Raw genomic sequence first — 142,749 nt, forward strand, 5'->3', positions numbered from 1 at the left:
GTAACTCGAAATTTCGACTTACTAACTCGAAATTTCGAGTTACTTATCTCGAAATTTCGACTTAGTAACTCGAAATTTCGAGTTATTAACATTACAAGAATGGCCAAAGTTATTAGTTAGATGGTATAAGATATAGTAGGCAGTGCCTTTGAACGATGGAGATGGAGAAACGGGTGCCTGGACAAAAACTATTGAAATTTAACTTAAACTTAGTAATGGCATGTACACACCCGACCTAAAAAAAACAAGGCTTCCTTTAATTTGTACGTTCAGGCGTTCTTCAGACGTTGTATTGTATCTCATCTGTTCGAACATATCTTTTCACTAATCATATTCTTCTCATCCCTGTAAAAAAACCGATCCTATACTTCACGTGTGGGACATCTGAGGAAAGTATCGCGGCGTGGCCAAAATAGGGCGTGCTGAGGCCTTTGTCAAAATTGTTGGACTGACTATATTTCTTGTAGAATCGGATGCTTTTAAATTTAAATTATTCCCAACATATATATAACAACAAGTATCACTTTTATAAACTTTTATCAACACAATATCAAAGTATTAGTAAATAATGAATAATGTTACAAAAACATTATTAGTATAAAGAAACGTGACAGACTAACTGGCGTATACACGCCAATTAAAACTTATTTAACACATGATATTGCACAGTTTACAATAGGGTGGGTTTTGGACTTGTTGTTTCTCCACATGATGGTTGTATGTGTGCTTAAGAAAAAGAAACACCCGGTTAACACAGAAATGTGGAAAGTGTGATTTTACAAAGCCCCCCCCCCCCCCCCCCACAAAAAAGCGAAGGATATGTTCAGTATGTGTGGACAATTTGACCCTATAAAATTGTTCTGTTAAATAAATGTTAAAGGTGCTCTGTCAATGTGCAACAGCTACACACGAAAGAAAGTATCTTGAATTCAATCCTTGCTTTCACCGGCAACCAATGAAAGTCGTGCAATGTAAGTCGAAATTTCGAGTTAGTAAGTCGAAATTTCGAGTTAGTAAGTCGAAATTTCGCGTTAGTAACTCGAAATTTCGAGATAAGTAAGTCGAAATTTCGAGTTAGTAACTCGAAATTTCGAGTTAATAAGTTGAAATTTCGAGTTAGTAAGTCGAAATTTCGAGTAAGTAAGTCGAAATTTCGAGTTAGTAACTCGAAATTTCGAGATAAGTAACTCGAAATTTCGAGTTAGTAACTCGAAATTTCGAGTTAGTAAGTCGAAATTTCGAGTTAGTAACTCGAAATTTCGAGATAAGTAACTCGAAATTTCGAGTTAGTAAGTCGAAATTTCGAGTTAGTAACTCGAAATTTCGAGTTAATAAAAAACATACACCTGGCACTAATGCTCTTCCGTAGATATTTCCACCTGTAACGACAACCGGTGTATGGTTCTTTTTTTCTTGCATATTGCGTATATATGTATATAAATAATGTTTTGGAAATGAAAATAGACTTAAAGTATCCACTAGCCCATACCACAACCACCAAAACCTCACTTTCAGGGTCAAATAACTTAGAAAAGTGGCAAGTTAAAATCAAGTTTTTTATCAATTTGATTCATTTAATCATAAAATTTCAAGTTAACAAAAATTCTCTTCGCTAGTTTTATTTTTTTTAAATCTTTGCCTTTGTAAATAATATGTACTCCTCCCGAAAGTTTACGTCTTAAAATGGAGATTTCTGTATTCTGAAAACGACTAAATGACCAACACTATCTCCAGACTTGGAGCTTTGGCGGAGTTGTGAATGTAGCTTCCGCTCAACCCAGGAGACGTTGGTTCGAGCTCTTTTCGGGTCACGTGTTTCCTCATGTGACCCAACTACTGGTTAGTTCCAAGAAGCGAAATCAAAAGTGATACAAGATATAAGTTTCAAGGACATGTATCACAACTTGACTTAGGTATAGGCCTACATGTATATACCAATATAAGTATCAGTATAACAAGAGTCAATAGCCAACTAAGAAAAACAATTTAAAAAATCAAATTCTAAAAATATCAATGCCAACACAATGCCATTTATCACGTTTATAAATACATTAAATGTTATTTTATTGGTGGATAACCATTTTTGTTATTCTCGAACTCATTATAGCGATAAGATGTTCGGAAATGTCTTGTTTTGGGAACTTAAGTTAACCACTCAGTCATATTTACTCTATATGTAGTTCCGCAGCGAATTGTGATTCACGAAGATGTCTATTATCGCAAACTGTTTTATAATTATAAATCTAAAAATACAACATTATCTTCTGACGGTGCAATTTTATTTCTGTTGAAGGTTTTGGGGGCCGGATTGACCTTTGTTGGCGTAGTTGTCAAATTTTACACTGAATTGATAGATGGCTACCTTACACCTATTATCAAATTGTTGTCGGCAGGGGGCGGCACCGGTGCTGATGTTTGGAAGTTGTACAGCATGACCGCAATCGCCTTAATAACCTTTGGAATAGCTGTTGTTATATCAGGTAGTTTTTTCAACCCTTAGCCTGCTGGAGTCAACAATTATTTGAGCCGTGTCACGACAAAACCAACATAGTGGGTTTGCGACCAGCATGGATCCAGACCAGTCTGCGCATCCGCACAGTCTTATCAGGATCCATGCTGTTCGCTTACAAACCCTATTACAAGTACAGAAACTGATAGCGAACAGCATGGATCCTGATCACACAGTGCAGATGCGCAGGCTGGTCTGGATCCATGCTGGTCGCAAACCCACTATGTTGGTTTTGTCGTGACACGGCTCATATGCCTTTTGTCACCAGTATAGAGCCAGGCGAGTGTGCACAGCCTGCACGTCTGACCAGAACCTAATCTGTTGGCCGCTTAAATTTTTGTATTTTGTTATCTCAAATTCGATTGAATATTTTGAACGGATTGTTCCAAATGGACAAAGCCATTAGTACTCGTGGAGTGCTCGAACGAATTAACAATTTAATTTAATGTAACACTTTACAACAATCAATAAATTTCAATTTCATTGAGTGCAAATCAAACAACACTACTGCACATATAACCTTCCGACTAAAACAAAATAGTCCTAGATTTATTCTGTTAAAACAAAGGCAATATTAGAAAATAAGTATTTTCTATATCGAATCAAGCATTACAGTATATTTCATTTTAGTATTTTGTTTGAAAAAAAAATATCAAAATTGCATTTAAACAAGCCTCGTCTGCACTCTTCTTATTGTTTGTGAAATAAGTCTCATGAAGCCAATTTTCATTTGTCATGTCATCGTATAAGCGTGTCTGTTTGACTGAAAACATTAACGTATAGATTTAGACTATGCTTAAACTTTTTAGACTAAAAGAATGGCAGCGGGATATGTGTTTCACACTATATCATAAAGCCATCCGACGGTTCTTTCTGTTTTTGCGGATATTCATTTTGCTAAAATTATTGTCAGTTATTTGAACTACGAACAATATCTTAAAATGCGAATTTCACTGATTTTCTACGGAAGCGTTCACAGACCTCCTGCAATATGGGCGCGTTGTTACACCGCATTTGACTTCCTCCGGGGAGTTTCATTCGTCGGAACCAGACTACAATTGAGTATTGCTCCGAACAAAGGGATGCTTAGTTCGTCAAGATGGTCCATTTTTACATTTCATCAAAACCATGGCTGAGTAGAGCACACAACAGATAAAGTATGATTCAGCGTCGTCTTTTGGCGCCATTTTTGGTATCGTCTGACTACTCGTACCCAGTCCATGATGTGGAGCTGTAGTCTATTAAAATTTTGTTGAAGCGACGTATCATACTTTCAAAATCGATGCATGTTGTTTGTGAATAATTATCTGTTCGATAACGAAATCATACAGCTTTCAAAAAGCTAAACATGTGATAAAGTTCCTCGAGAACTACTTTCGTTGTAACAGCTCGAGCTGTAATCCAAGCAATAACGTGCGGATTTGTTTGGAAAAAATAGCGTTAATAGCCGAACTCTCTTCTCATCTAAATTGTCATCTTTGATTGATTATAGCTCTGTTTATGATTTTTAAAAAATGTTCCTATTTTGTGTTTGACTTTTTATAGGTTTTATCGGATGCTATGTGGCAGCCTCGCCTAAAAGAAAAGTTGTAATAGCGGTTAGTACAAAAACAAAATAATAATCCTTTATTTTTTCATTACTTTTATTCTTTTAGGATTTTGTTTTTTTTCTATATATTAGTAAATTTCATCGTTCAATCTGTTATGAACATGTAGCGGTCTGTTGCATTCATTTTCAGGAATGCCATAAATACTAGTACAGCATTTGAATATTTTAATCTCTTTTATGCTCTAGATTGATTTTTATTGCTAATTATGTTTTAAAAAATAGATGATAGAATAAACATATTCATTAAAATAAATGATAGAATAAATATATCCATTAACAAAAGAAGGAAAGGTTGGTGTGTTTCAAATGAGCATTTGGTATAACCAGACGAGTCTGCTTACATAAGCAAAGTCATTTTTTACTTTAACCATACTACATGTATTTTTTCCCACACTGTAGTCTGATATCGTTACCATGCACGTTACCAATGACGTTGTTGTTTTAATTTTTCAGTACATGATTTTCACGACTGTCATGATAGTTATGCAGTTGACGTCTGCCGCCTTGATCTTCACAATGAAAGTAAGTACATGTATATCAAACTTTATGAAAGCTTCAATGTATAAATGTTCCATCTCCGTCAAAGTAAGGACCTAAACCGACAAAACAGTTTTCATTGCAGTATGGTGGCTGATTTGGCGCTAGCGACAACACAATAAAGCGCCAAACGGCGCGTAGTCGCGTTGTCGTCCTGTCTCTAGCGCGGCACGCCAAACGGCGCATTGTCTTGCGGCGTGTTGTCGCGATGTCACATTGTCGCTCGGTTCAAACTGAAGGTTTGGTTTATAAGCCAAGCGACATCGCGACAGCACGCCGCACGACACCGCGCCGTTTGGCGTGCCGCGTTAAAGAAAGGACAACAGCGTGACAAAGCGCCGTTTGGCTGTTTGTCGTGTTGTCGCTAGCGACAAGACGAAAGTCCGACAACGCGCCGTTTGGTGGCTAGCGCCAACTAGAGGCACAAAAGCGTACCAAATCAGCCACCATAGCAAAGCCTCTTTCACATACTTAAATAGCCTACTTGCCATGTGTTTCCGTATAGGTTCGGCATTCTTGGTCATTTTACGTGTTTTCACAGGTCAAATAAACGTCTATATACATAATACATGTTGTGTACTATTAAAATGTCGGCATAATTCGTCATTATCCGTGTGTTCGAAGATCAAATGAGAGTGTACAAGACCAGGATCAACCACCAATCTCGACTGCTCAAATGAACATAAAATGACAAGGTTTTGCGACCTCAAATGATTTGTTGGTGCATGGTATAAGATTTTATAGGCATGCTTTCGAAATGTTAACGTAGAACACATACTGATTGTTTCTTAATGTCCTAACGGTATAAAGGATAAAATATTTCTATTTTGTTAAAATGTCAGGTTTACTTTATTATAAAAACGTTACAACACAGCGGTAATGTTCCGAAAAGTCGTATGCGCGATACTTAGTTGGCCTGGAAGTTTATTTACGAAGAGGTACGTATATGAGATCATGCCAAATGTACAGGAGCGAAATGTGATTATTTTGCATTTAACTAAAAGTAACAAAATTTCTATTATATATAACATAATATTTTTAAACTGTCTATTGCTTCCCAGCTCATGTGCAAGTTCTGATGTATTTTTTAGCAAGTAACTGTCATCTTCTCTCACTCTCACTGTAAATGAAGAGAGAAAGAATATAAAAAATATTGCTTCTTGAACACAACTTAATTATCTTGTGCGCACTACATAGTAACTTGTGGCCACAACATAGTATCTCGTACCCACGACTTAACTATGTCGTGTTCACGACTTAGTAACTCGTGGTCACGACATAGTATCTCGTGCGCACTACTTACTTATCTCGTGCGAACTACATAGTAACTCTTGGCCACGACATAGTTTCTCGTTCGCCCGAGATAAATAAAAACACTCACACATGTCACCTCAGTGCCACTGTAGTTCTGTATCTTTGAGTTAATTTTAAATATTCGGACCTTACCAACTCGTACTATTATATTGTAGGTTGAGGACGATATCAAAGATACATTGAAGATTAATCTCGTGACGAGTTATTTTGGGGACGAAGCGAAGGACGAATATTCTGCCGCATGGAATTACGCTATGGTAGAGGTACGTCATCATCCTCATCCTCATCATCATCATCGTCGTCATCATCATTATTATTATCATCATCATCGTCGTCGTCATTGTCATTATCATCATCATCATCATCATCATTCATATCTTCATAATCATTTTGCCAAAAACTGTTCTCGAACCTGTAGAATGAATTTGTAGATAAGTACGATTAATATTTGATTTAGGAAATTATCAGCTAACTTCTTGACAAAGACGGGTTTAATCCCTCGAAACGTTGGAGATTGATAAACTTTGTGCAATAGCTAGTTATTTATATTAATTGCTTCAAAGTATGCTGTCGAACCGAAAGCAATAAGCCAAAGCCAGCAGTACAGAGTATTGCCAGTATACATATCCGGGTCATAGCTTTCACAGAAACGGTGGATCCATCGCAGCGGCGGTGGAATATTCGTCGCAGAAGCGGTGGTTAAAAAATGACCGTTTACTGTTGTAGGTAAGTTTAAATACTCCAACGCCGCTGCGATGGACCCACCGCTTCTGCGAAAGCTATGGCCAGTGTGATTCACATCCGGGCAGTCTGGCCACCTCTATACTGTTTATAACAAAATCTTAACAAGAAAAGATCGAGCCTTGTGCTACAGTCGTGATGTCGAATAAAACCCTACATAAAATAGCAAAATAACATTTGGGAACATTTTATTCTGTTTACGTACAATATTCATATGTGTTAAATAACAAAGATATTTTATGCTACAATTCTTTCGTGAATATGGAAACAAGATAATTATATTGTTGTTGTTTTAAAAATATTTCACAAGATATAGTTTATATACCTTTTATATTTCTTGGCACAAGTGCTTGATTCCTAAAATGTCATGGAAAAGTGCCAGTTTTACAGAATCAGCTTCCATAAACAAATTGATTTTACCAGCGACCACTTACGCTGGACACAGAATAAAGTTTACATAGGACACCCATATGGTTAACCAAACAAAAGTAATAAGTAGGGATTTCGAGACTGTATACTTTTATTGACATTTACTTTGATTTGACAAAATGACTTTTTCATTTCAAAATGACAAAGCTTATTTCATTGTTACATATAAAACAAACGTATTTATGTATGTAAAGTGATGTGGTATCTTTTTGTATCCATTTAAGTGACTTGAGGAAATAAAAATGACATTTTGATAACATCAGTATAAGTGAAATGTAACATAGTGATTATCGTTAAAGGACCATTAAACCTCAAAAAGTGTTTACATGTACCTTTATTTCTCAAAAGCACTTATTTTAAAGAGGCTCCACTGAGGTCAAAAAAAAACATAAGATTTGAAATTCTTACATAGAAAAAGTGAAGCACTTAAAAAGTAAACATCTGCAAATAATAATGAAACATATGCTTAGAATTAAATTGAAAATTGATGTCCTGTTCTGTTCTTAGTCCGATTCGAGCAAAAAAGCGTTGGAACAATTATCATTTTTAAATCATTTTACATAAACAAAAATGAGCCATGTCATGCCAAAACCAACATAGTGCGTTTGCGACCAGCATGGATCCAGACCAGCCTGCGCATCCGCGCAGTCTGATCAGGATCCATGCTGTTCGCTATCAGTTTCTCTACTACATCATGGATCCTGATCAGACTGCGCGGATGCGCAGGCTGGTCTGGATCCATGCTGGTCGCAAACGCACTATGTTGGTTTTGTCGTGACGCGGCTCAAATACTGATTCTGGAAAGACGTGAGGAAGGAATGATCTGAAAATTTGAACACAATTTATTAGACCAGACCTACAGCAAATTGTATACAAATGTCGGAAAAGTATTTCAAGTCCAATTATGTAAAAAAAAAAAAATCAAAGTGGAGTCCCTTTAAGTGTACAGTTACAATTCCATCGGCCATACAGCTGTATAATCTTTTGTTTCTTGTATGTTTTGGCAATAAGTACTGTTAAAGTGCTTTATTATTTTGAATAGGAGTCAAAATACCTTGTTCTTTACATTTTGCTTCCATTATTATAAATTATTCCACAATCCGCGCGCTATTTTCTTTTCAGTTGATAAGCTTTTAACATGTTCGAAATCTATTATTACAAGGCAAACAAAATGAAATATATTTATTTCTATGGTTTTTAAAGCAAAATCGGGATGGTTTTTGTTTTCATTTGTAAACACGATGTACAGAGCCTTGTTTTTTTCTAGTTTAGTTGCTGTGGCGCAGAGGCCGCTGGGGATTTCAAATTAACGCTCAACTGGGACCGGGAAAAAACGGGCGATAACGGAACTTACATAGTCACAGTTCCGGTCACATGTTGTAAACTCCCCGGGAAATACCCGGATTTTGGAAAACCTTATGATGAGAATTGCACAGTGAAACCGTCCTCTGGAAATTCTTATTATCAGCAAGTAAGTACATGTATACAAAAGTAAGAATATACATAAGTTTAATATAGAATAAGATATTGCGTATCATAAGAAAAAACAACTCTTTTCATTATTTCGTTTCAGTTAACATTTTATGTTAAAATGCAAGAAAATGATATGATTAATCATGATATGTGCGCATTCAAATATTTGTACAATGGAAAGTATGTCGATCCTATTATTCCCTGCGGTCTGGAGACCGCAGGGTATTGGTACGCGTTTAACTTTTGAGGCATGGAGGAGCACGTGACCTGTTTTCGGTACATGGAGTAGCATGTGATCTGTAAACCGTACATGATTGGTTAATTGACCTTTTCTTAAACCTGGCTAAATACCGTTTGCCGGTACGTTACGGATTTACCTCGAGTGACACCTAATTAAGAACGTGATATTTCTAATTTTCTATAATTATTTTACCGTTTTAGGTGGAAAAAACTTGAATGATGTGTTTGAATATTATCAATGTTTCTTTAATATCTATCTCAAATTTTACAAAAAATATATTGTTTATACTGAAAATCTACAAAATTAAAATATTCGTAGTGGCATCTGCCAGAATAAATATAGATATTTTCTGCGTAAACTTGTGTGTTTACTTTTTTTACTCGGAATTATTCATAAAATGGTAGGCCTATTTAATCATTTTCATAAAAAGAAATAATTGTTTTATGTTCGACCTTCTCCGGTCATCAACCGTCACCAGTTTCCAAAGACCTTCTTCTTTATTGATCGATTATTGTCAACTATATTCCTGATAATTATTCCCCCTCAAACAATGTTGAAAATAATTAAATGGAATATCTTTATATCATTAAAAATGTTCCCCGCAGGAAACCATTTTACTGGTACTAAAGTTACACGCTTAACAGCTCGCAAACCTTATTCTTTGTCGCAATCGCAACTACTCGGCCCTTTCCGTCAGTCTTCGTTTTATATTATCACATCTTAAACCACGTGGTAGAACTACTTTCAATCCGTATTGTTTCCGAGGTTATTATAGATAATAGCCGAGGCAGTTCCGAATGTCTTTGTCGGTGATAAGGGTGTAAAATGTCAAGTGTCCAACTTACAATGTACTTCAAGCGAGCAAAACACTTTTAAAATGTTGCTATTTCTTGACATTTTAGACAGTGTTTAAGTACACATAAAGACAGATGTGTTGAGAGAATATTGTTCATGTTTATAAAACGCAACACTTTAATTGCAAGTTTGTACAACAAACCACTTTGGTTGCATTTAAACGTAAACTTCGACCTATATTGCCAAATTTCACCTTGTACTTTATGAAACATTTATTTACCATTTTTAATCACAGCGGAACAATCTCGCTGAAGTTGAATGAATTGCTAAAATGTTTTGCACCGAAGTTCACAAGAAAATAGGGTTTACGTGCATTCTGTTCAGTTTTTTTTCTTTTTGAATCAGAATTTTACCTTTTCATGTTAATTGTATTCTACTGAAGTCGGTGCTAGGGATCATGTGGCCATGGTAGCTTGCTGTCTCTCCAGTAGCCTACCGCTCAATCATACCAAGTCTTCGCTATTTTAATTGTGTCGTTTTGAACGTGTTTCTGCCCCCCCCCCAATCTTGCTGGAAAAAAAGTTATTTTTATATCAGGTAATCTGTACTGTAGGCAAGACACCGGCTGAGAATTCTATTTCGGGCTTGCAAACAATAAACTTTTGCTTGCAACTGATTTTAAATATAAACAGTTAGTAGTGCATGTGTACAGTAAATGCGTTTATATGGATTTTAAATTAAAGTTATGATCAATAGTAAATTAAATTGCCACTTATGGAAAACTCTCTAGGTTGACTTTCGACGTGGCGACATTTACGTCAGCACTGTTTAATTAAATATTCGAGAAATTATTAACATATTGATAAATATAAATGCCAAATATTAAATTGCCACAATCCGTTGAGCAGTCATGATAATGAAATTGCTATTTGAACTGTATAAATGTAGACATTGTAGGGTTTATTACACAGCATATTAAATGCCAAAGGACAGAATTGAAAACATTCTTCATTTTCACAATCATAAAAAAACTTTCGGCGGGTCTCCTTACTTTTGTTAACATCTGTTTTACTCAAAAACAAATTTCTGGCATTCATTTGATTATGAAAAAATAGCGAGATAAAGAATCATTAAGTACGTCAAAAATGGCAAAATTGAAAATTTGATTGACCTAATTCATGGACGGTACTATAAAGTGCAAGCCGCCGTCCATGCCCCCCCCCCCCGAGCACCGGTTTTAGAAGAATTTAACTTTAAACATGAAATAGTAAAACTTGGAGTAAAAAGAAAAATCCGAGTATGTGTTCATACGGAGGTTATCATGGAACCCAAACTCCTCGCACTGATTACCTCCCTTGGCAGAATTGTAATAACTGCCTTCACAGACGTCACATGATGATGAAAGTCACATGACGTAACGTCGAAATTCAAATGTAAATATCGACCGTTACATAGAAAATTTAACGTCATTTTTCTCTTTCTGTTTTATTTTTAACTTTGTTTACCTACGTCCGTTATATTTTATCAAAAATTTATCAAACGTATATAAAATAATGAAAAATAAATTAAAAAGCTAAAAATATAAATAACCAAATATTGATATTTCAATGTTTGTGATGGCAGAGATCTCTGTTCTGATAAGGGGAGATCACTGCGTAGGAGATTGCATGGAACCTTCAATGTGACACGTTCGTGACATTGTATGAAAAGCGGCGTATGATCCCCAAGTAAAAGAATGTGCGCGTGTGTGATTTGTTTGTTTGTTTGTTTTTAGAATTGTTACGAGAAATTTGAGGAATATCTACAGTACTATGAGATTTTAATGAGTTGTTCCAGTCTAGCAACTGTGGTGTTTCAGGTAAATGTTTTCGTTTAAAACTAATTGTTCTATTAGATAAGAATATTGTTCGTATTTAATTAATATAAATTGACATTTTAAAGATATTGGAGGTTCCTATAGTTTTTTCTACAATTTTATACTTTATAGATTTTTAAGTAATCACTCCGTCCGTGCTTTGCCTTGTGCCCTGTCCTACTTTTTTTGTGTTCTGCTGGGCTCCTTGCCTGGTCCTGTGTTCCTTGGTCGTGTTGAGGTTGCGTTCATTGAACGCTGCCCTTCCTTGATGATCTTGTTTTTCATATTTTATAATCATATTTATATATTTTATTTGAATTATAGTATAGGAAAAAATTCCAGTGTTTAACGTTTTTATCTTTGTTTGTAATGATTTAAGAATTATTATTTGCATTGGCATTGTTTTTCATATGCCATTTTTGTGTCGACATATGGGGATCACTTCTCCGTCGTCTGTCTGTCCGTCCGTCTGTCTGTCCGTCACAAAACTTGTCCGGACTACTCCTCATAAACTACTGGTGCAATTTCATCCAAACTTTACAGGAATGACCAGTACCAAGTCTAGTTGTGCATATTGTCAGCATTTTCCGGTTCAATGATTTTTGTCAGAGTTATGGCCCTTTAATAATTTTTAATTTTAAAGTTTGTCCGGGCTACTTCTCTTATACCACTTATGAAATTTCAATGAAACTTTACAGGATTGATCTGTAGCTCAAGTCCTTGCGCATATTGCACGGATTTTCCGGTTGAATGATTTTATAATTATGATATTAGGCACAATTTGCTTCTTAATACATGTTTATCATATAATAATTTAGTTTTCATTGCTTTATTTTGTAATACCATCCTCATTTCAGACATTTTAATTAAACCAAAATGAATTATTTTTACTTGCAGTGTTTGACTCTGACAATACTGGTCGTAATTTCCGTGGAAATGAAGCGAAAGAGAAATAAGATTAAACAGGCTCTCGAAGAGGAGGTTGTGCCGATGGAATAAAAACTCTTTATCAGCATAAAATAATACTAACACAGAAATTAAAATGATATTGTACATTGTACATGGAAATATATATTATTTTTAAAATGAGAAACGTATGATGTATAGCTATAAATCATCTTGTTTTTTTTCAAATGAAAATCAAAAAATGAAATAATTGCATAATAAAATGTAAACACATTGTTTAAAGTAAGAATTGACATGTACTTTGAATCAGAAATGTTTAAGAAGACAAAAATGTGTTGCACTTATCGGTAGAAACGTGTTCTTTAGGTTTTAATAGTTGTTCATAGTGGAATAATTAATCTGGATAGCTGGTCTATATAAATAAGTCAAATTTAGTCGTTTCCTGCCTTAAAAACATTTTTGATTGTTTCTCTTGATCAAATAAACGCTTATTAGACATTTATTTAGCGCGGTAAGTGATAAACTGTGACGAATTTTCGCGAGTTTTGAGTGATTCATTAACTAGAATATCATTTGATTGTAGAGCACATATTGCATAGCTTATATATATTTTTAAAGTTCATTCAAGCCATACGGTTTATTCAAATGTTTCCTCAATTCAGTATCTCTAAAAACTTTACTTAATTTCATGTAAGCATTGGCGTTTGTTTCTTTGTATTTTTTATCAACTGACTCTTATAGACAAATCTTGATTGTATTAAAAAAAAACTTCAGATAGTTTACTCTTTTTCAAAGCATAAGAGATAAAGCGTTGTTATTCTAAAAATAACTTAATGGTATTGTCAAAATTATTTACGAATGGCATTTTGTACAGACTCAATCAAACCGAGTCTGCAATTCTTATGTAATTTTGTTGCGATTAATGCTTCCGAGGGATCACTTTGTTTCCAGATTTTTATACTTCACAACAGCGGTGTCAAGTGCTGTGTGGCAGCTGTAAAAAGTTGCCCCGTACACCACTTTAGTGTTGTTATATTTTTCTGGTCCTTAGGGTCCGGGATCATTTATGCCAGCACTATTAAGTGTTAAGGATTGAGTACCGCTAAATTTTGTTGTGATTAATGCTTCCGAAGGATCACTTTGTGTCTAGATTTTTATAATGTTTGCATCATGCAGTATGGTTCTAAGACTAAAATTGAAAAATATTAAACTAAAAATATAGGACGAAAGCCAACGTGTTAACAAATCTTCAAAAGCTCATGCAGGATTAGCACTTACAGTGATTAACAAAAAATGTTAACATACATTATCCGTATGTATTACATATAGATCTGTTTCAACAATGAATTATTCAAATCGCTTAATAAAAGAATGATTTTTGCTATGGGAAGCTCGATTTATATTTAATTTTGCCACAGCCAATACTAATAGAACAAGAGCCATGTCAACATGGCCATCCCTCGCCGAAAGTGTTTGCTCATTGGAAGGATGTATATGTGGTACAGCAGAATAATTCAATTTTAAGAGGTATTTTAGTAATGAAAACTGATAGCTGAAGTGAAACCTAAGTAAATCTTTTCGTAATGAAAACTGATAGCTGAAGTGAAACCTAAGTAAATAACAAAGGGCAATAACTGAAAAATTATGCAGGATAGAGTTATCATTCTTTTCTGCTGCACTCCTCCTCAATGAGATCTATCCACCTATGAAGTTTCATGTTTATATCTCAAACGTTTTTTTAGAAATGCTCTGGACAAAAATTAAGCACGAAAAATAACAAAGGGCAATAACTGAAAAATTATGCAGGATAGAGTAATCATTTGTGTGTGATGGACTCCTCCTCAATGAGATCAATCAACCTATGAAGTTTCATGTTGATATCTCAAAGCTTTTATAGTAATGCTCTGGACAAAAATTAAGCATTAAAAATAACAAAGGGCAATAACTGTAAAATTATGCAGGATAGAGTTATCATTCTTGTGTGCTGCACTCCTCCTAAATGAGATCTATCCACCTATGAAGTTTCATGTTGATATCTGAAAGGCTTTTTAGTAATACTCTGGACAAAAATTAAGCATGAAAAATAACAAAGGGCAATAACTCAAAAATTGTGCAGGGTAGAGCAAAAACTCAAAAATTGTGCAGGGTAGAGTTATCATTCTTGTGTGCTGCACTCCTTCTCAATGAGATATAACCACCTATGAAGTTTCAAGTTGATACCTCTAACACTTGTTGAGATAAAGTCCGGACAAAAAATATGAAAAATAACAAAGGGCAATAACTCAAAAATTATAATTGGTAAACTTATCATTCTTGTGCACAGCATTCCTCTTCAATAAGATCTATCCATGAAGTTTCATGTTGACATCTCAAAGACTTTTTGAGTTATGCTCCATTCAGGTGAAAAAAATAAGTATGAAAAATAACAAAGGGCAATAACTAAAAAATTATGAAGGGTAGAGTTATCATTCTTGTGCACTGCATACCCCCTGAGTGAGATCTATCCACCTATGAAGTTTCATTGATATCTCATAAACTCTGGACAAAATTAAGTTTGAAAAATAACAAAGGGCAATAACTGAAAAATTATGCAGGGTAGAGTTATCAGTCTTGTGCACTGCACACCTCCTCAATGTGATCTATCTTCCTATGAAGTTTCAAGCTGATACCTCAAATACTTTTGAGATATGCTGCGGACAAAAATGTCGGACGGACGGAGACTATTTCTTTATCCCCCGCCGCTTTTCGGCGAGGGATAATTAACACAGTCTTACTTGTTTTGTGAAATATTTAAGTATTAATGGCAGCTTTAAGTAGGATGTAGATCTAAGATTTATTTTATAAGTAAATAATTTAAGATCAGTGAAAGTTTGTTTGGTGTTTTTTAATCTAAAATGAGACTCCATTAATGGTTATTATAATATTAGTATTAAAATATCATGCAATTTAAATATCCGATCCTAAACAAGTCAAAAACATAAAGGACAAAATCAAGACAAGAGGGTTATGATGGCCCTGAGTCGCTCACCAGAAACAACTGCTTTTCAGTGTTGGAAATTATCCATTTTCAATATTTTTTTATATTTAATTTGAGCCAATCAAATTAATATGAGCAAACTTTATAAAAGACTACCTAATAATGCTACAAAGTTTGGGGATCATCTATCAATTTGTTCTGTAGATATAGATGTTTATAGGTATTTCTATTTTTAGCTTTAGCGGTCCCTAAAAGGGACCAATCAAATTAATATGAGCAAACTTGATAAAAGACTACCCAAGAATGATAGAGACAAAGTTTGGTGATCATCCATCCATTAGTTCTGTAGAAGAAGATGTTTAAATGTGTTTCTATTTTTAGCTCTGATGACCCCTTAAAGGGGCCAGTTGAAATGACATGAGCAAATTCAAGTGTGACTGTCACAAGGATGCTAGAGACTAAATTTGAAGTAAATCTGCCCAGCAGTTTCAGAAAAGAAGACGATTGTTGACGAATGACGACGAACACCGGACGCCGGAGTATCCCCCTTTGATACTATATAATAGCTCACCCTGAGCCTTCGGCTCTGGTGTGCTAAAAAGTCTGGAAGGCGAAGATCTACCGAGAGCAACGAAAACAAAAAGAAATAAATGGAAATCGTAGCCTCGGTTTATATCGAGTATATTCAAGACAGGTCATGGAAAGTTAAAAATCTCTCACCTCCTATTGAATAAATTCAAATTACCATACAAAACCACTTACCTGGATAAAATAAGTGCGTGCGTTATACATTTTTATGACTCGGTAGCCATTTTGTCAAATTTGCGACCATTTCGCTCGCTTGAACCAAGTGTGCTACCACATCACGTCCTGTCCCTTTAACAATATAATATCTGTGCCAGAAACGAAATCCAGAGCATTCATTTCTATCTGTTTCGTTCTGTAGTATTTAAGAACTTATTAAAATTTTAATGAGAGTTGTTGACAATTTATAAGATTTCATGCATGTAGTTTACCTCAAAAGCTGTATGTCTAAGTGGTTGAATCTTAGACATCACATCGTGCGTTTGTAAAATAACCAGAAAATATCGAAAAGACTGATGTTGTCTTGTCTCTTTCATGACAAGAGAAAACGCGGATGTTTGTTTCTCTAAACTTGAATCTCAAGAATTCATGCTTTCTCGGGAACAAGTGTCATTGATGCAGTGTTATCTGAGGTCCACTTGCTTTTGTCAATCTATTAACCTGAATTAAAAATCGTATTTGTGAAACTTTCTCTAAACTGAATTTCAAGAATTCATTCTTTCTCGGGAACAAGTGTCATCTGAGGATCACTTTCTTTTGTCAATCTGTAAACCTGAATGAAAAATCGTACTTGTGAAACCCATGATGAAGTTAAAATCAATCTTTATTATGAAAGAAGATATGCTGTGGAAATCATTCAAGTAGAAAGCATTTGGAGAGAACTTACAATTGAAAATGATAAGGGTGTCCTCATCTGTCTTTTTTATCACATTCCAAACATTAATGTAAAATTGAAGATTCTTTTGTTCTAGCAGTTGGTACTTATATTAATAACAGCTAATGTTTATTATACAGTTCCCTTTGTGGCAGAGGGGTTGCCTTTGAAGCATTAAGGCATGAGAATTGCAGCCACCGTTTAACCGTGCGTTATCGTAATAGACGACTAAATGGGTTCGAGTTTATGGATTGGATCTCTCAGTTCAATCAGGTGTGGTGGTTTTTACCCCTGGTGTTGCTTTAAGTTTGTAATACCAAAGGTTAACCAAACATATTTTTCCTGTTTGGGCGCCATGTGATCTAAATTGTCGTGATGCGCCGTCAAACCAACCAACCAACCAAACATACACTTGATTTTCATTATGATGCTGAACACTAGCGTGATCTAGCTGTCACCAATTTAACATGAAATAGACTATTTAAGAACCCAAGCACGTAACAGAATCTTCCTTATTATTTGGCTTAGGTCAATTGACAACGTCGACTTTATGCAAGACCAGTTTTAGCCTTTCAGTCGAATGATGCATACCTTTCGTGTACACATAAAATGAAACGTCACTATCACATTATCATAAACAAATAGTGCTTCTGCTTACTAATGTTTAGTTTTGCATTTTAGTTTCACATGGTCACGTAAACATTACTTCAAAACCCTCCATTCTATCTATATAACATGTTCATGTCTCTCTGTCGAATCTTCAAAATACACAAGTGGTTAAAAACTTGACACAGTAGATCAATTTATTCAAAGGAGAAAATCTTTTATATAAGATTGTGTCTTCCGTAATAACCATTTTCTTTAAATATATGAGTTGTAGTATATTTAAACAATGAACTTGCAATGTACGTATATATTCGGAAATACATAATTATGTTTAAGATAATTTCCTTAGACAGGAACATATGGCTGTTCAATGATAATACATTTTCCTGTTCAATGATAATACATTTTAAAGTAGGCCTAGTGAAATTTGTTGCGAAAAGTGTTTACGTTTTAAGTATAAACGGATGCTTGTAGGAACGTATCATAGCCATACGAGCTCTATAACTTGACAAACGGGATTAAATAATTCGTTGTATAATGCTGGTTTATGGAGACATTACATAATGACTAATATAGTTTTATTGTTCGGAATAATATCTGCGTCACTTTGGCATGGTAATAAAATACGGTTTGAAATAAAATAAAAAAATAGATGTGTAATTAATCTTTTTGTATGTCATTTACGGGGAGTTATGTAATGTATAGGTTAGTGTTAATTAGTAAGCATTTACAAAATTTAATTGGTCAAGAACGGCGTCGCCAATTCAGTGTTTGAAATCATTTTATTTTTATGAAACTGTCGATTATTATAAGACTGATTAAATTTAGCCGCTTTACTAACGTATATGTATTATGATTCATTTGAAATACTGTATTCTATTGGACAAAAATAATTTCAAACACTCAATAATTAATATACAATATATAGTCACAAAATTGTCTATGATTTCAACTGATTAAACAGAGACAGGAATTTCAACGCCAGACATATCAAAGAAATAAAAAAAAGTGCTACTGTAATGTGTAACAACCATAATAAAGAAAAGGCGTTAATAAACATCAGAGACGGGCAGTTATTCATTCTGAGGACCGAATTTAACCTTCCGGTCCTACTCTGCTGTGTATTAACATCTTACTTATAACGGGGCTCAAATTCGTCTGATATTGTCTTGTAATTTTGTAGCAAATGATGATGTAAAATCCAACATTAATGGATCAAAAGTCTCATTTTGTTATGAGCATCACTCATTGCAAACTTGCATAGTCAGATGGAACTCAATTTCTCATATCTACAATTTAATAAACTTTGCTCTGTGTTGTTTTTATTTATATTTAATTGGAAAATATACATGTTTGTATTTCTAGTAAACAACTGTGCGTTCTATATCACAGAGGAGAAAAACACATGGAGAAGTCAATTTAATGATTGCATCCCGGCTACTCCAAAAGTAAAAGTTGGTACTGACATGAATTATTATGTTGATGAAAGTCTTGATGTAGATTTGCCGTTCAATGACACAGTGTGGGTCGGTTATTACCAGGTAGTCAGAGTATTCGAATACATAGGTAAATAAATAAATTATCTATTTACGATGTTGAGGTCAATAAAGTGAATAAAGCTTTATTATATATCTGGTGCAAAAATTATTGTTTGATTTTTTAAAAGAATACTTCGAAATGTTTCTTTTCAAAATATGTGTTAGTATATAGTTTCAAAAGCGAATTGGCGCCAATCTGACTAAAGTTCAGATCTTTTTATTTTTTACATGTAGATCAGATTGTCGTCTTCATTGTGATCAGGGTTTCCCAAGAAAGCTATTTTAGCCATGCAATCAAACCGTCTTTTACAGAAAAGCATAAGACGAGGTATCAAATATCGTTGTCCGTGGAAGTCAAACAAATTGTTGATTTTTGAAGTAATTTAGAAAAAATAATCTGGAATTAATAGACTTAATTTTAATGGGCATGATTATTTTGCCAGTTTACCTGCCATCTATATGTAGAACATCATGTTTGTTAATGAAATCATAAAAATTACTTACTAAGTATTGGTTTTCCAGCGGTTAAAATAAGAAACTGCACCGCTTTCAGAATTGTGAAAGCTGGTCAATGATTGCTGTTTGAAAGTCCACGAGAAGGTGACAACCTATTGGTGGTCGTCAGATCCTAAAGCGTTACTTAGTACCAAATTTTAATCTGATTTGAATGGCACATGTACAGAATCATTGCTAGACTGTTAAAATTCTGTTGCAAATATAATTTAAAAAAATACTAAGTTTAAGTATTTCCAAAAAAGCTAGAAATTGCCTTCCGGCAAGCTATTCGAATTGCTTTCGTGAAATAGACCCTTTTCGTGAAAGATATAGCGTTTATTATTTTCATTTTATCAATATTCCAAAATGGTCATATCCTGTTTCCTGTTAATTGTATAATTCGGTGTCTGATTGAAAGACAGTTTTTTTAATGGAAAATTGCGATGTTTGAAAATGTATGGTTTACGCAAAACGTCAAAAGTTAATGAAATCTGATACTCAACAATTGAAAGGAAGTACTCTTGAAATATAAATCGAATGACATGCATCTTGGCTAGAAGATCCTGAAGGAGAACATTAAGAAAACAGTGTACGTAACAGCTGTATAAGATACAGAAAAGAAAACAAATTCTGTTATAGAGTCACCTGGTAAGGAACGTGACTTTCTGCCTCTAGCTAAAGTAGTTTGGAAACAATCAGTTACCGCAATCAATTTCATGAAGATGAAGCTTATAACATGAAAAGGGACTAAAATATAATTAAAACATCTATATTTGGTTTTGTGCTTGGTAATATATCAATGAGTTATTATAAGAACAAAGGTTTTTTTATGTAACATAATACGTCTTTTTTAACATATATACAAAAGCAAAGACATGAGACCTTGATAAGCATGATCCTTAACTTCACTGTGTCCGATCCCAGTAAAAATTACAATCCCTGACAGAATAATTAAATCATCCAGTAATTGATAAATACCAAAATAACTTAAATGGAAATGATATACCACCACAACTCTTAATATGTATTTTAAGTTCTAAGATAAAATATTTCTAAATTGTCACTTGGTAGAGATATATTGGTATATATAGTATACCTCACATCTTGATTTGATACAGGTACTATCACTAATATTTGGGGTTTCCGGTGTTCAAAAGACGAGTATTGCATGATAGTCAAAGAATCATGATAGGCTGTGTAACTAACTGGATCTCTATTGAAACTTCAACATTACTTTTATGAGAAAAAAAAATACAATTTTGATAAAATTCATTTGTAACAAGAAGTATATTTATTCTTGCAAAAATATATAAATGAAAATATGGTTAAACAGAACTTAAATATCTTAGTAATTCAACTTGAAAGTTAAAGAACTATCCTGTACAATTTATTTTAGAATTATCCTTTACATTTTATTTTGTAATGGCAAAATCTATACTTTACATTTTATTTTAGAATGGCCAATGAGATTTTAAAATGATCAATGAAAACTCTTCTTATATTCAGTTCTTGCCTGTTAATTTTACAGGAAGTCAAACTGATTTTAGACCATTTTTTTCCGTTTAACAAACAGTTATCATTTAACTTCACAAAATATATAACCGTATCAAGAAATTCTTTTCCATGTTGAGTGTGGTCAACATTTCAATTAATATAATGAATAGCTTGTTTATTATTTCAAAACTAGCTAATAAATTGCTGAATCCTTCTAAATGAATCTCGATTGGGATAGTGAAAATATAGTCTGTTGGAAATGACGAACTTAAATATTTAAAATCCAAATTTTATTGCTTTTCCAAACAATAAAAGAACAACAAAAAAACCCACAAATATCGACACTTCTTAAAATAGGATGATGATTGTGGATTTTGTAGTTTACCCCCCCCCCTCCCCCGACAGTAAGCCACTTTAAAATCACCAAAGTACATATTATTTATGGGATCGCTCCTGTGCATGTTGCCAAGCAGTTATCCAGTAATTGTTGTCATCACTTTTGCAAGGAACTGATAACTTCTGCACATTCCAGTGCAAAGGTACAGCGACAATGACCATAGAAAAGATTCAAGATCAATAACAATGAAGCTGGCCTGTATCCTGAACCGAGCCCGCAATATATAAATTACTTTCTTCGTTCACTTTACAATATTTTACTTTTAAATATTTTCAAAAATTCATAAAAGAAAAGTCAATGTAGTATAGTAAATATTAATAGTGAGGGCAGGCACGGAAAATAAAATGCAATATTTTTAAGATGCTGTATCTGTCTTATTGATTTACAACACGACACTATTTTACAACTCGACACTATTTAGCTGACTGCACTTTACAATTACAATGTCATGAATGGCTTTGCTTTTGTGGTAAATAATACTCGCACTTAAATGGATACATAATCAAAGATAATTGATATATTCTTGATTGGATTTGCTGCTATCATAAATATTTACCTTCATATAATTATGCCGTATCTCAGAGTATACCGTTTGTCCACTACTCAGTCAGACCTTTTTTCTCAGGAAAAAATTGAAACAGTCCATTGCATGCACTATTCTTGTTTAAATATTTTTCGTAGAAATAAGATATATTAATGAATAAATGGATAATGTAATATGGCTCGGCTGACCATTCATGATCCAGACTAAAGTTCCCATTATAAGTTATGGATCATGCAATATCATATTAATTGTAAAAAAATGTTTGGAAATATATACATTGATTGGTACAGGAAAGACATTGTTAAATCCTGAGATATCTTTTTTAAAATCTGTATAAAAATATTTCAGTTAAATTATACCAAAACAACACATTTTTCTTTAATTAATCTTTACTAGTTTCGACTGTTGTCTTCATCAGAATAACGTACAAAGTATATGACGTCACGTCCGTTAGGACGCCAACGTCAACGTGACAAATTTGCGCAAAACCGTAAATGTAAAGTAAATATTTCAATCTTAAAAAGAAGATAATGCGAAAAATATATATGAAGAAAAGACTTGTTTACAAACAGATGTTTATTTACAATGAAATTTATTTTGCTTCTCAAACCCCAAACTCTGTTACTTGCATGCCAATGGGCTTGTTTATTTAAGCTTTTTATTTTTTTAAGGTCAATTAATTTCGTAAATCAATCTGCTGCTTTAATTGTTAGTCACCTTACTTACAAATATGCATGTGCATTTCTGTGCATAGAGTTACATTATTTGTTACATTTAATTTCTTTATAAGTTAATCCATGACAATATCTTTAAATAAAGCAATTGTTCATTACATTGATGTTCAAGCAGAACATAAATTGTTTCTTCAAGAAATACCGGTTAAACATACAATTATGATGCGTTGCGGTTTTAGATGTACTTTTATCGTATCACTTTACAATAAATGTTCTATATATTAACGATATGCTATATATTTTAGGATGTGTTACGATAAAAAGTATTGTCAACAACGAACAACATCCCATTGTTGAAATATACGGTGATCCTGGACATTGTTTTCCAGGATGTGGTGATCACACTATAGTTGGCGTTACAAAATTAAAGGTAAATTTTGATACAATTAATGTTACTGTCAAACAATTTCATATGTCTAAACATGTACATATCTTTTATAACTTTAGTATCTATAATTATTTGCATGGTTGTGGAAGCATATTGTAAAATAGGGTTTTCTTATGTGTGTTAGAGTGAATACAGTGCAACAAAAGTAACCATGTAAAGCATTGAAGACTAAGTTTGATCGAGTCTGTTCATGACAGTTAATGAAAAGTTCAGCATCCCTCATGCCCATTGACAATCAATAGGTAAAGAAGCATTCAAGCCTTAAATCTAAAAGAGCTGGAATAATGATTTATTATTCATTTAACAGGAAAATATAATTACAATATATCAAAAATATAATTACTTAGAAGAAGTACGAGCGACCATTAAAATAGAAAGAAAAGGATTCTTAAAAAGAATGCCATAAACGCCAAAATTGAATATGTTGCAGGCTCGGTTTGATTGCGTCAGTTCATGGACAATTCTGGAGGTACATGCTAGCGTTCACGCCCCTTAGCACTAACTTAAGCGTGCATTTCTATGAAAAGCGAGGCATGGTCACAAAGTAAAACTTGACGAGAAAATAATTTGCTTGAACTGAATGCATTGTAATTGTTTAAATATCAAATACATTCACGTATATTGCTTTTTACACTGTACTGTACTGTATACAGTATACAACAATATACAACAATATCATATAAAAGAAAATTATGTTCTGAAGTAAATGGTCAATCTTTGGCTACTTTATGACCACCTGTTATAAAATTGCTTTACAAGAGAAAAGCTCGGGGAAAAATTCCTAGCAACATTAGTACCATGTATGTCTAAGGTAATAATGTATTTATTTTACCTTAATGAAAATGTTTCACTTTTATAATTTTTATCTGTAAAACCAACAATAAAATTAACAACAAAAAATGTTTAAATTCTGACTGATATTAGTCACATCTTTACAATGGCTTTGTATTTCAGTGTTACTGCCTGGGATCAGACATTATGCTAACAAATCCTACACAGACCAGTTGTTATCAAACATGTAACCACCCTATTGTTTCGTGTGGTTATGATGATCGGAATAACGCTTATCTATCAATTTACAAAATGAACTCAAATGGTAAGTTCCTTTGATATATCAAAAGTATAACAAATATTTTTCAATGTCACCGAGATGTATCATAGTAATGGTTAGTTATATAATTTACATATTAGTATGTCCAGTTAAGCTGAACCATTTAAAACCTATGCATTCCACAATATTCAGTGGTTAACAGGTCGTCTTTGGTCGCAATATAAGAATCGCTCTATATTTGTACTTGTTCATTACGCATATCCACATTCAACTTCGAAATGAAGTTAATATTTGACATGACTTTATTTAAGTACGTTTACGTTGAAACCCATTGACAAGAAATAATCTTTCTATTATTATGTCAAAAAGTAATAATAATTTTCTCAAACTGTCTCATAACACAGTATGCGGATGAGTTATTAGTCACGTTTGTTTGTTTTTGTTTGTTTTGATTGGGTTATACGTCCACCGACACAGTTTTGGTCATATAGCAACATTCCGGCTTTTCTGGTGCAGGAAAAATCTCAGGTGCCCTTTTGTGCATTATTTTAGGCATGCACGGGCACCTGAGTAGAACCACCGACGTTCCGTACGCTAGCTAGAGATATTAGTCACGTGCCCCAGCTTTTCTTGATTATATTACTGCTAATCTACGACTCCAAGCCTGAACAGTAACATACGATGAGACACTTAGAATTAAAAATTATGTTGGAATATTGGTTTATTTCAGTGACAGCTAGTACAAAACACAATGCACAGGTGGAGGGATATAACTGTCTCGCGTTGAATCCTGTCAACCCAAAAAGCTTTTATTGGGAGAATTGTACCGTTCCCTTAGTACCAATGTGTGCACATGTTAAGTATATATTTAATTATTTTATCAATTAATCATTGTTTATATTACTTTTATACTGATTCTTGTGTTAATACTGCAAGTTTGCAGCGTCGGTTTTCACTGTAGTAACCAGACGGTCGTATGTTTTATTTACGAAGCAACACACATTCACTCACACACGCACACGCACGCGCAGGCACACCAACACATACGAACTAAAGACGGTGACAGGTAGACCAACGTTTATTTCGTTTACATTAATCTATATATAGCCGGTGTAATGACCGAGCAGCTGGGCAGATATGCCTATGACTTTTGTCGCGGTCTTGGAAACACTTTAAATATTTGAAATTCCTGTGTTTTAAAATAACATAAATGCATTTTGTTACATACAGCCAGCAGGAATAGACGTACAGTTGGTATAAATCTAGCGGCGAAGTGGCGGACGTTGCTATTTTTTAATTAAAGTACCACTATGGTTTTAATTAAATATGGACAAACTATCAATGTTATTAACGCATTCGGCCGAATTTTGCACTAGTATACACATATAAACAAACATACTCACTGATAAACATGAAGTTACTTTAAAAAGATACTCGGCCGAACTAAAAATATCGTATCTTAGGAAACATAGAAATAGACTCATAAGGATTATGGTCTATTGTTTAAAGTTTTGAAATATTGAAATCATATGCATATGTTGGCAGTTAGAATCACATACGAAATATTTTAAATAAAAACAAAATCACAGTGTATATTTATTAAGGCCTGAATGTGAAAATAACGCACGATTCGTGCAAAAAGTAAAGCAGAATTGTGCAATAAATGTCGGATACCTGACAGGATTTCCAACGCGTTGAGTAAACTGATCAATATATTTTTATTTAACCAAACTGAAAACGGCTGCAAAGACATAATTCTTAATCCCTCATCAAGATTATTTCCACACAATTGCTTACTTTTCAGAATCTTTTGTGAAAATGATGGTTTGACCAACACTTTGAGCGTGATTTTGGCTTTTGTCGAATCTTATAAGTACAACAATGCATAATGTACTGTATATTATCAATTTTGGTAGGAAAGTGACATTTATTAAATTTCTGGTGACATAAATAATTGAAAATAAGCTGATAAAATAAGATTCAAGCCGTTTTTATGAGGTAACGCCGATGTACGTGAAAAGTGCTTCGCGGTAACGCCGGGAAATGTGATTCTTTTCATATATGGTACTGAATAATTACACAGATCTTTAATAATATAGTTTTATGAAATATAATCAAGTTTTTTTTGCGACCTAGTCAATGTATTTTCTTCGTAGCTTATTTAGAAATACATGTATATGATAATAACATATTTACAAACTTTCAACATTTTGAATGCAAATTGTAACTTTGTACTTAGAAATTAAAATTTAAAGCCCAAACACTTGTTAATATTTTAAATATAACATAAACTTATTGTCTTCTGCTAAAGTTAAAAAGATAATAAATAGATTAACCCCACCCTTTGTGTTTCTTATTCAATGTTAATTTGGTTAACTTGTATGGGAAAACAAATATGAATCTAAGAGCTTATTTAAAAACTATTGTGCTAGGCATTACTATAGACGTTTACAAAACTAACAGGACTAATTACCCTTAAAGAGGCCACCAGTACAGAGCCAGGTCATACTTATACAGACTGACCATTTGCTCACTGGTAGCTCATTTGTACAAATACATTAAATATCTAATGGCAATCCCTGGGACTTTGAATGAACTGTTCAAAATTCACAGCTGAGCAAAACCATTTCAGTTAGCAGCTTATGGGTGAAATAGACTAAAGACAGGTTGAATATATTTTGGTTATACTTACTCAATGTACATATAGAGCTTCTAGGGATGTGTTTGTGGAAGATTTCATGAAGTTCTAAAGATAGACTTATTCATGTTTACTATGTCAAATAATGAATAAAGAGTGAGAACAGTTAAAATTTCTATAATTTAAGAAAGGACATTTTCATAACTACCATCTCAATAGATATTGAAGTCATTTTGATGATATTATATAGTGGGCATGCAATGTTGGGTGTATTATGATGTTATGTAATATGTAAGTCATTTTGATGATATTGTATAGTTGTGTAATTTGTTTGACAAGCTTTTTGTGTTGCATATTGATTAACAGTTAGATAATACTGGAATATCAAATAATATTTTATTAACAAAATAGTTGTATAATATCTATAATTATGTATGAAATATTAATGATTTTGATATGTTAAGTGAACTGATACGGAAATCTCATTTTGACGATGTTAAGGGAGAAAAAAGTTGACATCTTTGACATCTTGAGATAGTTAAATACCTTGATGATATCAAATGATATAAAGACATTGATGATGATGATGATAATGATATTAATGCGCACTGAGACATCTGGTGAGAAATGATATATTTTATCCGTATATTAGTCTTCATACTTTCGGTTTCGATAAAGGCCTAAAAGTTGCGGATTTTTTTTTATTTATTTTTTTTTTAATTATTTTTCAATATTTTTATTTTTTTAATTTTTTTTTTTTAATTTTGATGCGCTACCGGAACAACGATATTGTACTGTTACTGACAACTTCATTTTCAAAGTCTTTTTCTTTCATGAAGTAACTGTGTTTATGTAATTTAAATAAAACTTTAATCTCATATGATGCTCATAATTTAATTAGGTTGCTTGTTTCAGTTGTTTTTGTAAAAACGCTTCTGTGAATATTTCAAGTGAACATGTACTGATAAAGTCTCGGCATGTAAAAGAAACAATATGCATATGGATTATCTAATGTGTGCTTGTGTACGTAAACGTGTGTGCGTGTGTGTGTGAGTAGCTTAGTTTCAATGAATATTTACTGTTTCAATATTTTAACTTATTAATAATAAGTAATATGTTTGTGTGTGCGTGTGCGTTATATGTGTGTGTGTTGGTATGTGTATACGTTTGCATGAGTGTGTGTGTGCGCGCTGTACGCATGTACGTGTATAGGGGTTTGTCAATACGATCTAGTACAATAGTATGTTATATGCATATTGATAATATTTGTATACCACAACTTGTGATATATTTCACCAAATTGAAAGTTTGTTTTACTACTTTTTTGTACTCTAGAATAGTCCTACTGCATCACAAGAATGAATCCTTGTTGTTTAAGTCACATTTTATCTATCATTTTCATTTTCTTTCTTTTGCTTTCCTCTCTATTTTCTTTTCAAACCAACGGCACAATATTTATAATATTATTCAGTATGACTGTCGTGTATTCGGAGTATATGTCCGACTTTTACCCTTTGAAAATGGTTAGCTCTCAGTATTCTTTTGGCTTTACTCCGAAAAGCGATAATTATTTAAATCAAGGTACCATGTATACTTATAGATCTCCATCACACATCCCACTGTCGTTTCACTTCCTCATTACCATGTTAGTATTCTGCAACCTGCTTCTCTTATTTTCGTTACATTATGAAATATTATCCAAAACTCAAGATAGACATAATGTCATACAGCAACCAAGAAAGTTATATCCGAACCTGTCTCGTCTTAACTCAAACCTATTGTTTACTTACGGTTGTATTCGGATACTTTTTGTCAGTGTTTTAGTATTATGGGTACATACATTTATTACAAATTGTGGCGATGTACATAAGAACCCTGGACCCAGTACAGCTAGATCGTCTTTGTCCTCAGTATCGTCTTCTCTTAACGATTCTTCTATTTTTCACAACCACCTATCTTTTGTACATTATAATGTTCAAAGTATTCAAAACAAGATAGATTTATTGTCTGTTGAGTTGTTGGACTTCGATATTCTAGCTTTCACAGAAACTTGGTTAAGCGATTCTGTCTCCGATGAAAATCTGAAAATTCCTTTATTTCATTTGCCTCTCCGCAAAGACAGACACGGAGACAGTCATGGAGGTGTTATTATATATGTTAAAAACAATCTTCACTTCAAGCATAGAGCTGATCTTGAACCAAATAACCTAGAATGCTTATGGGTCGAGGTTACATTGCATAACAACAAAAAGATACTTTTTGGCAACTTTTACAGGCCACCTAACGCTGATTCAATTTATAATAGCTTAATAGAAGACTCTTTTTCACTGGCTGTCGATACTTGGTTTTCCGATATATTCATCACGCGAGATTTTAATTTCAATACTCAAAATCGTAATGCATCTTAAAATAAAGCTTCACTCTGTCGGGAGAACGATCTTGTGCAACTTATTAATGAACCGACACATTTTACCGAAAACTCAAACTCAACTCTAGATTTTATATTTGTATCTAAAGCTGAAAATGTTTTATTTTCTGGTGTCGGTGACCATTTTCTTGACCAAAATGTTCGGTTTCACTGTCCAAAATTGCTTTCCTATTCAAGACATATATGGATGTATGACCGTTGTGACTTTAACATTCTGAAACAAGCACTAGGTGAGTTCGACTGGCACTCTTGTTACCATGAGAACATCAATATTCATACAACCAATGTAACAGAAAATATTTTAGAAATCAGCAGCAAATGTATCCCTAATAAAATTGTCAGAATACGCCCTAACGATGTACCATGGATGAATACATCAGTCCGTAAAGCTATTAGAAAACGTAAATGTGCATACAGGAAGGCCAAACGAACTAACAGCGAATCCTCTTGGGCAAAATTTAGGAGACTTCGTAATGACACCGTCACATTAATACGACGCTCTAAACTTGATTATTATGAACAAATGGCAAACAAACTTAAATCCGAACCTCTCTCACCTAAGTCTTGGTGGTCTACTCTTAAGTATTTTATTTCACCAAATACAGACAAAACTTTACCTCCTTTAAAAAGTCCATATACTGACTATCTTATACACGATTCCTTCGAAAAAGCTGAACTGCTGAATAACTATTTTTGTAGCCAAACTTTACTGAATGATAGTGGTAAGCAAGTCCCGCAAGCAACTCCTCCAACTGACACTAATCTCCTAACATCTCTGGTTCTTAGTCCACAAGAAATAGAAGACGCATTAAATAATCTCTCTACAGGAAAAGCATCGGGCCCAGATGGAATAAACAACCGTATTCTCAAAGAATCATCAGCTGAATTATCAATCCCTCTATGTTCCCTTTTTAATCACTCTCTTCGTTCATGTATAGTCCCTGAAACTTGGAAAGACGCAAATGTCTGTGCTATTTACAAAAAGGGTGACACTTGTCTCCCTGTCAACTATAGACCTATTTCATTACTCAGTTGCATTGAAAAGGTTTTCGAAAGAGTTATCTTCAAACACATCTATAATCATTTAAATGCTATCCGCTTTTTGTCCCCTTTTCAGTCTGGATTTAGACCAGGTGACTCCACAGTTAATCAGTTAACACTTTTATATGATACATTTTGTAAAGCGCTCGATAATGGTCTAGAAGTGAGAACGGTTTTCTTTGACATAAGTAAGGCATTCGATAAGGTGTGGCACAAAGGCCTGTTGGTCAAACTAGAAAATGCTGGTATTTCGGGTAAATTATTAGACTGGTTTTCTAATTATCTCTCCGGAAGACGACAACGCGTTGTGCTACCTGGTACTCAATCTACATGGGATGCAGTAAATGCTGGAGTTCCCCAGGGCTCAATTTTAGGACCCCTATTGTTTCTTATTTTTATAAATGATATTGTCGTTGACATTGGAAGTCATATTCGTCTTTTTGCTGACGATACCAGTTTATATATTGTTGTTGAAAACCCAATTGCTGCTGCAGAACTCCTCCAATCTGATATCCTAAAAATAACAGAATGGGCCAATACGTGGTTAGTTAACTTTAATCCTGCAAAGTCCGAATGCCTATTGCTAAGTAGAAAAATGGATCAGCAAAACCACCCATCTCTAAACATGCATGGCCAAATTATACCGGAAGTAGAACACCACAAACATCTGGGTATCATTCTTTCAAATGACTGCTCTTGGCATGAACACATTAACTATATAGTAAATAAAGCATGGAAACGGGTTCACATTATGCGTAGACTGAAATTTACTCTTGATAGGAAATCTCTTGAAGTAATATACCCCTCTTTCATCCGACCAATTCTAGAATATGCATATGTTATATGGAATAATTTCTCTATGGCTGAAAAGGATATGCTTGACAAGATCCAAAACGAATGTGCTCGTATTGTATCGGGAGCAACCAAACTGGTTTCTCTCGATAAACTTCAACAGGAAGTGAATTGGTCATCCCTAGAAGGGAGACGACGCGTTCACAGGCTTATAATGTTCTATAAGATGATAAATGGTCTTGCACCAGAATATCTAACAAATCTCGTTCCCCCAAATATTGGATCAACGTCTTCGTACAACCTTCGAAACCCAGATCAGTTGAGACCTGTACATTCCCGAACTAACCAATATTACAATTCTTTCTTACCCGTGACAGTTCGCGACTGGAATAACCTATCAACAGATGTAAGAAATTCACCCACTTTAAAAGTTTTTAAAAGTAAAGTTATGCCAGTCCGTGATAGTACGCCCGCTTATTTTTACAGCGGATCACGAATGGCACAGGTCTTACATGCTAGGCTTCGCATGAATTGTAGCAAACTAAATCATCACCTTTTCACTCGTAATATAGTCCAATCTCCCCTTTGCCATTGTGGACAACCTGAAAACAACTATCACTTTCTTCTCGAATGCCACTTTTATAGTTGCCACCGTACATGCCTTCTTACAAAAGTGCGTGAAATCACTCAAAATGTCTCTCTTCATACTCTTCTGTTTGGGGATGTTTCTCTTTCTCAATCAGACAATACGGAGTTATTTTTGGCCGTCCAAAAATACATAATGGATAGTGGGAGGTTTGCATGACGAGTAAATGTTGCAAAGTACTGTCTACGACTTAACAATTACACTGTTAAACACTCAAAAAATAATCATAGTCTTTATACTGTCCGTATGCTAAAAATCATTTGTCTCTTCATCTCTAAACGTTGGTTTTCATCTAAATATTCCTTCTTCTTTTTCTCTTTCTTTATTTTTTTTCTATTAATATATTATATTAAACTATCTATCAATTACAAATAATGTAAGAGCCTTATCACATAACCTAGTTTTGTGTATTTTTTTTCAAAAATATTTTTGTATACAATCAATAGAAGGGGTTGGGGTACACATTTTTATATGCTATTTACTTGCTCAAAGATCTACCAGCCATGTATTAGTTTTAATAATGGAGATTGACTTTAATAAGCACCTAGTGCTTCCGTCAAAATCCTTTGCGTGTATTATGTTAGTATGGTTATGAAACTGAATGTATGTATAATGTATGATTAAAATATATGCAATAAATATGTTTAAACCAATAGATATTGAGAAATTGCTATTTATGATAAACGGTTCAAACGCCGTTGTTTCCTTGTGTAAGAAAAAGTGTTCATGCAGACTTATATTATGAAGCTTAAAGCTCTGTCTCAGGGAATGATTCGAGACAGTGTCTATATTTTCTACGCAATCAAACTAAAATAAATTCTGTATAAAATGAATTAAAGTTTCCCTACAAAAATATATTTGAAAAGTGGTTATACGCACCTATTAATGTCGTTAAACCTGTCAGCACCATATACCGCATTGTTATTATTGTGAATGTCGTTTTAGCTAAAAAACATTTAAGTAATAGAAGTTTTAATAGAAAGTTTATAAATAACAACGTTTTGTCGATACGCAACACCTTTGGAAATATCGAAAGAAACCTAAAATCCGAAAAAAGAAGAACCGAAAGTAAGCTTTCTAAATTAAAAAAAAACGTTGACAAACATTTAAAATAAACAAACCATTCAATCGTTAGCGGTTATATAAATACTTCATGTATACGTACAATACATGAAAATTATAAACTTTGTATCCATTTTACATAGATAACTGATAATACCGATTAAGATTTCATAATTTGTTTTTCTTAAGTGTTTTTCTCAGTTTAATGCGCATGAGTAAACGGGATCGTGAATGTAATTGTAAATGTTGCTTTCGTCAATTTTTGACAAAATTTATAACTCATTAAAGCAGCGTAAAATAACCTGTAGAAAGATAATATAGACTTAACTTGATAGTGAAGTGATAGTGAAAGAACTTGTGAATGAAGAGTTTGTTTTCAGACCTCCTTTAGATTGATTAAAAATTAGACGCGTATACCATTTCAGAAAAATCCTTTATGTTATCTTATATATATTACAATGGCCAATCATATTCCGAGATTTCAAATTGTAATTTTAAAATGACCAATGGAGTTTTTACATATATTCAGTTCTTCCCTGAAAGATTTAACAGAAGTTCAACCGAAAATAGACGGCCTCCGGTCAAAAAAAGGAATGGATATGGAGGCAATACACAGTTTTCAAGGATTCTCGGCTAACATCCCACGCCACCAACACTAAAACCAGACCCACAAGTAGCTTATCACAAACCTGGAACAAATGAATTTCATATTTAACATATTTACATGTATTTTACTACAAACAATTAATAAAACATGTCCAGCTTATCCACTTCCTGATTACCACCTTAGTTAAATTTTCGACATTAATGGTCATTGGTACGAAATTTTCATAACAGTTTTCTCAGTAACTACTCATCACAGCCTCTTGATATTTGGCATACAGCATTGACACGGGGTCCCATACCGTGGGATTCGATTTCAGGTCTGTCGCTTATCCACTTTCTGTTTATCGACTTAGTTAAATTTTCAACATAAATGGTCGATGGTACGATATTTTCGTAACAGTTTTCTCAGCAACTACTTATCACAGACTCTTGATATTTGGCATACAGCATTGACACGTGTCCAATACCGTGGGATTCGATTTCAGGTCTGTTGCTTATCTACTTCCTGATTACCACATTAGTTAAATTTTCGACATTAATGGGCATTGGTAGGAAATTTCCATAACAGCTTTCTCATCAACTACTTATCATAGCCTTTTGATATTTGGCATACAGTATTAACACGTGGTCCCATACCTTAAGGTTCTATTTCAGGTCTCTTGCACATCCACATCCTGTTAGCCGACTTAGTTAAATTTCGACATAAATGGTCAGTTTTTTTTTCGTAACATAATACCATCTTGATATTTTGTAAACAAATGCAACCCGGCCTTTTCTGTCTTAGACCCATTTTTGTATTTCATACTTATATCTTGTTAATCGAAAATGAATTGAATACTTCAAATATCTTTCGCTTAATTTTCTTTTTTATCTCTTAAGTAGGATCTCGTGTCCATATGTTTGAACGTGAAAACAAACTCTTCATGAACTGGATTCTTGGAGCGATTATTTGTTTTCAAAAAAGAATGTTTCCAACAGATTATTCAAATGCAAAGGACGTACAACAACACAGCGAATCTTCACTGTGGACTGGGGTGTTTAAAACAAACATAGTTTACAAATATGATTCATACATTCCAGGTAATAAAACTAATTCATTTCAACTTCGATAAAAACCTTTTTGGATTTTTTCCAAAATAATATTCAATAGAAAAAACTAAAATAACGTATTATAAGCGTTTAGTTTCATATATGAAATTATACATGGGAAACAAAGACACAATTTAAAATATATTGAATGTCATTAAAGTTTATCTTTTATAAATACGTTTTATGCCCAGTCAGCAATTGTTAACAACAATAATGGTGAAATAAACAATCTATATTTGTTTGCACTTGTAAACAAACTATTTCTGTTAATTATTTGATAAATATACTTCAATGAAATTGCTGCACTATTCATATTTCAGCTGAACGACGTCAGGATGAAAAAATTTATGGCTACTTAACTAGAAATGTTGAAGACGGAGTGAAATTGAAATTTACAAAAATGAATTCAGACCATAAAAGACTCTGCGATGACGGTACAATTTAAATTAACGTATCTTATTTAAGTGTAATTAATAATATAAAATTATAAATAATACTTCACTTAACTATGTTTTTCTTCAGCTGTTTTGAATAAACAGCGCTCGTTGTTAGCTTCTGATTTCCAGTTGAACATCGCTCTTGTGGGCGGCGTCCGTTGTCAATTGTGATTGCCATTTGTGCTAAAATCCAATATTCATCCTTTTTATATAAACAAGAGAGCTTGATAATAGGGGCCGTGTATGTACCTTCAATACAATTTTCTTTGTATAATGATGATAGATTATTTCAATTTTGAAAATTCTGTTTCTGATAAATGTTATTTGTATCATTATTATAATCAAAGGGCTGCAAGCTCTGTGGTATTTTCTGATCTTTGCAATCTAAATCGTACTGTATATCTGTATTTGTTTTCCTGTATAAGTTTATTTTTGGCGTCCTCGGCGCGGCGCCTCTTATGGAATGAAACCGCAGGGTATTGGAACGCGTTTAACTTTTGAGGCATGGAGGAGCACGTGACCTGTTTTCGGTACATGGAGGAGCATGTTATCTGTAAACCGTACATGATTGGTTAATTGACCTTTTCGGAAACCTGGATAAATACCGTTTGCCGGTACGTTACGGATAATCCTAATTAAGAGCAAAAAACTATTACGTGATATTTTTAATTTTCTATAATTATGTTACCGTTTAAGGTGGAAAAACTTGAATGATGTGTCTGAAAATTATCAATGTTTCTTTAATATGTATCTCAAAATGTTACAAACAATAAATTGTTTATACTAAAAATCTACAAAATTAAAATATTCGTAGTGGCATCTGCCATAATAAATACTTGTGTGTTTACTTTATTTTTTTTTTTTTGCTCGGAATTATTCATAAAATGGTAGGCCTATTTAATCATTTTCTTAAAAAAGAAATAATTGTTTTATGTTCGACCTTCTCAGGTCATCAACGGTCACCAGTTTTCAAAGACCTTCTTCTATATTAATCGATTACTGTCAACTATATTTCTGATACAAACGTTTATTTATCCTTGCCCCCCCCCATTGAAAATAGTTAAATGAAATATATTTATATCATTAAAAACGTTCCCCGCAGGAAACCATTTTACTTGTTATTAATTAAAAATGAAATGTCGCGATATATACAATGAATAGCGAACTGGAGAATTTCGCAATGCAAATATTTTCAAATGAAATAACCTTTTCCGTCAATAAATCGCACTCTTCGGGGTATTTTTATTTATCATTTTTTTATTTATCATTTTGTAGTACACTGACCTATACTGTGTCGATGTGACGTAAAACCCAAAACAAACAAACAAACAAACAAAGTACACAGTGGGTTATTATGGTACATGTATCCGAAAGCTGAATAGAATGATGAGTTGGTGACCTATATATTCCGAAAATCTATTTATAGAGAGATGTATTCCTATCGGTAATTCCCGGTCTCTCCTGGTCTATTTTGACCGGAATTTACTAGTGACCGGCGAATAGTACCACACGTTTATTGTCCGGTCTCTCCCGGTTTTGGAGTAGATGTTTGATATCGTTACAGAACAGAACAAATATTTACAGTTATATAAGTTTTTTTTCAAAATGAATGTTTGTCACTTAGTTTGGTTACAATAATTAATAAACACAGATCAACTCTCAAATTTATTGATTATTATTATACATAAACATACAATTCGAAAAAAAAAACCAACAACAACAATAACATGTTTTATTTTATCTATATGAGATAAAAACAATAAATATGTACAATAATTGAGAAAAAAGGTACATTTTTATGGTATTAATATGACACTATCAACTTTGAAACATTTTATTTAATTTGTTATTCGTGTTTAGTAAAGATGCCGAGGAATTATTCAAAGTTACAAATTAGATTTTATGAATTATTCAATTGATTGATAATTTAAAAAATGATAAAGAAAAATACAAATGTACATGTATATGTTTTAAGAATAAACAATATTATATATTAAAAGTTTAACCATAATTTACTGACTTTTTCCAGTTAAGTTTTTACTTATAATCGTCGGTCAATATGACAATTTAATTCTTAAAATAGTAGTAAACGTAAAAACTCAGTATTAAAATAGCACATAAAACACAAAAAAGAATAGAAAACAATATTCATAAAATCTGTATTTTTTTTTATTTAAATAGATATTACAATTATTGTATAATAAACAATTGTATCATAGTTTGGGGACCTTTCTGTTGAAAAAGTGTCAGAGTTAAATCGTATACATATACATGCACAGTGCGGTAACTGGAGTGCAGGTATCAGTTACCCGCACTCCAGATAATGCCCGTGGATTGGTTCATTTTTGCCGGGGTTTACATATTGTGACGGCAGAGAAAGGGAAAGGGGCAGAACTATCATATTCAAATGCTCGTTCATTGGTTAATTTTTTCTGGGGTTTCATATTATGACAACAGGGAACGTGCTGTCATGTTTGACTATGATACAAAATAGAAAGAACACCAAAACACTCGGCAATCTGATTTATACTCGGGGGCTACGCCCCCTCGTACAAATCAGATAGCCTCGTGTTTCGGTGCTCTTTCTATTACTTATGCTCAACATGATCAACATGGTAATGTAACCAGTGTCATATTGTTAGTAAGTGTGAACAGATACCTTTCGAAAGAGTCTTCGCTGATAGCGATAACATAATAAGGGACAATTACACAAGTGTGGTGTTGATCATGCATTACACATATGGATTATAAATGATTGTATACATGTATATCCGTTGCTAAAAAATCATTTATGTTCATTTTTTATGATAGCCACATATCATTGCATATCGTGGCTATTTCCTTAACAAAGACACTAAAAAATGAATTAAAAAAATGTTTACTCGACTGGGATTTGAACTCCAGACCTCTCACACATTAAACGAGCGCGTTACCCCTGCACCACGGAGAAGTTATAAAAGCAGGGGCTGAATAAAATCAAGTCATTCTAAATTTAGAATTTTCATTGCATATCGGGTTAGGGTAATTTCGAGGTATTTTGTTCAGGGTAAACCTGTTGTTTAAAAATGAAGTAAATAATTTAGCAAAAATCATCTCGCCCAAACAGTCCAACATGTAGAAACTATATATTCAACTACTCGACAGTCAGATTTATTTGTGTAGTATTCGGTAATCGACATCGCTAAAAATAGCATTTTCATTGATTAAAATCATATTCATCCTTGTAATTTGTGAGTGTGCATTTATTGATAATTCTATAAGCCAACGCTATTTTTAAAGTTTGAATGTGTAGTAATTTGTTGGACACTTGTAACAAAAATTGTTCTTTCTTTTAAATTCTGGTTTTTAAGCAGTTTTGAGTGAGAACTACTTTACATTGTTAGGACTGTTAGGAAATTTTGTGTTAGACCGTGGATGTTAGCTATGTATTTACTGATCTTGCGATCAGAAAATACAAAAATTGTAATATCATCCGTGTGATTATGTTAGCTTTGACATATCGATTATTATATATCGATATAAGATGGGTCTTTTCTTAGCGAATTTAACTATATCAAATATTTAAAAGAAAATAATTTCCAAGCCAAAAGAAATTCTTCTGATAACAAAATGAACGCTACCGGTATAAGATTTTTAAACTGTGTAAATGTTATATAACGTTTTATTGCAAACGGTCGAATGAGTGAAGATATGATTTTTGGTAGATACACTTTTACAGGGACTTCCATAATTAACTGTTTTTTTTTGTTGTTTTTTTTTTCATTTTTGTTTTATTCTTTTTCAAAATTTTCAAATTGTTGACAATTTATTAGACGGCGCGTGCACGCGCCGTCTAGTAGATATGCATTTGTCTGTATAGCAATGGGGAAAATTTTGGACTTGATTTTGTGCATTTTTTTGTTTTAACAAAATCACATTGTTTTCAATTTTTCTAATAAAAATAGCTTTTCTTATGTACAACATGTCACAGAGCTTTAAGAGATTAAAATAAACGTTTAACTGAAGTGATAGTGTCATGTTTAAATATCATATTCATTTGATAATTATCTAATTTTATCTGCCTAATAAATAACGTGCCAATGACAATGAGCCAGTCTATAGACGATCGTTCTAAAACTTGACCGTTGAGAGAGGTAACGACTGAAGCAGTGTCACTCACTTCATTTCCTCCGCCTCTGTTGAAGTTCGTCTCCGCCTTAAATTGTCGCCAAATTCAATGTTAGCATTTAGTCTTCGTTGACGGGGGTTGGGGGAGGGAACCAGGACAATTATGATCAATATAACTTGACGAAATACAAGTTACAAAGCCTTAACCACGCCCACTATCAGAGAGCTAGTCTAATGACGGGAACCGAACAGGAGTATCACTAAAATATGCAACGGAGGTCATTTTGAAGCTACGGATGCAGCGGAAATATTTTTTGCAAAACAGGCAAAACGTGTGCGACATGTAATTCATTAAAATAATTAACATTTAAGTAATAAAACAGATAAACTGAGTGAAAAAGTACGTTTATTTTTAAACGTTTCACAAATATTTGCAAAAGGGTTATTTTGAAGGATTCTGTGACCGACGATTGTTCTCTTTGCCTAGATTTTTAATTGCATTTTGTGGTCCCATTCCTAGATTCTTTGTTTACTCAAGTAGTTTAATCTTTTATAAATAAGTAAACAATACCTAACAAATAATTAGAGGATATTTTTTCGTTTGAGTGAAATATGGAATATATTTTCACGAAACATGATAAAATGCCACATATTTTCACTAGCCGGGACGGCGAGTGAAAATATGTGGCATTTTATCATGTTGAGTGAAAATATATACCATATTTCACGAAAAACGAAAAAATAACCTTTTTATTTAATTTCATTATCAAAGAAAAATGGTTACGAACCCCCTTGCTTGCTACGCAACTGCAATTGTACAGCGCGCAGTAATATAATTATTGTCTTGTTTTGCACGCGATATTTAGCGCTACATTGTGACGTCACGTAAACAACTCTTAAAACGTTTGTACAGCGTTAATGACTGAATTAAAGATATTGCAAACTCCTCACACTGATTACCTCCCTTGGCAGAACATGGAGAAAAAAAAAATAATTAGTGCTTCGGATATTTAACTGTAATATCGAACAATTTTCAATTCTGATTGTGTACATTACCTGTGACTGTTCACATCATTTAGCGGCGTCTTTGATGTGCAGCATCCTCAAACCACAAAATCGACCCCGTCCCAACAAGCAATTCCCTGCAAAACGCTCACACAGACAATGTCACAATTATTGCGAGAAGTGCTCCTCAAAAATGATTATCAAATGTTTCGACGTCGGGCGTCTTTTCTGTTATTAATTATTTTATTATTATTTTTTTATAAAAATCCCTTTGGCGTCTATAATGCATTTCTCATTTTCGCTCATTCGAGTTATATGCTTACACATATAAGTGTGTATGATCTGTTTGTAGTATTTATTACAGTTAGGAAACAAGTTATATGTTGATGCTGCACATCAAAGACGCCGCCAAATGATGTGAACAGTCACAGGTTATGTACACAATCAGAATTGAAAATTGTTCTCTATTACAGTTAAATATCCGAAGCACTAATTAATTTTTTCTCCATGTTCTTGGATTGTGTCTGAAATTCTGAAATGTTTGTCTATAGCAACAAAGATTAAAACGTCCGGTCGAAGCGAAATAAATTGGATAACAAGTGAAAATGAAATGATTGGTAAACTTAAAATAAATTCAAGACAATATGTGCCAAGAATATTTCCATTTAAATATTGGTGCGAATTGCATAATGTTCGAATGATTTTGAGGACGAACTGTCTGTTATTTAACAAAAGCGAAAATATGTTTGAACCACTTGAGTAAACAAAGAATCTAGGAATGGGACCACAAAATGCAATTAAAAATCTAGGCAAAGAGAACAATCGTCGGTCACAGAATCCTTCAAAATAACCCTTTTGCAAATATTTGTGATACGCTTTAAAATAAACGTACTTTTTCACTCAGTTTATCTGTTTTATAACTTAAATGTTAATTATTTTAATGAATTACATGTCGCACACGTTTTGCCTGTTTTGCAAAAAATATTTCCGCTGCATCCGTAGCGCCAAAATGAACTCCGTTGCATATTTTAGTGATACTCTTGTTCGTCATTAGACTAGCTCTCTGATAGTGGGCGTGGTTTAGGCTTTTTAACTTGTATTTCGTCAAGTTATATTTATCATAATTGTCCTGGTTCCCTCCCCAACCCCCGTCAATGAAGACTAAATGCTAACATTGAATAATTATTTTGTTAGAACTTCTTAGATCTCTTATGTAGTTCGGTTTAAAGTCATTTGACTGCCTTGGTTCTAAGAAAGTCCCAGTCGTTTTTAAAAGTCACATATTTCTATTTTTCATTTTATTACTTCTCTTGTAAATTTTAGTACAATTTTGAGCAAGTATCGAATAGTAACAATTTCTCCTTTTTTTGTTTGATCTCTAGTAATGTCAAGAAACAAAGGGATAAGAAGATCTAAAATATGAATCTTTATAATCCTGACACAAAATCCCTTACGCCAGATTCATTTGTCCATGGAGTTGATTTTCATTTTCGAAATCTTGTTTTATGTTACCGAATGTGTTTACATTATCATACATCACTGAGAATAATTTACATCTTCTGAATCTTTATTGCATTGTTGGACATTTTTACATCTTTTTTTCCAGTGTTTTTTGTCATAATCAAAGACAAACGCTGTTGGTCGTATATATCGAGCGATAAGTTTTTCATGTTTTATTTGTCACTGTAACATCACATTTTAAATAAATTTAACTCTTTAACAAGTTGTCCTGGTTTTGAGAAAACGATAGATTTCAAGCTGCTTTTGTGATTCTTACGTCGGGAAGAAGCGTCATTGCACTGACGTTGTGGGTCAGTTAAACTGCCATTGCAACACAATTATCAATCTGCGGCACCGTTTCAAGCAGTCTCGAAGCGTAAGAGATGACGTTCGTTCAGGTAGGCCAAAAGTAAAGACTGCACGTTAGAACCGGTAAATTACGTTACCGCATCTACGTAACAGGTTTTAAACCGCTACAACAATCACAACAAAATTTTACATATCTAGACAAACCGTTCTGAATCGTTTGAGCATGAATGCAAACCCAATCAGAGTAAGCTCAACGCTAATGGACAAGAGTATTGTTAAGCTTCTCACGTTTTAATCAGAGAGTTGCAGATGGTAGAGTACCTATTTTTCACCGTCGATGTGAGTGTTTTGCAGGCTTTTGCTTGTTGGGGCGGGATCGATTTGATGAAGACAGCGTTGTGGTTTGGATGGGATATAGGAGACAGAAAAAAATCATTCCTGGTAATCTGAATGCCAAACATTTTATTAACAGGGTTCTTTTTTTCTGCATCAGCACCTATGTTTACTGATGCACAAAAATGCCAGGCCACACACTGCTAGGCTCACACAAAATTATCTCGCCGCTAGACACATCGTTAACGTGATACCATGAATATATTTCAATTGAGCACCTATGGATTCGTCTTGGACAGTGTGCAAGAAGGAAAAAAATCGAGTTTTAGAAACACTTGTAGCCCTACACTTGCCCTTGAAATAACAGGAATTGAAACACATTTACAGTAAAAATGATCAAGATTCTAAAAATGAAAATTACTGCAAAGTTGAAAAAAATGGGAATTTCAAGTTACATCCTTCGTGCGTTTAACGTGAAAAACAGAGGCGTTTGTCTTTGATTATGACAGAAAACACTGTAAAAAGATGTAAAAATGTCCAACAATGCAATAAAAGTTCAGAAGATTTAAATTATTCTCAGTGATGTATGAAAATGTAAACACATTCGGTTTCATCTGTTTTGGGTTTTACGTCACATCGACACAGTATAGGTCATATCGCGACTTTCCAGCTTTACTGGTGGAGGAAGACCTCAGGTGCCCTTCCGTGCATTATTTCAGGCACGAACGGGTACCTGAGTAGAACCACCGACGTTCCGTAAGCTAGCTGGATAGCTTCCTCACATGAAAGAATCCAAAGTCTCTGTCGGGATTCGAACCCACAGAGGTGAGGGGCAAGTGGTTTGAAGTCAACGACCTTTACCACTCGGCAACGGACGCCCCATACATTCGGTTCCATAAAACAAGTTGATACATTTTCGAAATCTTACATTCGGTTACATAAAACAAGATTTCGAAGATGTATCAACTTCATCGACAAATGAATTTGGCGTAAGAGATTTTGTGTCAGGATTGGAAAAATTTATATTTCATTGCTTCTTATCCCTTTGTAATATAAGTTTCTGGACATTACTGGAGCTCAAACAAAAAAAAAGAAAAATTGTAACTATTCGAGACTTGCTCTGAAGACAGTCAAAATTGTACTCAAATACATAAGAGAAGTAATAAAATAAAAAATAGAAATCTATGACTTTTAAAAACGATTGGGACTTTCTTAGAACCTTTTTCCAAGACAGTCAAATGACTTTAAACCTTACTACAATACATAAGAGATCTAAAAATATTTAACAAATTAATTATAAAATTTCCGATTTTTGACACCTTTGTTCCCCAAGAGACAAATGACACTAAAATTTCAATACGTTAAGAGATCTAACATTATTTGATACAAAATTTATATAATTTCTAGACAATTTTACTTTCTGAGACCCTTGTTCCCGAAACAGTCAAAAGGCACTTAAATTAGAATAAATGATTGATCAAATAATATTCATAAATAAGATTTATAACAGGAAAATAATAACTGTATCTCAATTCTAACTTCTGGGACCCAGGTTCGTTCCCAAGGATGTGAAAATGGCACTTAAACAATACACATAAGATAAAAAACAGAAAGTCTATAGGAATTTAACTTTAAGAGGTCGTTGTCACCGAGACTTGAAGGTACTGAATCGAATCACCTTTCGGATAGAAAATTACATGAACAGAATATAGGATGGATATATTTACAGAAGCCTATTAAATGATATTTTTTGCATCTAATTAGGTGTCATTTATAACTTCACGATAAATAGAATCTATCAACAATTTTGTACTTAATGTTTGCTGAAATAATCACTTGCCTATGTTAATTTGATGCATATACATGATATATGTTTAAATCAGTAGAAGATTTTTTTACGTACTTGTTTTATAAAACAATTGATGATTCATTTTTTATTACACTGTTAATCAGAGTGCATGTATAATTGTTATGTTTCTGTTGTATTTGGTGATCTCTTCATCGATTTCAGGAAAAGAAGTTGAAAATGAAAATTCAAGTCTTTCAACTGCCTCTCCTACTACCATTAATGGAAACGGTAAGTTTTAACATTTCGGGCTTTTTTAGATTATTTTTGCGATGTATTGACAACAGTGAAATATTGTCATGGAACATAAAATAACAAACCCCTTGTATAAATATATTTATCATATACATTATGAAATTTTATTTTGTTAGGAGAAGAATCTAGTCCCTTGTATTTTATTTTATAAAACACGTATATATAGTGTATGTTCTATAACAAATAGCCTTAAAGACAGATGCATTTTCTTTTAATGTGAACTAGAATTTTTGTGTTAGAAACATTGGTACCATTACGTTTACTGTAAAAGACTAGATTTTGATTACGCCAATACTAGGGATTGAGTGATTTTTCTTTGCATTTTCTGTCATGAATATATCTAATCGAAAAAAGTCTGTATTTTTTTACTTGTAAATTATTGTTTTAATCACTCTCAAAGAAATTCCTTTTTTTAAAGAAGTCGGAACGATTCAAATTTCTAGAAGAAAATGTATTCAAATTAAATATATACTCATCCATTTTTGGTCAAACTGCAAGTGTGTCGCGTTTTGCTTTGATAGTTAAACCAAATATAAAGTCTGCATGTAGTTTTGTGCTGGTATATTTTTTTCATTCTAGCCGAGAGTTCATCTGAAATGTACGTTACCATCGGAGTTTGTGTGTCTGTATTACTGCTTTCTTTGATCATAGTATCGCTGGATTGTTTCTGTAGACACAGGTAAAAATATTATTTAGACTGTAGCTTTTTAAAATGATCACAAGAATATTTAAAGGCACGTTATTCCCCAAAATATAAACATTTTTTCATTCTGTAGAAATAGAAAATATGCGTTTTGTAATGTAGATAATTACGGATTTAGAACAAGTTAGACCTCTTGACACTTCGTAGGATGCCTTTTGTCATGTTTGTGACTTCTGTTTTTTTTTTATTTCTTCTTGACACTTCTTATGATTATTTTTTCATCATGTTTGTGACTTCTTGACACTTCTAATCATGTTTATATTCATGATTATTCCTTCTTGGCACTTCCTACGATTTATATATTCATGTTTGTGACTTCTTGACATGATGACTTTTATTCATGTTCTAAGTTCTTAACATTTCTTTTTTCATGTTTGTGATTTCGTGACAATTTAACGGTGCCATATTTGTGTTTCTGACTTCTTCAAACGTTTTTACGATGTCTTTTCGTGTTTTTGACTTCTTATATTTTTACACGCCTTTTGTATCTTTGTGACTTCTAGTGACTTATGTTAGTGACTTCATTTCACTTCTTTCGATTCTTTTGTCATATTTGTGACTTCTTGACATTTCTAGCGATGTATTTTTAATGTTGTCATGTCTTTAACTTTTAAACGTTCTTTAGGGATTCTTAATTTCTCTCTGTTCTTAATACTACTTCTAACGATACCCTTTTAATGTAAGTATAGCTTCATGCCAATGATATCGATGCTTTTTGAGTTTCTAAGTCTTCTTGATATTTCTTTAGATTTCATTTTCTATGATTGTGACTTCTAAACACTTCTTACCATGCCTTTTACTGATTGTGTCTTACGGTGTCAATTTGAATGTTTATGACTTCTTCACGCTTTTTTATGTTTCTGACTTTTTGACCCTTCTGATGATGTTTTTTTCTCTATATTTGTAACTTACTTCTTTTGAAGCTTATTTCATGTTTGTGACTTCTTGAAACTTCTTATGATGAAGTTTACGTTACTTGTTGCGATGCCTTTTTTCATGTTTGTGACTTTTTGATTGCTCTTTCGATGCGGTTTTTTAAAAATGTTTGTGACTAATTGGCATCTTTTACGATGACATTTTTCATAGGTTTTTTTGTATATAGAAATAGCTTTGGTAATGAAAACGTAGGAGAAATGTAAAAATATTATCTCATCGAATGTTCAATAAATTTTGTAGGGGAAACGTCTGTGTTATTAACAGATGATATTAGAGGATTATCAACTTAAATGACTTTTACGCTCTAAATAGTTGTGCATTTATCAGACATCTTATAACTTATTATACTTATAGAGGTACAAATGTATTTGTTATATGCAATTTCAGACATATCTGATGATAAAATTAAACATTGGGCGTGCTATAACAACATTACCTTGTTTTTTTTCTTAATAAAAACATGTAAATAACTTATGAACAAAATATGCTTTTTATGAACCTGTAAATGTATTTTTGTTGTGACAGAACCGTTCCAAATGTATCGAGTCAAGCGTATTACATATCACCCACATATTCCACAAGAATTAATGAGAATAATGTAACAGTTACGGACAATGATCATAGAGGCGTACAAGATGAAAACAGTGATTTAACAAGTCAACATTATTACGCCACTCCAACAGAAATTCATTATGAACAGAATCAGGAATTGCAAAGCTTCAGGAATGCAACGAGAGAAGCTAACCACAAGGAGGATCATGACACTTCAGAACTAACAAATACAGGCGCATACGAGTCGTTGCAAGAACACAATAAAGAGATGCACAACTATGAAATGCCTACTAATGTGGCGATTCAGACAGGGGCATACGACTCGTTGCAAGAAGACAATACAGAAATGCACAACTATGAAACGCCTACTAATGCTGCGTACCAGACTGTCGATGAGAGCATGATAGATGATCATGAGTATAGCATGCTTCAAAATTAGATTTATGATAATTTTGTGTTGATCATGATGATGTGGTAATGATGATGATATTATAATTATGATGTGGTGATGATGATATAATTATGATACTATTGTGTTGATGATGATGATGATGATGATGATGATGATGATGATAATGATGATGTTGATGATAATATTATCTTGGTGATAATAATGCGATATTGATAATTGATATTGGTAATTTGATGATAGTTATGATGACAAAGATTTATAGAATGTCATTTGGATGCATGTATGTTATGTATGTTATGGCCGTTAAAAGGTATAAAGCTAAAAAAAATCATAGAAAATATTTTTATGAAAAATTATTATCATTATAATTGTATTGTAAACATACTCTCGATTCTCGAAAGAGTTGTAGAATGTCACTGTTATTTATAACACGTGAACATTGTACGTAAACAGAATGAACAAAATATTTCTCGAACAAAATATTACGATGCTAATTGTAAACAGGATTTAAACCATTTTCTTAGCAATGATTGTGTGCATGTGCTATTCGCACTTAAGGTTACATACTTTTATACATGTATTTCTTTCCTACAGGCAGTTAGGTGAAATTTATCCTTAAAATTCAAGCAATATTTTTGCAGCAGATATATAGCTTTATACACATTAATAACATATTCTTTTTTATTATTTTAATCACCATGTGAACCATGTGCATGTAAATACATTACTGTTTAAATGTAGATATTGTAATTCCAAACATTAGATTAGGAATCCTTAATTGATTATTTTTCTACGTTGTTTAAAAGTCCATGTATGCATGCGCCATACCTAAGTTTTCATTTCACTGTCTTTCTATTGTAACTTCTTTGTGTATTTATAGAAAAGGTAGCACAGATAAAAAGTTCGAAGGGCATCTTTCAATAGCCGTTGCTTTTTTTGTTGTTGTAATTCTACATGCATTTTTCTGTTTTGTCAGAACATATTTATTTTTCCTTTAATGGTTCAACATGTTTGTAATTAATTTTTGATGCTATTTTTGATACTCTATGAAAATTTACACAACTCTCTTTTTTAACGTAACATGTGTGTTATTATAATCATGTGTATGTGTTGAAATTGTATATACAAAAACAATATTTATGGATACCACTGGAGACTGGAAATATTTTTCTGATTGTTTTTTACCAAATGATGTAAGTCTGGACTTGTGTACAAAATTTAAATACAGTTCCTCGCCTCGTTTTCAGAATAATCGTTTGTATTGTGCGAATTGACCCAAAAATGAAAAGCGTTGCAACGCTTTTCTCTCAAATCCGGTTTAGAATTGCTCATAAATGTATTTTCTTTTTAATATTGAGTATACTTCATTTTTATCCCTTATAGATTTTTCCATTTTATGTGATTCATTTGATATATTTGTGAAATTTTCAAATTTCATGTTTTTAAGTCTATAGGCTCATTAGGTTATATTTTTCTGGTCCTTCGAGATCATTGATGCCAGCACTATTAAGTGTTGAGAACTGAGTACCGCTTAAGCCGGTGCTAGGGGACGTGAGGAATGTTGCAGTGTTCATTATCCCTCATGAACAGACTCAATCAAAGCGAGTCTGCAATTCTCTTGTAATTTTGTTGTGACTAATGCTTCCGAGGGATCACTTTGTTTCCAGATTTGTTTTTCCTATTTTTTTAAGTTTAATTATTTGCTTGTGAAGGATATAGTGTTAATCACTTGAATGACATATCTCTATCATAGTAAATATACACAAAAATAACAAAAACAAGGATATGTTTTCTTAATGTTGTTTTACTACTGAAATTAAAAATGTAATCAATTTTATAAAGATATGACAAGGATGTCACCTTAAAGTCGTTCACTTGTGCTAAATTTACGTAACAGAGTTATTTTGTCCTTGCAATTTTTTCACTTATCGTCGATGTTTCATATATAGATGATATTGAATGAATATAAGTTCAATACTGACTTTACTTGCGAGCATAATATCATTTTTTTTCAACGAGTTCAATAAGTTCAGGAAAGAACATATACAAATATAATATTATATTTATCATATACCTAAAATAAAGACTGTTTAAAGTGAAAAAAAATCATTTTTCATTTACGCTCCTTTAGTGTAACGCTAACATTTAACGAGTCTTAATACAAGACACTGGATTTGTATAACGCAAATAACATCACGAGAAAATACATGCACGGACATGGAATACCATTTTAACGGAGTCACAAAAGCGGCATGGGTAATACATCGATACATAAATATACATAAATGATCAATGTTTGTCAAAAAATAGTTCTTTAAATAGCGTTGTTTTTTTTACCTGGCAAATAGTATTTATAAGACAGTATAAATAGGAACATTTTCCATTTTAACTGAATTGAAATTAAGACCTATTTTTACAATGAAAACACATAGTTATTTTTAAACATTACTTGTGAATTAGTAGACTCCTTGGTGATAGTCGACAGACTTTGTATAAGTCAGATTGTTACAAAATAAATCAAGCGGCAAGTTACATACACATTCAGCTAACGGACATATGTTAGAAACTAGAAGCTGGTATTCACTTATGAACCGAACAGGGTTCTAATGCCAAATTGGAAAGAGGACAATGGAAAATAAATAACAAAGAAAGACATACATACACAGAAATACAAACAGTCAATTGAATTTATGGCACGTTATACCAAATTGATATAAAAAAAACTTTGTCATTTTTGTTACTGTTTCTCCTGAACACCATACACGTTATCTGTTTTAAACTTTCTAACTTCAGGTCCAAGATGATTATACTCATTATCTTCAAGTTCTTCACCTCGATTGTAGATGTTGTCTGTGTGTCTATCATTGTAACATGTTTTAGTTACCACGATACTTTTACCATACATTTCATCAATCTCATCTTGACTTGTTTCTGCCCGGTTGCTTTTATTAACAGCTTCGGCATGATCATAAGTAGCTTCAGCTTGGAGTTGGTTATAAACATTGTCTACTGAAACTTTTTCATATTGTGTAATATCTTTTGTGGTATCATACGTCAGGTCACCTGCTGCTGTATCATATGATTCATCAATGTTGACATCTTGGTACTCTACTGGTTCAAGAACAAAGTAGTTATTGTTTCCATTATTGTGCTCTGAAACTTCATGGTCATCTTTCTGATCATCGACTGTTGTTTTCGTTTTATTTCCTTTATTCAGAGCATTTCTGTCTTTGTGTTTATTGCTAATGAATATAATACATGTTCATAATAAGAAAACTAAGTCCAAACATGAAAAGATAAAATGGGACTTCTGTAAGCTTTCAATAGTTTCGGCTTTTGGTCTTAAAAGAGATAAGAAATGGATATACTGACAGTAATGTGTGTAGAAACGCAAGTAAATCAAATCGAAACAAGGTAAGGTATTTTACACAAATCTTCAGATTCATATGCAGAATGGTATGAATTTTAAAAAATGTGACTATTTCACAGTAGCAGATCTTAACAAGCAGAATGAAAACTGCATTATAGAATTCATTTAAGTTTTGAATGATCTTAGAATCTTAAAACAGAAAAATAAAAGCGAATGAGCTCGTTCAACTACTTTTTATCATTACTCTAAATTTTGCACGATCAATCAAATGGTAGTCATTTAGATGGATAGTAGAAACGATAAAGCTTTGCTAAACTTCACTGTGAGTTATCTGTTATTGAAACAAGCCAAACTTTTACATTCTAATTGGATATAACTCGAAAAACGATCTCGTTTCCTTGTTTATGTTATCATATTCTAAGATCAAGCCAAATTGAATGTAACTACTTTAATAAAGTTTTTCATTATCCCTAAGTCTATATGAAACTGTACCATTTATACGTCCTAAACAAGCATAAAAACGAAAGTATTCATAACAATTCATAGCCAATTATGTACATGTTTGCATCACATAAAAATTGAATTTCTGATACTAGTAAGCAAATATTTTTCTCGCAAATTCCTATCATTTCAGTTCATTATTAAAGTATTCTTATAACATTTAAATAAATGGTTTACCTTTGCCAACAGAAACATGCCAATGACACAATAATCAAAGACAGCAGAACCAAAGAAACACATACTCCAATAATAACGTATTCACTAAACGGACTCTGTCCTACAATGAAAGACAAAACTAAATTTATAGTAATACAGCTTTGTTGTAAAACCTACTAAATAAATAAAAAGCCATTTCAGTGATATTTTCATTTTGATTGGGTCTTACGTCGCACAAACAAAGTAAAGGTCATATGGCGACCTTTCAGGTTCACTGGTGGAGATTGACCTCAGGTGTCCTTTCGTGCATTATTTCAGGAACGAACGGTCGTTACCTATGTAGAACCATCGACGGAACGTAAGATTGCTGGATAGCATCCTCACATGAAAGAATCCAAAGTTCCTTGCTTGATTCGAAACTACGGCTGTTGAAGTCAATAAATTTACTCGATTACGGACGCCAGCTACACTCTAACTTGCAGTCTGACCTGACCAGATTTTCATACAATGTGATTACTGTTTTTGATCTTGAAATTTGAAAATTTATAGTAATTAGTAACAAAATTCGGGAGACGTTAATTTCAAAATGTATAAAGAACATATGTATTTACGCTCAATTATAGTCAACTTTTTAAACGCTGAATGAACGTACATTTACATAAGCTATAGACGAATAAACATTTGTACTGAATATGAAAACGGTGTGCTTCTTGTCTAAACCATATTTTTCAAGAATCTTGTTTTTCAACTATCGTTATATTGCCAAAAAAGATTTATTTCAAAGAAAAGTGTTAACAGGATGCTTAAACTTTACCGTTTATATTTATGGTAGTGGAAGAGACATTCGAGGGAATGGTTGTGATTGTTTCTGTAGATGACAATGACTTTGTTGAACGAGTTAATTTTTCTTTTTCACCATTTTTCCCTGAAATCAAAATACAATGCAGTAAACAATAATGAAACATTAACCTTTATTTTGTTCTTAAACTGTGAAATAGTGGAGAAAAAACAACAACATAAATAGATGGACAGAATATATCATTGAGATTTAACATTAGATAACTTAGGTGATATGTGATGTTTTATTGTTGAAGAAAATGTACTTAAACATTCGATTTTAGGACTTAAACACTATCATTTATCATCCATTTATTATCAACAGTAAGGAAAATCCTGGAAAATGGGCGATCCCTCGGAAGCAATAACAGCAATAATATAATATGAAAATTGCAAACTCTCTGTGAATGAGTCTGTTCATGACAGATAATGTAAAAGGGCAAAATCTTTTACACCCTCTAGCACCAACTTGAAAGAAAATCAGAAAAAAAGTTTACAGGTAGATTTGAAAAGGTTTCTAAACACGCATTTAGTACGGAAACAAAGCCTTGTTTTGTTTTGTTGTTGTTGTTTTGTTGTTGTTATTATTATTATTATTATTATTTTTATTATTATTATTCATTGAGCAATCTTGGTGGTCAGTAACCAATACATCTTACTATTATATCAACATCTGACCCGCATATTTAACTAAAGTGGTTTATGTTGGTCGTCCAATACAAATAACAAGAAAGTACCATATTAAAATACCATAACTACCATGCTTTCTTAAATAACTGAAATAATTTTAAATAATCTTTGGTAGACGCCCACCGAAGGATTAATTCTGTGAATTAATATCAAAAGAAAAACACTCTGTATGCGATGTGTCATCATTGTCATGTTCAATTTTTATTTCACGAAGTTATGAAATGTCGTCGTTTACCCGCTCCCTGACATGGAACTGTCTTACATTTAGAACCAGAGTTCTCATTAGAATTCCAGAATTAAAAAGAGAATCGCCTTTATAAAATTTTGATTTTGGCCCAGTAGTTTAAAATACGAAGTCGGATAACAAATACATACGCCAACAACTGCGACGTACATATGGAAATCAAAATTGCCGACGGACGCCAACACGTGCGACGAACAAATGGACATCACAATTGTTGACGGACGACCACACGTGCGACGTACAAATTTCAATCACGATTGACGACGGACGCCCACACGTCAACGTACAAATGACCATCACAATTGTCGACAGACGCCCACACCTGCGACGAACAAATGTCAATCACAAGCTTACCACAAGCACTGTGTTCTCAGAACAGCTGAAGAAAACATAATTAATTGAGACAGACGTTTTTTTGGTTTAACTTAATATAATTATTTGCACTTAAATAAGATACGTTAAATCTAATTTGTACCGTCATCACAGAGTCTTCTATGGTTGAAATTTATTTCTGTAAATTGCAATTTCACTCCGTCTTCAACATTTCCAGTTAAGTAACCATAAAAATTTTTATCCTCACGTCGTTCAGCTGAAAAATGTAAGGCACAGTTATTTCTTTAAAGTATATCTGTCAAATGATTAACAGAATTATATGTACATTTAGTTAGTTCATAAGTGCCAACAAATATACTTTGTTCATTTCACCATTATTGTTCTAAACAAATGCAAAATGAGCATAGAACTAATAATTATATAAATGATTAACTTTTATAAAATTAAATATAACAGTTTCTTCGCTTGTTTTTCTCATAAAAAATGAAATTAAAAGAAAATAATATATTAAAATAACTGTTCATAATACGTTTCATTCTTAGTTTTAAACTTCTATTGGATATTATTTTGGAAAAAAAAGGTTTTTTTATCAAAGTTGTAATAAAAAAGTTTTATCACCAGGAATGTATGAATCATATTTGTAAACTATTTTTGTTTTAAACATCCCAGTCCACAGTTGAGACCCGTCGTGTCGATGTACATCCTTTGCATTTGAATAATCTGTTGGAAACATTTTATTTGTAAAACAAACATTCGCTGCATCAATCCATGTCAAGTATTGTTGACTTGCATGTGTTAGGTTTAATGTTTGGACACTACCTCCTATTCAATAGATGAAAAAGAAAATAAATTAAGCGAAAGATATGTGTAAGTTCATTCAGCAAATGATTATTCAATTCAATTTTCGGACAACAAAATAAAAATATGAAATAATAATAAAAACCAAAACATTTTAGGCACCTTTGCCGGTCAAAATTAATTTGCAACAAATTTAAAGTCAATCTAATAGCTTTCTTTGGTCAACATTTAAAGTACCTCATAATTTTGCAGCAAGTAGTGTACATTCAACTATACAAATAATAATATAAAAAATTGGAATCAATACCCAATTTACTCATCTTTTATAATTTGCTAAATAACTACAACAGAAACTTTATTTCCAGTTGAGGTCTCTTGTAAAATTTCGTTTCGAACAAATAAAGAAAGAAAATTCAATACTTTTTTAAATATATATAATTTGTTTTTGGATAAATATTTAGCAAATATATCAAGAGAAAGACTGATAATTGTTTTCTATATCCCCATGATAAATACAAGCATTCTGACATTTTTAAAGCTGGAACATAAAGCTGAAGTAATACATTTCTAAGTTTTATCCAATTATGTTATCATTAATATTGAGTATGTTTGTTTATATATATGTATACTATTGCAAAATTTGGTCAAATGCGTTTACAACATTGACGGTTTGTTCATATTTCAAAGGTAAAAAAACTTAAACACAATGATTTTTTTATAACGATTCAATGTATACTTAACATTTGCACACATTGGTACTAAGGCATGGGTACATTTAACCCAAATAAAGCTTTTCGTAACGGTAGGATTCAACGATAGACAGTTATGTTCCTTTCCCTTTGCATTGAGTATTGCACTAGCTGTAACTGAAATAAACCAATATTCCAACATAATTTTAAATTCTAAGTGTCTCATCGTATGTAACTGTCCAGGCCACAGGCACGAGTATCGGACCTGGGAAGAAAAAATATGACCAGATTGATAAAAAAAATATGTGTTCATCTTAAAAGTGTCAAAAAAAACCCAAAAAATTTAAATAATGACCCTCTTTAAAAATATACTATAAGTTAAGAGAAGGCCGGAAACTCCAGATTCAAGCCTACGAGCAAGGGATTCATTTCCCGGGCCGTTGTGAAAACAATTGGCCAGAGAATTAAATAAAACTTTTATCACTATTTCACGTTTATATTAATATTTTCAAAATGAGACCAACCCCAAGTCTCTAGCCCTTCCCGTTCATGAAATATCTATCAGGAAACGAGCGAATTCGTGCTAAAAATCCTTGGTAGACAGACTTGCGGCACAACAATTCGGTACATAAACATAGACTAATACATGTATGTCAGCTGAGTACGGGTCAAAATCACTTGAATTTACTAAATAATATTACTAAATACATTAAGTTGGACCACTCACAACCGTCAGTAGCATCTGATACACGCAAAATTCGAATTTCAAACCTTTTCACGGTCTTTACATTCCTTTCTACGCCATTGTCAATCAGCTGTTCGATATTTTGTAACGAGTCTTCTGATTGGCCAATAGCAACGAAAACCGCAACGTTTCACACAAGGATGCCTAATGGCATAGAAAGCGATTGAAAGACCGTGTAAATGTTTGAAACTCGAATCTCGTGTGTATTAGATGCTCCTGACAATTGTGAGTGGTCCAACTTAATGTATTTAGTAATATTATTTAGTAAATTCAAATGATTTTGACCCGTACTCAGCTGACATACATGTATTAGTCTATGTTTACGTACCGAATTGTTGTGCCGCAATTCTGTGTACCAAGGATTTTTAGCACGAATTCGCTCGTTTCCTGATAGATATTTCATGAACGGGAAGGGCTAGAGACTTGGGGTTGGTCTCATTTTGAAGCTTAATATAAACGTGAAATAGTGATAAAAGTTTTATTTAATTCTCTGGCCAATTGTTTTCACAACGGCCCGGGAAATGAATCACTTGCTCGTAGGCTCGAATCTGGAGTTTCCGGCCTTCTCTGAACTTATAGTATATTTTTAAAGGGGGTCATTATTTAAATTCTTTGGGTTTTTTTTGACACTTTTAAGATGAACACAGATTTTTTTTATCAATCTGGTCATATTTTTTCTTCCCAGGTCCGATACTCGTGCCTGTGGTCCAGGCTTGGAGTCGTAGATTAGCAGTAATATAAACAAGAGAAGCTGGGACACGTAATAATATCTCCAGCTAGCGTACGGAACATCGATGGTGCTGGTCAGGCGCCCTTTCAAGCCCGAAATAATGCACGGAAGGGTACCTGAGATTTTTCAACACCAGTCAAGCTGGAGCGTATATGGCCTATACTGTGTCGGTGTGACGTATAACCGAATCATAACAAACAAAAACAAACATGATTATAGATGATGATATCGTGTCAATGACATTCAACGTAACGTGTTTGTAATAAAGCCCTGATGAATATTTACTTCATTCGTAGCCGAATGTGTGTATGCATAATAACTAAACCGGTACAAATATAGAGAAATTCTTATATTGCGACTAAAGACGCCCTGTTAACCTCTGAATATCGTGTAATGCATTGGTAGAGAGCCTTTATTAAACTTGATGGACCATACTTATCTGTAAATTATATTTCTAAACATTACTATGATACATCTCGGTGACATGGAATAATATTAAGTAATGCCGTAGATATATCGAAGTAACTTACCACTTGGGTTCATTTTGTAAATTGATAGGAAAGCATATTGCATTGACGTACTATCATAACCGCACGAAACAATAGGGCGGTTACATTTGTGAGTACAGTCTGTATGTGTAGGATTTCTTAGCATTATGTCTGAACCCAAACAGTAACACTGAAATGCAAAGCAAGCATGGTAAAAATGTGACTGACAAAAGTCAGAATTATAACATTTTTTGTCGTTAACTTTTATTGTTGGTTTTACAAATATATATTGGATAAGTGAAACATTTTCAATAAAGGTAATAGACATGCACAATACCTTAGACATGCATGGAACTAATTTGGCATGAAATCTGTTGCCTTTTCCTAGCTTTGCTTTTTGTTTAATAATGGTGCACTCCACATTGTTAATAGGTGGTGTATATCGGTCATAGACTGATCAAAGACTGGCCATTTACTTCAAAATATACTTTTTCTTTCATAAGATATTATTATATACAGTGTAACTTTGTCCCAATTAAAAAACTGTATTTAAATTAATTCTAAAAAAAGTGGATCAAAAATAAAAAAAAATGTCAAGAGATTTCAATTTGTTTAACTTCTGTATTAACATTGCATTTAATCAACAATAACACTATATTATCAACAACTTTTCGTTAACTGTCATGAACAACTCGATAAACATAATTACTTTTGTTGCATTGTATTCAGTTCAGAAAATCTCTAACACAGAAAGACCTTTCTAACGTATACTTCCACAACCATCCCAATAACTATATGAAAGATATATACATTTTATACATGTCTAAACATATGAAATTGCTTGAAAGCAATATAAATTATAACAAAATTTACCTTTGTGTTTGTTATTCCAACTATAGTGTGATCACCACATCCTGGAAAACAATGTCCAGGTTCACCATTTATTTCAACAAAGGGGTGTTGTTCGTTGTTTATGACAATGCTTTCCATCGATACACATCCTAAATATATAACATATCGCTAATAAACAGAAGATTTATTGTAAAGTGATACGATAAGAGTAAATGTAAAATAAAAAAAGTATTATAATTGTATATTTAATCTATGTACATGTAGATTACCGGATTATATATCTGGCGTAGTCAAAAGAAAAATCTCCTCAATTGTTTAACCCATTACCAGATATCCAGATATACACGCCTTTTAACGCCTTTTTCACCCCCCCCCCTTTCGTTGTCTCAAATGGTGAAAAAATGTCTTATTTAGGCCCCCACACTTGTTTTTGTTTGAGACATGCCCCCTATCTAAAAGATACATCAGTGGGTTGCTACAAGGGGGGTGTGCCCCCTTCTGTTTGATAGTATGAAGGGGGCGGCATCATCGCCAAGAAAATTTTATTTTGGTCTTGTCAGAGGCTTAGAATGACCCAGATCGATCATGAAGTATTGTGTAACCAACGCTGAAAAGCATTTGACCCTATCTCAATCCATTCAGAAGTTGCAGTACTTTGAAATCAATTTTGATAGGAAAAAAATCAACAAAAATTGATTTTTGACAATTTTTAGATGTCCCCTCTTTGTCATGGTAACAGGAAATTTAAGACTGAGCATGTTGTTATAAAGGTAATTGTCCAATAAACATTTGTACCAAGTTTGATTAGTATTGAAGCTGTTTTGCTGTTTTTATAGTTTTATAGCCATTTGAAGTTGGAACGGAAGACTTTTCACTGAAAACAGTCCTTTTTCACAAAATGCTCATGCAGAAAAGGGTTTCCGCATTATCTTCTATTTATGATTGAAATATTTGTTATACAAATTGTAAATTTTTTTCAGAATTTAACAGTGTCTTTTATGTACCAGCCAGTGTATAACCAGAATTTCTTTTACAATTTATGCGATATTGCATGTTCCAGGATTTATAATGGGAAGTTTAGTTTGAAGCAGTATGGTCTGCCGAGCCATATTACACATCCATTTATTCATTCATTAATATGATAAATTTCCAAACAAGAATAGTGCATGTAATGAACAGGTTCAATTTTCCCCTAAAGAATTTACTGAGAAAAAAGTTTGACTGAGTAGTTGATAAATGGTATACTCTGAGATACGGCATAATCATATGAACTAATTTTTTATGATAGCAGCAAAGCCAATCAAGAATACATTAATTTTCTTTGTTTATATATTCGTTATTAAAGTGCAAATATTATTTCCCATAGAAGCAAAGTCATTCATGACATCGTTATTGTAATTGCAAAATTGGTTGGCTTTTGGCTAACAGCATCATGAAAAAATTGGTTTTAACTTTTCGTACTTACCTTAACTGCTTATATTTTTCATTTTGACTTTTTATAAGAAGCATTATCACCACCACCACCACCACCACCACCACCACCACCACCATTATTATTATTTTTATTATTATTATTATTGTTATTATTATTATTATAATAATTATTATTATTATTAGTTGTTGTAGTAGTAGTAGTACATTGTACTAGTTTTATTATTATTATTGTTATTATTGTTATTATTACATTTGTATTATTATTATTATTATTATTATTATTATTATCATCATATTAGACTATCATTAATAATTATATATTGGCAACTCTCGTAAGTGATTTTATGCTCGTTTTTTTTCACTGCCAGCCATATTCAGTCAAATTAGTAATATATTTCAAAAGATTGACTATCATAAGGCTGATTGGCCAATAATGTACTATGAAAATGTTTATTATACATTGAGAAAACGACCTATATTATAAAAATCTGCTCAACTTTCTTGAAGAATTTCTAAAATTACTGACATATTATGAAGGATATGTTTAGAATTTTCCGTTGGTCACATGGATTATTAACTATCTTTCTTAGAAAATATAAGATTGAACACAACTGTGGCAATATATTTAGTAATTTTGATTTTTACCTGGTCACTGACCATTTACACTTTGGATGGCCATTGCTTTTGTCACTTTTGGGTATATTGCCCACATGTAGTGTGTAATAAAATCTTTTATTATATAACGAGAAACTCGTTTATGTACGTGTTTTGTTACAAATATATATTTCTTCTTCAAAATTATACATTGCTAAGTAATATTTTCAGTACTTGGTTATAATATAAACATTTACTAAATGACATATATAAATTATTTTTACTTACCTATATACTCAAATACTCTCACTACCTGGTAATAACCGACCCATACTTTGTCATTGAACGGCAAATCTACATCAAGACTTTCATCAAGGTAATAATTCATGTCAGTACCAACTTTTACTTTTGGTGTGGCTGGAATACAACCATTATTGTAACCTGACCAGACAGAGGTGTCAGTAGGTATGTAGAACGTACCTTTATAATGTAGAAACAAATATACCTATAATATACTTATATTTCCATAGTTTATCTTAAATTGGAGGAAAAAAACAAGATGTTAGGGTAAAATCACCTTCAACATATTCTGTTTCGGTAATTTCCTATACATTCTTTTTATGATTACAGCTGTAAAGAACTGACCTTATCTTTTTAAACACAATATCAACAACATACAACCATACATTATACTAGCAATAACTGAAAAAAATGGCAAAAATCAATAAACACAGCAAAATCACTAATAATAACCTTATTCAAATCAAATTAAGATGAAGAGGTTTCATTTTGAAAATGGCCCCTTTATACCCGCCTTTTTTAAGAAATTGTCCCTCTCTTTTAACTAATGAGACCCCAGAACAATTTTTGTCTCGTGTACTCATTGCCATAAAAAGCGGTTGTTTTATCTTACTATTAACATAAATTTATTAGAGATAATGCACTTTGACAAGCTTTGTACTGAAAACAAATTTATGGAAAGTAAGAAACTTAGTGTATGACAAACGTGACGCAATGCAAATTTGTTGATTTGCGCATGTTAACAAAGATATACAAAACATAAATGTTACTAAAATAACTCCCTTAATTGTTATCTAAAAACAGGTTGCAAAAAACATATATAACTTGAGATACAGATACTATTAATGAATTAATTAAAGTACATAACATTAATATCATTACCTTTACAACATGACACTGACAACAGAACGAAGAATGATAAAGTTCCTACCATATTGTATTGTCTAATTTTCTTTTAAATTTTCATTTATATCATCAAGTCAGTTAAACGTATACTCTAAACATATCTTTATTTGATTAACTGATGAAACGGATGTTATATACATCATTAATTAATTACTCCTTACGAACATAGTTGAACAGTTGCTTTTTAAACCACTTTACAACCGACATCTTTACTTCCTGATATAAACATTTGATATTAACATGTCCCTTGAAACAATATTTAATTTATCCCTTCACTACGTGTAAATTGCTACGTAATTATTGAAGCGATCTTAAACGTGCATTGTTGCATCAGGCATTTGATCAAAACAACAACACAAATAACAAAAACCACAAAAACATTTATGTGTGTAATATGCTAATTTTCTAATAAATTAATAAGAATTGAAATAACACTGATACAATTTATATAACGCACTCATTACATATTTTTAACGTTTTATTCAGATATAATTATTCCGCCATAGCGGTTAAGTTCACTCAATCGTACCCTCACCATTGTGAAGTCTTGGTTTTATATGAACTCTACTGAGGTCAACTGATGTTTCTTCACGTTTATTTTCCCTCATCCTAAACTGAATTTGCAAGAGAGACAATCCAATAATAGGAAGGTGTATGTCCAAAGCAAAAATGACATTTACACAAGGTTAAAATTTATTTGCTTGCATGAATTTTTTTATATCACATTGTACTTCAATATGCAGTATATTTTAAAATTAGAAAAAAGTCATTGGCCCCGAAAGAACACCTGCTTTACGAACGGCTTATTAATGGTTTATTAACTTGCTTGTTAACAGTAGTATCTTTGTTATGCTATTAATTAAATTGCGATTTTAATTGGGCTCAACACTTAAATATTTGCCAAATTAAACTCAGAAGCAAGTGCAATGAAACATTATTGAATAGACAGAGAAAGATGTACTATAAATGTTATTGAAAATGAAACCAATTTTTTACTCGCTGTCCTTCATAACCAATCTTAAAACTACGGAATGCCGTTAGGGCCATCGCCTGTGAATGTGTTGATCTGAAACGCGATAGTCGAAAGTACGATGATGAAAACGCGAAATCACGAAACTACGATGGTGAAAACGCGATACTACGATGATGAAATCACGAAACTACGATGATGAAAACGCGATAGTACGATGATGAAAACACGACAGTACGATAGTGAAAACGCAATAGTACGATGATGAAAACACGACAGTACGATGATGAAAACGCGAAAGTACGATGATGAAAACGCGATAGTACGATGATGAAAACGCGACAATACGATACTACGATGATGAAAACGCGATGAACTATCGTGTTTTCACCATCGTGCTGTCGCGTTTTCACCATCGTAGTTTCGTGATTTCGCGTTTTCATCATCGTACTGTCGAGTATCGTGTTTCAGATCAAACCATTCATAGGCGATGGCCCTAACGGCATTCCGGAATGCCGTTAGGGCCATCGCCTATGAATGTGTTGATCTGAAACGCGATAGTCGAAAGTACGATGGTGAAAACGCGAAATCACGAAACTACGATGGTGAAAACGCGATACTACGATGATGAAATCACGAAACTACGATGATGAAAACGCGATAGTACGATGATGAAAACACGACAGTACGATAGTGAAAACGCGATAGTACGATGATGAAAACACGACAGTACGATGATGAAAACGCGATAGTACGATGGTGAAAACGCGATAGTACGATGATGAAAACACAACAGTACGATGATGGAAACGCGAAATCACGATATTACGATTGTGAAAACGCGAAAGTACGATGATGAAAACACGATAGTTTATCGTATTATCATCATTGTACTGTCGTATTATCGTGTTTTCGTTATCGTACTGTCGTGTTTTTATCATCGTACTGTCGCGTTTTCACCATCGTAGTTTCGTGATTTCGCGTTTTCATCATCGTACTGTCGAGTATCGCGTTTTAGATCAAACCATTCATAGGCGATGTCCCTAACGGCATTCCGTATAAAACCGCATTTTTGCCGATGGACAACTCTTCAGAAAGGGAAACTTTTATGTCGTCAGTAAATGTAAAAAGGACTTAAAATTTGTTGGAATATTTATATTTTCAATTAAATAATTATTTAAGAAACTTTGCCAAACTTGTATATTATTAAATCTACATAAAGGCATAATTTTAACAGCTTCTCTTAAAACATTTGTTTGATTGTATAATGAACAATTGGTTGTACAAATGTCTTACACTTTTGCTATATTTTGTTTCAATGATTATAACGCGAAATGTAGTTTAATGCCGAATGAAATCTTGAAATGAACTGCATTGCACACGGCTTCTGTGCTTGTTTATTCAAAATTTAATCTTCCATTTCATGCCATCGGTTATTAAATACATCGAATTCTGTGTTTGATTCAATATCGCCTAATTAACTATTTTCTTATAACTAAATTAATGAATTAATTAGTTTTAATTGTTTCTTTTTATTTAAATCTTTTCATATCTTTAGGTTCACAATTTTAACAAAATCTAGTTATATTGTATTGTTTTAGGAGCTATGCAGCAATACATGTGCATAAAACCAAATAATAATCAATGAAGGAATGATAATATAAATTAATGTCATTCTTTAAGGGATTTATTTTTTCTATGCATTGCCATTAACAATTGTTTGCAGTAAAAAGCGATACAATTTGGATTGGAAATTTAATTATTAACCCATTACGCGATATACACGCCTTTTTGTAGTATAATAGCAATTCGAACTTGTAACGGGGGACTTTTCAAATTATCTCAATACGGATTCGTTTGGGAGGATTTATTAGTTAGCTTTTGAATATAGCTTTTGAATATAAAACAACCTATTCATTATATTAAATAAAATGTTGACGATCCTAAACATTGAAAAGAATTTCTTGATGCGGTAATTCATATATTTTGTGAGGTTAAATAATAACTGTTTGTCAATTTACGAAATAGAAAAAGTTAAAACAATAATGTTCAAACTAATATAATGCCATAATGCCGTGTCTTTCTATAAGATCCATTATTATATATACTTTCGTTGTTCACTAAATGGGAACTTGTAACCCAGGATCTCGTGACGTAGAACACATGCACCATCAGTTACAATTTCTGATTGGCTATCGAAATTTGTTTGCTGGTTCCATGTTAAAGTCGTTTAAGACCCCTTAAATAAAAACCCTGTATAAAGATTATATGTGAACATTAAAGGTCTTTTGGTAGGGGCTTTGGACAATTATATAGGGTGTAGGAAACCCTAACCCTGAGATTATATGTGACCATTTAAGGTCTTTGGGTAGGGGCCTTTGGGAATTATAGGGTGTAGGAAACCAGTTGGTTGGAACATATATTACTGGGCCTTCAGGCGCAGGACTTTCACAAGTTTAAAATGCGGGAAACGACTTGCGCCGGTAGTCCTTAAACATGTTACTGGGCCTTCAGGCGCAGGACTTTCACAAGTTTAAATTGTGGGAAAGCACTTGCGCCGGTAGTCCTTTAAAATATTACCGGGTCTTCAGACGCAGGACTGTCACGAGTTTAAACTTTTGGGGACTTTCTTCTACAACATTGCGGACTTTATCTACTGTAAGGACTCTGGGAAAGTACTTGAACGACTTAAGAGGGACTGCATGCAATAGTTGATGGACTGTGCCGACTTTAAAGACCTTTGTCCACATTGGAAAGGACTTTAAAGAGAATAGAAGGACATTGGTGGACTTTTGGGGTCTTTCGTCTACAACATAGCGGCCTTTATCTACGGTAAGTACTCTGGGAAAGGACATAAATGACGTAAGAGGGACTGCATACAACAGTTGATGGACTTTGCCGACTTTAAAGAACTTTGTCCACATTGGAAAGGACTTTAAAGAGAAAAGAAGGGCATTGGTGGACTTTTGGGGACTTTCGTCTACAACATAGCGGACTTTATCGACGGTAAGGACTCTGGGAAAGGACTTAAATGACGTAAGAGGGACTGCATGCAACAGTTGATGGACTGTTGCGACTTTAAAGAACTTTGTCCACATTGGAAAGGACTTTGAAGAGAATAGGACATTGGTGGACTTTTGGGGACTTTCGTTTACAACATAACAGACTTTATCGACGGTAAGGACTATGGGAAAGGACGTAAACGACGTAAGAGGGAATGCATGCAACAGTTGATGGACTGTGCCGACTTTAAAAAGAACATTTACGATACTAAAGGGACTTTTGCTAGCAATTAAAGAACTTTGTCCACATTGGAAAGGACTTTAAGGAGAATAAAAATAGGAACATTGGTACCCAAACGGGACTTTTGGTAACAAAGTACTTTGTACAAGGAGTCTTCTGTAAAGGGTGTTTAACGACAAAATTATTTTTCTTGTCGGGAAATTATTTGTAAGAATCTCTCGAATGGACATTTCTAGACAAGGTCTTCAGCAGCCAGTAGCTGGATACGGGTCATTGCGCTCAAGGTCCGAAAAAAGTTCAAATCTTAAAAATCGCCTCATCTAAGGACCCTTATGGACACTTGAGAGCAGAAGGGTTAGGTTATGGTTAGGGTACGAGTTAAGCTGTCGTTATAGACTTCTCGTTACATGTAGCCAATAGTCTGCAGTGAACGTGCTGTACCTGAGTGATCTTTGCCTTTTCAGGAGGGAAAATGTTCGGTTTTATGAGGCTTTTTGTTCAAAAACTTTGTTCCCCAAAAAAAACTCGAGACCCTTATTTTTAAAGTAAAAACCCTTAGAGCCCTGAAACAATTGGCTCCACAATAGCGGTTTCGGCATCTTATCAAACAGTCTGTACACTCTTGCCCTAATTGGTACAAAAATTCAAAGTTAAAATTTGCTTATACAAGGGTAAATTCAAAATGAATCAGGGACTTTGTCAGACAACTACAATTTCATAGGGACTTTGTGGGACAAAAAAACACATAAATGTGGTCATAGGTCATGACCTTGACCATTAACGACACTTCCGGTTCATATTTGAGTCAGAAAATTGATTGTTTTTAATACATTAAAAACCCTAAGCGATTAAAGAGAACAAGACAAAAAGTTCCAGAATATTTTTTCTACCAAAATTTCGCATTTTTTGAAAAAGTAATGGACTGAGAGATTCTCCAAACCTTTAGGGTTTGGCTATAAAGAGTGCACTTTAAAAATGGACGTGACCTGCCGAGTCGAAAAAAAAAGTAATAAACAGATGTAAGAGTTATGGCACTTGAAAGTTTTGATGGCCGGCAAAGTTCATCGTCAAGTCCTCATAACGGCGGTTCGGGCTTGCAATAAACAATAAACTTTTGCTTGCAACTGATTTTCAATAGTTATAAACAGTTAGTAGTGCATGTGTACTCAATAGATATTAAATAATGATCAATATTAAATTAAATTGCCACTTATGGAAAATTCTCTAGGTTGACTTTCGACATGGCGACATTTACGTCAGCGCTGTTTGATTAAATATTCGAATTATTAACATATTGATAAATATAAATGCCCAATATTTAATTACCGCAATCCGTTGAGCAGTCATGCTAATGAAATTGCTGTTTGAACTGTTTAAATGTAGACATTGTAGGGTTTATTACACAGCATATTAAATGCCAAAGGACAGAATTGTAAAAAATTCTTCATTTTCACAATCATTAATAAACTTTCGGTGTGTCTCCTTACTTTTGTTTACATCTGTTTTATTCAAATACAAATTTCTGGCATTCATTTGTTTATGAAAAAATAGCGAGATAAAGAATCATTAAGTAAGTCCAAAATGGCAAAATTGAAAATTTGATTGACCCTATTCATGGACGGTACTATAAAGTGCAAGCCGCCGTCCACGCCCCCTAGCACCGGTTTTAGAAGAATTTAACTTTTAACAAGAAATATCAAAATTTTGAGTAAAAAGAAAAATCCGAGTATGTGTTCGTACGGAGGTTATCATGGAACCTTCAATGTGACACGTTCGTGACATTCCATGAAAAGCGGCGTATGATCCCCAAGTAAAAGAATGTGTGCGTGTGTGATTTGTTTGTTTGTTTGTTTTAGAATTGTTACGAGAAATTTGAGGAATATCTACAGTACTATGAGATTTTAATGAGTTGTTCCAGTCTAGCAACTGTGGTGTTTCAGGTAAATATTTTCGTTGAAAACTAATCGTTCTATTAGATCAGAATAATATTGGTATTTAACTCTTTACCACATATATACGCGAAACAACGCACTTTCGACCCCCCCCCCTTTTTTAGGCCTCAAATAGTGAAAAAATGTCCTATTTGGGCCCCAAACATAAGTTTTCGTTTGAGAAATGTTGCGTAAAAAATTGAGCACTTTTTCGGCGCCGCCCCCCATCCAAAAGATACATCAGGGGGTTGCCAGAAGGGGAATGTGCCCCCTTCTGTTATGTGGGTTTGAAGGGGGGCGGAGTCCCCCTCATCGCCAAGAAAATTTTGGACTTGTGAGAGGCTAAAAATGACTCCAGGTCGATCATAATGTAACGTTTAACCAACGCTGAAAAGCCTTTGACTCTATCTCAATCCCTTGAGCAGTTGCAGCACTTTGAAATAAATTTTGATGGAAAAAATCGAGGCAAAATAGTGATTTTTGGCAATTTTGAGATGTCCCCTCGTTGCCATGGTAAGAGGAAATTTAAAACTGAGCATGTCGTTACAAAGCAATGGTCCAGTCAACATTTGTGCCAAGTTTGATTAGTATTGAAGCATTTTTCATAGTTTCATAGCAGTTTGAACTTGTAACAGGAGGCTTTTCAGTGAAAACGGCCATTTTTCACAATATGCTCATGGGGGAAAGGGTTAAGATAATTAAAATATAATTTTCATTTTAAAGATATCATTATTTGTAGGTTCCTATAGTTTTTTCTACAATTTTATACTTAATAGATTTTAAAGGAATCACCCCGTCCCTGCTTTGCCTTGTGCCCTGTCCTACTTTTTTTGTGTTCTGCTGGGCTCCTTGCCTGGTCCTGTGTTCCTTGGTCGTGTTGAGGTTGCGTTCATTGAACGCTGCCCTTCCTTGATGATCTTGTTTTTCATATTTAATAATTATATTTATATATTTAATGAATTTTATTATATGAAACAGGTTCAGTGTTTAACTGTTTTATCTTCGTTTGTAATGACTTAACCATTTTTATTTGTTTTGTCATTGTTTATCATGTGCCATTTCTTATTCGTGACATATTGTTATTTCATTCATTTTATTATTATGATATTAGGCACAATTTGCTTCTTCCTACATGTGTATCATATAATAATTTAGTTTTCATTGCTTTATTTTCTATGACCATCCTCATTTCAGTCATTTTAATGAAACCGAAATGCATTATTTTTACTTGCAGTGTTTGACCCTGACAATACTGGTCGTAATTTCCGTGGAAATGAAGCGAAAGAGAAATAAGAGGTTATGCCGATGGAATAAAAACTCTTTATCAGCATAAAATAATAATAAAACAGAAATTAAAATTAAAATATGTACATTGTACATGGAAATATATACTTTTTTTAAATGAGATATAAATCATCTTGCGTTTTTTTCAAATAATAATCAAAGCATATAATAATAAAACGTTAACACATTGTGTAAAGTAGGAATTGACATGTACTCTGAATCAGAAATGTTTAAGAAGACGAAAATGTTGCACTTATCGGTAGAATCGTGTTCTTTAGGTTTTAATTGTTGTTCATAGTGGAATAATTTATCTGTTCGACGTTAAGTTATTGAATTCATCGATAGCTGGTCTATATAAATAAGTCAAAGCCTTAAAAACACTTTTGATGACAAGATTTGTTTGTTACTCTTGATCAAATAGACGCTTATTAGAGGCCGCGGCCTCTAGTAGATATGCATTTGTCCATACAGAAATAGGGAAAAATTTTAGACCTGATTTTGTGTATATATTTGTTTTGTTCTAACAAAATCATACTGTTTTCAAATTTTCTAATAAACATAGCTTTTCTGATGTACAACATATCACAGAGCTTTAAGGGATTAGAATAAACGTTTAACTGAAGTGATAGTGCCATCTTTGTATATCATATTCTTTTTATCATTATCTAATTTTATCTACATAAGAAATAACGTGCCAATGAGCCAGTCTATAGACCTTTTTTACAATACGATTTTCCATAGCAACGAATGTTGCATTTCGCGCATGCGCATTCTGCGTAGGGCAGAAAGCAATAACGATGTCTACAGTTTATCATACTTTAAGGCTTTAATAGATGCTGTTTCATGTTATGTCAACCAAAAAACATTAATTTTGGGATGACTTAAGACGGTAAGTACAGAAAACGTGAATTTATTTTTAAGAGATCTACAAAAATGTGCGGAAGTAAAAATTCCATGGTCAAAACAGGCACCCACATATCTTTTTTTAAGGTATCATTAGACGACTTTTCCATCAGTAATTTAAATTGAAACAGCAGGGTGTTCAAGATAAAATTTTATTACCCCTGTATTACATAATATTACACAATTTGTATTGTACACTTCCTTTCAATAACTGCATGTATTGGTCAGGCGGCAAGTGTCAAACAGATTGGCACCCGAATGTTTGTTCATTGAACCGGGACGTTTAAATATCATGATATAGTTAATCAGTTACGCTTATTAAAATGGTAATTTACGTAACTTTTAAATATACCGATCAATGTTTATGGATTTTGAGAAGAGAAAAATTGTGTCACGTGCATAATTAAAAATAACATGTATTACGAAAAAAGCAAATAAAATGTGTGTGATATCTTTTCCAAACAACCCATCTTAACATCTCAAGATTTAAAAAAAAATCAATTATTTAAAATCTATTTATATGTGCCTTAAATTTTTCTGTTTGCATCACAGGCAAATCGGATAAAGGATAAATTCAGGTATATTGAACACTAAAAATGCATTTTCACCTGTTCTGAATGATAATTTATCTCCATTTCATGATATATAATTTCTTTTGTTTTTAAATGAACTATTTCAACAGCAAATAAGTTGACGTTTCATTTGCTAATAGATATATCTCCACATCATCTTTAAAATAATGATCTCAGTGTCAGTTCCGTGATCGTAAATTCTTAAACAAGTATCTTTTCATGCCTTTTTATGGCATTCTTCGCCACAAAGCTATAAAGTCATCTTTTCTATATTTGTTAAAAGCTATTTTATATAATTTTCTACCGTTTACCTTGAACTTACTCGGAATTGTCTATGAACTTTTACTATATTTCTATGTAGGGCGAAGGATTTCTTGCCCTACGCAGATTGCGCATGCACGAGAAAATTCTAATTCCGGTCGATTTTTCATAGCAACGGACCGCGTCGTAAAAAGGTCTATAGTCGATCATACTAAAACTCGGCCATAACACCGGCAATATATAAATTAATATTAGGGCTACCTGTCACCGTCTCTCAAGGCGTTGCTTCGTAAGAAATATATGGGCGTCTCGTTACTACAGTGAAAACCGACGTTGCAAACAAGTAGTATTAATGCAACAATTAGTTAAAAGCAATCAAAACAATGATTAATTGATATAATGATTAAATATATACTTAACATTTGCACACATTGGTACTAAGGCAAAGGTACATTCCTGCCAATAAAATCTTTTTGGGTTGACAGGATTCAAATCGAGACAGTTATGTTCCTCATATTGTGAATTGAATATTGCGCTAGCCGTGACTGAAATAAACAAATATTCCAACATAGATTTTTTATTGGTCTCATCGTATGATACTGTCTTTGTTTTGAGTCGTAGATTAGCAGTAATATAATCAAAAGAAGCTGGGTACGTGACATATATATCCAGCTAGCGTACGGAACGTCGGTTGTTCTATTCAGGTGTCCGTTCGTGCCGGAAGAGCACCTGAGATTTTCTTGTACCAGTAAAGCTAGAACGTCGCCATATTACCTATACTGTGTTGGTGTGCCGCATAACAAAATGAATCAAACAAAAAGAAATATGATAATAGAATATTAATATCCTGTCAATGGCATTCAACGAAAACGTATTTTTAATAAAGCCTTGTTCAATATTTACTTCATTTACTAGTTAAATGTTGGTATTCATAAGAAACAAGTATAAATGTAGAGGAATTTTTATACTGCGGCAAAATAGTCCTGTTAATAACTGAATATTGTAGAATGTATAGGTAGAGAGCCTTAAGAAAACTGTTATGATAGTTCAGCTTGACTAAACCATACTAATCTGTAAATTATATTTCTAAGATTACTATGATAGATCTCGGTGACAAGGAATAATATTTAGTAATGCCGTAGATATATCGAAGGAACTTACCACTTGGGTTCTTTTTGTAAATTGATAAGTAAGCATATTTCATAACCGTATGATCATAACCACACGAAACAATAGGATGATTACATTTGTGAGTACAGTTGGTCTGTGTAGGATCTGTTAACGTTATGTCTGAACTCAGATAACACTGAAATACAAAGCATGCATGGTAAGGATGTGACTGATAAAAGTCAGAATTTAAACATTTTTTGTCGTTAATTTTATTGTTGGTTTTACAGATAAAGATTATAAAAGTGAAACATTTTCATTAAGGTAAAATAAATACACATTTGTACCTTAGACATACATGAGAATAATGTTGCATGGATTTTTTCCCCCGAGCTTTTCTTATATAAAGCAATGTTGCACTGCACATTGATAACAGGTGGTCATAAAGTAGCCAAAGACTGACCATTTACTTCAGAACAGAATTTTCTTTTATATGATATTGTTTAATACAGTACAGCTGTGTTCAAATTAATCTTTAAAAAGGTAAAATGTGTCAAAAATTAAAATGTGTCAAGAGAGTTCTAATTTCTTTCACATCTGCATTATTATTGCATTCGATTAACAAAAGCACTAAAATATGAACAATACACATGTATATTTATTTATATATAATATACAACCTTTTCCATTCTTAAAAAAGCAATATACGTGAATGTATTTGATATTTAAACAATTACAATTCATTCAGTTCACGCAAATTATTTTCTCGTCAAGTTTTACTTTGTGACTATGCCTCGCTTTTCATAGAAAGGCACGCTTAAGTCGGTGCTAAGGGGCGTGAACGCTAGCTTGTATCTCCAGACACAATCAAACCGAGCCTGCAACATTTTCAATTTTGGCGTTTATGGCATTCTTTTAAGAATCATTTTCTTTCTATTTTAATGGTCGCTCGTACTTCGCCTTAGTAATTATATTTTTGATATATTGTAATTATATTTTCCTGTTAAATGAATAATAAATCATTATTCAAGCTCTTTTAGTTTTAAGGCTTGAATGCTTCTTTACCTATTGTCTGTCAATGGGCATGAGGGATGTTGAACTTTTCATTAACTGTCATGAACAGACTCGATCAAACTGAGTCTTCAATGCTTTACATGGTTACATTGTTGCTCAGTATTCACTCTTACAAACATAAGAAGAACCTATTTTACCATATGCTTCTACAACCATCCAAATAACTAAAGATACTAAAGTTATAAAAGATATATACATGTACAGACATATGAAATTGTTTGACAGTAACATTAATTATATCAAAGTATACCTTTGTTTTTGTAACGCCAACTATAGTGTGATTACCACATCCCGGAAAACAATGTCCAGGATCACCGTTTATTTTAACAAAGGGATGTTGCTCGTTGTTTACAATGCTTTCCATCGTAACACATCCTAAAATAGGTATAACATATCGCTAATATATGGAACATTTATTGTAAAGTGATGCGATAAAAATACATCTAAAGCCGCAACGTATCTTAATTGTTTGTTTAATCGGTATTTCCTGGAAAAAACAAAACATTTTATGTTCTTCTTGAACTCCCGTGTAATTAAAATCGCTTTACTTTAAGTTATTGTCATGGATTAACTTAAAGAATTAAATGTTACAAATAATGCATCTCTAAGCACAGAAATGCACATGTACCTTTGTAAGTAAGGTGACTAACAATAAAAACAGCAGATTGATTTACATAATTGATTGACCGGTGAAGGATATTAAATCTTCAATAAACAAGCCGATTGGCATACAAGTAACTGTGAAGTTTGAAAAGCAAATTAAAGTTCAATGTTTAAACTTCTGCTTGTAAACAAGTATTTTCTTTATATATATATATATATATATATATATATATATATATATATATATATATATATATATATATATATATATATATATATATATATATATATATATATATATATATATATATATATATGGATTTATATTCAATCAACACATTGAAAAACACATTTTCCTTTACTAATTAGTTTCATGCGCAAAACGCAATCTTCAGAAGTGTAAATGGTAGTTCTCAATAAAGGGACGTAACTATGAAGTGTAAATGGTGGTTTCTCAATAAAGGGGCGTAACTATATTAATGCTGTTCATTTTTTAAAATTGCTAAATAGATATTTCCTGGAATGTCTGCAGGTTGTTACAAGTTCGTTTCTTTTGTTAAGTTTAGCGTTTTCTTGTTTGCAGATAATGTAGAATTTCTCCCATAGGCACAAGTTGCATCGGTCGGAGGCTGGGTTGTAGGGTGAGGCTTGTTTTAAGATATTCCATGTTATGTTAAAGTCGATGTTTTCTTCTTTGAGTTCCCAGATATATTTACTTAATTCAGTGCTGTTTTTAAGCTTAGGATTTCTAAATGATGCTTTGTGGTTTGTAAATCGGGTTTTAAAGGTATTTTCTGTTAATCCTACATAAGTTTGTTTAGGCTTGTCGTCGTTTGTTTCCACTGTAGCTCTATATACAAACCGATTTCACCAAGCATCGTCCTGACATGGGGCAATCTATTATTTTCCTACAATTGCATGTTTTAGGCTGATTTTTTACTATTTCTTTGGAAAGAATAGCTTTGTTATGTCCGTCGATTATGTTTTTTATATTGTTCATGCAACTATAACTTAATTTGACTGTGTTTCTATTGAATATTTTGTGTAGCAAGTGTTCCTTGGGAAATTCTTCGTCTAGTATTTTCAGAAACGTTTTTCCAATGTTGGTTTCTACATTTTTACTATATGGTGGGTTATACCAGATTATATTTCTGCTTCTGTTTTTGCGATTCTTGGTACCGTTGTCAGTCTTTTCTTCATTTGAGTATTTAAGTTGGTGTTTATATCCACTATTTGTAATAGACCTTTGGTAGATTGGTGTTGCTATGTCAAAAGATTCTTGGTCATATGATATTTCGCATAGACGTTTTGTTAATGCCTATGGGTATGTTCTTGATGATATTCGGTGGGTGGTTCGATTCGGTATGCACATATAACGGTGTGTTGTTCGGTTTGTTGTATGGAACATGTTTGCCATTCTTCAGGTTGAGTGTTACGTCCAAAAAGTTCACGAATTTTTTTGTTGGATTCAATTGTAATCTTCAGGCCGTGTTTAGAAAAGATAGAGCACAGGTCTTTTTTAATGTTTTCAATTTCACGTGGTTTCGCATCAGATACACCTAGACCATCATCTCGATATAGCCCAAAGTTTTTTCCATGTTTCTGTGTTATTTCGTTAAGTAAATATAATCCAACTAACTCACAAGTTTCTGCTCCATCGAAGCTTCCCATAGTTACGTCAAATAGATTGGATGTCGCTTTCTTGCCCCATGGTTCACCTGACTTGTAAAGGCATGATTGTTTTGCATGTATAATGATTTGTCTTTCCTCAGAACTGATGTCGTGGTATATTGACGCGAAATCGAGTGCATTATTTAGCAGTTCGGCTGAAATTGAAGGGTAGAAATCCACTACGTCGAATGCTATGAAATAGTATTTTTCTTTCTGTTCGATGTTGTTAAACCATTTTAGTGTGGCTGCTGTGCTTTCCATTGGTTTAATCCTGTTTTATCTTCTATTTTTTTTTTTTTTATTTTTTTTTTTTTTTTTTTTTTTTTTTATTTTATTTTTTGCTATGTTAGCCACCTTACTTACAAAGGTACATATGCATTTCTGTGCTTAGAGATGCATTATTTGTAACATTTCATAAGTTAATCCATAACAATAGCTTAAAGTTAAGCAATTTTTATTACACGGGAGTTCAAAAAGGACATAAAATGTTTTGTTTTTTTTCCAGGAAATACGGATTAAACAAAAAATTAAGATACGTTGTGATTTTGGATGTATTCTTATCGCATCACTTTACAATAAATGTTCTTTATTTTAGCGGTATGTTATATATTTTAGGATGTGTTACGATGGAAAGTATTGTAAACAACGAACAACATCCCTTTGTTAAAATAAACGGAGATCCTGGACATTGCTTTCCGGGGTGTGGTAATCACACTATAGTTGGCGTTACAAAAACAAAGGTATCCTTTGATATAATTAATGTTACTGTCAAACAATTTCATATGTCTGTACATGTATATATCTTTTATAACTTTAGTATCTTTAGTTATTTGGATGGTTGTAGAAGCATATGGTAAAATAGGTTCTTCTTATGTTTGTAAGAGTGAATACTGAGGCAACAATGTAACCATGTAAAGCATTGAAGACTCAGTTTGATCGAGTCTGTTCATGACAGTTAATGAAAAGTTCAACATCCCTCATGCCATTGACAGACAATAGGTAAAGAAGCATTCAAGCCTTAAAACTAAAAGAGCTTGAATAATGATTTATTATTCATTTAACAGGAAAATATAATTACAATATATCAAAAATATAATTACTAAGGCGAAGTACGAGCGACCCATTAAAATAGAAAGAAAATGATTCTTAAAAAGAATGCCATAAACGCCAAAATTGAAAATGTTGCAGGCTCGGTTTGATTGTGTCTGGAGATACAAGCTAGCGTTCACGCCCCTTAGCACCGACTTAAGCGTGCCTTTCTATGAAAAGCGAGGCATGGTCACAAAGTAAAACTTAACGAGAAAATAATTTGCGTGAACTGAATGCATTGTAATTGTTTAAATCTCAAATACATTCACGTATATTGCTTTTTTAAGAATCGAAATGGTTGTACATTATATATAAATAAATATACATGTGTAATGTTCATATTTTTGTGTTATGTTAATCGAATGCAATAATAATGCAGATGTGATATAGAACTCTCTTGACACATTTTAATTTTTGCCAATTTCACCTTTTTAAAAATTAATTTGAACACAGCTGTACTGTATACAGGATACAACAATATCATATAAAAGAAAACTATGTTCTGAAGTAAATGGTCAATCTTTGGCTACTTTATGACCACCTGTTATAAAATTGCTTTACAAAAGAAAAGCTCAGGGAAAAATTCCTTGCAACATTAGTACCATATATGTCTAAGGTAATAATGTGTATTTATTTTACCTTAATGAAACTGTTTCACTTTTATAATCTTTATCTGTAAAACCAACAATAAAATTAACGACAAAAAATGTTTAAATTCTGACTTTTATCAGTCACATCCTTACCATGCATGCTTTGTATTTCAGTGTTATCTGAGTTCAGACATAACGTTAACAGATCCTACACAGACCAACTGTACTCACAAATGTAATCATCCTATTGTTTCGTGTGGTTATGATCATACGGTTTTATGAAAATATGCTTACTTATCAATTTACAAAAAGAACCCAAGTGGTAAGTTCCTTCGATATATCTACGGCATTACTAAATATTATTCCTTGTCACCGAGATCTATCATAGTAATCTTAGAATATAATTTACAGATTAGTATGGTTTTAGTCAAGCTGAACTATCATAACAGTTTTCTTTAAGGCTCTCTACTATACATTCTACAATATTCAGTTATTAACAGGACTATTTTGCCGCAGTAATAAAAATTCCTCTACATTTATACTTGTTTCTTATGAATACCAACATTTAACTAGTAAATGAAGTAAATATTGAACAAGGCTTTATTAAAAATACGTTTTTCGTTGAATGCCATTGACAGGATATTAATATTCTATTATCATATTTCTTTTTGTTTGATTCATTTTGTTATGCGGCACACCAACACAGTATAGGTAATATGGCGACGTTCTAGCTTTACTGGTACAAGAAAATCTCAGGTGCTCTTCCGGCACGAACGGACACCTGAATAGAACAACCGACGTTCCGTACGCTAGCTGGATATATATGTCACGTACCAGCTTCTTTTGATTATATTACTGCTAATCTACGACTCAAAACAAAGACAGTATCATACGATGAGACCAATAAAAATCTATGTTGGAATAGTTGTTTATTTCAGTCACGGCTAGCCGCAATATTCAATTCACAATATGAGGAACATAACTGTCTCGATTTGAATCCTGTCAACCCAAAAAGATTTTATTGGCAGAATGTACCTTTGCCTTAGTACCAATGTGTGCAAATGTTAAGTATATATTTAATCATTATATCAATTAATCATTGTTTTGATTGCTTTTAACTAATTGTTGCATTAATACTACTTGTTTGCAACGTCGGTTTTCACTGTAGTAACGAGACGCCCATATATTTCTTACGAAGCAACGCCTTGAGAGACGGTGACAGGTAGCCCTAATATTAATTTATATATTGCCGGTGTTATGGCCGAGCAGCTTGGAATATATGCCTAAGAATTTTCGGTGGTGTCTTGAAAACACTTTTAATGTTTCAAATGCCTGGTGTTTTGAAATTACCGGTATATACACGTATTTTGTTACGTACAGCAGGGATAGACATAGAGTTGGTATTGACCAAGCGGCGGACTTTGCTATTTCAACAAAGCATCACTATGCTTTGAATAATTTGCTTACAATTATAGGCGATTTTTAACAAACTGTCGATGTTGTAAACGCATTTGACAATATTTTGCAAAAGTATACACATATATAAACATACTCAATATTAATGATGACATGATTGGATAAAACTTAGAGATGTATTAAGTCAGCTTTATGTTCCTGTTTAAAAGACTGTCAGAATGCCTGTATTTATCCTGAGAGGTACAGATAACATTTCTCAGTCTTTCTCTTGATAATATTGCTAAATATTCATCCAAAAACAAATGATATATATTAAAAAAGCATTAAATGTTCTTTCTCTATTTGAGACTATCTTTTTCGAAATGAAGGTTTACGAGAGACCTCAACTGGATATACATTTTCTATTAAAGTTCTTTGCAAATTATAAAGCATGAGTAAATTGATATTTTCGTATTTTATAATTTGTATAGTTAAATGTTTTAAGTGTACACTACTTGCTGCAAAATTATGATGCACTTTTAATTGGCAAAAGAAAGCAATTAAATTGACTAAAAATTTGTTACAAATGAATTTTGAAAAGCTAAGGTGCCGTATTTGATATCTTTGTGTAAGCAAGTTAAATTAATGTTTATGATTTTAATGATATTTAAAATATTGTATTCACATTGCATTAAATTTTAATCGTTTTTTATTATTATTTTCATATATATATTATATATATATATATATATATATATATATATATATATATATATATATATATATATATATATATATATATATATATATATATATATATATATATATATATTTTAGAAATTGATTTGAATATTTATTCGCTAAATGTCTTTACAAATATTTTTTCGCTTAATTTTCTTTGTCATTTCTTAAATAGGAGCTCGTGTCCAAACTTTATACCGTCAACAATACTCAACATGGATTGATGCAGCAAATGCTTGTTTTACAAATAAAATGTTTCCAACTGAGTATTCAAATGCAAAGACTGTAAATCGACGCAATGGATCTCAACTGTGGACTCGAATGTTTAAAACAAACATAGTTTACAAATATGACTCATACATTCCAGGTAATAAAACAAAACTAAGCTATTTCAACTTTGATAAATAAAAACCTTTTTTCCAAAATATTACTCATGGAACTTAAAAACTAATCAATTAACGTACTGTAAACGGTTATTGTAATAAATATTTTTTTAATGTCATTTTTATGAAATTATATATGAGGGATACAAACGCACAACTTAATATAATGCATGTTATTAAAGTTTATAATTTATATAATCACCAGTGCTATGCTCAGTTTGCAGTTGTTAAGAACAATTATGGTGAAATAAACAACAATATATTTGTTCGCATATATGAACTAACTACTTTATTCGTGTTATTTTTTCAATAAATATAATTTAATAGAATTACTGCGCTATCTATTCATATTTCAGGTGAACGATCTCGCGATCAAAAATTTTATGGTTACTTAACTAAAAATGTTGGAGACGGAGTGACATTGCAATTTACAAAAAAGATCTCAACCATAGAATACTCTGCGATGACGGTACAATTTAGATTAACGTATTTTATTCAAGTGTAAATAATCATGTTAAGTTATACAAATTACGTCACTTATTGTTTTTCTTTAGCTGTTTTGAGAACACAGTGCTCATAGTAGACTTGTGATTGCCATTTACACGTCGCAAGTGTTCGCGTCCGTCGTCAATTGTGATTTCCATTTGTCTGTCGCAAGTGCGGACGGCGTCCGTCGTCAATTGTGATTTCTATTTGTTCGTCGCAAGTGTGGACGGCATCCGTCGTCAATTGTGATTGCCATTGTTAGTTACACTGTGGCTCCGCCCCCCCCCCATCGTCAATTGTGATTCCATTTGCTTCTTGCAAGGTGGTTCGGCTTCCGTCGTCAATTGTGATTCATATTTGTACGTTGCAAGTGTTCGCGTCCGCCGTCAATTGTGATTTCCATTTGTTTGTCGCAAGTGCCGACGGCGTCCGTCGTCAATTGTGATTTCTATTTGTTCGTCGCAAGTGTGGGCGGCATCCTTTGTCAATTGTGATTGCCATTTGTACGTTACACGTGTGCGCGTCCGTCGTCAATTGTGATTTCCATTTGTTCTTTGCAAGTGTTGGCGGCTTCCGTCGTCAATGTGATTTCCATTTGTTCGTCGCAAATGTGGGCGGAGTCCGTCGTCAATTGTGATTTCCATTTGTACGTTACACGTGTGAGCGTCAATTGACAATTGTGATTGCCATTTGTTAGTCGCACGTGTGAGCGTCCGTCGACAATTGTGGTTTCCATTTGTTAGTCGCACGTGTAGGCCTCCGTCGACAATTGTGATTTCCATTTGTACGTCGCACGTGTGGGCGTCCGTCTTCAATTATGATTTCCATTTGGTCATCGCACGTGTTGGCGTCCATCGTCATTTTATTTGTTATACGACTTCTTATTTAAAACTGCTGGGCCAAAATCAAAGCTTTATAGAGGAGATTCTCTTCGAATCCTGTAGAAAAAGGAATTCTAATCATACATCTGGTTATAAATATAAGACAGTTCCATGTCAAAAACTGTGGGTCAGATTAGATAATATTTCACAGACTAATTTGTTTTCTTATACAAAACGCTGCCACTTGGGGCCTATTTGGGGGGGGGGGGATAGGGAGGTGTCGGCAAACTACGACATTTCACGACTTCCAGAAAAAAATTGAACATTTGAACATGTCACATCACAGATAGTGTTTTTTTTTATAGATTGAATCAGACATATTGAAATACTTTTTCCAGATATGCACCTTTAAAATGTGCTCTTGGTATAACTGGTGACTCCTTTGTTCTCAGTTTATTTAAATATTGAATATTTTACGGCATCAAATATATAGTTAACTTATCAAGGACTTTTAAATGGCTTACATTTATCTCGTTACTGACTATATAAAGACAGTGTGAAATTGAAATTTTCGACATTTTCATTTATAAAGATAAAGAGCTTCCGTCTACGGTAAGTATCTTCCCCATTGCCTCTAGATTTTATTTCTTTTATTAACAACCCCCTTCCCCCGGTCTCCTTCCCCTTTGTGGGCCTCTTATTATTTTCTTTGAATTCCTAGTCAGTTATAAATTATTTATCATTTAATGTTTAACCTGTCCGTGCTCAGTCTTTGCCCTGCCTGTTTTTGTTTGGGGTCCGCCTGGGCTCCTTGCCATTGGTTCTTGTTGCTGGGTCATATGGGGGTTGCGTTCATTGAACGCCGCCTTTCCTTGTTGATCTTGTTTATCATATTTTACTGTTCTTATTTATTCGTAAGAGTAGATATTCTTATAACAAGATAAACCAATAGTAACAAGTTTTGAACATTGAACTTAAAACTCTGAAATCGATTTTATCAGCGTACATTATGCTGCAAAATTTTATCAAAAGTGCTAGATATGCTTACAATGTTTGTTATCACTAGATACAATGGCAATGATTAAATAAGTAATTCTTTTACCGAAGTGGAATTATATCTTTTTTGGCGACCGCGCCGAAGCGCGGCGCCCCTTTATGGAATGAAATCAGATTTTGTGAAAGGGCGACAGCAGCTTCTCGAGCCTTTTAGTCGGTCATAATAAAAGCCGATCATTCCGATCGGTATAAGGGTGCTTGATTATTATTAATTAAAAATGAAATGTCACGATATGTACAATGAAAAAGCGAACTGGAGGATTTCGCAATGCAAACATTTTTAAATGCGTCTCTTCGGTTTTTTTATTTATCATTTTGTAGTACACAGTGGGTTATTATGGTATGTTAAAATAGAATGATGAGTTGATGACCTAAATATTCCGAAAATCTATTTATAGAGGGATCTATTTATAGATGGATGTACTCCTATCGGTAATTCCGGTCTCTCCCCGGTCTTATTTTGACCGGGATACTAGTGACCGGCGAATAGTATCACACGTTTATTGTCCGGTCTCCCGGTTTTGGAGAAGATGTTTTGATATCGTTACAGAACAGAACAAATATTTTACAGATAAATAAGCTTTTTTCCAAAATGAATGTTTGTCACTTAGTTTGGTTACAATAATTAATAAACATAGATCAACTCTCAAATTTATTGATTATTATTATACATAAACATACAATTCGAAAAAAACAAACAAAAAACAACAACAACAACAATAGCATGTTTCATTTTATCTATATGAGATAAAAAACAATAAATATGTACAATAATTGTGAAAAAGGTACATTTGTATGGTTTTAATATGACACTATCAACTTTAAAACATTTTATTTAATTTGTCATTCGTGTTTAGTAAAGATGCCGAGGAGTTATTCAATTAGATTTTATTAATTATTTAATTGATTGATAATTCAAAAACTGATAAAGAAAAATACAAATGTACATGTACATGGTTTAAGAATAAACAATATTATAATTATATTGAAAGATTAACCATAATTTACTGACTTTTTCCAGTTAAGTTTTGACTTATAATCGTCGGTCAATATGACAATTGAATTCTTAAAATTTATTTTACAATTTTAATAAAAAAAGAGTAGTAAAAGTAAAAAACTCAGTATTAAAATAGCACATAAAAACACAAAAAAGAGAGGAAAAGAATATTCATAAAATCTGTATTTTTTTTATTAAGATAGATATTACAATTATTGTATAATTAACAAAAATGCTCAACATGACATGGTAATATAACCAGTGTCATATTTTTACTAAGTGTGAACAGATACCTTAAGAGGGGGTCTTCGCTAATAGCGATTACATAATAAGGGACAATTCCACAAGTGTGGTGTTGATCATGCGTTAAACATATGGATTATAAATGATTGTATACATGTATATCCGTTGCTGTTAATAATCACGATCATAAAGAAATAACAAGTAATATTCTAATCTCTAGCATGCCAATCAAAGTTCATAATGAACAATGTCTTCCGTCCGTTCATTTTGGTAAAAACCAATTAACCATTGAAAAGTTTATAAGAATATCTTGACATCATATGTCTACTAGTTCATCTTCACTTTCTGCATTCTTGCTTGAACGCCCTTTGATGCTTTGCATCAATGCTTTTCTTGTTAAAATATTTGATTATTTTAAGTTTATAACCTTGCTTATATGATATCAGTGAAAATGTTAAGGACAAGTGAAAATGATTAGATGTTATTGAAGTCCTAAAATTAAATGTTTCAGTACATTTTCTTCAACAACCAAGAACACAAATCACCATGGTCATTGAATGTTAAATCACAATGATACATTATGCCCCTCTATGTATTTATGTTGTTGTTTCTTTTCCCACTATTTCACTGTTCAAGAGCACAATAAAGGTTAATCTTTAATTACAGTTTACTGCATTGTACTTCATTGATTTCAGGAAAAAATGAAAAATCAACTCGTTCAACAAAGTCATTGTCTTCTACAGAAACCGTCACGACCATACCCTTGAATGTCTCTTCCACTACCATAAATATAAACGGTAAAGTTTTAAGCACCAGTTTAACACTTTTCTTTAAAAAAAATCTTCTTTTTTGGCACTATAACGATTGTAGAAAAACAAGTTTCTTGAAAAATATGGTTCAGACGAGAAGAACACCGTTTTCATATTCAGTAAAAATGTTTATTTAACTATAACTTATGTAAATATATAAAGAGTTGCCTATGATCGAGCTTAAATACAAATATTCTTTATATATTTTGAAATGAACGTCTCCTGAATTTTGTTACTAATTTCTGTAATTTTTCAAATTTCAAGATCAAAAACACGTAATCACTTTGTATGAGAATCTGGTCAGACTGCAAGTTAGAGTGAAGCTGGCGTCCGTTATCGAGTAAATTTATTGACTTGAAACCTCTTGCCCTTCACAGCCGTAATTTCGAATCAAGCAAAGAACTTTGGATTCTTTCATGTGAAGAAGCTATCCAGCTATCTTACGTAACGTCGATGATTCTACTTAGGTAATGACCGCTCGTTCCTGAAGTAATGTACGAAAGGGCACCTGAAGTCAACCTCTACCAGTGAAGCTAAAAGGTCGCCATATACCTCTATTTTGTTTATGCGACGTAAAAACCCAATCAAAATGAAAATAACACTGGAATAGCTGATTATTGATCTAGTAGGTTTAACAACAAAGCCGTTAGTCTCGATATGACTATAAATTTAGTTTTGTATTTCATTGTAGGACAGAGTCCGTTTAGTGAATACATTATTATTGGAGTATGTGTTTCTTTGGTTCTGCTGTCTTTGATCATTGTGTCCTTGGCATGTTTCTGCTGGCAAAGGTAAACCATTTATTAAAATGTAATAAGAATACTTTAATAATGAACTGAAATTATAGGAATTTGCGAGAAAAAAATCTTTGCTTACTATTATCAGAAATTCGAGATTTCATTTTCTATGATTTTGACTTCTAAACACTTCTTACCATGCCTTTTTCATAATTGTGACTTCTAAACACTTCTTACCATGCCTTTTTCATGATTGTGACTTCTAGACACTTCTTACGGTGTCAATTTGAATGTTTATGACTTTGTAACTTACTTATTGTCCTTTATTTTCATGCTTATTTCATGTTTGTGACTTCTTGAAATTTCTTATGATGATGTTTATGTTACTTGTTGCGATGCCTCTTTTCATGTTTGTGACTTTTTGATTGCTCTTTCGATGCGTTTTTTTTAAATGTTTCTGACTAATTGATTGTTCTTTTGATACCTTTTTTGTTTGTGACTTCTTGACATCTTTTACGATGACGTTTTTCATGTTTTTTTTTGTATATAGAAATAGCTTTGGTAATGAAAACGTAGGAGAAATGTAAAAATATTATCTGACCGAATGTTAAATAAATTTTGTAGGGGAAACGTCTGTGTTATTAACAGAGGATATTAGAGGATTATCAACTAAATGACTTTTACGCTCTAAATAATTGTGCATTTATCAGACATCTTATAACTTATTATACTTATAGAGGTACAAATGTATTTGTAATATGCACTTTTAGACATATCAGATGATAAAATTTAACATCGGGCGTGCTAAAACAACATTATCTTGCTTTTAAAAAAAATAAAAACATGTTAATAACTTATGAACAAAATATGCTTTTTATGAACCTGTAAATGTATTTTTGTTGTGACAGAATCGTTCCAAATGTATCGAGTCAAGCGTATTACATATCACCCACATATTCCACAAGAATTAATGAGAATAATGTAACAGTTACGGACAATGATCATAGAGACGTACAAGATGAAAACAGTGATTTAACAAGTCAACATTATTACGCCACTCCAACAGAAATTCATTATGAACAGAATCAGGAATTGCAAAGCTTCAGGAATGCAACAAGAGAAGTTAACCAGAAGGAGGATCATGACACTGAAGAACTAACAAATACAGGGGCATACGAGTCGTTGCAAGAACACAATAAAGAGATGCACAACTATGAAATGCCTACTAATGTAGCGTACCAGACAGGGGCATACGAGTCGTTGCAAGAAGACAATACAGAGATGCACAACTATGAAACGCCTACTAATGCTGCGTACCAGACTGTCGATGAGAGCATGATAGATGATCATGAGTATAGCATGCTTCAAAATTAGATTTATGATAATTTTGTGTTGATCATGATGATGTGGTAATGATGATGATATTATAATTATGATTATGATGTGGTGATGATGATATAATTATGATACTATTGTGTTGATGATGATGATGATGACAATGATGATGTTGATGATAATATTATCTTGGCGATAATAATGCGATATTGATAATTGATATTGGTAATTTGATGATAGTTATGATGACAAAGATGTATAGAATGTCATTTGGATGCATGTATGTTATGTATGTTATGGCCGTTAAAAGGTATAAAGCTAAAAAAATCATAGAAAATATTTTTATAAAAAATTATTATCATTATAATTATATTGTAAACATACTCTCGATTCTCGAAAGAGTTGTAGAATGTTACTGTTATTTATAACTCGTGAACATGGTACGTAAACAGAATGACATTTTCTCGAACAAAATATTACGATGCTAATTGTAAACAGGATTTAAACCATTTTAAGCAATGAGTGTGTGCATGTGCTATTCGCACTTAAGGTTAAATACTTTTATACATGTATTTCTTTCCTATAGGCAGTTAGGTGGAATTTATTCTTAAAATTCAAGAAATATTTTTGCAGCATATATATAGCTTTATATACATTAATAACAGACACATTTTGCTTATTATTTTCATCACCATGTAAACCATGTGCATGTATATACATTACTGTTTAAATGTAGATATTGTAATTCCAATCATTAGATTAGGAATCCTTAATTGATTATTTTTCTACGTTGTTTAAAAGTCAATGTATACATGCGCCATACTTAATTTTTCATTTCACTGTCTTTCTATTGTAACTTCTTTGTTAATTTATAGAAAAAGAGGCACAGATAAAAAGTTTGAAGGGCATTTTTCAATAGCCGTTGCTTTTTTTGTTGTTGTAATTCTACATGCATTTTTCTGATGTAAGAACATATTTATTTTTCCTTTAATGGTTCAACATGTTTGTAATTAATTTTTAATGCTATTTTTGATACTCTGTGAAAATTTACACCACTCTTTTTTTAACGTAACATGTGTGTCATCATAATCATGTGTATGTGTTGAAATTGTATATACAAAAACAATATTAATGGATTCCACTGGAGACTGGAAATATTTTACTGATTTTTTTTTACCAAATGATGTAAGTCTGGCCGTTAAAAGGTATAAAGTTAAAGACATCTTAGTAAATATTTTATTATCCGGTTTAGAATTGCACATAAATATATTTTCTTTTTAATATTGAGTATACTTCATTATTATCCTTTATAGATTTTTCCATTTTATGTGATTCATTTGATATACATGTATTTGTGATTTTCTTCAAATTTCATGTTTTTAGGCCTATAGGCTCATTAGGTTATATTTTTTCTGATCCTTCGGGATCATTGGTGCCAGCATTATTAAGTGTTTGAGAATTGAGTACTGCTTAAGCCGGTGTTAGGGGGCGTGAGGGATGTTGCAGTATTCATTATCCCTCATGAACAGACTAAATCAAAGCGAGTCTGCAATTCTCTTGTAATTTTGTTTTGTTCCATATTGTTTTTTTCCTTTAAGCTTAATGATTTGTTGTGAAGGATAAATTGTTAATCACTTGAATGACATAATTACCTTTATCATAGTTAACAAACACAAAAATAACAAAAACAAGGATATGTTTTCTTAATGTTGTTTTTACTACTGAAATTAAAATTACATTTACAGGTTGATAAAATAATATTTTGTCCTGGCAAAATTTTCATTCATCGTCGATGTTTCATATATAGAGGATATTGAATGAATGTAAGTTCAATACTTACTTTACTTGCGAGCATTATATCATTTTTTTCAACGAGTTCAATAAGTTCAGGAATGAACATATACAAATATAATATTATATTTATCGTATACTCAAAATAAAGACTATTTAAAGTGAAAAAGAATCATTTTTCATTTACGCTCCTATAGTGTAACGCTAACATTTATTGAGTCTTAATACAAGACACTAGGTTTGTATAACGCAAATAACATCACGAGAAAATACATACACGGACATGGAATACCATTTTTACAGAGTCGCAAAAGCGGCATGGGTAGGATATCGATACATAAATATACATAAATGACCAATGTTTGTCAAAAAATAGTTCTTTAAATAGCGTTGTTTTTTTTACCTGGCAAATAGTATTTATAAGACAGTATAAATAGGAACATTTTCCATTTTAACTGCAAAAATGAATTGAAATTAAGACACATAGTTATTTTTAAACATTACTTGTGAATTAGGAGACTCTTTAGTGATAGTCGACGGATTTTGTATCAGCCATATAGTTACAAAATAAATCAAGCGGCAAGTTACATACACATTCAGCTAGCGGACATATGTTAGTTACTTGAAGCTGGTATCAACTAGGGTTCTAATGCCCAATTGGAAAGAGGGCAATGGAAAAGAAATAACACGAAAACACATACATACACAGAAATACAAACAATCAATTGAATTTATGGCACGTTATACCAATGTAAAATACATCGTCATTTTTGTAACTGTTTCTCCTGAACACCATACACGTTATCTGTTTTAAACTTTCTAACTTCAGGTCCAAGATGATTATACTCATTATCTTCAAGTTCTTCACCTCGATTGTAGATGTTGTCTGTGTGTCTATCATTGTAACATGTTTTAGTTACCACGATACTTTTATCATACATTTCATCAATCTCATCTTGACTTGTTTCTGCCCGGTTGCTTTTATTAACAGCTTCGGCATGATCATAAGTAGCTTCAGCTTGGAGTTGGTTATAAACATTGTCTACTGAAACTTTTTCATATTGTGTAATATCTTTTGTGGTATCATACGTCAAGTCACCTGCTGCTGTATCATATGATTCATCAATGTTGACATCTTGGTACTCTACTGGTTCAAGAATAAAGTAGTTATTGTTTCCATGAACATTATTGTGCTCTGAAACTTCATGGTCATCTTCCTGATCATCGACTGTTTGTTTCGTTGTATTTCCTTTATTCAGAGCATTCCTGTCTTTGTGTTTATTTCTGTTGAATATAATGAATGTTTATAATAAGAAAACTAAGTGCAAACATGATAAGATGAAAGGAAACTTCTGTAAGCTTTCAATAGTTTCGGTCTGAAAAGAAATAAGAAATGAATATACTGACCGTAATGTTTGTAGAAACAAACGCAAGTAAATTAAATCGAAACAAGACAAGGTATTTTACACATAGCTTCATATTCATAAGCGGATGGTATGAATTAAAAAAATGTGACTATTTCACGGTAGCATATCTTAACAAGCAGGATGAAAACTGCATTATAGTATTCGTTTAAGTTTGGTATGATCTTAGAATATTAAAACAGAAACATAAAAGCATATGAGCTCGTTCAACTACTTTTTATCATTTCTCTAAATTTTGCACTATCAATCAAAGGGTAGTCATTTAGATGGATAGCAAAAATTATAAGTCTTTGCTAAATTTCACTGTGAGTTATCTGCGATTGAAACAAGCCAAATTTTCACATTCTAATGGGATATAATTCGAAAAACGATCTCGTTTTCTTGTTTCTGTTATCATATTAAGATCAAGTAAAATTGAATATAACTACTGTAATAAAGTTTTTCATTCTCCCTAGGTCTATATGAAACTGTTGCATATAAACGTCCTAAACAAGCATAGAAACGAAAGTATTCATAACAATTCATATTATGTACATGTTTGCATATCTCATAAAACTCGAATTTCTGATACTAGTAAGCAAAGATTTTTTTCTCGCAAATTCTTATCATTTCAGTTCATTATTAAAGTTATCTTATTACAATTAAATAAATAGTTTACCTTTGCCTACAGAAACATGCCAAGGAAACAATCATCAAAGATAGCAGAACCAAAGAAACACATACTCCAATAATAACGTATTCACTAAACGAACTCTCTCCTACAATGAAAGACAAAACTAAATTTATAGTCAAATCGAGACTAAGAGCTTTGTTGTAAAACCTACTAGATCAATAAATAGCCATTCCAGTGTTTTTTTCATTTTGATAGGGTTTTACGTCGCACAAACAAAGTAGAGGTCATATGGCGACCTTTTAGCTTCACTGGTGAAGTTCGGGATCAGATGCCCTTTCGTGCATTATTTCAGGAAGGAACGGTCGTTACCTAAGTAAAACCATCGACATTACGTAAGATAACTGGATAGCTTCCTCACATGAAAGAATCCAAACTTCCTTGCTTGATTCGAACCAACGGCTGTGAAGGGCAAGTTGTTTGAAATCAATAAATTTACTCGATTACGGATGCCAGCTACACTCTAACTTGCAGTCTGACCAGATTCTCATACAATGTGATTACGTGTTTTTGATCTTGAAATTTGAGAAATTATAGAAATTAGTAACAAAATTTAGCAGACTTTCATTTCAAAATGTAAAAAGAATATTTGTATTTAAACTCGATCATAGTCAACTCTGTAAACGCTGAACGAACGTATATATATACATAAGCTATAGTTGACTGAATATGAAAACTATGTTCTTCTCGTCTAAACCATATTTTTCAAGAAACTTGTTTTTCAACTATTGTTGTTTGCCAAAATAATAGAGATTTTTTTTAAAAAAAAGTGTTAAAATGATGCTTAAAACTTACCGTTTATATTTATGGTAGTGGGAAAAAATTTTGAGGGATTTTGTGAGGGTTTTCCTGTAAAAGAAAAATTTTTGTGACATAATTTTTTCTTTTACCATTTTCCTAAAATCAAAAAATGCATTTAATTTCAAAAAAAAATTAACCTTTTTTTTGTTCTTAAATGTAAAATTGGTGAAAAAAAAAATAATAAAATGCAGAATAATCATTAGTTTTACATTGATAAAAAATGATTTGTGTTTTTTTGTTAAAAAAAATTTTAAACTTCGTTTAAGGATTTAACACTATCATTTTATCATAAAAGTGGAAATTCTGGAAAAGGGGGCCCCTAAAGAAATGAACAACAAATTATATGAAAATTGCAACTCGGTTAAAAAAAGTTTTAAAAAAGATAAAAAGGTTTTTAAACCCATTTTGAAGACGGAAAAAAAATTTGAAATTTTTTGTTTTGTTTATTGGCGCTAATTAAAGCATTGTTTTGTTTTTATTTAATTGTTCCATTATTATTATTATTATTATTATTATTATTCATTGAGCAATCTTGGTGGTCAGTAACCAATACAACCTACTATTATTTCAACATCTGACCCACATATTTAACTAAAGTGGTTTATGTTGGTCGTCCAATACACACATAACAGGAAAGTACCATATTAAAATACCATAACTACCATGCTTTCTTAAATAACTGAAATAATTTTAAATAATATTTGATAGACGCCCACGTAAGGATTATTTATTTATTATTTTGAATTAATATAAAAAGAAAAAACACACTGTATGTGATGTGTCATCATTGTCATGTTTAATTTTTATTTCTCGAAGTTATGAAATGTCGTCGTTTACCCGCTCCCTGCACTCCCACACATGCCCCAAGTGGACAAGTTTTGCATAAAAACAAATTAATCTGTGAAATGTTATCAAAAATCAGACCAACAGTTTTTGACATGGAACTTTCTTACATTTATAACCAGCGTTCTCATTAATGTTCCTTTTTGTACAGCGTTAAAAGAGAATCGCCTTTATAAAGTTTTGATTTTGGCCCAGTAGTTTTAAATACGAAGTCGTATGACAAATACATTGACGATGGACGCCAACAATTGCGACTTACATATATGACAATCACAATTGACGACGACGCCCTCACTGCGACGTACAAATGAAAATCAAAATTGTCGACATACGCCCACACGTGCGACGAACAAATGGCAACCACAAGCTTACCATGAGCACTGTGCACTCAGAACAGCTGAAGAAAAACATAATTAAGTGACGTTTTTTTTGTATAACTTAATATAATTATTTGCACTTGAATAAGATATGTTATATCTAAATTGTACCATCATCGCAGAGTCTTCTATGGTAGGACTTTGTTTCTGTAAATTGCAATTTCACTCCGTCTTCAACATTTCTAGTTAAGTAACCATAAAATTTTTGATCCTGACGTCGTTCAGCTGAAAAATGTACAGTAATTTCTTTAAAGTATAATTATCAAATAATTAACAGAAATATATGTGTATGTAGTTAGTTCATAAGTGCGAACAAATATACTTTGTGTTCATTTCAGCATTATTGTTATAATCAAATGCAAACTAATAATTATATAAATAATAACCTTTAAGTATGCATTAAAATAAACGTTTATTATACGTTATTTATTTTTTTCTATTGAATATTATTTTATCAAAGTTAAATTAAATAAGTTTTACTACCTGGAATGTTTGACTCAGATTTGTAAACTATTTTTGTTTTAAACATTCCAGTCCACAGTTGAGATCCACCGTGTCGATGTACATCCTTTGCATTTGAATAATTAGTTGGAAGCATTCTATTTGTAAAACAAATATTCGCTGCACCAATCCATGTAAAGTATTGTTGACTTCCTTGTTCTAGGTTTAAAGTTTGGACACTACCTCCTATTCAATAGATGAAAAAGAAAATTAAGCGAAATATATGTGTAAGTTCATTCAGCAAATAATTATTCAATTCAATTTTCGGTCAACAAAATAAAAATATGAAATAATAATAAAAACCAAAACATTTAAGGCACCTTTGCCGGTCAAAATTAATTTGCAACAAATTTATAGTCAATCTAATAGCTTTCTTTGGTCAACATTTAAAGTACCTCATAATTTTGCAGCAAGTAGTGTACATTCAACTATACAAATAATAATATAAAACATTGGAATCAATAACCAATTTACTCATCTTTTATGATTTCTTAAATAACTACAACAGAAACTTTATTTCCAGTTGAGGTGTCTTGTAAATTTCGTTTCGAACAAGATAGTCTCAAATAGAGAAAGAACATTTAATACTTTTCTAAATATATATAATTTGTTTTTGGATGAATATTTAGCAAAAACATCAAAAGAAAGACTGATATTGTCCAACAATTTTGACCTGGCACTTCATTAAATTTCGTTAAACACTGACCAGTATCTATCGAATATATCAACATATTTGCTAACTTCACTTCAGTGAGGTGTGGTGTATTGGTATAGATGTCGGACTACCGATCTGAAGGTCTATGGTTCGATCCTTTACCAACACACCCTTTTTTAAATTTACTTGCAAAAATTAATTTTAAATAGTTTTACTACACCTAGTTTTAGAAAACCTTTTAAGTGGTGTTTTATACACAATTATATTTTTTCTATTTTATAACAGTATCATATTTTTTTATAACAGTATCTTTCAACGGTTCTTTTTGTGGCATTATGAAATCGTTTATGCTTTAGCGCATACACGCTATAAAGGCAATTATTATAAATACTACACTGTTGGTACACACAAATAAAAGATTTGCAATAGTTTTGAGAGAATTGTAATTGTAAATTTTAAATATAAAAAATAAGTTGCTGTAATAGGATTCGAACCTACCAGATTACGTCTACATTCTTCAAGTGAAGTGAAACCCCTTTACCAACACAGGGGATTCTGTCATTTTTTTTCCTTTCCCACTATATATATATATATATTAATATAACAAAGGATACAATTCAAAATTGATTGCTCAATTCATTTAAAAATGTAAAAAGAACGCAGTATACGTACAACAGTTTTTTTTCTTTTGATTGTTGGACATTGATGAATGAATCGATAATTTCAACAAAAAATACTCACTTTGTTACATGGACAAGATACTATTAAAAATAACCTTTCATGTTTCATTTTTACACACGTTCGTTAAATTTCGGTTTGTAAAATTACACGTGTAAAACGACATCTAATGCAAACGTATGCTCATATAAGACAGTTTAATCATGTAATCGGTTGAATATCAATCATCCACCACCATCAATGGTGCAATCATTAACTTCTGGTACAAATTATTGTAACAATTTTTGTTTGTTTTGATAATTTCTATCCTCGGCTTCCATTTTGATGTTGCCCGTATGTTCCATGCGTAAATCCAACTTCTGTTAGTGACTGTCAATTTCATTGGCTAATGAATAATAATAATCCGGATAATAACGGCGTATAGCCGCGACGAATAGCGGTTTTTTCATCAGCCAATGAAAATACTCGGAACATAAACACACCTGCAAAATGGACGACAACTTGACAGCCAATGTAAATATTGAAATGTTAGCTATTTCCTGCAATGTTACAGGTTTTAATGAAGTGTTTGTAGTAGAACTTGGATAATGACTCGTTCATCTATTAACTTCTACAATAACTTTGATGGAATAGAAGATATTTTATACAGTTTACACGTGTGAATGCATTTTACGAACCCATGCTGGTAGTGCAAGGCCACGACTTGTATCCCTTGTTTATATTATATATATATAATTATAAAAAATAATACAATCCTTTAAATAATAATTTATTTAATATATGATAAGTATATGTATTTAATATATAAAAAATAATATAATTTTAATAATTTTTATAATCCCCAATAAATACAGATTTCGCTTTGTTACAACTGCGCATAAAGCTGTAATAATTTTAATTTTACCAAGTTTATCAATTCATATTGATACAGGTTTAATTGTTAAGTTTGCGGAATGCGTTACGACATACAGTGTCAAATGCAAAGGCCAAGGAATCGTATGTTGTACAAATGAATTTTATCTATATACCTTGGTTAAATACAAATCCGACAGTTTCATTTAAAAGCTTGTCTATCCCTGCTGTACGTAACAAAATACCTGTATAAACCGGTATATGTAATTTTAAAACACCAGGAATTTTAAACATTAAAAGTGTTTGCAAGACACCGCCGAAACTTCGTAGGCATATATTCCCAGCTGCTCGGCCATAACACCGGCAATATATAAATTAATGTTAAGGCTACCTGTCACCGTCTTTCAAGGTGTTGCTTCGTAAAAAAATATATGGGCATCTCGTTACTACAGTGAAAACCGACGTTGCAAACAAGTAGTATTAATACAACAATTAATATTAAGCAATAAAATAAATGATTAATTGATATAATGATTAAATATATACTTAACATGTGCACACATTGGTACTAAGGCATGGGTACATTCCTGCCAAAAAAAGCTTTTTGGGTTGACAGGATTAAAAGCGAAACAGTTACGTCCCTCATTTTGAGCATAGTGTATTGCGCTAGCTGTGACTGAAATAAACAAATATTCAAACATAGATTTTAATTCTAATATTCTCATCGTATGATACTGTCTTTGTTTGGAGTCGTAGATTAGCAGTAATATAATCAAGAGAAGCTGGGTACGTGACAAATATCTCAAGCTTGCGTACGGAACGGCGGTGGTGGTTCTACTCAGGTGCCCGTTCGTGCCGGAAGGGCACCTGAGATTTTCTTCCACAGTAAAGCTATATTACCTATAATGTGTCGGTGTGACGCATAACAAAATCAAACAAACAAAAACAAATATGATAATAGAATATTAATATCTTGTCAATTGCATTCAACGTAAACGTACTTTTAATAAATGCATAATATGCATAATAAACAGGTACAGAAATAGAGGAATTCTAATATTGCGACCAAAGACCACCTGTTAAACACTGAATACTTAGGTAGAGAGCCTTTAGAAAACTTTTATGATGGTTCAGCTTAACTGGACCATATTTATCTGTAAATTATATAACTAAACATTACTATGATACATCTCGGTGACATGGAATAATATTAAGTAATGCTCTCGATATATCGAAGGAACTTACCACTTGGGTTCATTTTGTAAATTGATAGGAAAGCATGATTCATAACCGTATGATCATAACCACACGAAACAATAGGATGATTACATTTGTGAGTACATTCGGTCTGTGTAGGATGTCTTAACAATATGTCTGAACCCAGGCAGTAACACTGAAATACAAAGCAAGCATGGTAAAGATGTGACTGATAAAAGTCAGAATTTAAACATTTTGTTGTCGTTAACTTTTACTGTTGGTTTTACAGATATAAATCGGATAAGTGAAACATTTTCAATAAAGGTAATTGATATACACATACGTACCTTAGACATACATAGAACTAATTTGGCATGAAATCTGTTGCCTTTTCCTAGCTTTTCTTTTTTAAAGCAATGGTGCACTCCACATTGTTAATAGATGGTGTATATTGATCATAGACTGGTCAAAGACTGGCCATTTACTTCAGAATATACTTTTTCTATTATATGATGTCATTATATTATACAATTTAACTTTGTCCCAATTAAATGTATCTTATTTTAAACATTTACAACTCATTCAGTTCACGCCAAGTGTTATTATATTTTCCAATTGAATGAATAACAAATCATTATTCCAGCTCTTTTAGTTTTAAGTTTTTACCTATTGTCTGTCAATGCGAATGAGGGATATTGAACTTTTCGTTAACTGTCATGAACAGACTCGATCAAACTGAGTCTTCAATGTTTTACATCATTACTATTGCTGCACTGTATTCAGAAAATCTCAACCGCACATAAGAAATACCTTTCACCATATGCTTCTACAACCATCCAAATAAATGTAGATACTAAAGTACTAAAAGATATATACATGTATCGACATATGAAATTGCTTAAAAGCAACATAAATTATAACAAAATTTACCTTTGTTTTTGTAACGCCAACTATAGTGTGATCACCACATCCAGGAAAACAATGTCCAGGATCACCGTTTATTTCAACAATGGGATGTTGTTCGTTGTTGACAATGCTTTCCATCGAAACACATCCTAAATATATAAGATATCGCTAATATAAAATAGATTTATTGTAAAGTGATGCGATAAGAATACATCTAAAGCCGCAACGTATCATAATTGTATGTTTAATCGGTATTTCTTGAAATAGAATTTATGTTCTTCGTGAACGTTCGTGTAACGAAAAATCGCTTAACTTTACATTATTGTCATTGATTAACTTTAATTAAATGTTATAAATAATGTAAATTAATGTACAGAATGCACGTGTATCTATGTACATGTAGTTTACCGGATCATATAAATAACTGGTTTAGCCAAAGAAAAATCTTCTAAATTGTTTAACGCATTACCAGATAAACATGCCTTTTAACGCCTTTTTCACCCCCCCCCCTTTTCGATGTCTCAAATGGTGAAAAAATGTCTTATTAAGGCCCCCAGACTTGTTTTTGTTTGAGACATCGCTATCTAAACGATACATCAGGGGGTGCCAGAAAGGGGATATGCCCCCTTCTGTTTAGGGGTTTGAAGGGGGCGGCATCATCGCCAAGAAAATTTTATTATGGACTTGTGAGAGGTTAAAAATGACCCCAGATCAATCATAAGGTAACGTGTATCCAACGCTGAAAAGCCTTTGACTCTATCTCAATCCATTGAGAAGTTGCAGCACTTTGAAATCAATTTTGATGGAAAAATCAACGCAAAATAGTGATTTTTGGCAAATTTTAGATGTCCACTCTTTGCCATGGTAACAGAAAAATTAGGACTGAGCACGTTGTTACAAATACAATGGTCCAGTAAACATTTGTGCCAAGTGTGATTAGTATTCAAGCTGTTTTGCTGTTTTTATAGTTTTATAGCAATTTGAACTTGTAACGGGAGACTTTTCAATGAAAAAAGCCATTTTTCACAAAATGCTCATGCAGTAATGGGTTAAATGCTCTCTCCTTTAATTTGTATAAATTGACTGATACTTTATGCTCATAAAGTGTCGGACAAAATGTTTGTTTGTCAGAAAGATGACTAACAATTAAAGTAGCAGATTGATGTACACGGAAAATAATATCAAGTAGCAGAGTTTGAGGTTTGAGAAGCAAAATAAAGTTCAATTTTTAAACATCTGTTTGTAAACAAGTTTCTTCTTCATATACATTTTTTTCCGCATTATCATCTATTTATGATTGAAATATTTTATACAGATTTTAAATTTTCTCAGACTTTAACCGTGTCTTTCATGTACCAGTCAATGTATAACCAGAATTTCTTTTACGATTTATGCGATATTGCATGTTCCAGGATTTATGGGAACTTTAGTTTGAAGTAGTATGGTCTGCCGAGCCGTATTTCACATCCCTATATATCATTATATATTTTATCATAATAAATGTCCAAACAACAATAGTGCATGTAATGGTCAGGTTATTATTATTATTAGACTATCATTTATAATTATACACATTTATTATTATTATTATTATTATTATTATTTTATATTTATTATTATTATTATTATTATTATACTATTATTATTAATTGATACTTATAATTGATAATTATCATTAATTAATACTTTTTCCAACTCCCGTGTGTTTGTAATAAATATGATTTCATGCTCGTTTTTTTTTTCGCTGCCATATTCTGTCAAATCAGTAATATATTTCGAAAGATTGACTATCATAACTTTAGGCTGATAGCCCAATAATTGACGATGAAAAATGTTTATGATTCATTGAGAAAACGACCTATATTATAAATCTGTTCCATTTTCTTATAGAATTTCTAAAATAACTGACATATTATGAAGGATATGTTTAGAATATTCCGTTGGTCACATGGATTATAAAATATATAAGATTGAACACATCTGTGGCAATATATCTAGTAATTTTGATTTTTACCTGGTCACGGACCATTTACACTTTGGATGGCCACAATGTCGCTTTTGTCACTTTTGGGTATATTGCCCACATGTAGTGTGTAATAAAATTTAAAATCTTTTATTATATTACGAGAAACTCGTTTATGTACGTGTTTTTTACAAATATATTTTTCTTCTTCAAAATTATACATTGCTGAGTAATATTTTCAGTACTTGGTTATAACATAAAAAATAACCAAATGACGTACATAAAATCATTTTTTACTTACCTATATACTCAAATACTCTCAATACCTGGTAATAACCCACCCATACTTTGTCATTGAACGGCAAATCTACACCAAGACTTTCATCAACATAATAATTCATGTCAGTACCAACTTTTACTTTTGGTGTGGCTGGAATACAACCATTATTGTAACCTTGCCAGTGAGAGGTTCCAGTAGGTATGTAGAGCGTACCTTTATAATGTGAAAACAAATATACCTATAATATACTTATATTTCCATAGTTCATATTAAATTGGAGAAAAACTCAAGATGTTAGGGTAAAATCACCTTCAACATATTCTGTTTCGGTAATTTCCTATACATTCTTTTTATGATTACAGCTGTAAAGAACTGACCTTATCTTTTTAAACACAATATCAACAACATACAACCATACATTATACTAGCAAAAATGGCAAAAATCAATAAACACAGCAAAATCACTAATAATACCATTATTCAAATCAAATTTAGATGAAGAGGTTTCATTTTGAAAATGGGTCTTTATACCCGCCTTCTTTAAGAAATAGTCCCTCTTTTTTAACTAATGATACCCCAAAACAATTTTTGTCAAGTGTACTCCTTGCTATAAAAAGTTGTTTTTTCTTACTATTTACTTAAATTTATTAGAGATAGTGAATTTTGTCAAGCTTTGTACTGAAAACGAAAATTGCGCATGTTAACAAAAATATACAAAACATAATAATGTTACTAAAACAACCGCCTTAATTGTTATTTAAAAAAGCAGGTTGCAAAAAACATATAACTTACAAAATACAGATATTATGAAAGAATCAATTTAGATATATAACGTTAATATTATTACCTTTACAACATGACACTGACAAAAGAACGAAGAATGATACATTTGCTACCATTTTGTATTGTCTTATCTTTCTTTTACATTTTCACTTAAATCATCAAGTCAGTCAAACTTATACTCTAAACATATCTTTATTTGATTAAATGATGAAGCGAATGTTTTATACATCATTTATTAATTACTCCTTACGAACATAGTTGAACAGTTGCGTTTTAAAACCACTTTACAACCGACATCTTAACTTCCTGGCATTAACTTGTCTCTTGAAACAATATTTAATTTATCTCTTCACAACGCGTAAATTGCTACGTGATTAAATGAAGAAACTGAAACTGGTTTATTTGGTTAAACGCCTATTATTTACAATAAAACATGTATTCAATGGCGTTTTACAATAACAATAAAATACAATTTAAACTAAAATCCCATAATGATACTGTTTTAACATGAATGCAGTGTTAAAAATGCTAAAATACAAATATTAAAAGTGATACAGACAATTTAAACAATAAGAATTATTGCTTAAAATATACCGTAGAATATCAGAGACCCAGCACATAATACAAAGAGAATAAAAACGAATTAAAACAACTAAAACATATAAAAATATAGTTATCTTACACAGTCATTAAAAAATTCAATACATGTATTTCTGATAAAACACATAAGTTATGTAAAAATATCAGACTAAAACGCAGAAGATACTTGAACTTTACAATAGCAATTGTGCTAGATTATTGCTTAGCAAATTGTTCTGAATCACCGTAGTTGTTAAAGTCAAGAATTAAATTTAAAAAATGAGTAGAAGTTATTGAAAAAGTGACTTTTTAGTTTATGTTTAAACACATCTAGAGACTGAGACTGTCTTATCTATTGGTAATTGGTTCCATAATTTCGGTCCCGCCGTACCAAAACTTCTGTCACTGAATGTTTTTTATTTATTGACAGGCACTTCGTAAACACTGTCTACTAAATCAGCTGATCTGAGCCCTTGTCGCTTTGGAACCTGCCGACTTAAAAGTTCAGCCAGGTAAAGCGGTGCACTGCCTACAGAACATTGGTACATGAATGTTAGAATTTTCTGATTTATTCTTGCTTTAATAGGTAACCCATGCAAATCGTACAATGCCTGTTTAGAACTATCAAATTTCCGAGGTTTTAAAACCAACTTTGCACACATGTTTTGAATCCTTTGGAGTTTGTTAATGTCTTTATCGGGAATACCATTCAAAATCACATTGCAGTAATCAAGATGTGAGATCACTAGACTTAAGGTAAGAATTATGTTGCTTCTTTGGTAAGACAGTTGCGTATATTCTTAATTCTAAAAAAGTTGAGCATGGCTGTTCTACATTTATTTTTTACATGTTCTTTAAGGTTTAATGTTTCATCGAGATAGGCTCCTAAGTAACGAATACATTTTATGCGACTGACTTTGTCACCGGCGATGTCAATTTCAGTTGTCTGACAAGTTGCTGTTTGCTTCCAAAAATGATAAACTCGGTTTTCGAAGTGTTCATTTTCAGCTTATTCTGGTTCATCCAGTCGTTTATGGTGATTGCACAATTCTCGATGTCTTTGATTACTTTAGTTTCACTGTTTTGAGTTGCGGGCCTGAAATTTTTGTGAGCAATGTGGTCATGTGCGTACCCATAGACGGAAATTGAGGGCGGTATAACGTCAAAAAGTGTCCCTGCATATGCAAGATATAGACCGCCTCCGTGGTCGAGGGGTTAGAGTCGATGACTTCTAATCCAGTTACCTCTCTGGCGTGGGTTCGATCCCCGGGAGATGCTTTGGTAGTTTAGCGCGGAGGAAGGTAGTCTTGTACTGGTGTAACTCTCCAGGAACGATGGTTAGGAAACTTCCCGCCTATATGACTGAAATACTGTTGGAAAAAGGCGTAAAATGAAACAAACAAACAAACAAAATATGCAAGATATAGCCATGGTCCTAGGCAGCTTCCTAGTGGCACACTGCATTCCAACGGATGAGGATTTGACAAAGATGAATTAACGCTTACTACACAAGTACGTTCATTTAAGTAAGAACCAATCCAACACAGCACCTTGTCACTAACACTATATTGCTGTTTGACGACATCCAGTAGTATTTCAAGATCAACAGTGTGAAAGGCTGCACTAAGGTCGAAAGCAATAAGTGCTGTAACCTCTTGATGTTCCATAGCACAGAGTAGGTCATTTACCAATTTAAGTAAAGCAGATTCACATGAATGATTTTGTCTGTATGCAGATTGATTCTTTGGCATAACATTATGCTGGCTGGCATGATGATTAAGTCTTAAAAGTACTGCTTTTTCTATTAGCTTTGAAAGAAAACTCAAATTACTCACAGGCTTATTATTGCTATATGTAAGTTCTAGCCCACATTTCTTCAAAGAGGTCTTACTATAGCCTGTTTCAAATTTGATGGGAACACGCCTTGTTTCAACGATAGATTTACCAGTTTAGTGATAGTTGGAAGTAAATGTGTTAGGTATTGTTTGAGAACATGTGTAGGCAATATGTCTAACTCACAAGACTTAGTGTTTAATTCGCCTATCAGTAGTTTGACTTCGTCTTGTGAAAGCCCCTTAAATTCATCAAGGACGCTGGGAAACGCTTTTTTTAAATTGGCTTGTATTTTTTAAAATTTAAATGAAGGGGTTTCTCTGTTTTTTAAAAGGATTTTTTTTAAAATTAAAGGGAACCGGGAAAAATTCCCCCGAAAGAGTCTGTCATTTAAAATTCCATTTGGGTAGCTTTTTCAGATTTTTTTTCCCGTCAGTTCAGAAACCAAGAGCGTAAAAAGTTTTTTTAAATTTTCATTTTTAAGAGTTGGACATTTTTTTAAAACTGAGCGAAAAAATGTTTTTTTTCTCGTCGATCCCCCAATGGCAAGTATTGTTACTAAATTCTTTATGGTTTTTTAACTTCGGTTCTTGTTTATTGTCCATAAACTTTTCCGCTTTTCAAGTTCACTTTTCAGGACAACAATTTTTTTCCCGAAAAACCGTTTTTAGGTGCTCGAAAATATTTTTGTTTTTTTTAAATTTAAAGGGGAAACTTTTCCCATTAAGAATATGTTCAAGTTTTGTCTCGAATCGAAATATTTAGCGTGCATTGTTGCATAAACAACAACTACAACAACAAAAATAACAAGCCACAAAACCATTTATGTGTGTAATATGTTCTTGCTAGTTTTCTGATCAATTAATAAGAATTAAAATAAAAGTAATAAAATGTATATAATATCAAATTTCATATGAAGGGATTACATATTTTTAACATTAAATTTAGATATTACAAGACTGCATTTGTGAAAAATGCTATGCCACCGCAATAATACATCACTAAATAGAAGTGTAGGATCTCAGACCTATTTAATTCTTATTATCAGATTAGTGGATATATTAAAATTTTCACCATAACGTATTTGTTAACAAAAGAGCACATGTCAATGTTTGTGGTTAAATCTAATGTTATTCAAATAAAAGTTCAGAGAAGGGATCTTTCCATGCAGTTGCGACTAGTGAATTTGGTGGTGAAGGTTATATTTCACATGGCCTATAGGACGTTTAGGTGATATTATATAGCAAATATCAAAGCTCTAAAAAGCCTTGTACTTTCAGACAAGAAGATCTTTTAATTTTTTCTATTAGTACATGATGAAAATCAATGACATATTGGTATAGGTTTACTACACAATGTTTCATGCAAAATATCTAACCTCTAGCCTTTGTCAATTTTGAGAAGTTGATATTTTTATGTTTTTTTTAATAAACATTATGCAAGCCTATGACCCCCGGGGAGTGGCATATTTTGCCATTAGAAGCAAAATTTAAACAACTTTGGTAGGGTACATATATATGATATCATATACCAATTATCAAAGTTCGAAGGCTTGTACCTTCAGGCAAGAAGTTACTTTAAGTTTTTACTATATGTACAAAAAAGGAGTGAAAATCAATGACCCCCGGGGCGGGGCCAATTTTTACCCTAGGGCTATAATTTGAACAATCTTAGTAGAGGTCTACCCAGACAATGCCTCATGCAAAATATCTATGCTCTTGGCCTTCTGGGTCTTTACAAGAAGTTTTTTAAAAAATTTATTCTGATAATTCCTTTGGTTGTCTTGGCAACCAGATTTCTGCATGGAAAGAAATTCTTTGAACAACTTTGGAAGTTATTCGCCAAAGGATCAATCCTGCCAAGATTGGTTGAAATTGGACTAGTGGTTTTTCACAAGCAGATTTTTTAAGTTCACAATATAATCTATATAACACACACACGCACACGCACCAACGCACGCACGCACGCGCACGCACGCACAAACGCACGCACGCACGCACACACACACACACACACGCATACATACGTACATACAAACACACAAACACACAGGTGAATCGCTATATGACACCGCATCGTGGAGCTCCTTTAATAATCATACTGTATAATGATGACACATGAATGAAATATGCATTTATTTCCTTACCTTTCTTACTCATTTCTTATAAACTACTTCAAGATTCAAACCTCTTGAACAAATTTATTTCACATTCAATCGTATCTTCCTTCAGATAACAAGCATCTGACATTCTCTAAAACCATTATTTAATCATTATAAAATTCATATAAACCCTTTCTAAAGCATTAGAAAATTCATTTGTTTCTGATGCAATATTAAGAAGCGATTCCGTTTTTCTTTTCCCTCTATTACACGCATTTCAAAATTGAAAATATGAATGATTTATAAAATGGAAGAATACTAACCTTGACTTAATCTGGTAAGTGTTGAAAGGAAAGAATACAACTATGTTTATGTCCTTTGGCATTGTTGTTTTACCATTCACGTACGTGCGGAATAAAACACTTCCACAAATATTTTCTGTTTATTTGCGGAATAAAGACGTTAGTATACAAAGTCATATAATAAACTAAATTATATACACTATCCCCCCTAAAATACGAAATCACAAATAATTTCACACTTTAAGTCCGTACACATAAACTTCTTAAAAATATGCACTCTTTATCTAAACGGAAATAAATAATGAATATTCTTGAACTATTATCAAAAAAAGTTTAACATATAATTATGTATTTTTATAAGTATGAATGTGATGATGTTTTATTCAGCACGTAAACTGCTCTCAAGTAAAAGTTGAGGTTATTTTTTGCAAAAACCCTAGGCAATTCTATCAAATCACGAGGACCGATTTACCATAGTATTAAAACCAATTGTTAAATTACTTTTATTGAGATGATAATAGAGAAACATAAAAAAATCTGACAGAAAACTTAAAAACATTTCAAAACAAGCCAATAAGATCAACTTTGCTTTTTAGGGCATTACTAAATTTGAATCGTGTGGAAATCGCTTGACAATGATATATAATGATGTTTAATGAAATCGTGTAACTTTTCTCAAGAGTTTTGAATCTTGAAGTTGTTTTACAGGCAATTAGTAAAGAAAAGTAAGGAAATAAATGCAATATTTTATTAATGTGTCATAATTATACAGGATGATTATTAAAGGAGCTCAACAAAAAGCCTAAAACATAACATTTGAACTTATAAACAAATATCAAAAACTGGAATGCTTTAAATGGATATATGTGCAAAAGGTAATAAAGAAATCAACACAATATCACATTCAAATCGATTTTGTTTTGCAATTCTCCGCTGGTACCAGTAAGGTAGAATCGCTTAAAATCCGAGGCGGCCGTCAAAAGGCCGGAAAATTTTGATTAATCTCATTTAAATCCCTTGTTTTGTATGTATTTTTGTACATTTGTACATTGCTTTCTTGTTGTATTGCTTCTAGTCAAAAAAAATTAAAAGGATTTTTAAAGCTGTGAAGTTCCAAGGGCGCCCCTCTGTGTTTTCCCCGTGTATGTCTAAAGTTTTTTATACCCGTTTTGGTGAAATTTTTGCCCCGTGTTCTTGTTGTTTTCGTCCCACGGGAAAAATTCTTCCCCTTTTCCCCCGGTTTTTTATTTTTTTATTTCCCCCCCCTTCCCCGTGTCTCATGTCCCTTCCCCCGTTTCCTTTTTTAAAATTGGGGGGGCCTTATATTTTTAAAAACATTTTTTGTTTTTTTTTTATTTCCTTAAAAAGTTACTTTTTTATGTAATTCTGATGAAAATGGTTTGTTTCCCGTACCCCTTTAATTGTGCGCTTCCCGTTTTCTTTGGGTCCTCCTGGGGGGTTTTTGGCTTGGGGGGCTTTGTTGGGGTGGATGGGGGGTTTCGTTTATTGAATGCCGCCTTTTCCCTTTTTGATCTTTTTTATCAAATTTTTGAAAAAAAGCAGTTTTTTTCCCGGGATCTTAAAGTTAAAAAGAAGGTCTATCCTCCAAATAAAAAGGGCCGAAGGGGTTTTCTTTGAAAAAAGGCGATGGAAATGTTAAAAATTACACTTTAAAAGGGGTAATTTGAACAGAAAAGGGCAAATTTAGCACCCTAAATGTTAAAGGGAAAATGTTCAATAAAGGAAGAGGTACAAAGTACGTTATTAAAGGGCCTCTTAGTAGAAAGAAAGGTTTTGCCGAATTTGCCTTTTAAAAGGGAACCCCGAAAGCCCAGACCTTTTTTTTCTACCCCACCTTTTAAAGGGCCCCGCCCAGGGGAAACTGGAAACTAGTTCCCAAGAGTGCAGAGTAGCAAAAGTAAAAATTTTTAAAAAAAATTGGTTGTAATTTTGAATCTAGGATTTGGGCCCCTTTTGACAAAATCAAAACTAGGATTTTTAAATTTTTACCTTTTCATTTATTGCTTTTGGGTTTTGGAACAGAGCCCCAAAAAGTTTTGCCCATGCCCCAAAATTTTGGCCCTTTAACACGCCATTACCGGGGGAAAAAAAAAGTATGCAAAGAAAAAAAAATTTAAATTGATCATATAAAAAAAAATTTAAAAACGAAAATGTGGAAAGATAAACAATGATATTTTCCCAAAAAAGAAATTTTTTCACTTGGGAAAAAAAATGGTGGTCTTCCCCTGTGAAGTTAAAAATTTTTCACAGTGCCTTTTTTTTTACTAAATCCTTTTTAAAAATTTATATAAAAAAAATTTGTATAAATTTTTAACCCCTTTTCTTCCCAATTTTTCCCCAAAAAAAATGGGAAACGGGGAATTGGGGTTTTTGTAAAATGAAGAAAGTATATAGGAACATCATTAATTCACAGATTACAGAACTTCATTTATGAAAAAAGAAGTTAAAAATGAAACATTTTGACCCGGTAATCAAAACAAAATAGATATTTCGTAAATTTTTTTTTCTGATCTTGAAAATTTGATTCAAGTATTAGTTTTTAATGGAAAATGCAATGTTTGTAAAATATATGGTCAACGCAAAAAACGATAACAGTTAATGAAATTTTTTGGGGCTCAACATTTGAAGTGAAGTACTCTTGAAAATGTAAATCGAATGACATGCACCATTGCCAGAAGATCTTTAAAGGAGAACATTTACGTTACATCTGTTTTTAAGAGAGAGCAAAAATAATGCCAAATTCTGTTACAGAGTCACCTGTTCACTAGGTAAGAAACTTGACGTTTCTGCCTCTAGCTAAAGTGGTTTTGGTAACAATCAGTTTACCGGAATCAATTTGTTTAGTCTTATTTTCATGAAAGGTGAAGCTTATATACATGAAAAATCAACTCTTGGCGTATCGACGATTCAGAGAGAGTTCTGACGGCGTTGAAATATGAAAGAAGACAAATACGATGCTTAAATGCAAAATACAGAACTAAATAGCAGTCAAACAACATCAGCGATTTAAAAAAAAAGCATGACATTAACATGGCATTGGCATAGAGCTTTAAATTATATCTGTAATTAAGAATCTCTGGTATTGATTAAAGAATTTTAAAAACATTTTCAGCAATTGAGTCATATTTGATGATCCATTCCTTCAAACAATTGTCTAAAAAATCTAATGAAAAACACCACACAGATTTCTCATGACTATTCAAGAGTTTAAAGCAACTTAAATATCATAAAAGAAATCTAAATTTGATTGAGTGCTTGGTAATGTAGCAATGAATTGTTATTAGAGCAGTGTTTTTTTAAGATACATAGTGTGTCTTTTGTAACATATAACTATAAAGAACTGAGTCATCGACACACCGGCATGATCCTAAAATCCACATGATCCGATCTCAATAAATATTACAATCCCTGACAGAATCATTTACTCATCCCGTATGTCCATTTATACCACACAACTTAAATGGAAAAGATATACAACAACTCTTAATATGTATTAAAAATTCTAAAAAATATTTCTAAAGGTATGCAAAGGTAGAGTTATATTGCAATATCTGGAAGACCATTTGATTCGATACATGTACAATCACTAATATTTTGTTTGCCTGTGTTCGGAAGACACTAATATTGCATAGTAGTGAAAGAATCACAAAGGGTTACATTACTTACATTATACTTTTTTGAAATAGTAATATATAATGGATCACATAGACTGACACGGCATTATTTTATTTTTAACATTTTTTATTTTGTTAATTGACAAACAGTTATTATTTAACCTCACAAAATATATGAATTACCGCATCAAGAAATTCTTTTCAATGTTTAGAATCGTCAACAATTTATTTAAGATAATGAACGATTGTTTCAAGTATATAGGCAAATGTCTACATCAGGAAGTTAAGATGTCGGTTGTAAAGTGGTTTTAAAATGCAATTGTTTAACAATGTTCGTACATGTCGTAAGAAGTAATTAATAAATGATGTGTAAAACATCCGTTTCATCAAGAATCAAAGTGAACTTTTAAGTTATTGGATGTTTTAAAATGGGAAAAATTTTTTAAAAGGAAAACAATAAAATATGGGAGAAATTGTATTATTCTGTGTTCTTTTGTCGGTGTCATATTCTGAAGGTAATGATATTAACATTACGTAACTAAATTGATTCATTAATAATATCTATGTTTTTAAGCTATAAATTAGTATGTTTTTGCAGCCTGTAAATATATAACAATTAAGGGAGTTGTTTTAGTAACGTTATTAGATTTTGTATAACTTTGTTAACATGCGCAAATCAACAAATTCGCATTGCTTCACGTTTGTCACACACTGAATTTCTTACTTCCTATATTTTTGTTTTTATTACAAAGCTAGTAAAAAGTAAATTTTCTAATAAATTTATGTTAATAGCAGAGAAGGATTTACCTTTTATAGTGATGATTTGTTTGTTTGGGTTTTACGTCACACCGAAATAGTAGTGGTGTATTATATTATATTGTGTATAGTTGTATATTGATATCGCGTATAAAAACAAGAGGGCCATGATTGCCCTGAATCGCTAACCAGAAACAACTGTTTTTCAGTGATAATAGAGATAATTTTTCAAATTAACTTGTAGATAAACATGTAGAAAGACAAGTCCAGCACAAGTTCAACTTGCCTCTTTAGTTATAAAGTTTCCTGACCCTGGTTATTTTTTTCCCTTCTTTATAGTAAAAATGATAGGAACCTTATACAAATGTTATTGTTACTATTCATCTTGTAAGTAAAGCATATCGACTAATGATACTTGATTTCTTTTTACATGTCCAGCTCAAGCGGTCCCTTAAATGGGGAATATAAAATTAATTTGAGCAAAGTAAATAAATAAAAAACATTTAAGAATGCTACAGACCAAGTTTGGTGATCATCAATCCATAAATTTGTGATAAAACTTGCTTATGACTGTCTTTCGGAATTTCGATCTTACTTTCTTTTATTTATCTTAAAAATTAGATAATTACATAATCTTAGTATTTAGATATACATGTATTACTGTTTTGTCAGGATGACAACCACCGGTTTTAATATTAATTTAAGATAACATAGGTATACTAGTCACCTCAAACCAGAGAGTTTAACATTTCAGGTTGAATTATCTTATTCTCGAATAAAAATAGGAAAAAATTGTTATATATAACTACACATAGTGGAAAAAAAGCAAAAGTTTGTTCTGATGAAATGAATTAAGTAAACAAGATAACTTTTTTAATGAAACAATTTAGTGGAAAAGTGATATTGTATGAAACAGTGCAAAATTGAAAAGTGACAACCAACTTTGCAAAATGTGATTCTGAATAAAAATAATTGAAACTGATAAGTTTTGTTCCTTCATGTAAAATGCTTAGTTACAAATGATTATAAAGTACTGTAAAATAAGATGAAAAAAAAAATAATTTTAGCCATATCTACATTTATGAAATAAATTCAAGTTTATTAATATTTGACTTAGTTTGAGTATTTCTCTATTAAAAAGTTAATTGAATATTACGCAATGAAAAATCAAAACAAAATAAAAAAAACAACAACAAACAAATAACTGAGATCAGGGAAAGTGGTTATGCAGCCGCAAATTACCAGTTCAGGTTAATGGAAGCCTCACTGGTCCATGGATCAGGCTATTCAGAAAATTATAACTACCGTATATTCTCATATAATACAGCAGATATTGTAAATGAGTCTCAGTGTAAAAAAATCACCTATTTGTTAAACAAAACAGTGACAATATCCGTTCACATGAAACTTCACGTTCAAGAGTGTTACCCAAAATTAATTGAATTGTGCTTTTTCAAAAGTTGGATCCAATTCAACAAAAATTGAAAATTAAAAAAAAAACTCAATAAGAAAGAGCATGTTAGTAAGGTACAGGAAACATATGTAATCTTTCTTTGGGCCTAATTTTATTTCCTGGGGGAAAATTCTCTACACTGATCTACAAATGACCCTGCAGAAGGTTAATAGTATGATGCAATGTGTAAGCTTAAAGTAAATAACACAAACAGAAGATGAACTTATTTTTACCATTGAATTTGTGAACTCTTAATAGTTCCAGAGATAGATTCTATACAATTGACTTTTGCCATGGTGCAGTTGTGTCTATAAAGATCCTATTTTAGCTTGTCAAATGAAAGACAATTTGCATATATGACATGTCCATAATCATTTCTTAAAAATCTCAGAAAAAAAAACCACTGGTCATGACATTAAGACTTTTCACACTTATTGAATCTTTGTTTTAGAAAAATAACATGTACACATGTGTGGAAGACATTCCAACACGAGTTGTTTCCCTTTCATTATTAAGCTATAATTTGAAGAAATGCCATGGCCTGGGGCATTTTATCTTAAGCGGCCCCTATAAGGGGCTCATCAAATTAATATGAGCAATCTTGATAAAAAGACTACCTCAGAATGCTACAGACAAAGTTTGGTGGTCATCTAACAATTAAGTCTGTAGGAGGAGACTTATTAAGGTCTTTCTATTTTCAGCTTTAGCAGCTCCTAAAAGGGACCAATCAAATTCATATAAGCAAATTTGATAAAAAAAACTATCCAAGAATGCTACAGGCAAAGTTTTGTGATCATCCATCAATTAGTTCAGTAGCAGAACCTGTTAAAATGTTTTTCTATTATTAGCTCTCCTAAAAGGGGCCAATTAAATTTATCTAAATAAATTTGATAACAGACTATCTAAGAATGCTACAGAAAAAGTTTGGTGTTCATCCATCAATTAGTTCAGTAGAAAGAAATGTTTGAAGTTTTTTCGATTTTTAATTAGCTTAACAGGCCCCTAAAATGGGTCAATCAAGTTAATATAAGCAAACACAATAAAAGCTATCTAAGAATGCTACAGGCAAAGTTTGGTGATCATACATCAATTAGTTCAGTAGAAGATGACGATTAAAACTTTCTTCTATTTTTAGCTTTAGCGAGCTCTAAAAGAATTCAATCAAATTAATATAAGCAAATTTAATAAAAGACTACTTAAGAATGCTACAGACAAATTTTGGTGATATCCATCTATAAGTTCTTTAGAATGAGACGTTTAAAAGTTATTTTTTCTAGTTTTAGCTTTAGTGGCCCTTAAAAGGGCTAATCAAATTCATATGAGCTAATGTGATAAAAGACTACCCTAGAATGCTTCATACAAAGTTTGGTGATCATCCATCAATTAGTTCAGTAGAAGAAGCTGTTTAAATGCCTAGAGAGGCCCCTAAAAGGGGCGAATCAAATTAATTAGAACAAATTTGAAAACAGACCATCTAAGAATGCTACAGGTAATGTTTGGTGATAATCCATCAATTAGTTCATTACAAAAGAAAAAAATAAGGTTTATCTTTTTTTTTGTGCTAAAGTCGCCCCCTAAAATGGGACAATGAACTTAATATAAGCAAACGTGATAAAAGGCTACCAAAGAATGCTTCAGACAAAGTTTGGTGATCATCCATCCATAAGTTCAGTAAAGTTTTTTCTAGTTTAAGCTTTAACGGTCCCTTAAAGGGTCCAATCAAATTAATATTAGCAAAATTGATAAAAGACTGCCTAAGAATGCTCAAGACAAAGTTTGGTGATCATTCATCATTTCATTTAATATAAGAAGATGTTTAAAGGTCTTTTTATTTTTAGCTATGTTGACCCCTAAAAGGAGTCAATTGAAATAGCATGAGCAAATTTAAGTGTGACTGTCACAACGATGCTACGGACAAAATTTGAGGTAAATCTGCCCAGCAGTTTCAGAGAAGAATGACGCACGACGGACGCCGTACGCCGGACCATCCTTTTGATACTAATAGCTCACCCTGAAACTTCGGTTATGGTGAGCTAAAAATAAAGTTATTTACTGACCATTTTATACAGCGGAAGTCATAAAACATAAATGTTGTTGTTTTCCAGTTGAACCTAAACTATGGAAATATAAGTAATTCATAGGTATATTTGTTTCTACATTATGAAGGTACGCTCTACATATCTACTGGGACCTCTGTCTGGTCAGGTTACAATAATGGTTGTATTCCAGCCACACCAAAAGTAAAAGTTGGTACTGACATGAATTATTATCTTGATGAAAGTCTTGGTCTAGATTTGCAGTTCAATGACAAAGTATGGGTGGGTTATTACCAGGTTGTGAGAGTATTTGAGTACATGGGTAAGTAAAAATAATTTATATACGTCATTTAGTTAATGTTTATATTAAAACCAAGTCAGCAAGGCCTTTCTGAAAATATTAGTTTGCAATGTATAATTTTGCAGAAGAAAAATATATGTGTGATTTGGTATATCTTTATAACTACACATGTATATGAACGGGTTTTATTTAAAAGTGATATTATTCCCATCCAAGAGTAAATGGTCAGTGAACAAGTAAAAATCACAATAATTGGGCATTTTGCCATAGTTGTGTTCAATTTTATATGTTACTAAAAATAATATGTCCTTTTCATAGAAAATTTAATAAGCTCATGTCAACACCCAAAAAATCCTTTTTAGTAAAACTTGCAAAATTTGTTTATCTGGCTTCAAAGAAAAGAAATGATAGTGTTTATGTTTTATAAAATATGTATTTCTTTAAACTATTTGTCATGTTTATGATGCATTTTATTAAATAAGTTGCATATGCCATGACTTGTATTGTATGTGTTTATATGTACTTAAATATATTGTTAAAACGTGAAAATGAAATTTTAATTATATATTTTCATACTGTTATGTTATTATTATGTTACTATTGTTAATCTTTTCGTACCTTATTTGTGGCGAAAAGCATGCATATATGTTGATGGTAATAAATAATCTGGCTTGGCTTCACTTCACTTGACTTGACTGTGAAAGATAACCAATAATCCAAGTGACCAACGGAAATTGTAAAAAGAGGAACAGTATCATAATAATAATAATAATAATAATAATAATAATACGACGACGACGATGAGGATGTTTCTTATAAAAAAAAGTCAAAATGAAGCATTGAGGGCAGGTACGAAAAGGTTAAACCAATATTTTCATGATGCTGCATTTACCTAATATGTTGATTGACAACGATTTCGACATTGTTAAGCTAAAAGCAAACCAATTTTGAATGTCATGAATGGTTATGCTTCTATTGTTAATAATATTCGTACTTAAATGAATACATAAACAAAGATAATTGATATATTCTTGACAGGCTTTGCTTCTATTATAAATGTTTACCTTCATATAATTATGCCGAATCTCAGAGTATACCATTTGTCCCCCTTATCAGCCACTTGGATAATCTCAGTATTTCTTAATGTGGGTAGTTGAACCTGTCCATTTCATTGAAAATTTATCATATAAATAAGATATATGCCTGAATAAATTGATGTGTATGTAATATGGCTCGGCAGACTATTCATAATTCAAACTAAGGATGCCATTACAAATTCTGGATCATGCAATATTATATTAACTGTAAACAATGTCTTGAAATTTATACATTGACTGGTATAGGAAGGACATTGTTACATATTGAGATATTTCAATAAAAAAATCATAAATAGAAGATAATGCGAAAAGAATATATGAAGTGAATTATTTGTGGCGAAAAATATGCATATATGTTGATGGTAATAAATAATTTGACTTCACTTCACATGACTTGACTAGGAAAGATAACCAATAATCCAAGTGACCAACGGAAATTGTAAAAAAGAGGAGCAGTGTAATAATAATAATAAAAAATAATAATAAAATAATAATAAAAATAATAATAATAATAATAATAATAATAACAAAAATAATAATAATAACAATAATAATAATAATAACAATAATGATAATAATGATGATGATGCCGACGATGACGACGACGACGACTACCACAACGAAGACGATGATGATGATGATGATGATGATGATGATGATGATGATGCTTCAAAGTCAAAGTGAAGCATTGCGGGCAGGTACGAAAAGGTTAAACCAATATTTTCATGATGCTGCATTTACCTAATATGTTGATTGACAACGATTTCGACATTGTTAAGCTAAAAGCAAACCAATTTTGAATGTCATGAATGGCTATGCCTCTATGGTAAATTATAATTATTCGTACTTAAATGAATACATAAACAAACATAATTGATATATTCTTGATTGGCTTTGCTTCTATTATAAATGTTTACCTTCATATAATTATGCCGCATCTCTGAGTATACCATTTGTCCCTTTTATCAGCCATTTGGATTATCTCAATATTTCTTAATGTGGGCAGTTGAACCTGTCCATTATATTGAAAATTTATCATTTAAATGAGATACATGCCTGAATAAATTGATGTGTATGTAATATGGCTCGGCAGACCAGACAAATCATTAGTCAAACTAAAGATGCCATTACAAATTCTGGATCATGCAATATTATAATTACTGTAAACAATGTCTTGAAATTTAAACATTGACTGGTATAGGAAGGACATTGTTACATATTGAGATATTTCAATAAAAAATCATAAATAGAAGATAATGCGAAAAGAATATATGAAGTAGAAACTTGTTTACAAACAGATATTTAAACAATGAACTTTATTTTGCTCCTGAAAAAACAAACTCTGATAATTGTATGCCAATGGGCTTGTTTATTTAAGCTGTGATATTATTTAGGTCAATTTCGTATATAGATGTATTGCTTAATTGTTAGTCATCTTGGTAACAAACAAACGTTTGGACACACACTTCTAGAGCATAAAGTATCAAATTTATTTATACAAATATTAAAGAAGTGACCATTTAAACAATTTAGGAGATCTTTCTTTTTTGCTAAACACATGTACATGTATATAAATGAGTTTGCATTCTGTACATATAGTTACATTATTTATAACATTTAATTTCTTTAGTTAATCCATGGGATTTAATTAAAGTTAAGCGAGTTATTATTACACTGGAGTTCCAGAAGGACATAAAATGTTGTTTTTGTTTTTTCAAGAAATACCGATTAAACATACATTGTGATTTTGGATGGATTTTTATCGTTTCACTTTACAATAAATCTATTTTATATTAGCGATATCTTATATATTTAGGATGTGTTTTTGATGAAAAGCTTCTCAACAAAAGCTACATCCCTTTTTTAAAAATAAAAAGGTGATTTTGGAAAATTGTTTTTCCCGGATGTGGTGATCACACTTTTAGTTTGGGTTAAAAAACAAAGGGTTTTCTTTTATAAATCAATTTTTATGCAAACAATTTTTATGTCCCAAAAATGTAATATTTTTAAAAATTTTTTAATTAAAATTATTTGCATGGTTGGTTTGGGAAACATATTGTAAATAGGGGGTTTTTTTTAATGTTTTTAGAGTGGGAAAACAGTGGGAACAAAAGTAACCAAAGTTTAAACATTGAAGCTAAGTTTTTAACGAGTCGGGTTTATTTACAGTTTTAAAGAAAATTCCAGAAACCCTCATGCCCCTTGCAATCAATGGTAAAAAAAGCATTAAGCCTTAAATTTAAAAGAGCTGGAATAATGATTTATTATTCATTTAACAGGAAAATATAATTACAATATATCAAAAATATAATTACTTAGAAGAAGTACGAGCGACCATTAAAATAGAAAGAAAAGGATTCTTAAAAAGAATGCCATAAACGCCAAAATTGAATATGTTGCAGGCTCGGTTTGATTGCGTCAGTTCATGGACAATTCTGGAGGTACATGCTAGCGTTCACGCCCCTTAGCAAGCGAGGCATGGTCACAAAGTAAAACTTGACGAGAAAATTATTTGCGTGAACTGAATGCATTGTAATTGTTTAAATATCAAATACATTCACGTATATTGCTTTTTACACTGTACTGTACTGTATACAGTATACAACAATATACAACAATATCATATAAAAGAAAATTATGTTCTGAAGTAAATGGTCAATCTTTGGCTACTTTATGACTACCTGTTATAAAATTGCTTTACAAGAGAAAAGCTCGGGGAAAAATTCCTAGCAACTTTAGTACCATGTATGTCTAAGGTAATAATGTATTTATTTTACCTTAATGAAAATGTTTCACTTTTATAATTTTTATCTGTAAAACCAACAATAAAATTAACAACAAAAAATGTTTAAATTCTGACTTATGCCAGTCACATCTTTACAATGACTTTGTATTTCAGTGTTACTGCCTGGGATCAGACATTATGCTAACAAATCCTACACAGACCGGATGTTTTCAAACATGTAACCACCCTATTGTTTCGTGTGGTTATGATGATCCGGTTATGAATAACGCTTTCCTATCAATTTACAAAATGAACTCAAATGGTAAGTTCCTTTGATATATCAAAAGTATAACAAATATTTTTCAATGTCACCGAGATGTATCATAGTAATGGTTAGTTATATAATTTACATATTAGTATGTCCAGTTAAGCTGAACCATTAAAAACCTATGCATTCCACAATATTCAGTGGTTAACAGGTCGTCTTTGGTCGCAATATAAGAATCGCTCTATATTTGTACTTGTTCATTACGCATATCCACATTCAACTTCGAAATGAAGTTAATATTTGACATGACTTTATTTAAGTACGTTTACGTTGAAACCCATTGACAAGAAATAATCTTTCTATTATTATGTCAAAAAGTAATAATAATTTTCTCAAACTGTCTCATTACACAGTATGCGAATGAGTTATTTGTCACATTTGTTTGTTTTTGTTTGTTTTGATTGGGTTATACGTCACACCGACACAGTATAGGTCATATGGCAACATTTCCGCTTTACTGGTGAAGGAAAATCTGAGTAAAACAACCGATGTTCCGTACGCTAGCTGGATATATTAGTCACGTGTCATAGCTTCTCTTGATTATATTACTGCTAATCTACGACTCCGAGCCTGGACAATAACATACGATGAGACACTTAGAATAAAATTTATGTTGGAATATTTGTTTATTTCAGTGACAGCTAGTGCAATACTCTATGCACAAAATGAGGTACATAACTGTCTCGCGTTGAATCCTGTCGCCCCCAAAAGCTTTTCTTGGGCGAAATGTACCTATGCCTTAGGACTAATGTGTGCAAATGTTAAGTATATATTTAATCATTATATCATTAATTTATATTACATTTATACTAATTGTTGTTTGCAACGTCGGTTTGCACTGTAGAAGCCAGACGGTCATATGATTTATTTACGAAGCAAAAGACATTCACACACACGCACGCACACACACACGCACACACGCACGCACGAACGCACACAAAAACTAAAGACGGTGACAGGTAGCCCAACGTTTATTTCGTTTACATTAATCTATATATAGCCGGTGTAATGACCGAGCAGCTGGGCAGATATGCCTATGATTTTTGTCGCGGTCTTGCAAACACTTTTAATATTTGAAATTCCTGTGTTTTAAAATTGCATACTTATATTATACGTTTTGTTACACACAGCATGAATAGACGTACAGTTGTTATTAATCTAGCGGTGGCGAGACGGACGTTGCCTTTCATCAAAGTACCACTATGGTTTTAATTAAATGTGAACAAACTATCGATATTGTTAACGCATTGATCGAATTTTGCAATAGTATACACATACATAAACATAAACCGGGGAGGGCCGACCGCTAATGTTGTAAGAACTTGGGCCCAACCCGTTTGCTTTTGCTGTTTAAAATACATATGAAATTTGTATCTCTATTGTATATACATGTAAATAGCAATAAAATATGATTAAACTATACATAAACAAACAGACTCAATATCAAACATAAAGTATCTTAAAAAAAACTAAAAATATCGTATCTTAGAAATAGAATCACAAGGATTATGGCCCATTATTGAATTTTACGTTTAAAATTTTGAAATATTGAAATCATATGTATATGTTGGCAGTTTAAATGAAAGAATAATATACGAAATATTTAAATAGAAACAAAATCACAGTGTAAATCCATTTACGCTGGAATGTGAAAATAACGCACAATTCGTGCAAAATGTAACGCAGAATAATTATTGTGCAATAAATGGCGGATACCTGACAGGATTCCCAACGCGGTAAGTAAACTGGCCAATATATTTTTATTTAACCAAACTGAAAAAAGTAATTGTCGCATACGACTACAAAGAATTCTTAATCCCTCATCAAGGTTTTTTCCACACAATTGCTTACTTTTCAAGATCATTCGTGAAAATGATGGTTTGACCACCGTTTTGAGCGTCATTTCTGTTTTTTGTCGACTCTTACAACAATTCATAATACACTGTGTAATTTCAATTTTTGGTAGGCAAGTGTCATTTAAATTTCTGGTAACATAAAAAATTGAAAATAAGCTGATAAAATAAGATTCAAGCCGTTTTTATTAGATAACGCCGGTGTACGTGAATAGTGCTTCGCGGTAACGCCGAAAAAATGATTTTTTTCATATTTGGTACTGAATTATTACTGAACCAGGATGTGCGAATATTGTCAAGTTTTTTAAGACCTAGTCAATAAATTTTCTTCATATCATGATAATAAGATCTTGACAAACTTTCAACATTTTGAATGCAAATTGTAACTTAGTACTTACAAACTAAAATGCCCAAAAATAATTTAAATATAGCATAACCTTATTGTCCTCTGCTAAAGTTAGACGAATTATAACCCTTCGGGTTAAAGATTTACCCCCACCCTTTGGTTTTCTTATTTAATGTTATCTTGGTTAACTTGTATGGGAAAACACATATGAATGTAAGGGCTTATTTGAAAATTCTTGTGCTAGGCACAACTATAGACGTTTACAAAACTAACAGGACTAATGACCCTTAAAGAGGCCGCCTGTAGAGAGCCTGGTCACATCCATACAGACTATCCATTTGCCCACTGGTACAAATACATTTATATCTAATAACAATCTCTGAGACTTTGAATGAACTGTTCCAAATTCACAGCTGAGCAAAACCATTTCATAAATATAGCAAGTTAAGGGTGAAATAGACTATAAACATGTTGAATATATTTTGGTTACTTATTCATGTACATGTATATGGAGAGCTACTAGAGATTTGTTTGTGGAAGATTTTATTTATCCATGCCATGAAGGTCTAAAAGTGGACTTATTCATGTTTATTATGTCAAATAATTAATAAAGAGTGAGAACAATGAAAATTTCTATAATTTAACAAAGGACATAACTACCACCTCAATATAAATATATACAGAGGAGAAATTGCTATTTCTAATAAACGGTTTAAACCCCGTTGTTTCCTTGAGGTAGAAGATTATAGCTCTGTGGTTTCAGGAACTGATTCGAGACTGTGTCTTTATTTTCAACGAAATCAAACTAAGATAAATTCTGTATAAAATGAATTTAAGTTTCCCTACAAAAATATATTTGAAGAGTGGTTATACTCGCCGATTAATGGCGTTTTACCAGTGTAACTGTATAGTACAATATACTGCATTTTTATTATTGTGATTGTCGTTTTAGCTCAAAGAACAAAGAAAAACATTTAAGTAATAGAAGTTTATCAAATCGAAATTTTAATAGATTTTTTAAATGACAACGTTTTGTCGGTACGAAATACCTGAATAAACGGAATTGCAACAACTTTGGAAATATCGAAAAAAAAACTAAAATCCGAAAAAAGAACCGAAAGTAAGCTTTCTTATCTAAAAAAAATACGTTGACAAACAATTACAATAAAAAAACCATTCAATCGATAGCGGATATATAAATACTTCATTATTACGTAAAATACATGAACATTATAAAATTAGCCTTTTTTTCCATAGATAACTGATAATACCGGATAGGATTTCATAAGTTCGTTTTTTATGTATTTTTCGCTATTTTCATGCGCATGAGTAAACGGGATCGTGATTGTAATTGTCAATGGCGGTTTCGTCAATTTTTGACAAAATTTATAACTCATTAAAGCAGTGTAAAATAATCTGTAAGAGTACGCATGGTAATATAGGGTTATATTACAAAGTAGGAGGAGTCATGGTTAAACAGAACTTAAATATAAGTATCTGAAACTTAACTTGATAGTGAAATGATAGTAAAAAAACTGGGGAATGTAGATAGTTCGTTTCCAGACCCCTTTAGATTAATTAAAATTAGACGCGTATACCATGTCAGAAAAATCCTTTATGTTATTTTACTTATTTTACAATGGCCAATCATGTTCCGAGGTTTCGGACTGTTATTCTAAAATTTACATATATTCAGTTCTTCCCTGTAAGTTTTACAGGAAGTTCAACCGAAAATAGACGGCTTCCGGTAAAAAAAAATGATTGGATAAAACTAAATTAAATAACAATTTATTACGTCAGCTTTATGTTCCAGTTTTATTTTAAGAACTTGTTTATCCTGAGGAGTACAGATAATAATTATCAGTCTTGCTCTTGATATTATTGCTAAATATTCATCCAAAAATGAAGGTTATATATTGAGAAAGCATTAAATGAAAGTTTACATAGGACCTCAACTAAAACTCAAAATACATTTCTTTTGTTGATTTTTTATTTCTGAGTAAATTGATTATTGACTCTATTTTTGTATATTATTATTTGTGAAGTTGAATGTTTTAAGTGTACACTGCTTGCTGCAAAATTATGAGGTACTTTTAATGTTGACAGAACAAAGCAAATGAATTGCCTGAGTTTTGAATGAGTTTTTACAGGCTTAAGTGCCTAAAATGTTTTTGTTTGTTATTATTATATTTTTGTATTTCATATTTATATTTTGTAAATTGGAAATGAATTGAATACTTATTTGCTAAATGTTCTTACAAATATATTTCGCTCATTTTTTTCATCTCTTAAATAGGAGCTCGTGTCCAAACTTTAAACCGTACACATGAAAGTCAACAATACTTTACATGGATTGATGCAGCGAATGTTTGTTTTACAAATAGAATGTTTCCAACTCATTATACTCATTATTCAAATGCAAAGGATGTACATCAACACGGCGGATCTCAACTGTGGACTGGGATGTTTAAAACAAACATAGTTTACAAATATGATTCATACATTCCTGGTGATAAAACTTTTTTATTACAACTTTGATCAAAACCCTTTTTTCCCCAAAATAATATTCAATAGAAAATAACTTGAATGACGCATTATAATCGTTTTAGTAAAGAGGGGAAACAAAACACATAATTTAATATATTGTATGTTATTAAGTTTATCTTTCATAAATACGTATTATGCCAAGTCAGCAATTGTTAACAACAATAATGGTGAATTAAACAAACTATATTTGTTTGCACTTGCAAACAAACTACTTATATATCTGTTAATTATTTGATAAATATACGTCAATGAAATTGCTGCACTATTCATATTTCAGCTGAACGACGTGAGGATAAAAAATTTTATGGTTACTTAACTAAAACTGTTGAAGACGGAGTGAAATTGCAATTTACAGAAGTAAGCTCAAGACATAGAAGACTCTGCGATGATGGTACAATTTAAATATAACGTATCTTATTTAAGTGTAATTAATAATATAAAATTATAAATAAAACGTCACTTAACTATGTTTTTCTTCAGCTGTTCTGAATAAACAGCGCTTGTGGTTAGCTTGTGATTTCCAGTTGAACATCGCTCTTGTGGGCGGCGTCCGTCGTCAATTGTGATTGCCATTTGTGCTAAAATCCAATATTCATCTTTTTTTTATAAAGACGCGAACTTGATAATAGGAGCCGTGTATATACCTTCAATACAATCTCGTTTGTTTAATTACAATACATTATTTCAATTTTGAAAATTCTGTTTCTGATAAATGTTATTTGTATCATTATTATAAAAATTGTATCCTCATCGGTGATTGTCACACAAAATCTCTACCAAATTATGTTAGCTTTGACAATTTTAACAAAACATATCGATTATTATATATCGGTATTAGATGGGTCTTTTCTTAGCGAATTTAACTGTAGAAAATAATTTCCAAGCGAAAAGAAATTCTTCTGATAACAAAATGAACGCAACCGGTTTAAGACTTTTAAACTGTGTAAATGTAATAACGTTTTTATTGCAAACGGTGGAATGTGTGAAGATATGGTATTTGGTAAATGCACTTTTACAGGGACTTCCATAATTAACTATGTTTTTTTTTCTTCATTTTTGTTTTATTCTTTCCTTAAATTTTCAAAATTGTTAAAGTCATGATGTAGACAGACAATTTATTTTCTAACGGTAATAAATACTACAAACAGATAATGCACACTTATATGTTTAAGCATATAACTCGAATGAGCGAAAATGAGAAATGTATTATAGACGCCCAAGGGATTTTTATAAAAATTTAAAAAAAAATAATTAATTACAGAAAAGACATTTCATAATCATTTTCAATTGGTTAATTTGAGGAGCACTTCTCGCAATAATTCTGACATTGATATTGGAAAATGTAACGACAATGTCCTTACCTATCTCAAATAGTTGACGTCACTTTCATTTTAAGCGAAAATGAGTTTTGTTTCTCAAAATTTGCTTACTGATTTTAATCTTTGTTGCTTTGAATGGAAGATGACCGTGAATATTTTATAAACTAAGATTATGTTTTGAACTAATAAACCAGTCAACTTCAGATTCCATTTAGCGAGGTTTAAATGTTGAAAAAAAAATTAAAGATTATAAATATATATACTGACGATAAAAAGAAATTGTGAACTGTTATATTTGTTAAATTTTCGGGATAACTTGGATTAACTGTGAATTTCTTTCAATCTGAGTAATCGACACTTGCCTACATATTACACTTAATTGACTTAAACACCGTTATGCAACTTGTTGAATGTGTACATCGAGCGATATGTTTCTCATGTTTTATTTGTAACTAACCAATTTACTGAACCTTTACGCACTAAAACATCACATTTTAAATTGAATTTGACTCGATAACAAGTTGTCCTGGATATTAGAAAACAATGTAGTTTAAGCTCTTGTGCTTCTTACGTTGGGAAGAAGCGTCACTGCACTGAGGTTGTGGGACAGTTAAACTGCCATTGCAACAAAATTATCAATCTGCGGCACCGATTCAAACAATCTGGAACCGATAGAGATGTCAGGTAGGCCAAAGGTAAAGACTGCATGTTAGGACCGATTCATTACGTTACCGCATCTACACCGCTACAAGTACCACAAGAAAATGTGGCATACCTAGACAAACTGTTCTGAATCGTTTGAGCAAAAATGCAAACCCAATCAGGACCAGTCCATACTCTGAGCTCAACGCCAGTGGGCAAGAAAAATGTTAAGCAACTCACGTTTGAGTGTTGCAGATGGCAGAGTACCCGGTTTTCGCCGTGCCATCAATGTGAGCGTTTTGCAGAGAATTGCTTGTTGGGATAGGTTCGAATTTTTGGTTCCGGGTGGGATAATGGGCGACAGAAAACAAATTCATTCCTGGTAATCTGAATGGAATGGCAAAATTTATATTAACAGGGTTCTTCGTCCAGTGGTCGTTCCTTTTTTGCGTCATCACCAATGTTTCCTTATGCAGGCCACACAATAGGTTCACGCAAAATTACCTCGGCGCTAGAAAATAAAGATTAAGAATATGTAAATTATTCTCAGTGATGTATGAAAATGTAAACACATTTGGTTACGTAAAACAAGATTTCGAAAACGTATCAACTCCTTGGAGCAATGAAACATTCGTGAAAAATGGTAATTTCATCTTCAAAAAAGGAGTTAGTAATGCTTAATTAAAGTTTTATGAGTGAGCTTGTCATACAAATTGTATTATGTATCAGAAAAAGCTTTTAGTCCATTTTTCATCTTTTCTTGTTTAAAATCTGGTAGTTCTGAGTAAAAAAATCAAATTTTTTGCTCATTCGAACATTTTGACCTCCATTTGTGATCTTCTCCGTTGCCATACTTAATTACCTTATAATGGACAGTTGCAAACATAAAGTCCCATACTAACAAATGTATGCCCTATTTTTCAATTTTCATGTCATGAAGTTTTTTTAATAACTCTGAATATGTCCTAGAGCTCTTATGATAACTTTTGTTTCTGCCGATGTGCTTCTGTGCTAATTATTACGGCATGTGTCTGTGATTTTTATAATTCAATAAGGGTGTAAATCAGTATGAAGCCTAATACGCTCATCCTCATCAAAAATTGGTTATATAATGTTGCTAATATTTTTCTAATAAAATTTATGCGAATTAAAAATTGACATTATAAAACCGAACGAATGCACTAAATATCGTAGATTTTCGATTTTCTGAGACCTTTGTTCCAAAAGAGACAAATGACACTGAAATTGAAATACAAAATTTATATAATTTCTAGACAATTTGGACTTTCTGAGACCCTTGTTTCCGAGACAGTCAAAAGGCATTAAAATTAGAATTATATAATAAATAATATATCGAATAAGAGTTATAAAAAGATTTATAACAATTCCGACTTCTGGGATTCAGGTTCCCAGGAAGTGAAAATGGCACTAAAAAGGTACACATGAGATAAATAGAATTTCTATTTAACTTTAAGAGGTCGTTGTCACCAAAACTTGAAGGTAGTGAATTCCCTCAAGGAAAGAAAATTACATGAATAGAATATAAGAGGGAAACGTGCAATTACATAGTTACAGAAGCCTAAATGATAATTTATACGTGTGATTAAGTGCCATTTATAACATAACGATATAAAATATGTCATAAATTTTGTACTAAATGTTTGCTGAAAGAAGTCACTTGACTTTGTTAATTTGATGCATATACATGATATATTTTTTAATCAGTAGAAGGCTTTTATGTATTTTTTTTATTAAACAATTGATGATTCATATTTTATTTCACTGTTAATCAAAGTACATGTATAAATTGTTATGTTTTGGTTGTATTTTACTGATCTCTTCATCGATTTCAGGAAAAGAAGTTAAAAATGAAAAATCAACTCGTTCAACTGCCTATCTTACTACCATTGATGGAAACGGTAAGTTTTAGCATTTCGGACTTTGAACGCTGTTATAAAACTTGTTGCTCGTACATCGAGCGATAAGTTTTTCATGTTCTATTTGTCACTGTAACATCACATTTTAAATTGAATTTAACTCTTTAACAAGTTGTCCTGGTTTTGAGAAAACGGTAGATTTCAAGCTTTTGTTATTCTTACGTCGGGAAGAAGCTTCATTGCACTGACGTTGTGGGTCAATTAAACTGCCATTTGCCATTGCAACACAATTATCAATCTGCGGCACCGTTTCAAGCAGTGTGGAAGTGTGAGGGATGGCTCTCTTTCAGGTAGGCCAAAAGTAAAGACTGCATGTCGGGACCGGTTAATTACGTTACCGCATCTACGTAACAGGTTTTAAACCGCTACAACAATCACAACAAAATTTTACATATCTAGACAAACCGTTCTGAATCGTTAGAGCATGAATGCAAACCGAATCAGAGTAAGCTCAACGCTAATGGACAAGAGTATTGTTAAGCTTCTCACGTTTTAATCAGAGCGTTGCAGATGGTAGAGTATCAATTTTTCACCATCGATGTGAGTGTTTTGCAGGCTTTTGCTTGTTGGGGCGGGATCAATTTGATGAAGACAGCGTTGTGGTTTGGGATGGGATAATAGGAGACAGAAAAAATCATTCCTGGTAATCTGAATGCCAAAAATTATATGAACAGGTTTTTTTATCTGCGTTAGCACCAAAGTTTATTGATGCACAAAAATGCCAGGCCACACACTGCTAGGCTCACTCAAAATTACCTCGCCGCTAGATACATCGTTAACGTGTCACTATGAATCGATTTTAATTGAGCACATATGGAATCTTCTTGGACAGTGTGCAAGAAGGAAAAAATTGAGTTTTAAAAACACTTGTAACCCTACACTTGCCCTTGAAATAACAGAAATTGAAACATTTACAAGATTCTAAAAAAGAAAATTACAAATAGTTGACAAAAATGGGAATATCACGTTTCATCCCTCATGCGTTTTACGTGAAAAACAGAAGCGGTTGTCTTTGATAATGACAGAAAACACTGAAAACACGAAGTATCTTTAAAAGAGATACTCTGCGGAAGTCAAATTTGTTAACCTGCATAGGATAAGCAACCACCAACCATGCTTACCGCAAACGGAACATTTTATTCGTCCTAAATAGTTTAATTTCAGTTAATTTTTACCCGCAATGTTTTTCCCCATTAATTGTCATCTAAGATTTAAACAATATTATTTACATTATTTGATTTAAATCAAAATGGAATTTGATTTGAATAGGAATTTATTATAAAACATTCAGTAGATACTCTTTTACTAATTCCACGGAGAATTTTGCAACTAAAAATGTGTCGAAAGTTCGTTAGAGAATATAATGACTAGAACAGCTTAGAAGAGAAACCCAATCGAACGCAAAAGTATCAAATAGGCGATTTGTCATTTTTAATTTCATATATTTATTGAAAATCTGTTAGAAACATCTAGAAAATATCATTATTGTGTTTTTGTATTTTCTGATCGCAAGATCAGTAAATACATAGCTTACATCCACGGTCTAACACAAAATTTCCTAACAGTCCTAACAACGCAAAGTAGTTCTTACTCAAAACTGCTTAAAAACCAGCAATTTAAAAGACAGAATAATTTTTAATGTAGGCATTTAACGAATTACAGTGCATTGAAAGTTCAGATTAGTCAATAGAAATATGAGGTTACAATCACAAATTTCGCGGATGAATATCATTTTATTCAATGAAAATGCTATTTTTAGCTATGTCGATTACTGAATACTCCAGGGCGTAGTATACAAATAAATCTGACTGCCGAGTAGTGGAATATATACATGTTGGACTGTTTTGGCGAGAAGATTTTCGCTAAATTTTTTTTATCAGTGTTAAACAGGTTTATCGTGAACAAAATACCTCGAAATTGATATTGTTTGGTTTTATTAACCTGTCAATTACATACTGATTACGCGGTCGATGCACACAGTATGTTAATCTTCGGTAGATGTTCGGTAAGTTCCGTGAGAAGTACTAATTTAATTTGTATCTCTAAACTAAGTGAACTCAGCGTTATAGCGCAATAGGGTAAATCACGAGTTTATAATCTAAGTGCCACACGTGTTTTAAGTTCGAGGCCTCGTTGGTCCATGTTTTTTTTTCTTATTAATACTTTCAACATTATTGAATCTATATATGATTATTTTATGTTGTTCGTTTTGTTTGATTATGTTTTACTTAATTTTGTTATGAATATACTCTTTTTAAATAACATGTTTTTTTAAGAATTCATGTTTAAAATTAAAACGGATTAAAATCAATAAATGTCATTTCAATGCCGTAAAACACACTACAAATCTGTTCTATTAAAATATACTGCAAAAATAAAGAAAGAGTACTAAAACGATGGCAACAGTAAGAATCGAACCACAGACCTCTCAATTATCAGGCATTCTCTTTACCGACTGTCCTACTGTGAATTAACGAAAACTTTCACATAAAGCTGGCGTGACTTTCAATCGATGACTTATATACTCCACATTAATTCTCGTAAATTACACGGACCAAACCGAAGTGGGATCGAATATTTAAATGAGTCCTATAATGTATTCAAAATTGACAGGTCAATAAAATCAGACTATAAGGATTACAAACACGAAATGGAAATTCTCAATTTAGAATTACAATGTATTTGTTTTTATTCAGGCTACATATTACGTATTACTTCACCGTGGTGCAGGGGTATCGTGCTCGTATCGCGCTCGTTTAGGGTGTGAGAGGCCTAAGGTTCAAATCCTAGTTGAGGCAACTTTTTTTTGAAGTGTCTTTTTTAAGGAAGTAGCCACGATATGCAAGGATAAAGTGTGCCTGTCATAAAAAATGATTTTTGATGCAACTCTAGTCATGGAAAATTCCATATGTATCAATCTCAAACTGTTATAGAAAAAAATCTTAACGCAGTCGCTGCGTAAGATGAATTATAGTATATAAAAATAAACCTATATACGAAAATACATACAGATAGTCAGTATGATTTAGATTGCAAAGATCAGAAAATACCACAGAGCTTGCAGCCCTTTGATTATATTATTCTGACTTATATCTTCTTCCAACACTTCTTGCCATCGAGTAACCGTACAGTTTGAAAGAACTCTACCTATAAGTGAGATCTTCTTAAGTATAAATCGAACGTAAGTGTTAAAATGACCTATGAAAATTCTGCCTATATTCATTTCTTTACTGTTAAAATTATTTTATTTTCATTTCTTTACTGTTGATTTTAGTCACGGTGAAGTCAGACGGCCTTCGGCCGAGAAAACATGTTGTAAAAATGTCCAACATCTGGCGTAACGAATTTTGTGTCAGGATTGGAAATATTTTATTGTTAAGAGCTTCTAATCCATTTGTAATATAAGTTTCTTGGCATAACTAAAGCTCAAACAAAAAAAAACGAAAAATTGTTACTATACGAGACTTGTTCTGAAGACAGTCAAATTTGTACTAAAATACATACATAAGAGATGTAATAAAATAAAGAAAAATTGAAACCTATGACTTTAAAAAACGATTGGGACTTTCTTAGAACCTTTTCCCAAGACAGTCAAATGACTTTAAACCTTACTACAATACATACGAGATCTAAAAATATTTAACAAAAAATATAGAATTTCGGACTTCTGACACCTTTGTTCCCAAAGTGACAAATGACATTAAAATTACAATACATTAGATGTCGACAACATTTATATAATTTCTAGACAATTATGACTTTCTGAGACCCTTGTTCCCGAAACAGTCAAAAGCCAGACAAATTAGAATAAATGAATTATCAAATAAGACTCATAAAAAGATTTATAACAGGAAAATATTAACTGTATATCAATTCTAACTTCTGAGACCCAGGTTTCAAAGGATGTGAAACATAAGATAAAACGAAATTCTATAGGAATTTAACTTTAAGAGGTCGTTGTCACCGAGACTTGAAGGTACTGAATTCCCTCCCGGATAGAAAATTACTTGAACAGAATAAAGGAGGGAAACGTTCATTTATATATTTACAGAAGCCTATTAAATGATACTTTTTGCATCTGATTAGGTGCCATTTATAACATAACGATATATAGAATCTGTCAACAATTTTGTACTTAATGTTTGCTGAAAGAAGTCACTTGCCTATTTTAATTTGATGCATATACATGATATATGTTTAAATCAGTAGAAGTTTTTTTACGTTCTTGTTTTATAAAACAATTGATGTTTCATTTTTTATTACACTGTTAATCAAAGTACATGTATAAATTATTATGTTTAGGTTGTATTTTGTTGATCTCTTCATCGATTTCAGGAAAAGAAGTTAAAAATGAAAATTCAAGTCTTTCAACTGCCTCTCCTCCTACCATGGATGGAAACGGTAAGTTTTAGCATTTCGGACTTTTTTGAATTTTTTTTGCGATGTATTGACAGCAGTGAAATATTGTCATGGAACATAGAATAACAAACCCCTGGTATAAATATATTCATCAGATACATTATGAAATTTAATTTTGTTAAGAGAAGAATCTAGTCCATTGTATTATATTTTATAAAACCTGTATTTAAAGTGTATGTATTATAACAAAAATCCATTATGACAGATACATTTTCTTTAATGTGAACTAGAATGCTTTTGTTCGAAACATTGGTACCATTCCGTTTATTGTAAAAGACTAGATTTTGCTTACGCCAATGCTAGGGATTGAGAGATTTCTCTTTGCATTATCTGTCATGAACATATCTAATCGAACAAAGTCTGTATTTTACCCGTAAATTATTGTTTGAATCACTGTCAAGGAATTTCCTTTTTTTCAGAATGTAAGTCGAAAAGATTCAAAATTTCTTGAAGTAAAATATGTATTCAAATTAAATATACACTCATCCATTTCTAGTCAAACTGCCAGAGTGTGTCGCTTGCTTTGTTTTCATAGTTTAACCAAATATAAAGTATGCATGTAGTTTTGTGGTAATGTATATTTCCATTGTAGCCGAGAATTCATCTGCAAAGTACGTTATAATCGGAGTTTGTGTGTCTGTATTACTGCTTTCTTTGATCATAGTATCGCTGGCTTGTTTCTATAGACACAGGTAAAATATTTTTAGACTTCAGCTTCTTAAAAATGATCGCAAGAATATTTAAAGGCACGTTATTCCTCAAAATGTAAACATTTTTCATTTAATTGATTCCTTTTTATGTTTTTTATAAAACTTTCTTCTTGACATTCTTATGATGACCTTTTTTTATCACGTTTGTGACTTCCTAATACTTATGACAATGTTTATATTCATGATTATTCTTTCTTGGCATTACTTACGATGTTTATGTTCATGTTTGTGACGTATTGACACTTCTAGCGATGTCTCTTTTATATCTATGATTTCTTAATACTTCTAACGATACCATTTTAATGTAAGTAGCTTCATGCCAATGATATCGATGCTTTTTCGTGTTTCTTCTTTATATTTCTTAAGATGTCTTTTCAATGAGTGTGACTTCTTAACTCTTGTTTCCATTCCTTTTTCATGATTGTAACTTATAGACACTTCTTACGGTGTCAATTTGAATGTTTATGACTTCTTCACGTTTTTTTTTGTTTCTGACGTTTTTGACCCTTCTTATGATGTTTTTACTCTAAATTTGTAACTTACTTCTTATCATTTCTTTTGATGCTTATTTCATGTTTGTTGCTTTTTGACGCTCTTTTGAGCCATTTTATGTTTGTGATTTCTTGAACATTTTATGACGATGTTTATGTTACTTGTGGCGATGCCTCTTTTCATGTTTGTGACTTCTTGATTGCTCTTTCGATGCGTTTTTTGTAATGTTTGTGACTAATTGATTCTTCTCTCGATGCCTTTTTTTAATGTTTGTGACTTCTTGGCACTTCTTACGACTTATTCTGTTTATGACATCTTGAAACTTCTTGCGATGATTTTTTATGTTTCTGACTTCTTGATTATTGTTGCAATGCCTCTGTTCATGTTTGTAGCTTTTTGTCACTTCTTACGATGCATTTTTTCATGTAAGGGATTTTTAAATATGGGTTAGATTCATTACAAATTGGTGATAAAGAAATAAATGTTCGAAAATAAATAAAAACACTAACAGTGTCGACCAAGGAATAGAATAATTACCATCTTTTCATAAAAGACTTGTCAAGGAACATGTTTTTGATGCCATGGTTCTTGAGAAAAATATCTGTAACAGTGGGAATAATTTAATTTATATATAAAAAAAAGCTTTGGTAATGAAAACGTTCGAGAAATGTTAAATATTATCTGACCGAATGCTATGTATATTTTCTAGGGGAAACGTCCGTGTTATTCTGATTAAGAGAATTATGAAGTTAAATGACTTTCACGCCCTAAATTAATGTGCATTTATCACGCATCATATTGCTTAATCATTACAGAGGCACGTGTAATATGCAGTTTCAAACATATCTGATAATAGAACTAAATATTGGGCGGACTATAACGACATTATCTTGCTTTTTTCTAAATATATATAAATAAATAATTTATGAATAAAAGATGCTTCTATGAACCTGTAAAATGTGCTTTTTGTTGTGACAGAATGACTACAAATGTATCGAGTCAAGCGCATTACATATCACCCACATTTTCCACAAGAATTTATGAGAATAATGTAACAGTTACGGACAATGATCGTAGAGGCGTACAAAATGAAAACAGTGATTTAACAAGTCAGCATTATTACGCCACTCCAACAGAAATTCATTATGAACAGAATCAGGAATTGCAAAGCTTCAGGAATGCAACAAGAGAAGTTAACCACAAGGAGGATCATGACACTGAAGAACTAACAAATACAGGGGCATACGAGTCGTTGCAAGAACGCAAATAAAGAGATGCACAACTATGAAATGCCTACTAATGTAGCGTACCAGACAGGGGCATACGAGTCGTTGCAAGAAGACAATACAGAGATGCACAACTATGAAACGCCTACTAATGCTGCGTACCAGACTGTCGATGAGAGCATGATAGATGATCATGAGTATAGCATGCTTCAAAATTAGATTTATGATAATTTTGTGTTGATCATGATGATGTGAAAATGATGACGATATTATAATTATGATTATGATGTGGTGATGATGATATATTTATGCTACTATTGTGTTGATGATGATGATGATAATGATGATGTTGATGAAAATATTATCTTGGTGATAATAATGCGATATTGATAATTGATATTGGTAATTTGATGATAGATATGATGAAAAAGATGTATAGAATGTCATTTGGATGCATGTATGTTATGTATGTTATGGCCGTTAAAAGGTATAAAGCTAAAAAAATCATAGAAAATATTTTTATAAAAAATTGTTATCATTATAATTATATTGTAAACATACTCTCGATTCTTTAAAGAGTTGTAGAATGTCACTGTTATTTATAACACGTGAACATGGTACGTAAACAGAATGACATTTTCTCAAACAAAATATTACGATGCTAATTGTAAACAGGATTTAAACCATTTTCTTAGCAATGATTGTGTGCATGTGCTATTCGCACTTAAGGTTAAATACTTTTAAGCATGTATTTCTTTCCTACAGGCAATTAAGTGAAATTTATCCTTAAAATTCAAGCAATATTTTTGCAGCAGATATATAGGTTCATACACATTAATAACAGACACATTTACTTTATTATTATTTTCATCACCATGCAAATTATGTGCACGTATAAACATCACTGTTTAAATGTAGATATTGTTTTTCCAATCATTAGATTAGGAATCATATTTTTTTTTCTACGTTTCACCATACCACAATTTTTATCACTGTCTTCCTATTGTACTTTCTTTGTGTATTTATTAAGAAAATGAAGAACATTTTTTCATAGCCGTTGCTTTTACTTTTTTTATTTCTGTTATAATACTAGATGCATTTTTCTGTTGTCAGAACATATATTTTTCCTTTAATCTAAGTCCAGCTTCAACATGTTTATACTTAATTTTTGATGCTATTTTTGATACTCTATGAAAATTTACACAACTCTTTTTTTTAACGTAACATGTGCGTTATTATTATCATTTGTATTTGTTGAAATTGTTTATAAAAAAAACTATTTATGGACTCCACTGGAGACTGGAAATATTTTTCTGATGTTTTGTTACCAAATGATTTAAATCTGGACCAATAATTTGTGTACAAATTCTCAGTACAGTTCCTCGCAAGGGTTTTCAGAAATAATAATTTGTATTGTGCGAATTGACCAAAAAATGAAAAGCGTTGCAACGCTTTTCTCTCCAATTCGAATAAAATTGCATATAAATATATTCTCTTTTTAATATTGAGTATACTTCATTATTAAATTTTATAGCTATTTCCATTTTATGTAATTCAATGGATATTTGTGAAATGTTTAAATTTCATGTGTTAGGCCTTTGAACCTTAGTGGGGTTATATTTTTCTGGTCCTTCGGGATCATTGATGCCAGCACTATTAAGTGATGAGAATTGAGTACGCTTAAGCCCGGTGGCTAGGTTGGCAATGAGGGATTGCTTGCCAGGTATTCATTATCCCTCATTGAAAGGACTCAATCAAAGCAGTCTGCAAAATTTCTTGTAATTTTGTTGTGACTAATGCTTCCGAGGGATCACTTTGTTTTTAGATTTTTTTCCTTTAAGCTCAATGATTTGTTGTGAAGGATAAATTGTTAATCACTTGAATGAAATATCTTTAGCATAGTTAACACACGCAAAAATAACAAAAACAAGGATATCTTTTCTCAATGTTGTTTTTACTACTGAAATTAAATTACATTTACAGGTTGATAAAATAATATTTTGTCCTGGCAAAATTTTTCACTCTTCGTCGATGTTTCATATATAGAGAATATTGAATGTAAGTAAGTTCAATACTGACTTTACTTGCGAGCATAATATCATTTTTTTTTCAACGAGTTCAATTAGTTTAGGAATGAACACATACAAATGTAATATTATATTTATCATGTACCCAAAATAAAAACTGTTAAAAGTGAAAAAGAATCATTTTTCATTTACGCTCCTATAGTGTAACGCTAACATTTAATGAGTCTTAATACAAGACACTAGGTTTGTATAACGCAAATAACATCACGAGAAAATACATACACGGACATGGAATACCATTTTTACAGAGTCGCAAAAGCGGCATGGGTAGGATATCGATACATAAATATACATAAATGATCAATGTTTGTCAAAAAATAGTTCTTTAAATAGCGTTGTTTTTTTTACCTGGCAAATAGTATTTATAAGACAGTATAAATATGAACATTTTCCTTTTTAACTGCAAAAATGAATTGAAATTAAGACACATAGTTATTTTTAAACATTACTTGTGAATTAGTAGACTCTTTAGTGATAGTCGACGGATTTTGTATCAGTCATATAGTTACAAAATAAATCAAGCGGCAATTCTAACACGACCCGCATTTTTCCCTATTGAACATAGAAGAACCGAAAGTGTGTATTATTATGCTATAAAATCACTGTTTGACGTTCTATATTTAGATATGTGACGTAATCATTATACACGTGACGTAACCACTAAAATGTGACGCGCTGACAATAAGTACGGAAACAAATCAGGCTCAGTTTCGCTATTTATCGTGGACAGCAGTATTTATTTGTTGATGTCGTGTTAGAATCGAAATAATATATCCAAATCGGTGATTTTATTGCTTGATAACATCACTGTTTGTCGTTCGGATGCGCATCATTATATCACTCGAGCTACGCCCTCGTGATATAATTCCCCGCATCCGAACTCCAAACAGTGATGTTATTGAGCAATAAAATCACAGTTTGGGATATATTATTTCTTAAATAACATACACATTCAGCTAGCGGACATATGTTAGTTACTTGAAGCTGGTATCAACTAGGGTTCTAATGTCCAATTGGAAAGAGGGCAATGGAAAAAAAATAACACAAAAACACATACATACACAGAAATACAATCAATTGAATTTATGGCACGTTATACCAATGTAGAAAACATCGTCATTTTTGTTACTGTTTCTCCTGAACACCATACACGTTATTTGTTTGAAACTTTCTAACTTCAGGTCCAAGATGATGATACTCATTATCTTCAAGTTCTTCACCTCGATTGTAGATGTTGTCTGTGTGTCTATCATTGTAACATGTTTTAGTTACCACGATACTTTTATCATACATTTCATCAATCTCATCTTGACTTTTTTCTGCCCGCTTGCTTTTATTAACAGCTTCGGCATGATCATAAGTAGCTTCAGCTTGGAGTTGGTTATAAACATTGTCTACTAAAACTTTTTCATATTGTGTAATATCTTTTGTGGTATCATACGTCAGGTCACCTGCTGCTGTATCATATGATTCATCAATGTTGACATCTTGGTACTCTACTGGTTCAAGAACAAAATAGTTATTGTTTCCATTGTTGTGCTCTGAAACTTCATGGTCATCTTTCTGATCATCGACTGTTGTTTTCGTTTTATTTCCTTTATTCAGAGCTTTTCTGTTTTTGTGTTTATTTCTGTTGAATATAAAATATGTCCTAGTACATAATAAAAAACTAAGTGTAAACATGATTAGATGAAGGGAACTTCTGTAAGCTTTCAATAGTTTCGGTCTTCAGTCTTAAAAGAAATAAGAAATGGATATACTGACGTAATGTGTGTAGAAACAAACGCAAATAAATTAAATCGAAACAAGGCAGGGTTTTTTACAAAAATTCAAATTCATTAGCAGAATGGTATGTATTTTTTTTAAAAATGTGACTTTTTCACAGTAGCATATCTTATCAAGCAGAGTAAAACTTCATTTAAGTCTTGTATAATCTTAAAATAATAAGACATAAACGTAAAAGCGAATGAACTCGTTCAAGTACTTTTTACCATTTCTCTAAATTTTGCACTATCAATCAAAGGGTAGTCATTTAGATGGATAGCAGAAATTATAAGGCTTTGCTAAACTTTACTGTGAGCTACCTGCCATTGAAACAAACCAGATTTTCACCATCTGATGGGAGATAACTCGAAAAACGATCTTGTTTCCTCGTTTCTGTTATCATATTCTAAGATCAAGCAAACTTGAATATAACTACTGTAATCGAATTTTTTCATTCTCCCTATGTCTATATGAGACTGTAGCATATATACGTCCTCAACAAGCATGAAAACAAAATTATTCATAACAATTCATAGCCAATTATGTACATGTTTGCATATCACACAAAACTCGAATTTCTGATACTAGTAAGCAAAGATTTTTACTTGCAAATTTCTATCATTTCAGTTCTTTATTAAAGTATTCTTATTACATTTAGATAATTGGTTTACCTTCGCCAGCAGAAACATGCCAAGGACACAATGATCAAAGACAGCAGAACCACAGAAACACATACTCCAATAATAACGTATTCACTTAACGAACTCTGTCCTACAATGAAAGACACAACTAAATTTATAGTCATATCGAGACTAACAGCCTTTTTGTAAAACCTACTAGATCAATAAACTGCTATTCCATTGTTATTTTCATTTTGATTGGGTCTTACGTCGCACAAACAAAGTAGTGGTCATATGGCGACCTTTCAGCTTCACTGGTGGAGGTTGACCTCAGGTGCCCTTTCGTACATTACATTACGAACGGTCGTTACCTAAGTAGAACCATCGACGTTACGTTAGATAGCTTGGTAGCTTCCTCACATGAAAGAATCCAAAGTTCCTTGCTTGATTTGAAACTACGGCTGTGAAGGGCAAGTGGTTTGAAATCAATAAATTTGCTCGATTACAGACGCCAGCTACACTCTAACTTGCAGTCTGATCAGATTCTCATACAATGCGATTACGTGTTTTTGATCTTGAAATTTTAGAAATTATAGAAATTAGTAACAAAATTCAGGAGACGTTCATTTTTAAATGTAAAAAGAACATATATATATGTTAAAATTGTGCTTAAAGCAGCACGCCTCCAGATTCATGTTAATTTTCATGAAAATTTTGAAAATGTATTTGAATGTGTAATATTGTGAAGTAAACAAAAGAAAGCAAATTACACATTATCAATGACAGTTTCAAACCACGTTAATTACCAAAAAATGGTTAAAATATGCATAAATAACCTTTACTGCGTTAGAATAGAGATGTATATACTGAAAAATCAGTCATTAAATGCACATAATTTGTAAAATATTACTTGAATCTTGATTATTTTTTACTTTTCCTAACATCTTAGTACATTTTTCCAAAGTTTGATTCTATTGAATAATTTTGACTCATCTGGAGGCATGTAGCTTTAAAACTTACCGTTTATATTTATGGTAGTAGAAGAGACATTAGAGGAAATGGTTGTGATGGTTTCTGTAGAAGACAATGTTGAATGAGTTGATTTTGCTTTTTCACTATTTTCCCTTGAAATCAGAGTACAATGCAGTAAACTATAATTAAACATTAACCTTTATTGTGTTCTTGAATAGTGGAATGGTGGGGGAGAAACATATAAATACATAGAATGTCAGAATGTGTCATTGTGATATAACATTCAATGACCATAATGAATTGGGTTCTTTTACAGTTGAAAAAATGTACTTAAACATTCGATTTTAGGACCTCAACACTATCATTTATCATCAATAGTAAGGAAAATCCTGGAAAATTGGTGATCTCTCGGAAGCAATGACAGCAATATGAAAATTGCAGACTCGGTTTAATTTGAGTCTGGTCATGAAAGATAATTTAAAAGGGCAACATCTTTTACACCCTCTAGCACCGGCTTGAAAGAAAATCAGAAAAAAGTAAATAAGTAGATTTGAAAAGGTTTCTAAACACGCATTTAGTGAAGTACGGAAACAAAGCCTTGTTATGTTTTTTTGGAATTTTGTTGTTGTTGCTTTTTTATTGTTTTTTATTATTATTATTATTATTATTATTATTATTATTATTATTATAATCATCCAATATACACATAACAGGAAAGTACCATATTAAAATTATTGCTTTTTTAAATAACTGAAATAATTTTAAATAATCTTTGGTAGACGCCAACCTAAGGATTATTTATGTGAATTAACATCAAAAGAAAAATCACGCTGTATGCGATGTGTCATGTTCAATTTTTATTTCTGGAAGTTATGAAATGTAGTCGTTTACCTGCTCTCCCACCCCGCGCGCACACAAACACACACACGCGCGCGCACACAAACACACATACACACACATACACACAGGACCTAAGTGTCCGTGTTTGTATAATATAAATAACAAATAAATATTTGAATGTTGAAAATCAAAATCTGACCCACAGTTTTTGACATGGAACTGTCTTAAATTCATAACCAGAGTTTCTCATTAGAATTCCTTTTTGTACAGCATTTAAAGATAATCTTCTCTATAAATTTTGATTTTGGCCCAGTAGTTCTCAATACGAAGTCGTATACGCCAACACGTGCGACAAACAAATGGAATCACAATAGTTGATGGACGACCACACGTGCGACGTACAAATTTCAATCACAATTGACGACAAACGCCCACACGTGCGACGTACAAATGACCATCACAATTGTCGACAGACGCCCACACCTGCGACGAACAAATGGCAATCACAAGCTTACCATGAGCACTGTGTTCTCAGAACATCTGAAGAAAACATAATAAATTGACGTTTTATGGTTTAATTATTTGCACTTAAATAAGATACGTTAAATCTAAATTGTACCGTCATCACAGAGTCTTCTATGGTTGAAATTCATTTCTGTAAATTGCAATTTCACTTCGTCTTCATCATTTCTAGTTAAGTAACCATAAAATTTTTGATCCTGACGTCGTTCAGCTGAAAAAATGTACAGCACAGTAATTTCTTAAATGTGTAATTATCAACTAAGTAACAGAAATATATGTGTATGTAGTTAGTTCATAAGTGCGAACAATTATACTTTGTGTTCATTTCACCATTATTGTTCTAATCAAACGCAAACTAATAATTATATAAATGATAACCTTTAATTACATACAATATACATTTTGTGTATTAAGTTGTGTGTTTGTTTCCCTCATATACAACTTCATAAAAATGACATTAAACGAAAAGTATGCATTAAAATAAACGTTTATAATACGTTATTTTTTTCTATTGAATATTATTTTATCAAAGTTAAATTAAATAAGTTTTACTACCAGGAATGCTTGAATTGTATTTGTAAACTATTTTTGTTTTAAACATTCCAGTCCACAGTCGAGATCCACCATGTCGATGAATATTATTTTGGGGAAAAAAACAACAAAAAAGGCTTTTTATCAAATTTGAAATAAATTAGTTTTATTACCATGAATGATTGAATTGTATTTGTAAACTATTTTTGTTTTAAACATCCCAGTCCACAGTTGAGATCCGTCTTTTATTTTTACAGTTTTTGAATTTGAATACTTAGTTGGAAACATTTTATATGTAAAACAAGCATTCGCTGCATCAATCCATGTAAAGTATTGTTGACTTCCATGTTCTAGGTTTAATGTTTGAACACTACCTCCTATTTAATAGATGAACATGAAAATGAAGCGAAAGATAGTTATAAGTACATTTATCAAATAACTATAACATCCAATTTTTGAAAAACAAAATATAATACTGAAATTAAAATAAACAGTAAAAAAATAAGAATTAAAATTGAATGCAATGTACGTATATACAATATTTTTAAAGATAATAAAAATCATAAAAATTAACTTAACTTGCTTACACAAAGATATCAAATACAGCACCTCATCTTGTCAAAATTCGTTGGTAACAAAAGTATACTAGTAGTCAATTCAATTGCTTTCTTTTGTAAACATTAAAAGTACCTCATAATTTTGCAGCAAGTAGTGTACACTTAAAACATTTAACTATATAAATAATAATATACGGAAATATCAATTTACTCATGTTTTATAATTTGCTAAAGAACTACAATAGAAAATGTATTTCCAGTGATGTCTCTCGTAAACCTTCATTTCGAAAAAGATAGTCTCAAATAGAGAAAGAACATTTAATGCTTTTTTAATATATATCATTTGTTTTTGGATGAATATTTTTGCAATATTATCAAGGGAAAGACTGAGAAATGTTAGCTGTACCCCTCAGGATAAATACAGGCATTCTGACATTTTTTAAAACTGGAACATAAAGCTGAAGTAATGCATTTCTAAGTTTTATTCAATCATGCAATCATTAATATTGAGTATGTTTATGTATGTGTATACTATTGCCAAATTCGGTCAAATGCGTTTTACAACATCGACGGTTTGTTTACATTCAAAGGTAAACAAACTTAAACACAATGATTATTTGTATAATGATTCAATGTATACTTAACATTTGCACACATTGGTACTAAGGCAAAGGTACATTCATCCCAAATAAAGTCTTTTGGAACGGTAGGATTCAACGATAGACAGTTATGTCCCTCCTCATTTGCATTTTGTATTGCACTAGCTGTGACTGAAATAAACAATATTCCAACATCAATTTTAATTCTTATGGTCTCATCGTATGATATCGTCTTTGTTTAGAGTCATAGATTAGTAATAATATCATCAAGAGATGCTGGGGCACGTGACAAATATATCCAGCTAGCTGTGGAACGTCGGTGGTTCTACTGAGATTTTCCTCAACCAGTAAAGCGGAAATGTTGCTATATGACCTACACTGTGTCGGTGTGACGTATAAACATCAAAACAAACAAAAACAAACTAACGTTACTAATAACTCATCAACATACAATGAGACAGTTTGGGAATATTATCATTTCTTTCTAACATGATAATAGAATGATAATATCTTATCGTAAACATACTTTAATAAAGTCATGTCGATAAGTTACTGCATTTCGAAGTTAAATGTGGGTATGCATATGAAACAAGTACAACTATAGAGGAATTCTTATACTGTGGCACAAAACGTCATGTTAAACACAATATTGTAGATACTTAGGTAGAGAGCCTTTAGAAAACTTTTACGATGGTTCAGTTTAACTGGACCATACTAATCTGTAAATTATATGACTAACATTACTATGATACATCTCGGTGACATGAAAAAGTATTTAGTAATGCCCTTGATATGTCGAAGGAACTTACCTCTATGGTTAATTTTGTAAATTGATAAGTAAGCATGTTTCATAATCTTATGATCATAACCACACGCAACAATAGGGTGGTTACATTCGTTAGTACATTTTGTCTGTGTAGGACGTGTTAACAATATGTCTGAACCCAGGCAGTAACACTGAAATACATATCCATGGTAAAGATGTGACTGATGTAAGTCAGAATTTAAACACAACTTTAATTGTCAGTTTACGATGGAAAAAAACCCATAAAAGTGAAACATTTTCAATATCATTTTTGGGTTTAATGTGTTTTTACAAAATTGGAACTAGTGTTGGTTTTTTTCCGAGCTTTTTTTTTTGAAAAAGAAAGGGTGCACTTCAATTTGTTAAGATTTTGGGTAATTGGTCATTGACTGGTAAAAGACTGGTATTTATTTAAAATACTTTTTTTTTTATTGATTTATTATATACCGTATAATTTTGTCCCAATTAATTACTGCTTTAAAAATTTAAATTCAAAAAAAATTAAAAGTGGTTTAAAAAATTTAAAAAATGGTCAAGAATTTCTAATTTTTTTTAAATTCAGATTTTTAAATTAACAATAGCACTAACATATGAAATACTGTTATTTTATACATGTTTTTAACCTTTTCCTTCTTTTAAAAGAATGACGTAGTGTTTGGGGGTTTAAAAAATTACAATTCATTCATTTCACGCAAATTGTTTTCTCGTTAAGAGCACATGCATATTTTTACTTTGGGACCATACACCGCTCTCTACGAAATGGCGAGCTTAAGAGGGTGCTAGGGAGCATGAACGGGAGAGTTTACTTCCAGTATCGTCCATTAACAGGCACAATCAAACCAAGCCTGCAACATTTTTAATTTTGGCGTTTGGGCATTCTTTTAGGAATATTTTTTTTTCTATTTTAAAGGTCGCTCGTACTCGCATCTTTTAGTTTAGATTGTTACATAAATTATATCAAAATTTACCTTTGTTTTTGTAACGCCAACTATAGTGTGATCACCACATCCTGGAAAACAATGTCCAGGATCTCCGTTTATTTCAATAAAGGGATGTTGTTCGTTGTTTACAATGCTTTCCATCGAAACACATCCTAAAATATATAAAGGTGATTTTATGCTCATTTCATCGCTGTCAAATCAGCTAGATTAGTAATATATTTTAAAAGATTGACTAATGCTGATTTACAAAAAATTGATAATGAAAAATGATACAATATGGATACGACCAATATCATAAAAAATTTGCTCCACTTCTTAAAGAATTTCTAAGATAACGACACATTCTGAACGATATTTTTCAGAAACTTTCGTCAGTCACTTAGATTATGAATTATTTTTCTTAGTAAATAAAGATAAGTTTAAACACAACTGCAGCAACATGTCTAGTTATTTTGAATTTTACCTGGACACTTGGATGGGCATAATGTAATTTTTACTCATATGGGTATATTTGCCAACATGTACATTGTAATAAAATCTAGCATCTGAAATATTTAAACTAGAAGCTCGTTTATATACATGTGCTGTTACAAATATAGTTTTCTTCAAAATTGTCAACTGAGTGCAATGTCAGTACGAGTTCCATATGGAACGCCTTGAATCCATTTGACGCATTGTCTATGTGCCCGTCCCAAGGGAAGAACTGTGTCGCGGTGACTCAGCTCCATAATTCACTGGGAGAACTTTAGTTTCGTAAATATTCCTTGAGGTGATAGGGTTTAGTTCATTTTTCCCTCTTCCACTATTAGTTAAGCTAATGAATGTTTTCCTAAGTTTATGGCAGCTTTCGGTTATGTTTTCGCAAAGATTCATGTCATTTGTGCAAAGAATGCCTAGATGGGTATATGAGTTAGTTTCACTTATAATTTTATTTCCAATTTTTCATAGTCTTTTGTTGCTACATTTATCATTAAAAACGAGAACTTTGCATTTCGTTGCGTTATAAAAGTAACGTTCCTTTTTGGCATAATTAAAGCATGTTCATCGAGTCCTTTTTTGACATTTGAAATGATGACCACATCGTCAGCTGAGGTTGGACATGCACATACTATGTTGTTGCTAACTAATGTTTTCAGTATGGCCTTGCTGATTTGCATATTATAAAAACATTAACTAAATGACGTATATAAATCATTTTTACTTACCTATATACTCAAATACTCTCAATACCTGATAATAACCCACCCATACTTTGTCATTGGACGGCAAATCTACATCAAGATTTTCATCAAGGTAATAATTCATGTCAGTACCAACTTTTACTTTTGGTGTGGCTGGAATACAAACATTATTGTAACCTGGCCAGACAGAGGTTTCAGTAGATATGTAGACCCCG

General features: G+C 32.1%; 6 protein-coding genes across 9 annotated transcripts in view; 3 read left to right on the forward strand and 3 right to left on the reverse strand.

The window, feature by feature from the left end:
• LOC132717422 (tetraspanin-18-like) overlaps window positions 1-12,685 on the forward strand; it is a 15,024-nt gene extending 2,339 nt beyond the window's left edge. Inside the window, exons 3-9 of the mRNA XM_060700887.1 lie at window positions 2,294-2,480; window positions 4,055-4,107; window positions 4,572-4,640; window positions 6,125-6,232; window positions 8,407-8,610; window positions 11,423-11,506; window positions 12,401-12,685. Coding sequence (XP_060556870.1) covers window positions 2,294-2,480; window positions 4,055-4,107; window positions 4,572-4,640; window positions 6,125-6,232; window positions 8,407-8,610; window positions 11,423-11,506; window positions 12,401-12,502 — 807 coding nt within the window. The 3' untranslated portion in view covers window positions 12,503-12,685. The remainder of the gene's footprint in view (window positions 1-2,293; window positions 2,481-4,054; window positions 4,108-4,571; window positions 4,641-6,124; window positions 6,233-8,406; window positions 8,611-11,422; window positions 11,507-12,400) is intronic.
• Window positions 12,686-48,575: 35,890 nt separating this feature from the next.
• LOC132717426 (uncharacterized) lies at window positions 48,576-103,539 on the reverse strand. Of its 3 annotated transcripts, none has more exons than XM_060700893.1 (9): window positions 103,315-103,539; window positions 97,717-97,908; window positions 57,244-57,371; window positions 56,413-56,560; window positions 53,539-54,584; window positions 53,063-53,176; window positions 51,631-51,741; window positions 50,838-50,937; window positions 48,576-50,031 (listed from the first exon to the last, which is right to left on the reverse strand). In XM_060700893.1, the coding sequence occupies exons 5-9, from the start codon at window positions 53,651-53,653 to the stop codon at window positions 49,527-49,529; spliced, it is 945 nt and encodes a 314-aa protein (XP_060556876.1). In that variant the 5' UTR covers window positions 53,654-54,584; window positions 56,413-56,560; window positions 57,244-57,371; window positions 97,717-97,908; window positions 103,315-103,539; the 3' UTR covers window positions 48,576-49,526. The 3 variants fall into 3 exon arrangements, with proteins under 3 accessions (XP_060556876.1, XP_060556875.1, XP_060556877.1); XM_060700892.1 differs by lacking the exon at window positions 103,315-103,539 and adding an exon at window positions 98,543-98,800; XM_060700894.1 differs by lacking the exons at window positions 53,063-53,176; window positions 53,539-54,584; window positions 56,413-56,560; ... (1 more) ...; window positions 97,717-97,908; window positions 103,315-103,539 and adding exons at window positions 90,775-90,888; window positions 91,147-92,405.
• Window positions 78,143-85,212, forward strand: LOC132717419 (uncharacterized). The gene is made up of 5 exons (XM_060700884.1): window positions 78,143-78,257; window positions 78,713-78,742; window positions 82,572-82,673; window positions 83,377-83,476; window positions 84,331-85,212. Exons 1-5 carry the CDS (start codon window positions 78,143-78,145, stop codon window positions 84,794-84,796), a joined length of 813 nt encoding a protein of 270 aa, XP_060556867.1. The 3' UTR covers window positions 84,797-85,212.
• Window positions 103,540-119,342: 15,803 nt separating the features above from the next.
• LOC132717427 (uncharacterized) lies at window positions 119,343-132,801 on the forward strand. 2 transcript variants are annotated; one of them, XM_060700895.1, is made up of 6 exons: window positions 119,343-120,332; window positions 120,648-120,761; window positions 124,185-124,250; window positions 128,604-128,669; window positions 129,280-129,379; window positions 130,868-132,801. In XM_060700895.1, the coding sequence occupies exons 1-6, from the start codon at window positions 120,209-120,211 to the stop codon at window positions 131,157-131,159; spliced, it is 762 nt and encodes a 253-aa protein (XP_060556878.1). In that variant the 5' UTR covers window positions 119,343-120,208; the 3' UTR covers window positions 131,160-132,801. The 2 variants fall into 2 exon arrangements, with proteins under 2 accessions (XP_060556878.1, XP_060556879.1); XM_060700896.1 differs by lacking the exon at window positions 128,604-128,669 and having other exon boundaries at window positions 119,344-120,332.
• Window positions 132,802-133,726: 925 nt separating this feature from the next.
• On the reverse strand, window positions 133,727-136,778 carry LOC132717429 (uncharacterized). The gene is made up of 3 exons (XM_060700898.1): window positions 136,607-136,778; window positions 135,638-135,737; window positions 133,727-134,832 (listed from the first exon to the last, which is right to left on the reverse strand). Exons 1-3 carry the CDS (start codon window positions 136,749-136,751, stop codon window positions 134,328-134,330), a joined length of 750 nt encoding a protein of 249 aa, XP_060556881.1. The 5' UTR covers window positions 136,752-136,778; the 3' UTR covers window positions 133,727-134,327.
• A 1,201-nt stretch (window positions 136,779-137,979) lies between these two features.
• LOC132717423 (uncharacterized) lies at window positions 137,980-142,738 on the reverse strand. The gene is made up of 5 exons (XM_060700888.1): window positions 142,559-142,738; window positions 141,381-141,505; window positions 140,417-140,564; window positions 138,625-139,778; window positions 137,980-138,131 (listed from the first exon to the last, which is right to left on the reverse strand). Exons 1-4 carry the CDS (start codon window positions 142,656-142,658, stop codon window positions 139,609-139,611), a joined length of 543 nt encoding a protein of 180 aa, XP_060556871.1. The 5' UTR covers window positions 142,659-142,738; the 3' UTR covers window positions 137,980-138,131; window positions 138,625-139,608.
• Between the last annotated feature and the right edge of the window lie 11 nt (window positions 142,739-142,749).

This window comes from Ruditapes philippinarum, unplaced genomic scaffold (assembly GCF_026571515.1).
Source record: "Ruditapes philippinarum isolate M1 unplaced genomic scaffold, ASM2657151v2 ctg875_1_1_1_1, whole genome shotgun sequence".
NCBI classification, from domain to species: domain Eukaryota; kingdom Metazoa; phylum Mollusca; class Bivalvia; order Venerida; family Veneridae; genus Ruditapes; species Ruditapes philippinarum.

What these genes read in the sequence shown, in the direction of transcription:
- LOC132717429 (XM_060700898.1), bottom strand. Translation starts at nt 136,751, where the DNA reads ATGTTTAATTATAGTTTACTGCATTGTACTCTGATTTCAAGGGAAAAT. An exon ending in TACTACCATAAATATAAACG is followed by an intron (nt 135,738 to 136,606) that starts GTAAGTTTTAAA and finishes CTTTCATTGTAG; the next exon opens with GACAGAGTTCGTTAAGTGAA. An exon ending in GCATGTTTCTGCTGGCGAAG is followed by an intron (nt 134,833 to 135,637) that starts GTAAACCAATTA and finishes TATATTCAACAG; the next exon opens with AAATAAACACAAAAACAGAA.
- LOC132717419 (XM_060700884.1), top strand. Translation starts at nt 78,143, where the DNA reads ATGTTTCCAACTGAGTATTCAAATGCAAAGACTGTAAATCGACGCAAT. An exon ending in TAGAATACTCTGCGATGACG is followed by an intron (nt 78,743 to 82,571) that starts GTACAATTTAGA and finishes CATTGATTTCAG; the next exon opens with GAAAAAATGAAAAATCAACT. An exon ending in GCATGTTTCTGCTGGCAAAG is followed by an intron (nt 83,477 to 84,330) that starts GTAAACCATTTA and finishes TTGTTGTGACAG; the next exon opens with AATCGTTCCAAATGTATCGA.
- LOC132717423 (XM_060700888.1), bottom strand. Translation starts at nt 142,658, where the DNA reads ATGAATTATTACCTTGATGAAAATCTTGATGTAGATTTGCCGTCCAAT. An exon ending in GAGAGTATTTGAGTATATAG is followed by an intron (nt 141,506 to 142,558) that starts GTAAGTAAAAAT and finishes TATATATTTTAG; the next exon opens with GATGTGTTTCGATGGAAAGC. An exon ending in TTGGCGTTACAAAAACAAAG is followed by an intron (nt 140,565 to 141,380) that starts GTAAATTTTGAT and finishes TATGTATTTCAG; the next exon opens with TGTTACTGCCTGGGTTCAGA.
- LOC132717427 (XM_060700895.1), top strand. Translation starts at nt 120,209, where the DNA reads ATGTTTCCAACTCATTATACTCATTATTCAAATGCAAAGGATGTACAT. An exon ending in TCCTACCATGGATGGAAACG is followed by an intron (nt 128,670 to 129,279) that starts GTAAGTTTTAGC and finishes TTTCCATTGTAG; the next exon opens with CCGAGAATTCATCTGCAAAG. An exon ending in GCTTGTTTCTATAGACACAG is followed by an intron (nt 129,380 to 130,867) that starts GTAAAATATTTT and finishes TTGTTGTGACAG; the next exon opens with AATGACTACAAATGTATCGA.
- LOC132717426 (XM_060700893.1), bottom strand. Translation starts at nt 53,653, where the DNA reads ATGTTTCCAACAGATTATTCAAATGCAAAGGATGTACATCGACACGAC. An exon ending in ATATGATTCATACATTCCTG is followed by an intron (nt 53,177 to 53,538) that starts GTGATAAAACTT and finishes TACATTTTTCAG; the next exon opens with CTGAACGACGTGAGGATAAA. An exon ending in GCATGTTTCTGTTGGCAAAG is followed by an intron (nt 50,032 to 50,837) that starts GTAAACCATTTA and finishes TATATTCATTAG; the next exon opens with CAATAAACACAAAGACAGAA.